Below are 118,657 nucleotides of genomic sequence, written 5' to 3'. Positions count from 1 at the left end.
TTCCTGGGAAGTCCTGAGTCTGGGAGAATCCTCCCCCTCCCCCAGCCCCCCGGCCTGTGTTCTTTGATCTGCACAGATCAGCCTCAGGGAGGATTGGAGAAGGGCAGGTCCCTCTCTGTCCCTCCCCATCGCTGGATCCCCATCACTCGGAACTGTCACTGATGCCCACTCTGGACACAGGTGGGCCAGCCTGGGGCAAAAAAGCCTTCCTGGTGGGTCTTCATCCCTCTGGGTCTCTCTACTTTCCCCCAAGCCTTGAACCAATGCCTGCCAGAGGTCCTGGCACATTGCCAGGGGTCATCAAATGCTTATGGGATGGATGGACAAACATCCACATCTCTTTGTGCAGCTCTTCCTCTGTTCCCCATCTGCCATCTCTCTCTGCTTTCCCATTATGTTCTTTCTCATCCCCACCCAGGCCTTACCTGTCTCCTCTCATCTTCCCTTTCACCCTGGTGTTTCTCCTAAAGCCGCTGGGCCCACCATTCCCATTAGGGAGAAACTACAGCCAGCTGCATTAGCAGACAGATTCTTTACCCTGAGCTATGGTTTTGATCCCTGGTCCAAGAAGATCCCACATGTGGCGGGGCAGCTGAACCCGGGCACTACAACTACTGAGCCTGCACTCTAGAGCCTGGGAACTGCAACTGCTGAGCCACCCACCACAACTACGGAAGCCTGAGAGCCCTAGAGCCTGTCCTCCGCAACAAGAGAAGCCACCGCAACGGGAAGCCCGCGCATCACCACTCGAGAGTAGCCCCCACTCTCCACAACTAGAGAAAAGCCCTCATAACAACAAAGACTCAGAACAGCCAAAAATAAATTTTAAAATACATAAATTTTTTTTTAATATGATGGAGAGAAGAGTTCTCAAGACCCCAAATACAGGCACATCCCTGGCACCGCAGAGTCAGGAATGCAAGATCAGAACAAACATGTATCCTCTAACACCTGCTTGGTGTGATCTTGCATTTATACCCACACAAGCAGAGAACCCACACACAGCACCTGAAGTTACCTACAAACACACATACAGAGGCACACAATCATGAAATCACTTGCACTGACACCACACAGAACTATCCCATTCCACATGCAAAAGAGACACCCCAGTTATATGGTTATCTGCCCAGCCACAGACGGCCCATTCATCCAGTCCCTACTAGGACCATGAGCAAAGACTTGGTTTTATTCACTATTGCATCACCAGCAACTAGAACATCATCCCCACTATCCTCATAAACACAAAATGTTTCCTATGGGCCAGGTGCAGTTTCTTTACATGAATTAACTCATTTAATCCTCTCAGCAACTCTTGGCAAAAAACCCATTTTGTAGATGGGAAAACTGAGGTCCAGGGAAGTTGAGTGGTTTGCCCAAGGTTTCATAGCCATTCAGAGGCCATCAAGATTTGAACTAAGGTTTTCTGGCTATAGAGTCCAGAATACAAAGCTACCACTCAAAATCTAATTCCTTAGCTTCCCTAGTGACTCAGTGGTAAAGAATCCACCTGCTATTGCAGGGGACATGGGTTCAATTCCTGATCCAGGAAGATCGCACATGCCACAGAGCAACTAAGCCCATGCGCCACAACTACTGAGCCTGTGCTCTAGAACCCAGGAACCACAACTATTGAGCCCAAGCGCCACAGCTACTGAAACCCACATGCCCTAGAGCCTCTGCTCTGCAACAAGAGAAGCCACCGAAATAAGCAGTCTGCACCCCACAGCTAGAGATTAGCTCCCGTTCGGCACAACTAGAGAAAAGACCGTGCAGCAACAGAGACGGAGCACGGCCAAAAATAAATAAATAAAAATGTTAAAAAAAAATAATTCCTGCCTTAACCTAGTCAGAATTACAGAAACCTGACAGCTGAGACCGCACCCAAACACAGGCACACAGGAGGGAGAATCACAGGAGGGCAATGCAGACACGTAAATAGAAAAGACCTTTTCACGTGTCCTACCCCAGGACACGGGAACACTCAGAGACACATCGTGACAATCCCCACACAGAAGCAACAGCACCCAGAGAGGCACACACACCACACAGCAGAGATGCAACACACTCAAACCCAGACTCTGACGCGCCCAGAGTGCCCTGAGTCCATCCTATTCTGCTCCCAGCCCCACTGGGCTGGCCCTCGAGGAAGCAGCAGGCTCAGGATGGGATGGGGGCCACCTCACTTGTCTGCTCAGCCAGACTGGTTCCACCAGGGTCATGGATGGCACCACCCTCCTTGTGAAACCCACATTGGGCAACTGGACCCTGACCTGGCCTGGACACCTGAGTTCTGGGGAGAAAGAGGCTAGCAGCCTGGGTTCTGGAGTAGGGACTGGGTTCTAAGGGAGGTGAGGTGGGTGAGTAGGACCTGAACTCTGAGGAGGGATTCTAGGACCTGGACTCTGAGGAGGGACTTCTGGGGAAAGAGGGGCACAGACACTTGGATCCTCCCCCCACCTCGCTTTGTTTTAGTTCTGTTTATTGCTACCAACTCATCTCCCTCCTCTCCCCTCATGCGTGCATGCTCAGTTGTGTGACTCCATGGACTGCAGTGTGCCAGGTTCCTCTGTCCATGGAATTTTCCAGGCAAGAATACTGGAGTGGATTGCTATTATTTCCTTCTTTATGGATTCCCTTCTTTGAAAGTGACTTTCCAGATTTAGCAACTAAAAATACTGGACACCAAGTTAAATTGGAATTTCAGGTAAACAGCAAATATTCGGTTGGCCTGAAAGTTCGATCGGGCTTTTTCATAAATGGTACAGAACAGCTTGAACGAACTTGTTGGCCAATCCAATACTGTTTTAAGAGTAAGTGTATTCCCTCCAACATATGGGACACTGCTGCTGTTACCGTTTAGGTGCTCAGTTGTGTCCGATTCTTTGCAACCCCATGGACTGTAGCCCACCAGGGTCCTCTGTCCATGGGATTTCCCAGGCAAGAATACTGGAGTGGGTTGCCATTTCCTTCTCCAGGGGATCTTCCCAACCCAGGGGTCAAACCCAAGTCTCCTGTTTGGCAGGTGGATGTTTTACCACTGAGCCACCACCTGGCAAGCTTCATATGAGACATACTTATAGTAAAAAAAGTATTGTTTTTCTGAAATTCTAATTTAACTGGACATCCGATATTTTATCTGGCAACCCCATTTGAGGGGGATGTAGGCTAGGTGCCCAGAGACTCTGCCATGGTCACCCCTCAGCCCCCAGCTCTCCTCATCCTGCCCTCTGCCCTCCTCCTCACCCTGGAGCAGGCCACCTCACAGCTTCTCCAGTCCTGATTTCTTCATCTACATGAGTTGCTGTATCTAATTGGGCCCCTGGGCTGTGTCAGAGTTGCAAGAGGAAATCTGAGGACGACTCAGGTTGTCATCTTGGGAGCCCTAGAATCTGACCCTGACTGAGTCACCTGCAGCCCATGGTCTGGTCTGCTGGGGGAGGGGGCCCTGTGGCTACCTCCACAGAGCAGGCCTCAAGGTGGGGAGAGATGCCAAGACAGGGCACAGAGACTCCTGGATCAGGGCACTGAGACACAGAGCTTGAGAGGAAGGCCTCAGAGAAGAGGAGACAGAGAACCAGGAGAAACTGGGAGACAGATCTGCAGAAATGGGGAAAGAAAGAAAGAAAGGAGAGATTCAGAGCCAGAGAGACAATAATGCAGAGATGGGGTACAGAGCGGGGAGATGTTTCCCAGACATTCAGGCTCCCGGACCAAGTGATGGAGACAACAGGCAAGAGGCTGGATGCTGCCCTTAGGTCTGGGACAAGGAGAGCAAGCAACTTTTGGGTGGTGCCAGGAGACCAAGGCTTGGGGGAAAGCAGGACCCCAGACCAGTAAGGTGATACCCAGCGTGGTGACGACACCACTCCTTCTGCAGCTAACACCCCGATTTTCCAGTGCCTCCTACATTTTTGGAGTGACACCCGTGCTGGGAACCTCACCCACCCGGCTCTAATGCCACTTCCTTCACTGAGTCACCTCCAACCCCGCCAGACCTGTTGAGGGGAGACTTCTGGGTGACTCAGGCATCCAGGCCCCCAGCTCTTTCATTTCCCAGGAAGCCAGCAGTCTGGGTATCCCAGGACCCCTACCCAACTCAGGGACACAGCCTAGCTTAGCCCTGAGAGTCTGGACCCCCAGCCCCCTCCGCGCTCAAACCCGGGAGTCCCAGCCCCCAGTGTTCTGCTCTGTTTGGACTCAAGCATCCTGGACCACATCTTCCTCCTTCAGGAACCACAGGTTTCTCAGTTCCCAGCCTCCTCCCTTCCCAGGTTGGAGTTGGGTGAGGCGTGTTTATTTACTTTGGTTCCAGCATGGGTCACCCCCCAAACACACTGCCCCGCCTCCATGTGCCTGGTGGGCCTGAATGGGAGGATCCAAAGCCCCCACTCCCAAGGAAGTTGGGGCCTCACTAAGAGTGGTGGGAGCACCATCTGCCTTTCTCTTCTCACCCTTTCGCTTCCCTCAAAGCCATGGGTCGTGGGTCTGCCAGTGGTTGGCACCCCCACTCACCTGACCTTTTTTCTCTTTTCTGAATCTCTGGCTCCCCCTTTCTTATTTCTCCCCAGATGTCTGTGCCCCGCTGTCTCAGCATCTCTCTCTCTCTCTGTCTTCTTGTCTCTCTCCATCTCTCTGAATCTCCTTGTCTCTCTCTCCCCTCTGGTCCTCTCCTTCTCTATCTCCCAGTCCCTCCCCATCTCTCTGTCTCTCCCTCTCTTTGGTCTCTGGACAGCTGTGCCCCTTGCACCTCCCCTCTGCCCTCTCTCCCTCCATCTCTCTGTCTTTCTGCCCCCTTCGCTTTAGACCTCTACTCCCAGCTCCTCACCCTTGGACCCCCTCCCCCACTATTTCCTAGGTCCTCTGAGGCCGAGCAGAAGCGGGATGAGGGTTGGAGAGGGAGGGAGGGGAAGTCCCAATGGGGAGAAGAGGGTCAGCCAGACCGGCTTGGCTCCCTGGGCATCTTTGTCAGAGCTCCACCCAGCACCACATAGCCCGCCCATTTATAAGCCACTCAGTGCCCAGGTGTCACCCATACCTCTGTCTCCATCATCGCCACAGCAGTCCTGCAGGTAGGAGCATCCGCCCACAGCTCTCTGCTCAGAGGTTGGTGCCTCTGCTCTCTGTTCGTCCTCCATCTAACTCCACATCTGTCCCCTTACATTCCTCTGACTGCTTACCTCTCTGGACATCCCTGTCTTTCTCATGCCTCCTGTGACCCCCCTCCCTTCTCAACCTGTTGACACTGGGTTGAATTTGGAAGTTCTGGGGCCTGATTCCCCCTCTGCTAACCCTCTTGGCCGGGCCATCAGGTGTGAGGCATTCTTCTTCAGCTCCCTGAGCCTCAGTGTTCTGTCTGTGAAATGGGCTTGCAGAAAGAAAAAGGTACCGGGCAGGTGTGAGTGCTACTGGCGGCGGCGCTATAGGCTCCCAGCTCTGATCTCTCTCTCCCCTTGTCTCTCTGCCTGTCTGTCTCTTGGTCGTTCTCTCCAGCACTGCCTCTGGTATAAGAAGGTCCTCTGGGGTCTGTCGGGCAGCTGTACAGAAATGGGCGAGTTTCTCGCCCCCAACCCCATACATCCCTGTCCCATTCTTTCCTAGCAGGCAAGCTGACTTGGCCTCTTTCTCCCCAGCATCCTTACCCCTGAGAACTCAGCCCCCAGTGCCCCGCCCCTTGCCCTGACCTCCCTCAGTATCCAGAACCCCTTGGGCAGACTCTGACGCTGTCACCGCCGCCACCTCTGCCGTCCCCAACGCCACCTCCTCAGGGCCAGCAAGATGCAGTTTGAGATGCACGACAACGTGAAAGGCAAAGGTGGGATCGCTGGATGGACCCCCAAACCTTCCAGTCCCCGGAACATGGCCACTTCCTCCCCCTGGGCACTCTGGCTTGGAAGACAGACGGCGCCTGCTTGCACCCCAGAAGCCCTGAAACGCGGGAACCCAGCACCCCAAGCCCAGACGTGGAGGAGGCGGCGGCACGTCTCGGCCCCGCCCACATGTGGCGCCAACCTCCCCTAGACCTGCAGGATGACCCCCACCCCCAGCTGAACCAGACATGCAGGAGGCAGCAACTCCGGGGACAGAATGGGGTGGCGATGCCCAGAAGTGGCGGCAGGGACGGGGAAGGCGCAGTGGTGTCCCCTCGGTGGGCGGCCTGGTGGCCTTGCCCGGACTGCCCGGCAGAGGGAGGGGCGGCAGAGGTCCCAGGGCCGGGGAGGTGCTGCGAGGCTGCCCGCTGACCCCCGCCCCCTCTCTCCGCAGCCATGTCCTACCCAGTGACCACTCAGCCCCAAAGCGCCAGCACCTGCTACCAGACCCAGCTCAGTGACTGGCACACCGGCCTCACGGACTGCTGCAACGACATGCCCGTCTGTGAGTGCCCTGTCGCTCCCTCTCCAGACCCGGGAAGGAGCGGGAGGGGAAGGAGGGTCACCATCAGCTTCACCCTCCTCACCCCACTCCCCAGTCCCTTCCGTGGGCCCTGAATTCCCGGTCTCTAACCCTCCCGCCTTTCTCCGACGCTCGACTCTCCCTAGGATCCTGGCTTCATCACACCTTCCAACTCTCACCGGGACCCTCCTCGTCCCCCTTGCACCCTCGACTGTTTTCCTTGTAGCTCCAACTCCTTCTTTAAACCCTCTTTCCCGCTCTCGAAACCTCCACTCTTCGGACCCCTAATTTCCTCTGGGACTTTCACTTCTTCCAACACTCAGTTGCCTCTGGGACCCTCACTCCGCGCCCCGCGGACCCCGCCTCGCCCCTCCCCGAGGCGGAGCCGGCCGGTGGCACCCGGTGGGCCCCGCCCTTAGCGCCCTGCGTCCGCTCCAGGTCTGTGCGGCACCTTCGCCCCCCTGTGCCTCGCCTGTCGCATCTCCGACGACTTCGGCGAGTGCTGCTGCACGCCCTACCTGCCCGGAGGCCTACACTCCCTGCGCACCGGCATGCGCGAGCGCTACCGCATCCAGGTGCGTGCGCGCCCGGGACCGGTGGGAGCCGAGGGCTGGGGGACTGGCCTCCTCGGAAGCCAGGTTAGGGCTGCTAACCTCTCTCTCCCACCCTCTAGGGCTCCGTCGGGAAGGACTGGGCGGCCCTTACCTTTTGTTTGCCCTGCGCCCTCTGTCAGATGGCGCGGGAACTGAAGATCCGAGAGTAAAGAAGTTTCCCCCATCCTTCTCCTCCCCCCTCCTCCCCACCCTTGACGCCGGCCCTCCTCTGCCCTCTCCTGGGAGGGCCTGCCCCTCCGCCCCATCCCTCACCAAAAATGCATCCTCAATAAAAACCTGAAAACCAACTCCGCCTACATCCTTTTTCTCCCAGGGAAGGAATCTGGGTGGAGAAGGAGGTTTGATGAGGAAGGCGGGGACACAGGGGAGATGCCTAGCTGTGGAGGGAGTTCCAGAGGCAGATGCTTGACCTGCATCTGCTGTGTAGGACATTGGCAAGTCTCTTCCCTCACTAAGCCAGGGAGTCCTCGCTAACAAAGTAAAACCACTAACTCCTTAGCTGCCAACCTAAAGCTCTTGACCGGAGCCTGAAAAAGAAGCAAACCCAGAAAGGCTGTCTGGGAACCATGCAGGCACTAACCTTTCAATGAACAAATTTAGGAGGGTCCCTTGCTCATTCATTGCCTACGGACTCTTGGTCTACATACAATGCTAACACATTTGAGGGTCTGTCTTCAAAGCACAGAACTGTCAGGTTTAAAACTCTAGAGCTGAAAGGATCACTCAGGGATCATCTGATTCAATCCACCCTCTTTATTGCAAAAGCAACTAGCAGATTAAAAACTGTTCAGGTTTCAAAACTGGACAGACCTGGGGCTCAGCCTTGACTCTTGCCACTTCCTAGCTATGTTATCTTATTATTAAATTAATAAACCTTTCTGAACCTCTTGCCCCAACAAATTCTGTTGGTTCTACTTTCAGAACATATCCCGAGTCTCCCTTCTCCCCACTCTACTGCACGACTTGTTGCAACCACAGTGGCTCCCCCATTGAACTTCCTGCCTTACCTCCAGCCTCTTTTTAGTTTCTTCCCCACAGAGGAGCCCTGTGGACACTGGAAGTAGATCAAATGCCTCTGATGGCACCTCCTGCATGGAGGAAAAAGCCAGAGTCTTGGAACCTCCCTGGTAGTCCAGTGGTTAAGAATCTGCCATCCAATGCAAGGGACATGAGTTCAAGCGTTGGTCAGGGATCTAAGATCACACATGCTGGAGAGCAACTAAGCCTGTGAGCCACAATGAGCCACAGCTAAGATCTGACACAGATAAAAATAAGTATTAAAAAAAAAATAAAACCAGCGTCCTCACGGCAACTCAGGGACCTGCACAATCTGCCTCTTATTCCCCCGTGACCTTCCCTCTTTATTCTCTTTGTTCCACAGGAGGCTCTTTGTTGTTACTCTGAAATGTTAGGCGTGCTCCCACGTTAAGAGCTTTGCGCTGGCTGTTCCCGCAACTCGGAATTCTTTCCTCAGATGTCCTTATGGCTGACCCCTTCACTGCTGCTCACATGTCATCTTAAGAGCGAGGCCCTCCCTGGGACTTCCCTGGTGGTCCAGTGGCCAAGACTCCGCATGCCCAGTGCAGAGGGCCCAGGTTTGATCCCTGGTTGGGGAACTAGATCCTGCATGCCACAACTAAAGATCCCACATGCTATAACTAGGACCCAGCGCCGCCAAATAAATAAAAATAAAGACTCATGCCAAGCACCGAGCACAGTGCTAGAGTGCTATAGGCCCTTGGTAAAATTTCTCCTGAAGTCCCTCGGATGTCAGTGGCCACTCACAGGCTAGAATCCAGGTCCCTAGCCTCCCGTGTCCAGGCTTTCTCTCACTTCGCTATGAGCCTCTTGCATTCAGGTGTGTGGATACCAGGGAGAGGTGCCAGGCAAGGGGCTGACATGGAGGAAGGAGGAAGACACGCCATGGGGCATCTGTATAGGGACATCTGCATAGCAGTGACAGGGGTTGGAGGGAGGGTAGCTCTGTGCCAGAGGAAAAATCCAGTCCAATAGCAAGCACTCTGCTTAGGAAGGCAAAGTGAGTGTTAGGCAGAGACCTTACCAAAGGGTCTGAGCACAACATGTAGGAGTCTGGAAGAACCTCAGCTCCTTTCTGGTTATGTGTGATGACCACTGGCTCCGGGACTCCCTGAAGCACCATGTCCCACTGCTACTTAGCTCCCCAGTTGGACAATTCTGCCTTATCCTGAGCACAAGTTGGCCATTTTGAACACCGACTCCTAGCGTCTGCTCTGTGCTAAGATAGCTTTCAGTGAGGTCAATCTGTGCTGAGTAATGCCGCCCTTCCTTGGGACGTGGAAGAGCCTGGTGGTCAGGAACGTGGGTGAGAGAGTCAGAAGTTCCAGGTTCATATGGCAGCTGTCACTCAACAGCTCAATAATGTCTATGAAGTACTGTTTTTTCATCTGTAAGATGGAGACTACCTGGTATCTACCTCATACAATTGGTTGTTGGAAAGATCAAATGAAAAGATCAAGTGAGCCATCTAGCATTAATACTTAGCAATTATATTGCATAAGTTCACAGTCATGTCTTGGAGGTTAGGTGCAACTATCATCTCATAAAGGCAAAATGTGTGTGGGCAGAGTAATCCCCAAAAATCCCTTAAACTGCCCATCAAGTCTGAAAATACCGTGATACTCACAGGCTGCACCGAAAGCTCACTGGCCCCCTTGATGCAACACATTGCTGTGTTCTTGGCTAAATATCAGAGGCGGCCAGCCTGTGCCTAGGGGCTGGGTTTGCAGAAAGTAACTTTTATTTAAAATTTTTCATTTATTTATTTTTGGCTGTGCTGGGTCTTCCTTGCTGCAAGGCTATTCTCTAGTTGCAGTGAAAAGGTTTCTTATCGCAGTGACTTCTCTTGTTGGGGAGCATGGGCTTGTCAGGCCTCAGAGGTTTTGACTTCCACACACTAGAGCACAGGCTCAGTAGTTGTGGCACCTGGGCTTAGTTGCTCCGTAGCATGTGGGACCTTCTCAGATCAGAGAACGAACCCCTCTATCCTGCATTGGCAGGTGGATTTTTTATCACTGAGCCACCAGGGATGCCCCCCAAAAGGACACCGTTGAACACTCCCAGCCACACTGAAGGGATGGGGTCTCCTGTCCCCACCTTCCCTCACAATAGGGCTCTTGTTCACCCAGAGGACTGGCAAATAGAAGGTTCCATGATGCTTTCCGTTTGGGTTGTAAGAATCTACTTGGTGGAGGACATTCACTGTGTCAAGGCCTCATTTCAGTCTTTGTGCTGCCTGAGTTCTTCTCTTAATGTCAGGGGCCAGAATAAAACCTGAACTTGGGACCAAGGCAGGCTGTTTTCCTTCCTGAGCTGACTAGGGGTCTCCTTTCGATAGGGATCTGGGCAAGGGTCAAAGGTCTCACTGCCTTCAGGTCCCCTCAGTTCATGCCTTCCGGGAAGCAAGAGCTTCTGCAGTGGTACCACCCCCATGCCCACCAGAAGAGATGGCGAGGAGTCAGGCCCTGGCCACATGGCTGGGGGGGCGGGGCACCAAGATAAGGATGTTTATCTGACATAACCAGCTCTCAGGTGCTGGGTCAGAGAGCCAAGCCAGCCCATCTCCTACAGACAGCACTAGACACTGGGTCTTCCACACACTCTTTATTTGTTGCTTTTACTGCTCCCCCAATTTCCCACAGCCTCTGATGGCACACAGGGATAAATCTCTTAGACGAAGGCCTCCAGCAGACAGGAAGACACAGGGTCCCGACTTCCCAACGTCCAAAAAACAGCTGGGGGGTGGAGTCTTGGGAAAGGAGTCCAAAGTTCAAGATGGTTAGGACTGGGGGCGGCAGGGCAGTCCTCAAGGGACAGAAGGGCTCAGAATTCCAAGGTGGCGGCTGAGGTGACGGGAGGCCCTGGGGAAAGGCCAGATGCTGCTTCAAGGCAGTGTCATCTGGGAAGAGAGTTGTAGGTTGAAAACTGTCATTTCTACTCCCAACCTGGGTATCCCCCTCCCTCACAACCTCACCCAGGCTGGCATCTCAGGCAGGGGCTTTGTCTCCTCATGCGCCCTGGCAGCGCAGTGACCCTGGCCCAGGCGTCGGGAACACTTGAGCTTGTCCCTGCAGCCTTGTGGTGGCAGAAACAGCATCCTGCTCTGGCTCCCTGGGTGGCCCCACTTCCAGTCTCCTCTCGGCAGCACCCCTCCTTCACCATTGAGCCAACCCCCGCACTCAGCTCCCTCTGCCAAGATACTCAGGGCAGTGGCTGTGTCCCTGGTGGGACCTGACTGAGGAGATGTAGCTGAAAGGCATCTCAGGTCTAAAGCTGGACTCCTAATCTTCCCCCACAGCCCCAGTCTGTCCCAACTTCACCAACAACCCCATCTTGGCCCACAGTTTGGGCCACAAAGCTGGTGTCAGCCTGGCCTCCTTCCCTCCTCTAGTCCAATGTCCATGTATACCATCATAACATCCTTCCACTCACCCCGTTTCTGTCCCAGACTCCTCTCACAGACTCTGCCCTGACCTAGCCCATCTCGTGTCCTGTCCCCCTGCGGCTTCTCTTAGCATCTCCAGTCTATTCTCCACACAGCTGAGTGACTCTTAAATACATCAGATCCTGTCATTCTCCCTCAGAAGACTGTTCAATGGCTTCCCAATGCCCTGAGAATAAAACCCCAAGCCCTATCGGGTGTCAGTGGGCCCTGGATGATCCGCCCCCTGCCCGACTCTGACCCCACTGCCTCTGGACACTTGGTCAGGGCCACATTGGCCAGCATTCCGACCCGTTTCAGTAACATCAGCCACCTCCCGCCTCTGCGCCTCTGTCCTCGCAGTTCCTTCTGCCTGGATCCCGTCCCCCACAGCTCCTCCCACAGTCAGTTTCCTTCTTAAAGTCGGAGCTTCACACAGTGAACAACTGACGACCCGGAGGTCCCTCACAGGCGCATCCCGTTGCTAACTCATACCACTTTCCCGTTCAGACTTGCTTTTCCTCGTCCGTGCGTGTGCGCATGCGCACGCCGACTGTCTACCGGCGCTGGGACCTAAAATCCCGCCAGATCAGGGACCTTGACTGTCTTGGTTCCAACTCATGCCCAGTGCCTTCAACAGTGCCTGGCGCATAATAGGTATTCGGTAAGTAATTGTTGAACGCAGAACAAAGAAGGCTCTGTCTGGGGACGCCCCAGGGGAAAGAAATCGGAAGTCTCTGAGGACACAGTGTCCCAGTTGGAAGGGCCCCAAGTCCGGAGGGGCCACCCTAAGGGGACTCGACTGCTGTGGCCGAAGGTCCCGCCGAAAGTCAGAGGGACATGCTGGTGAGGTTGTCCTGGCTCAACAGCCCCTTCCGGCCCACACCAGCCCCGTGCCCACTGCCCCCAGCGCCCCCGCCGCCGCCGCAGTACTCGTGCAGCCGGTGCCTCAGTGTGACGAGCGCTGACCCCAGGCAGGCGCCGTTGGGTGCGTGGGGCCCGCCAGGCAATTGGAGCAGCAGTGTGGCCACGCCGGCCATGCCATCCTCGGTGGGCTCAAGGGTGATAGGCCCGGCTCGCAGGCCGGCAGTGGTGGTGGGGATGGCCGGTGGGCAGCAGCCCCCTCCTACAGGTCCCCAGGGCCCACCGGCCCCCGTCAGCAGCAAGGGTGCCAAGAAGGGCTCGGAGCGGCGGAAGGCGGGTGGCGGGAGCCCGGCCGGCTTCCAGGCGGGGGCCGGGGCAGCAGGATCAGGTGGGAAGCAGACGGTGACCTTGGCGAAGGGGCGGCTGGCCATCTTGGTCATCTCCTGCAGGTGCCGGCGCTGTTCCTGCCGGTGGTCCAGGGCCTGCTTGGCCTTCCAGAGGAGAACACAGAGCGAGAGAAAGAGGAAGAAGCAGGAGAAGAAGACGGAGAAGAAGACAAACAGGTCAATGTGGGCCTGGTCCTGCCGGAAGAAGAGCAAGCCCTGCGAGTCAGCTGAGCCGTTGGCACTGGGCCCGTTTGGGTCTCCCACGCCCAGCAGGAGCAGGTAGAAGCGGCTGGACTTGAGGGTGTGGTGCTCGTGCGGGTAGGTGATGACCAGCCGGTCCCTCACGCCACGGACCACCAGCACCGCCGACGGCTCTGTCACTGTCACGTAGGTGATCAGGCCCCGTGGCCAGACCTCCCGCACTCGTGGCTCTGCTGGGGTAGCCGGCCCACCTCCAGCCCCGGGTACCCCCAGATCCCCAGGTCCCCGGGGCCCGCCGTCAGCAGGGGGTGGGGGCGGTGGGGGAGGCGGTGGCGGCTGGATATGGACGGTGTGGACGCCAGTGTCGGGAGCCACGCGGACCACGAAGGTGTCATAGGAAGTGGAGACGTAGAGGTCCACGGCGCCAAAGGTCACGTCCAGCGTCAGGCGGATGTCCACGTTGGTGAACTTGGGCTGCACGCCGAAGAGGACGGTGCGGCCGGGGCCCAGAGCCCGACGCTTGGGCTCATGGAAACAGTTGGTCTGGGACGTAGGGTCCAGGCAGTACTCCTGCTCCACGGAGATGAGGCGGTAGCACTGCTGGCCCCCTAGCGGGCTCCCGTGGAATGACTCTCGGCACTTGGCACACTGCGGGCAGGGCAAGGTGGAACAATTCAGTGTCCAGTCCAAGGAGACAGACTGTATTTTGTACCTACTGGTAAGTAGCCTCTGCCACTATAGTAGGTCCTCTATTTTGTATCTACTGATTAGTTGCCCCATGTCCCAGCAGCTTCCCTGTGACCGCCCCCACCCCGCAACCGAACATCCCTGACACAGTGTGGACACTAACAGCACCCTACACTCCAGCACTGTGGTTCCTGGTGTCACCCCAGCAACCACAGCACCCTGATGGCGAGGCCTCTGGAACTCTGAGACACAGCAATGCAGAGCTCTGTTGAATCCTGGCTCGACCACCTCCCTAGCCGTGTGGCCTTGGACTAGTGACCTACCCTTGCTGAACTGGAGACTCTTCCTCTGTATCCGGGTAGCAAACACTGCTGAAATCATAGGCCCTGCACAAGTGGGCCCACCTGGCCTGCTGGCCTTGCTGTTTCTGACTGTAGTAGGTAGGTCCTGCCTCGGGGCCTTTGTACTGGTTGAGCCTCTGCCTGGATTGCTCCCCTGCTCCCCCAAGTCTCAATGTCCAGTGTCCTCACGTCCATCGGGTCTTTACTCAAGTGTCACCTTCTCACTCAAGCCTTTCTTGGCCACTGTATCTACCATTTCCACTCCCCCACACCCCTGAGCCTTCCTCTCTGCTTCATTTTCCTCCTTACTGCTCATCATTAACACCCTGGGTGTCTGACTTATTTGTCTGTTTGTTGCTGGACTTCTCCATGAGTTCCCCAGAAAGTGAAAGCGTTAGTCACTCAGTCATGTTTGACTCTTTACGAACCCAAGCCCACCAGGTTCCTCTGACCATAGAATTCTCCAGGCAAGAATACTGGAGTAGGTTGTCATTTCCTTCTCCAGAGGATCTTCCTGACCCAGAGATCAAACCCAGGTTTCCTGAATTGCAAGCAGATTCTTTACCGTCTGAGCCCCCAGGGAAGGACAGAACATTTTGCCTGTTTTGTTCCCTACTGTGTCCCAGCACTCTGCGCAGTGCCTGGCATAACTAGGTGCTCGGTAAGTATGTGCAGAATGAATGAGTGGATGGATAACAGCTCACTTGATTCCAGTAGAAATCACTCAGTCTCTGAGGTTGACCAGGGCCAGTCCAAGCTCCAAACCCAAGCAGCTGTGACCCAGGCCAGGTCTCTGAGCCTCTTTCTCTTCTGCCCACAGCTCACTGAGGTCCCAGCACAGCCTTCCTGAGCCTTCCATGTGTGCACTGTATCTATGGCATAGCTCCAGCTCAGTGGCAAGCACTCCCTATATAGTAACTACCACTGCTATCACTGGATGCTTCCCAGGTGGCTCAGTGGTAAAGAATCTGCCTACCAATGCAGGAGATGCAGGTTTGATCCCTGGGTCAGGAAGATCCCCTGGAGAAGGAAATGACAACCTACTCCAGTATTCTTGCCTGGAGAATCCCATGGACAGAGGAGCCTGGTGGGCTACTGTCCATGGGGTCACAAAGAGTCAGACATGACTGAGCAACTAAACAGCAACAACTGCTATCATTAGAAGTGAAAGAAACCGCTTTACCAGAGCCTCCAACAGAGCTGCTGGAGGAGAAGGTCTGAACTCATCTCCAAAGCTGTCTGTTCAGGCAAAGACCAACAGGCCTTTTGATTAAATATCAAGAAAGCAAAACTGGTCCTGGGTGACACCTGTCCCAGGTCAGACAGCTGGTTGGGTTTGGAGCTTGGACTGACCCTGGTCAATCCCAGGTGTGAGCACCTGGATCTGGCCAGTCCTGAAGGCAAACTCCAGACCTCAGTTTTGAGAGCTACATTTTCTTTTTTGCTCAAGCTACTATGATATGAGTTTTCCAGCATTTTCCATCTTTAAGTTGTGACTATCTGTAATGGAGTCTGTCTCCACCACCCTGGAAGCCCCCCAAGAAGCGCATTTCTGGGTTCCCAGCATCACGCCAAGGGCCTGACACTGACTAGGGCTCAGTCTATCAAGCTGACCTTGATCCCCAGGATGACAGATACCAGAACCATGTTGTCAGTGCTGCCTGAGCCAGGCTACTTCATCCCAGCTTGGACCTCTTCTGCACTTGGGGCCCTTGACCCATAACTTGCATCTCCAGCCATACCTGGTATTTGTAGCAGTCTCGGCGGTCACTGGGGGAGCTGCCCTGGCACGTGCCTGTCTCTGTGTTGTTCTGACACGGGCAGCCTGTCCCGTCTTGCTCGTTACATGTGTCTGCGTGGCCATTACACTGGCATCTGAAAAGAGGGAAGAAGATGTGGCTTAGAGAGCTCCTATGACCTACAGGGGCCAGGCTGGATGCTGTAAACATAAGCTGCAATCCATGAGGCCAGAAGAGGAAGTGAGGCTCACAGAGGTCAAGCCGTTTACCCTAAGGCCTCAGAGCTATTCAGTGGCTGAGTTAGGATTAGAACCCAGGTTGGATGGACCCCAGGGTCAGAAGGAAGGGGATGGAATGGGGAGACTGGCTTGAGGCCTCTCCCTCAGGGTCCCCTCTATTTTTTCTTATTTTTATTTATTTTTTTTTTTCTTGTGAATTTGTTTTTATTTTACTGGGTCTAGGGGATGGGATGGGGAATACCTCTGTAAGTTATGCCCCACTAGGAAGATGTCCATTCTAACTTTCCTGGGATAGCTTTCGGAGCTTTTTCTTTTTCTTGGAGCCGCTGCTCTTGCTGGCAGCAGCCTCTTCAGGTCCACTGCTGAGTGGCTCCTCCTTGGAAGACAATTTCCGCTTTTTCTTGGGGACCCTCTTGTTTTCTGACTCATCAGGGTCAGTAACTGGTTCTTCTTTGGGAAAAGATTTCTTCCTCTTGGGAAGACTTCCAGTACCAGCTGTCTCTTCAAGATCACTACTAACTAGCTCTTCCTTGGAAAAAGATTTCTTTTTCTTGGGTTTTGAAAAAGAGACAGATGGGTCTTCCATTCCATTCTCCTGAAGAGCCTCCTGGGGTTTTTGCTTTTTCTTCTTTTTGGGTCTTTCACTTGTCTCCTCACACTCCTCCAGGGCACTGCTATTTTCTGAAGAAGCCAGGGCAATTGCAGCCAGCCTTTTCTTTTCTTTCTTCAAGCGTTTCTTCTCCTGTTTCTCGAGCTTCCTAGTAATCTCGGCAGCCGCTTCCTCTGCCTGAACCATTGCCTCCTTCATGACATCCAGATTCTTTCGGGGAATCTCTCCAGTCTCATAGAAGGACAGCCGCTCCTCAACTTGTTCTCGAAGCTTCTCCCCAAAAACACTGGTGGGCACCTCTGGATGTGTTTATGAGTAAACAAAGCACATCACCCCAGAGAAGCAATCGATTCGTGAGGCAATACTGCATTTGTTTGCCAGGTATCGGGAGATGTGACCTTTGTTCTTGGCAGCTGCTCGGCCAATGAAGGTAGAGTGGAAAATGAGTCCGTATTTTGGGGTGTTACCCCTTGTCTTCAAGGCTCTGGAAACTTGGTCCCTTTGCTGGGCCCAGGGAATCACTCAGACACCAGGACTGGCCATTCTTATTTTTAAATTAAAATTTTTTTTAATTTTTGGCTGTGCTGGGTCTTCGTTGTGGCATGTGGGCTCTCAAGTTGCAGGGCACAGGCTTAGTTGCTCCCCAGCATGTGGGATCTTAGTTCCTGAACCAGGGATAGAATCCATGTCCCCTGCATCTGAAGGTGGATTCTTAACCACTGGCCCACCGGGGACATCCCAGGGCCATCTCTCTGCCCAACAGTCTCCACCAGGGCTGCTCAGTAGCCTGCATTTCAGCACCAGCCTCTGAACTGGAAGGTCTCCCACCAGAGTATAATTTATTGCCCCCAACTCTAGCCTCAGGGGATCCCATCCTTGCCTGAGGGCCAAGGACTAGGGAGAGGAGTCTGGCTCTCAGAGCTGTTCCTATCGGGCAAGGCAGAGGTCCCTGGCCCCCCTCCACTTACTTGGTGCACTTCCCATCGAGGAGGAAGTAGCCGTGGAGGCAGCTCTCGCACTTATCCCCGTAGCTGTTATTCTGGCAGTTCACACACACAGCCTCATCTTCACTGGGACCCTCTGTCACCCAGTGTTCAATCTGGCCAAGGGAGGACAGGGTGATCACAAACCGACACGGACCAGACCCCTCCTCCTTCAGACCCAGGAGCTCAGGACCCCAGCCTCTTTCACCTCCTCTGGATCCAGCGAGTACTTCTCCGGCTCCCTCCTGGCTATCTCAAGCTCCTTCCGGGAGACGCAGACATGGCTGTTGCCGCGACAAAAGGCATGGCAGGGCCGGCAGGTCCCTCCCCCCACGGCTGAACCCACGAACAGTGGGAGGCACTGCTCACAGTGGCTGCCCTGGAAACCAGGGACAGAGTGGTCAGGGGGAGTGAAGGGTCCCGGTGGGTGTGAGAGTGAGGGGAGGTTCTGAGAGCACCTGGCTTCCCTGGTGGCTCAGACAGTAAAGAACCTGCCTGCAATGCAGGAGCCCCGGGTTTGATCCCTGGGTTGGGAAGATTGCCTGGAGAAGAGAGAATGGCTACCCACTCCAGTATTCTTGCCTAGAGCATTCCATGGACAGAGGAGCCTCGCAGGCAACAGTCCATAGGGTCGCAAAGAGTCAGACACAACTGAGCAACTAACACTTTTCACTTTCTGAGGGCACCATGGGAAGGCAGCAGTGGCTCCGGCATTTGGCTTGGGCCACCCCAGCCCCTCTACCATTTAGTCCTCCACCTTTACTTGCACACCTCCAGTGACAGGGGTCTCAGTCACCTTCAGTCCAGGGTGTTGAGCTAGGAAAGCCCTTCCCTACCTGATCCCAAATGCGGCTCCACGTGCTCACCCTCCCTGGCCCAGCACTAACTCTATCACACTATTCCCAGGCACCCCACTGTGACACAGCCCCAGAAGGTGTCCCCACTGTCCTCTCATCCTCCCTGAGATGGGGCTATGCCACCTCCTCCCTGAGTCTAGCTCACTGGGGCTTGGGACGAGGCTCAAGAGCACAGGCGGAAGGCCAGCAGGGCCCGGGGACAGGCCTGGAGATCCCGGACGGCCACCTTGGTGTGGTTGTGGCAGAGCAGGCAGTGGTCACGGGCCCCCACGCCGGCGCAGTCGCTGTGGCGGTTGCAGCGACACTCCGTGGAGCAGTTGCGGCCAACGAAGCCAAAGTGGCAGCGGCAGTGGTCAGGCTCCACACATGAGCCGTTCACGCAACCCTGGGCGCACACGGGGCGGCACAGTCCCGTCACGCTGCGGGGAGGGGGTGGGGGTCAGGGCAGGGCAGCAGCCGCCCCCCTCCCCAAGGCAGACCTGGTTGGCAAAATCAGGGTCCTCACAGCTTCTCAGAGCCCACCCCCGACCACCCACCCTCTTCTCCACTAGTCCACCCCACCCCAGGTCTGTTCCATCACTGCCCTGCTTCTGGGTCCACCCCAGAACCTCCAGTGGGAGTGATGATCCCCCACTCCAGGGTACCCTACCTAACCAACACACCAACCTGCCCTCCCTGGACCGAGTGCCTACCTCACGGCCTCCTCCACACCTTGGACTGTGTTTTCTTGCATCCTGCTTGGGTCCATGCCCCATCCTTTACTGCTCCTCACAGGCTCTCCCACCCCACGGTCGGTCTGGCCTGCTCCCCTCAACCCGACCAAAGCCCTGGTCCAGCCGGAGCCTCACTTGTCCATGGTGTAGCCCGCCTTGCAGGTGCACTCGTAACCGTGGGGCCGGTCGTGGCAGTTCTGGGTCTCGTTGCAGTCATGGTGCCCATTGGCACATTCGTCCTCCGGAGGGCAGGACAGGAAGGCCCAGGAGGCCCCAGGTCGCCCACACGTCAGCCCTGACATGAGGATACCGGGCTTCCTGGGGGGCGAGGGCCTCTGTACCACCCACCCAGCCACCCTGGCCCTTGCTCCTACTTTCCCTGAACACCACCTGTGAGGGCCCCCACGTTCATTCTCCGCACCAACCCCCACGTCAGAACCCAGACAGGGGCCGGCCCCCCTCACCCCATCTCCAGAGCTGTCTCACCGTCACGGGGGCCACTGAGTCCACCCTCCAGGCAGCGGCCGCCCCCGTCCTGGCCCCCCCAGGTGCACCAGCCACAGTGGGGGCGCCGCAGGCACAGGGCGCACTGGGTTGCCTGAGCACAGCCCAGGGAGCAGCTCTCGGGTCCGCGGAGCAGCCGCCCACAGCCTCCGGCCATACACCGCAGGGGCAGGTAGGAGGGGCTCAGACACTGCGGGGAGCAGAAACGGCAGAGGAGGAGCATCAGACACACGCGTCCTGGGTAGCTTCCTGGGCCGCACCTTCTCAGAGATCTCACCCCTGCTGGCCACAACCAGGTGGGCCAAAACAGACATCACCCAGGGCCACTGCATCCTCCCTCCTCAGCCTCTGTAACTGGAAGGTCAGACCAGAAGTCAGGCTACGGAGAGCCTTGAAACTAGATTGTGTGGACCAGGGCTGGCCGGGCCGTTTGGATGAACAAGTGACAGCAAAGGAAGAGAGTGGGGAGGGGGTGAGGAAAGAGCAGAGGCAGAAGGCAGCAGAGACGAGACCCACACACACTAAAGATGAGTGGAGAGGCAGCCTTCCAGGCTCCGTCTCCAGTGCCTGGCTGCACTTCCCACCCGCCTTACCAGAGGCACCACTGTGTTGGTGTAGTGAGCCCTCTCTACCACCTGGCTTGGGATACAGCTATTTCTTACAATCAAAGAAAGGCAATGGTCCCAAGTGGACACAGAAACAAGATTCAGGAGGGGGGGATGCCAGCCACAGTCTCTTAGAAAGAATGTGGAAGGGACTTCCCTGGCAGTCCAGTGGTTAGGACCTTGAACTTCCTTTGTGGGGGTTGCAGGTTCAATCTCTGGATGGGGAACTAAGATCCCTCATGAGGCAGAGAGTGCCTTTAAAAACTTTTTTTAATTAAAAAAAAAAAGAACGTGGGCCCAGCCATTGGGGCAACAGGATCCTCCTGCCCTTGGCTGGGAGGATTTGGGGTCTGTGGTCAGGGGCCGCACCACAGCTCATGCACCATCACTTATTGTGTCCGGGCACTCAGGGTATGCAATGAGGTCAGGAACTTACCTCACTGTATGAGAGCATTTTATTTACAGCTCTGGTCTTAAGTACAAGGGGAAAGGGATTAGTCTAGGCTGTCTGTCTGGATGCACTCAGGAAGAAACAAAGCAATTGTGCAATCTTGAAATAGAAAACCCTGATTGCTGTGGCCGGAGCTCTGAACCCACTGCGTGCTATGCCAGTGATGCACTGAGCCTGGCTGAACAGCCGGAGCCAAATTCTCCTCCAGGTCAGGCTTCCAGATCTAAATTTAGTGCCCCCCTTGGCAGATAGCAGGGCCATCGGGAAGGGGGCCGAGAGAAGCCAGAGGCTCCAGTCGGCTGAGCACTGTCTTCTGGGACCACTGTAGTGGCCCATTGCGACGTTGCCCAACACCATTAACTGTGTTTCCTGGAAGAGATGCAGGATCCCAGCTTGTCTGCTGACCTATGCCCACTGCCTGGCAAAGTGCCCGGCATGAGGGAGGTGCTCGGTGATGAATTTGGTGAAAGGAGAAAGTGAAGGAAGGAAGAAGCCAGCCAGTCAGTGGGGAAAACAGCACCCTGTTGGCCTGCCCCAGACTCTGAGGCCGAAGTCATTCAGAAGAACAACGTCTGATAGTTGCAACACGGCTGCCCTTGAGCCACAGCACTGCAGGTCTTGTCTGCAAACCTGTTACCTTTGATCTGTTGGGGGTGGGGGGCAGCAGTGTTTTTTATGTTTTTGGTTGTTGTTGTTTTTTTAGCCACAAGGCATGTGGGATGTTAGTTCCCTACCAGGGATCAAACTCGCACCCCAGCACTGGAAGGTGAAGTCTCAGCCACTGGATCGCCAGGGAAGTCCCCTTAACCTATGTTTTTAAAAAAATCCCTGAGCCAACACACTTTAGTTTTTAACTGATTCTCCCAGAAGTCAGAAGATGTGGCAGCGGCCCTCTGACATTCCCACGCAGCATCAGCTCCGTGCTATCTACTCAGCTGCCCCACCACTCCCTCCCACCTCCCAGCTCCTCTGCTGCCTGTGGGCTCTCCGGTGTTGTCTTCCAGTCCCTGGAATCCCAGTAAAGACAAATCCACCAATCTCAAAAATACTTAGGGAGATCTTGTATCACCAGAAGGAACCCAGGCTTGAGGATGAGAGAGGCCTCTGCTTGTTAGAGGAGCCACTGCAGGGGGCCTCTGCCCTTGCAGCCACACTGAGTGTCCCCACAGGGAGCACTCCCCACCCCCAGCCACTGCACTGACCCCCACACAGTGGAGAACGGAGATCTTCCCAGGGGGTGGGGCGTGGGGGGGTGCATTACTGAGTTTCTGCTGAAGAGCAGGTACTGCTCCAGGCTCTAAATAATTCTCCCATCTAATGTGGATGACCCTCCTAAGGGATGGAGTGGTATGACACCAGATATATTTGGTCTTTGCCCCAGGTTCCTGGTACTGAGCTACTAAAATGCACAGGGGTTCCTGAGTGATGGGGATGTCTTTTGTTATTCACAAGGAACTCCTTTACACCTGAGTTTATGTTAATGGGGTAACTTAGGGGAGTCACCAGTTCAGGGCAGAGCCTGAGGTCTCTAAAAACACTTGAACAATGAGATTCAGGGACTTCCCTGATGGTCCAGTGGTTAGGACTCTGTGCTTTCACTGCTGTGGACAAAAGTTCAATCCCTGGTTGGGGAACTAAGACCCCACAAGCACCGTGGCGTGGCCAAAAAAGAAAAAACAAACAAGGCAAAGAAGGAAGAAAGAGAGGTGGGGAGAGCAAGTGGGAAGGTAGAGGAAGTGTGATGGTGGGAGCAGACCTAAGGAGATGGAGGAGGACATGCGGCAGAGGCGGCGGCGGTGAGAAAGGTGAATGCGATGAGGGAGGGGAGAGCCACCCACACACCCGGCCTGGTGTGGTACCTGCTGAAGGCTGCTGCTCCAGACGCAGTGCTGCCAGCCCCCATCCGCACCTTTGGAGTCCAGGCAGGAGGTGCAGTTGGGCAGGAGGTGACAGGGTGTGGGGCAGGGCAGTGGGGGCGATGACTCCACCGGCATCGGGGACACGTTCAGCAGCGAGTGGCTGAAGCACGTCCAGTCGTAGGTGGGCTGCACCGAAAGGATGCGGCGGGTCTCCCCTGAGGTTCGGGGGCGCAGGGATTAAGAAGTGGGTCCGGGTCCCTTGCTCGCTCCCCACCTCCTCCCTCAGACCAGGCCCCTGAGCCCCTGGCATCCCTGGAGCAGGAGTCCAGGCCCCCTCCAGACTCTCATCTCGGGGACCAGGCCTTGGCGCTCACCCGTCCTCTTGAACTGCCGTGTCCACATACACTTGCCCTCCCTGGTGCACTGCTCGCAGTCGGCCGCCCCACACACGGCCTCCGAGCAGTTCCCGGCCCAGAAGACCTCGCGCTGGTTGATGCGACAGTCATTCTCTGAGGTGCAGGACCCGTTGCGCCCGATGCAGGCACCCTCGGGGCAGTTGGTACACCACTTACAGTGGGGGGCAGAGGCCTAGGGGGGAGGTACTGGCTCAGAGGGGTCATCAGGACCTCCAGCATCCCTCCAGTCTCAGTTCCTGCCATCTGATCCCAGGTGAAGAGCCCCGTGGTGCCTGAAACACGTTCCCCACCCCTCCACTTACCTCTCCATCTCCAGGCTGCAGGGTCCGGGGATGGCGGGCCAGGCACTCGCTGCAGGTCCGCAGACGTCGACATTCCTCGGGGGAGTGGGGCATAGGGGAGCAGGGGGTGCCACCACAGCCCAGCCTGGGGAGGCGGGAGGCCTGGCCCATCACGCTCAGCCAGTCTCCATCCTCCCCGCACCCAGCGCCATTCCCTGGTGCCTCCTGGACACTGGTCTGCAGGCCCCGCAGGTCCATCCCAAACTGGTCTCAGCACAGGCCTCCCAGACTGCCCCACCTGAGCTCACCTGGTGATGGTCCCACGGCCACCTGTCATCCCAGGCCAGAGACATTGGACAACACCCCATATCCTCCTGGCCCTCCACCCATAGAGGCCTCTCCCTCCTAAATTCTTCCCTGACCACACCCTCCTCCCCGACCCCTGTAGCCCCCTGCCCAGCTCAAGGCTTCTCCTCTCAGGCCTCCACCTGCAGCCTCCCCTCCCCATCCCCTCCTCCACGAGCCCACCCCTGCCCTCTCCTGCTCACCCCTTCGGTGACTCCCCATCACCCACATGGACGCTCGCAATCCCTGACTCAAAATCCTTGAAGGCATACACGTTTCAGAACTTTCTAGGTTTTAGAAAAGCAATGGGTGTACCCATTGTTATGTAACACCCCTAGCATAGTCTGGGGAAGCACCCTAAAAATCAGACCCTATAATATTCTGTAGTAAACACGGTGACACATGTAATGGGACAAAACAAAGCCCATTAGTAGCTTCACGTCAGCAAAGGGTAACTGTGGCCAGTACAGTTTGAGCTAAACTCAGGAAAGTACTTTCAGCCTCCTGAGATGCCTGGATTCCCAAACTACAGACCAGGAGTCTCCAGAGCTGGACAGAGCCCAGGGCGGCTGGGCCCTGGGAGCCCTCTCTGAGCAGACCCACCCTCCTCTCCAGTCTCAGTCTTCTCCAACTCAGGTGTTTCTAAAAGCCACCAGACACTGCCCTAATTCCGAATCTTTGTGGTCTAAATGACCCCAAACTGGTCATTTGGGGCCCAGTTCAGACTCAGCTGCCCCAGCCCACAAACAGGGCTCCCCACTCAGGCGCTCCCCAAGCCTGCCTCACCTGTGATGAGCTGGCCCTTCTCCCATGGGAGCTGGTTTCCCGACCAGACAGTACCTTCCTGAGGCCTCCCCAGCAAGCCTGGCCCAGCACAGAACCCCCTTTGGACAGCACCAGTACCACCCACCCATGTGCTGTCAGTCTCCATGGTTACCTGTGGGCCTGGTCCCCGGACAGGCAGGCCCCATGGCACCAGGTACAGGCCCCAGTCTGGTTACAAGCTTCGGGCGAGGGCAGCAGGCGGCAGGGGTCAGGGGGCAGGGTCAGGGCCAGCAGGCGGCCCAGGGCCACTCCCCCAAAGCCTCCTGAGATATACAGGCGACCCCCTACCGCGGCCACAGCATGGGCCACAGACTCTTCCATTGGCGGTCCCACGGAGGCTGGGCCTGGGGAAAGACGGCAAGTTCAGAGAGAGAGCACAGGTGACTGCAGGCAGAGATTCACACAAGGAGCCAGTCAGAGAGGGATGCTGGGCAGAGAGATGGTCTAAGAAGAGCAGAGACAGATAAGAAAAGGCAGGGAGAAGATAGACGAGGCCAAACAGAACAAGAGAATCAGACACACACAGCAAGACAGAGGGAGAGAGACACATCAGTAGGAAAAAGAACAGAAAGAATGGAATAAAAACAGAGGCAAACTTTGTGAAACCAGACCACAGTGGTGGGTGAACAACATTGTGAAGGTACTGAATGTCACTTAATTGTTCATTTTACAGTGGCTAATTTCGTTACGTGAATTTCCCCTAAATTTTTATTTTTTAAATTTATTTTTATTGGAATATAACTGCTTTACAAATGTTGTGTTTGTTTCTGCTGTACAACAAAGTGAACCAGCTATATGTATACATATATCCCCTCCCTCTTGGACCTCCCTCCCACCTCTATCCCACCCATCTAGGTCATCACAGAGCACCTACACTTTTTTAAATCCTAAAAACAAACAAACAAACAAAAAATAGTCACAGAGTGGTGGAAAAGATAGATTAAAAGCAAAAGAGAACTACAGACAGAGGGACAGAGAGAGAAGCAAAATGAAAAGGAGACAGACCCAGAAACACAGTCAGTCACTTACAATGGTCAAATGAAATACAAAGGCAAGATACAGCCCCTTGCCAGCCTATGAACTGAAAGGAAACACCCTCACATATGACAGTCATCTCTAGAGAATGGGATCTCTAGATTATAGGGGATGCTTTTCTTCCTATTTTATGAATTATCTACCATGACTTCATAATCAGAATTTAAAACATTGCTTAAACAAAAAAAAAAGGAAGGAGGGTGTCTCCATGAGTGTTGAGATAACGTGGAGAGGACAGGAGCTTTGCCTGTTGGTCTGCAGGGGTCCAAGTGACTGCCAATAAGTGGCGGTCTCAGGCCAGGCCAGAGCACCCCCTGGTTGTCCTGGGGCCTCCAGGGAGGGTGGCGGACTCACCGATGAGGTCGGGCAGGAGCCAGGTATTGCAGTTAACCTGGTAAAGCAGCACGTCACTGCTGAACTCATCAGGGTCGGAGCGCCCCCCGAGGACCACCATGGTGTCCCCTAGCAAGGCCGAGGCGTGGAAGAGTCGGGGCTGGGGCTGTTGGGGCGACATGCGGGAGGGTGGCCTGTGAGAGCCCACAGTCCTCTGCTCCCTCTCAGCCCACCCGTCACCCCAAATCTCCCCACGCCCCAGCCCCTGCCAGCCCACCCAACCCTAACCTTCCTCAAATCTCACTCCTTTCTCCAGGAAATCTCCCTTGTTCCTCAGAGCCACCTCTAGAGCCATCTCCTCTTCATGAACCCCCAGAACCCTCAGGCCCCATGCTGTTCCCAAGGAAGCCAGCCTGGATGGCTTGAAATGAACCCTTGGTTTCTTGTGTGACCTCGCCAGCTGGACTGAGGGGTCTCCTGCTGAGGTTCGTACTTCCATCTCCCTTGCAGTCTAGCCCCAAGAAAGGCTTGGAAACATGTTCGTGGATGGCAAATGCGGCTGTCTCTAGGCACCCAGGTTTCCTGCTCTCTCACACTGATTCCTTTGGCCTTGGAGGTGGAAGTACAAGGAAACTCAGCTCCCTGTTTCATAGCTGGGGGCGCCAGGAAGGGGAGGGGCCTGTCCGGGCCACACCCAGAGTGCAGGAGCGCCAGGTCGGAACCCTGATCTCCTGGTGGATGATTCTTACCTTCAGGTCAGAGATTGAAGAAGGGGAGACTTGGGGGAGGGGGGGCTGGAAAGGAGGTGGAGTAGGAATCCAGGGTTGAGCCACTCCCTGGGGCATTGGGAAAGGAGGGGCCCTCCCCACCCCATCCCCACCCCCACTCATCAGTCTGGTCCTTTTTCTGACCTTTGCTCCCTGAGAAGGAGCCAGCAGGCTCCAGGTGCGGTCAGGGCAGTGCAGGGAGTAGAGCTCAGGGGACGGGGCTGCCAGCTCCACGTGGAAGCGGAAACCCCCGAACACGTAGAGGGAGTCAGTGGCCTCGTGATACACAGCAGAGTGACCGTAGAGACCTGGGAGTGCGGGGAGAGTGAGCACAGAGGCTGGGGGAAGGGCTGGGGATCAAGAAGGCCCCCTGGGGCTCCCCTTCTGTGACCACACCACCACTCTACCAGGCCCTGACGCCAGAGACCTGGGAGCCTTTCTCAACCCCTCCCTCCCCCTTCAGTGCTAAAGGACAGCCATTCGAGACTCTGGGAAAGGGAAAAGAGGGAGACAGGGTGGCCAGAGCGACCTTGGGGACAGCGATCAAAGAATGCAGAAGGAGAGGGACTTCCCTGGTGGTCCAGTGGTTAGGAATCCACCTTGTAATGCAGGGGGAGAGAGTTTGATCCCTGGTTGGGGAACAAAGATCCTACAGGCCGTAGAGCTACAGAGCCCTCATGCTACAGCTACTGAGCCTGTGTGCCACAATTAGGGAGTCCGTGTGCCACATCAAAAGATCTCACGTGCTACGACTAAGATCTGGCATAGCCAAAGAAAGAAAGAAAGAGGAGAGGGAGAGAAAGGAAAATATCTGAGGGGCAGTGTTCTAGGCCCTGGGAGAGGGAAAGCGTCCCACTGCTACTAGGCAGGAGGTGGGCAGCTTCTCATGAAGTCTGGGAGGGGTAAGTAGAGAAACTGAACTTCTCAAAAGACAGCATCCTGAGAATGTGGGTGGGTGACGGGGTACACAGGGAGATAACAGGTGTAGGGGGCAGTGACCACAGAGTACAGGAGCGGGTAGAGAGGACGGTCGAGAGTCAAAAGCGCTGTGCCCTGCCCCCACGCCATGCCCTGTCCCCAGGCCCACCTGTGGGGGGCGTCCCGCTCTGAGCCCCGGACACCCAGGTGCCAGTCGCCAGCTGGTACTCAAGCAGCTGCTGGTTGAAGCCATTTTCCGGGGAGTAACCACCCACCAGGAGCAGAGATAGGCCTCGGCGGGCAGTAAGTGTGTGACCAGCAACAGCTGGCAGCTCCACAGTCTGAGGGACCTGGGGGATGAAGGGTGGAGGTGACCAGGGAGAGGGGCAGAGGTCAGGGGTCATTTTGTGGGTAGAAGGCAGGCTCAGAGCTCCCCATTCTCCCCTTGAACCACTAAGAGGGAACGGGTCAGACCCCAGGCCTTCCCACCGGTCATGGTCCTGGCAGGCGAGCAGCAGACCTGTCACTGTTTCTGCCTGCGTGGTGTCATTTCTTCAGGTGGGAATAGCCCGGGGTTCCTCTGGGAAGCCCTTGCTCCCCAGCTCTTACTCTGGGTGCACAGGGCTGAGTGTACCAGCTCAACAAGGGGACTGTGTCCCAGCCTGGCCACCCAGAGGGTCACATCCCCTTGGCTGCGGACTGGCTCAGGAATTAAATGTGACCCAGGATGGCCAAGGAAATTCAACTTCTGGGACTTGTGCTGGGGCCCCAGGAGGAAGGGTCCTCCTCTGGGGGCAAGGATGGCTGGAGCTGCCCTCGCCATCTCTGCTGGAGCCTAGCTGTGGGGACCCGGGGAGCGAGACGCTCACCTTCTCCTGCCGCCACTGCAGGGTGGTGAGGTTAAGGACCCAGAAGTCCCGGGCGACACCCCCAGCTGTGAGCCCCCCCAGCAGGTACATGGCCCCACGGCCAGCAGGCACGTAGGCAGCGGCGTGGAAAGAGCGAGGGGAGGGGCCTGGGCCCCCGTCCTCGGCTCCTGCCAACATCTGTGTCCACCGCCGCTCACTCACTGAGTACCTGGGGCCAAGAAGCAAAAAGCAGCCTCACTATGTGGCAGTCAGCCCATAACCCCCTGGGGTGATGTCCCCCCACTGGTACCCCAGCATCCCCTGGGATCACCCCCCACTTGGCAGGTACCCCAACACCTCTAAGGTGACCCTCCTATGACAATCACTGTACCATCCTCTGGGGTACCACCACGCCAATAAGCACCCTAGCCCCTGAGGTGACAAGTGTCCCAGCATCCTTTGGGGTATCCTGCACCTGTGGAGATTTTTCTGCACACCCTACTTCCCACGGGACTCTTATGGGACAGGCATCTCAGCATCCCCTGAGGTGACCTTTTGTCATTCAGGTGTCCCATCTCCCCAGGGCCGTCCTCACCTATAAAGGTTTCCCAGCAGCCCCTGGGGCAGGCCCAGGCCCCCAAACATCCACAAGGTGGCCTCAGGTCCCTCCACCATCGTGTGCCCCAGGCGGTGCAGGAAGCGGCTGGCAGTGTCCTGGGGGTGGGGCACGGACAGGAGGGCTCAAGTGAGGCCATTACCAAGTGGCAGGCTGGGTACAGGGTCTCTGGGAGTAGTCTGGGGAGTGGAGCGGGGAGAATGATCCAGGAGGCGGGCTGCACAGCACCTCCCTGGGGAGTGGCGTCCATAACTCACAGCTGAGAGGCGGCTGTCCATGAGGGTCTCCCAGACCAGCTGCCCACCGTCCAGCTTCGTGGCACAGTCAGGACCCCCAAAGCCCTCAGCACAGACACACACGCCCAGGCTCTGGGGAACAGCAGAAGAAGCTGGGGGGGCGCCCTGATTACCACCCCCACCTCCTGCCCTGTCCCACCTGGCTTGCTCTCTTCTACCCGTACCTGGTTACAAGTCCCTGCCCCGTTGTGGGCATTACAGTTCTCAGGACACACAGCCATGCGGCAGTGCGGGCCAGCCCAGCCCTGGGGACACCGGCAGAGTCCAGCACCTGGGACCCCATTCTGGGGCACACACTCCTGGGGGACAGGGCAGCTCCCGGGGCCCCCTGACCCACAGCGGGCAGAGCCCACAGAGGCATTGAAGCCCCAGGATGAGGAGCCGTTGGCCTCCCAGTGCAGTACCAGCAGCCCTGTTGAAGGAGAGAGTCCAGAGGCTCGTCACAAGGCCGCAACAAAGTTATATTTAAAGAGACAGGGGTTGAGCTTCCCTGGTGGTCCAGTGGTTGAGATTCTGCACTCCCCATGCAGGGGGTATGGGTTCGATCCCTGATCAGGGAACCAGATCCCACATGCTGCAAATAACTGCATGCTGCCAATTAAGAGCTCACATGCGGCAACTAAGCTCGTGCCACAACTAAGACCCAGTGAAGCCAAATAAATAAATAAATACTTTTTAAAAATAAAGAGTCGGTAGCCCTACAGGCTCTCTGACCTCATCACATCCCACGCTCCCAGCTCTTTGCACTCCAGCACCACTGACCAGGTTCCTATTCTCAGAATAGGAAGTTGTTGTTTGTCATTGTTTAGTCACTAAGTTGTGTCCAACTCTTTGCGACCCCATGGACTGTAGCCTGCAGGGTTCCTCTGTCCACTGGATTTCCCAGGCAAGAATACTGGCGTGGGTTGCCATTTCCTTCTCCAGGGGATCTTCCTGACCCAGGGATCGAACCCATGTTTCCTGCATTGGCAGGCCGAGTCTTTACCACCAAGTCTGGGCATCTGCTATGCCTCCCTCAGGAGTAGTCGTCCTTGCCCACACCGCCCCCTTCAGGCCTCAAGTGAAATTTCACTTCTGCAAAGAATCCCTCCTCACCTCCCCAGACAGGCCAGGTCCCCAGTCCTTTCCATTTCCTCTTGTCCCTTCTCAAAAAAGTGTTACTATTCTGACTATAATTTGTTCACTGCTGTTTGTCACGTTCCCCCTCTGCTGTGAGTCCATGAAGACAGCACCTGTGTCCCTGGTCCCCTTTGACACGCCCAGCACGGAGCCCAGGCAGGCCCAGCTTGACAGCTGGGTGCTCAGTAAACATTTGCTAGGTGAAAATGACACAGAGGACCCCGCAGCTCTAGCAGCTCGCTGTGCAGGGTCTGGGTTTGTGTGCCATCGCCAGCAGGAACAACTCCAACTCTGCCCTCTCACAGCCTTGCAGCCACTCGGTTTTACAATATGAAGAGAAGCATTTCCAAACACGGGCCCTTTCACTGCAGAGCAGCGTCTCTGGCCCCCACCCATAGGATACCCCTACCCATGGGATACCAGTAGTACCTCCAATCATGACAATCAGAACATCTCCAGACACAGCCAAATACCCGAAGGGGCAAAGTCACTCCTGGTTGAGAACCACTAGGCTGAGGAGAGAGATGCTCGGGGGCTCCCACACCAGCTACATTCTGTGTCCCCCACTTGGACCTTCTTTCCAGAGACACAACCCATCCAGTACAATCTTCAGCTGAGGAAACTGAGACCCAGAGGTGGCAAGGAATTGCATCACGCAGCAAGTCAGGTGCTAGGACAGTCGGGCTGGGTCTTGAGCCCACCTCAAGCAGCAAGTTACAGGGACAAAGGACAGTCCAGGGCAGTGGTCCCATTCCCCCAGTGGCCATACCAGACAGGGCCTGCACAGTGAGAGGCCGGTCCCGCCGCTGGCCGCAGAATGCAGCAATGAGGCTACGGTCCGACTGGACGACACCTGTGTCCAGGAAGCGTGGGAAGCCATCAAAGGCCAGGACGTAGCTCAGCTGGAGGGGTGAGGAATCGAGGGTCAGGGGATGATGAGGAAAAGACAGAGCGATGCTTGGGGTCTGGGAGGAGGGGAGCTCAAAAAGAGAGGGCAATCTGAGACGGGGGCAAAAGCTGCTTGAACCACGTAGGCCAACTGTCACGCTGTGGCATAGAGGCCACCATTCCCACGCCTGTGTTGACAGCAGACACGGTTAATCAATCAGGCACTCGTGCATGGAGGCTCTTTCTCAATACACAGATCCCGGCAGCCACTACCAATCGATCAGAGTTGGCACACAAGGTACAAACGTTTACCATGCCTGGACTGGGGAAAGGGAAACTGGGGTCCAGGAAACAGGAGGCAGTCTGGGAAGTGGAAGGGTCTGTGGGCTGAGGAACAGAGGGGTACGGGCCTGAGGAATACAGTTGGGAGTTTGATGGATGAAAAAGCAGGGACGTGGGGGCCAGGGTCTGTCTGAAGATTCCCACTGGGTGGGGGAATGTGGGCCTGTCATGAGCGCCCTTGGTGCTCACCGTGCACGGGGTGCTGCTGTCGGGGGAGAAGGTGAGGGTAAGTGGGGGACAGAGGGTCCCAGGGGCACAGGGCTGCAGCACCTCAGTGGCCGAGACGACCCACACACAATAGGACAGGCCTGGCCCTGCTCTTGCTGCCCCGCCACCTGCAGGCAGGAGCCCCCCAAACCGGCGTGAGCCCAGTGCCACTGAGGAGACGTTGGTGAGGAGGGCACGACCCCCACACTCCCGGAAGCAGGAGCCACCTGCCCTGGGGGGAGAGAGGAGAGGCAGCATCAGATCAGTTCTGCCCCGGCCCGCCACGTCCCTGCCCCCCGACCTGGCCTGGCTGGCCCCTGGCTCACCGGGGGTCCCCATAGTAGCCAGGGGAGCAGAGCTGGCAGTGGGCACCCTCGGTGTGGTCCTGGCAGAAGCAGAGCCCGCTGAGGTTGTCGCAGTGGCCTCGGCGAGGGTCGCCGTGCCCGTTGCACTGGCAGGGCCGGCAGCCGCCGGAGCCCGTGGCATTCCCGAAGCTGCCGGGCCGGCACCTCTCACAGTGCTCCCCCCACGTCCAGTCTGTGGAGGCCCTCGCGGGCAGGAGGCAGGGTCAGGGGCTGAGGCGGGGAGGAGCCCGACCCTCTCTGACCCCACCTGGCTCAAAGCGGGGCAACTGGGACCCGGACTGGGGAGGAAGTGCAGATCCCAGGAAGGAGGGCGGGCGCTGAACAGGCAATGGGACCGAGGGACCTGGAGCTGGGGGCCCCAGGGAGGTGCCTGAGGCCAGTGGGCTGGCTGCTCACCCTGGCACTCGTCGCAGAAGCCAGGCCCCCGCTTGTGGCAGTGGCTGTGGAAGTTGCAGCCACAGTCCCGGGAACAGCGGGGTGCAGGGGGGCCAGGGGCGGGCGTGGGAGGGGGCAGGTCCGACGTCCAGCCCAGGTCACACACGCAGGTGAAGTCTGGGGGGCCGCTGCACACACCGTGGCCACAGTCCTCCAGACACCTGAGGGGGCGTGGCAGGGGTGGGGGAAGGATGGGCAGGCTTGGAGCCCCCAAGGCATCCACCCCTCTCCCCGCTCCACCCCAGAATCTCCATGGCAACACCATCAGAAGCTACTGCCTGTTCCAGGATCCTGGATTCCGTGGGTGGCCCTGTCTCTATAGAAACCAAATATCACCACTGGTGATCTGTTCTCTGTGGAAACCCCTTTCAACTTGGCCTTCTCTGTCTCTATGGCAACTGCGGCCTCCAGTCCAAGGGTGACCCGTCTCCACAGTAACTATGTAACACTGAGGACCCTGTCGCTCTAATGAGGGCCTGTTCTGCCAGGTAAAAACCCAAGGCTCATTGGGGAGGCTGGCTCCAGGGAAGGCAGCCTAACACCAGGATCACTTCCTCCCAGCCTCTCCACCCGTACCCACCCTGGGGCGACATCTCCATGGAAACCCAGGCCCCACTCACGTGCGGTTGCAGTAAGTGACGCCATCACCCTGGTAGCCCCTCTGGCAGTGACACTCGTAGCTGAGGGGTGTGTTCAGGCAGGTCGCCCGCAGGTGGCACCGCGCTAGGCCCAGGCGACACTCATCCACATCGGGACAGCGGGCATACGCCCAGCGGGCGGGGAGGGCCACAGACAGCCCCAGGCCCTCCCCGACCCACAGGGAGCAGTTCCCCCCACCCAGAGGCCCTGAGAAGTCCCCCTGGAGGCAACTGTGGGGAGGGGTGTTGAAGAAGGCGGTTGGGGTGGAGGGGCGTGGTAAAGAGACAGAGGCAGGGAAACAGGGACAGAAAGATGAATATGGAGACAGACAGAAGGAGAAATGGAAGAGAGGCAGAGAAAAACCCAGAGAAGCCACACAAAAATGATTTTAAAGGACAGGGGCGGGGTGCGGATACAGACAAAGGGAGACAGAAGAGAAACACAAAGACCAGAAAGAGAAAACAGAAGGGAAGATGAGAGGAAACAAGTCACAGAAACAGGAAAAGAGTTGGGAGGGAGAAAAGAGAGATGGGGGGGAAGGACAGAGAAAAAGGCCAAGGGGCAGAGAAACAAAGAGGCCGTTAGAATTAGGGTGGGCAGAGAGCCCCCCACCAGCCCTACCCCAGCCCCCGACCCCTCACCGGCCCAGTGTGGGGTTGTCCTCGTTTCCACACCAGCCACACTCGTGGCTCTGCAGACACTCGTGACAGGTCAGGAAGCGGTCGCAGCTCCGGCACCGAGGCTCTGAGTGCACGCTGTGGGGAGGCAGGTGTGAGGCTGCCCGAGTCACCCCATCTCCACCCTCCCCTTCCAGACCCCTGCCGCCAGGACCGCACCTGTCGTCCCAGCCTCGGCAGCCCCCGTGTGGGTACCGGGCCAGGTAGGCGGCAAACATGAAGCAGGTGTGGGTGGACTGGCACCAGGCGCACTGGCTCGAGTTGGCCAGGCAGTCGTCACAGGTCAGGCGCCTGGGGGCAGGCAGGGAACGGGGGGACCGGGTCAGGGCGCCGCCTGGCCCCCACACCCACACCCTCACACACCCTCTCCCTGGGCCCAGCAGGGCTCACTGGCTGCAGAGTGGGGGACACTCTTCCGGACTCTTCAGGGCACCCCGACCCCGGCCGCGCCGGCTGCACGCCGCGTCCCCCTTGCGGCTGGTGCTCTGATGCCACTCACAGAAGGGGTCCTGGGAGGATGGAGGAAGAAGAGCCCAGCTGAACCTCCCCCTGGGCCTCCTGGCGCCAGGCCCCCAGCACCGGCTCACAGATTCCTGTTCCAAGCCAGCCTCCCTCCTACAGCCAGGGAGATCCACAGGTTCTGCCTGACCCGCACTGCTCGCTTTTGGGGCAGTAGCGCCACTTTCTGTGGTCTAGGTGGGGCTGATCCAATCCCCAGGTTCCAGAGATGGGCAGGGGGTCACGCCTCCCTCCCCCCAGCTGCACTGGTCCAGGAGCTGGCACCAGCCCCAACAAGAGCACAGAAAAGGCTCTTCAGTGACCTCTGTTGAGCTGAGGGGTGAGGGTGCAGTGGGGACAGGAAGGTGTTCTCCTTCCCTTTGGGACTTGAGTGGCCAGGGTGGGGGTGGAGGATGAAAGTCTGGAGCCCTTGAGGATCCCTTGACCCTCCCAAGGAATGAACTTCCAGGAAAATGAGGACGTGGAATGGAAGGAGGTGAATGGCTGACTATGTGGCTTGAACTTCTGGAGCCAGCAGGCCTGAAGACCTGCTGTCGGGCTCTGGTGTCCAAGCGGATAACGCCCCTCTGGTGCAGATGTCAAGTTGGGTTCTCCGGTCCCCCACATGCAGAGTCATGACTACATCAAGCCCACTTTCCAGCCCCTCTCCCACCTGACTCTCACCTGCGAACAACAAGGGCCCCAGCTGCTACCCTCACCACTACCCACAGGGTCCCTCAGCCAGCCCTGGGATCCCGCCCCCTGGGGCTGAGTCGCCTGCTCTGGCTGACTCCGTGCCGAGACCTCCCCGCTGCGGCCTGGTGGGCACCTGGGTGCAGGCGTGGCAGTCGCGATGCTCCTCGCAGAGCGGGCAGAGGGCAGGCACCAGCACGAGCAGGGACCCGCCGGCCCCAGTGTCCTCGCAGTGGGCCCCGCTCTGGCGCAGGTGGCAAGTGGCGCTGGCCAGGCACCAGCCGCAGCCCTGGTCTGCCAGGCAGCCCAGGCAGGAGGAGTAGGAGGCGCAGGCCGACGAGCGGTAGGGCTCCAGGAAGAAGAAGGAGATCTCCTGGGGGTGGGGGTGTCAGAGGAAGGTCAGGGCTCCACGCTGCAGGTCAAGGTTTGGGATAGGGATCAGTGTTTGGAGGTAAAGACCTAAGGGTTTGGAGACAAGGTTGAGAATTTGGGCATGCAGAAAGTCAGGATCTAGGACACTGGCAGACGAAAGAGGATCAGGGTTTGAGAGAATCTAGAGATCACAGGTCAAAGTAGGGAGGGCAGAAGTCAGGGTCAGTGAGGTCAGGGTGGGAGGCGTTGGGAGATGTGGACAGGGGTCAGAATATGAGACCAGGTCAGACTTTGGAGGTCAGATGCTGGGGTCTGGGAAGTTCAAGGTAAGGCCCAGAGTTCAGGAGTCAACAAGTAAGAGGTCAGGGCTGAGGGAGTTAGTTCGTGGCCCTGGGCTCAGAAAGTCCAGGGCGTGTGGGTACTCACGCTGCCACCTGGCACGCCAGTCCGGTCCCACAGCAGGGTGAGCTCGCTGTGCCCAGGGCCTGCTGAGCCATTGAGCTGGCCCCGGATCTCTACTGCATACTTGTGGCCCCGGCCGGGCAGTGGGAAGAGGCGAGCTGACCCTGGGCGCTGCAGCCGCCTCGTCTCCTTCTCCTGCTGTGCCACCCAGCGCCCCACCTCCTCCTGGGGGACAGACGGGGCCCCTGAACTTGCCACCCACATTCTGGCTCCTGAAAACCCCAAGGCCCCCACACCCACCGAGCACCCACCCCCTCCAGGGAAGAGGAGGGCCTCAGAGTTCCTTAGACACCAAGAACCTCCCAGCACCCCCAAACCTCCCAGCGACCCACCGTCTCCTCAGGGAAGTCTGACTCAGTAACTGAGAGCTTCCACTTTTTTCAAAATTCCCTTCCAATTCTGTTCAAATGAAGACCCCCCAGGCCCTCCCTCCACTAAGGATATATCCCAGGCCTCCGGTTTCTCCCCAGTCCTACTCCCTGCCAGATACCTACGCCCCCTGTATTTATCATAAATAGCCCACTGAGTGTCCCAGGCATTCTTACCATGTTTTCTGTGTCCGGGCCCCGAGCCATCCGGGCCAGCACATGCAGGCGCTGGGCCCGGGCCCACACAGCCACGTCCTCAGCCCCAGAGCCCCCAGGGCCTCCCGGCAGCAGCGGGTGGATGAAGCCACGGTAGACCAGGGAGACGTCGGTCTCTGAGCTCGGCGTCAGGGTGATGGTCGTGCTGCGGACGATCAAGACCTGTGCCGGCAGAGGCAGGGAGGCGTGCATGAGGGCCTCTCTGCCTGGTCCCGTGGGCCTCAGGCCTCTCCAGCCACAGCCGAGCTGGAGAGACCAGGCAACCCAATCTCCTTCTCTGTTTTACTAAATGGGAGACTGAGGCCAGGATCACGGGTGCAAGGGAGACAGACAGCTCACCCATCGTTACTCTAGGAAGAGAGCTAGGCTCCCGCTCGGACAGCAGACAGCGGGGTCCTAGCCCCTGCTCATCTCCACCTCTCATTAAACTCCAGGGCCCTGGACCTTTCAGCAGCTTCTTCCTCAACACCCTATCTTTCCACTTAAGCCCTTAAGAGTCCAGCTCCCTTAACTAGGGGGTTTGGAGAACTTCCAGGTTACAGGTTAGTGAACACATTCATGTTCCAGGAAGGTGTCTCACCCCAACTCCGTGGGGACAGAAGATCAGATCCCTTCAGGACCTAACCCTATGTATCCTGTTCTTTGTTGTATAAGGAACCAGTATATAAGTTGTTAAGTTACAAGTTTAACTTGTAAGTTACAAGTTAAAAAGATAAAAAAAAGAGTCCAGATCCAACATTCAATGCAACGGACATATTACATGATTTATTGCTAGTATGTGAAAGGGGGGAACAACCCAAGTATTCATCATGGGTACGTGCATGCTAAGTTGCTTCAGTTGTGCCTAACTCTTTGCAACCCTATGAACCATAGCCCGACAGGCTCCTCTGTCCATGGGATTCTCTAGGCAAGAATACTGGAGTGGGTTGCCATGCCCTCCTCCGGGGGATCTTCCCAATCCAGGGATCAAACCAGTATCTCTTATGTCTCCTGCGCTGGCAGGCAGATTCTTTACCACTAGGCCACTTGGGAAGCTCATGGGAGACTGTTTAAATAAACTAGAACACTACAGCATTAGAATGTGAATGGAATATTATGAAGCTGTTAAAAAGGAGAGAAAGAGAGAGTTTCCTAAGTTCTGCTATGGGAAGCTTGCCAGGATACACCAAGTAAAGAAGGAAAGTGGCAGTACAGTGTAGACGGCATGTTACTTTTTCTGCAAGAAACAAAAAATAATTAAATATCAATTTACTCATATTTGAATAGGTAAACTGTGGAAGGATAGATAAGAAATCCAAATGCACCACAACTACTGAACCTGCGTGCAGCAACTACTAAGGCCTGTGCACCTCGAGTCTGTGCTCTGCAACGAGAGAAGCCACTGCAATGAGACGCCCGTGCACTGCAACAAAGACTATCCCCCTCACTGCAACTACAGAAAGCCCACCCACAGCAATGAAGTCCCAGCACAACCAAAACTACACAAATAATTTTTTAGAAAAGGAATGAAGGTCTGACATGTGCCACAACACGGACGAGCCTTGAAAACGTTTGCTAAGTGGATGAAGCCACAGACAAAAGGCCATGCATTATATGATTCTATTGTATAACCTATCCAGGGTTAACAAATCCAGATACAGAAAAAGGTTAGTGGTTGCCAGAGGCCAAAGGGAGGGAGGAATAGAGAGTGATGCCTTAATGGATCTGGGCTTTCCCCTTGGGGTTATAAAAATATTTTTGAACTAGAGAGTGGTGACAGTTGCACAATATCGTGAATGTGCTAAATATCACTAATGGTAAATTTTATGTTATGTGTTATCTCACCACGGCTTTTTGGAAAAAAAAAATTTTAAATCAATAAGGAAAATCAGATCCTTGAATGTGAAGACTTAAGGGGTAAACACAAGAGTGATAAAGGTCCATTTGAGGGCTTCCCTGGTGGCTCAGTGGTAAAGAATCCACCTTGCCAATGCAGGAGACACAAGTTCAATCCCTGGTCTGGGAAGATCCCACATGCCCTGGAGCAAATAAGCCCCTGTGCCACAACTATTGAGCTTGTGCTCTAGACCCTGAGAGCTACAACTACTGAGCCCACGTGCTGCAACTACTGAAGCCCACACGCCCTAGAGCCTGTGCTCCCCAACAAGAGAAGCCACCACACTGAGAAGCCTGTGCCCCGTAACTAGAGAGCAGCCTCTGCCCTCCGCAACTAGAGAGAAGCCTATGCAGCAATGAAGACCCGGCACAGCCAAAGCCAAAAATAAATAGACAAATTTAAAAAAAATTTTTTTAAAGATCCATTTGACAAAATGAGAACTCTTAAGACCAGGCCCTTCGACACTCCCTGCTGGGCTCCTCACCCCGGCTCCCCACCTTGTCAGGCTGGGAGGCGTTGGGTGGCTGCTGGAAGGTGAGCAGGTGCAGGCCAGGCAGGAAGCTCTGGGTGACACAGGCCTCCAGGGAGGTCACAAAGACAGGTGCGGGCCCCCACCAGCCCACGGTGCCGGAGATCTGCTCCCCTCGGCAACGGGCCTGCTCTGTGGGGACAGGAGGGTCGGGAGAGGGAGGTCGGTATGCGGTGGCTGGGCCATCCCCCACCACCCCGCCATGCTGCCACTGGACACTCACCAGGCCGAGGGAGGCAGCTCTCATTGTGCACGCACCAGCCCAGGGCGCCGGGCCCCCGGGGAGGAGCCGCGGTGCTGCTGAATGCCAGGCAGGCCTGGCAGTCACCCAGGAGACGGCCCAGGCCCAGGCAGCTGGCAGCCGGACACTGCAGAGAAGGGACACATTGGCGGTCACCACCCACAGGAGCTTAAGGGACCTGGGATTCAGGAGTCTTGGGGCAGAAAGGTCAGGAAATTGAAGAAAGGAACTGAGAGCTGAGTTGGAACCAGAAAGATCAAGAGGACAGGGGTGGGGGATCTAGGGACAGAGTCAGAAGTACAAAAGGATGGGGAGGAGGGTCAAAGGGTCAAGGGTCAAGGGTCAGGAATGCCCATCTCAAGTGTGAAAATGAGTCTCCCAAGTGCAGCAAAGTCCGTCTCAACTTGATTTAGGCAGAAGAAGACACTGAGGACCAGGTCTTGTGGTAGGGGACAGAGGACGAGGACAGTCACTCACAGCCCCCGAGGGAGTCCCAGGAGGCGGGGCGGCTTGGCAGGCCCCCTGACACCAACTGCATTCGGGGTCTCGGGAGCAGACGCTGTGGTCCGTGTACATGGAGCAATAGTCCAAGTGGTACTGCAAAGAGGTGGGCAGGGAGGAAGGGGTGCTCAGACCTGGCGCCTTCTCCCACGCCCCCACTCATCCTGATGATCTCAGGGGACCCCAACTGCTCAGAACATTGAGGACCCCCATCCACTTCTCCCCAGCCCCAGGGACCACCATTCCCCCTCCCCTGGACCTGGGGTTTGACCTCCCTCCTATCACAGCCCTCAGGATCTCTTCCCCTTCCCCCAGGGACCCTCCCCCCACAACTTCCCTTAACCATGGGAACCAGGCCACCTCCTCCCCAGCCACCCTCCCCCTGTCACCCCAGTGCTCACATCTGGAGCAGGCGCCTGGAACACAAAGGGGGGCACCTTGTAGGCCATCAAGTCCCCACGGGGCCGGCCACTGTACCCCCCGGCCACCAACAGGACACTGCCGCCAAGCACAGCCGCCACGTGTGAGTACCGGCCACTGGGAGGCGCTGCTCGGCCTAGGAGAATACAGACCCCTCAAGGACATGAGAACCCCCCCTAATGCCCCCTCCCACCTTCATGGTTACCCACCTAGAGGACCACCCCTGACCCCCCCATGCTTCAATCCCACTTGTCCAACGAGATGTTCCCAGCCTGCCTGGCCCTGATCCGGCCCTAGTTCTCTCACCTCCTGGAGCTCCCACACCGCTGCCCAAGTCATCTTTCAGACAGAGCATGCTCTCTGGGATCAGAAGGACTTGGGTTCAAATCCTGGGTCTACCACTTCCTTGCTTTCAAATCACAGATCAACTGCTGACTAGTTGTGTGAACTTGGGCAAGAGACTGGATTTCTCTGAGTCCTGGTTGCCTCCTCTGTAAATGGAACCTTGCCCTCGGGGAGCTGAGGTGGGCTACCTGGCTCTCATCTGTCTGACACCCGCCTCCCTCCACGGACAGCCTCTGCGTTTCCTCTGGGAAACCACCCCTCCCACCCACAGTCGCCAAGGCTCAGGTCAAGCTGGCCTGGCCTCTGGCAGCAGTGGTGCTTGAGCCCAGGCGGATCAGAGTCAGTGACTAGTTCGGGGAGGGACCATAATTCTTACAATTCTTGGGAAAAGATACTGTCTTTTTCACAGGCATTTTTTTAAAATTTATTTTATTTTTAATTACAGGATAATTGCTTTACAATACTGTGTTGGTTTCTGCCATAAATCAGTATGAATCAGCCATAGGTATACATCTGTCCCCTCTCTCCGGGCATTTTTAAAGGGGGTGAATATAATCGCAGAGCTGCTGGTGACCATCTACAAAAGCAAACCTCCAGAGACAGAAGGAAACTGGGCTGAGAACTGGAAAGAGACATGGCCGAGGCCATCACGTGAGCACCTGGATCCAGGCCAGCCTGCAGCCAGTTTTCACTCAAGGGAGTCAAGACATTCTTCTTTTTGCTTAAGCAGTGGGCTTTCTGTCGCTTACAACCAAGAGTCCTGACTGATGGGTAAGAGGTCAGGGATTGGTGACTCCCTCCCTCTCTTACCTATATGCTCTGTAAGTGCAGGGGATCTGGCCCAGGGATCAAAATCTACAAAGAAAGAAGAGGCCTCCAGAAGCCTCACACTCTGGTCTATCCAGTGACGGAACCTAAAGGTGGGCTGGGATCGGAGGCCTCCAACACTAAGCCAAGGCTTTATTTCTGACGGTCAAACAGAGTTCCTTACGGACCCCTCCTCCTTGCCCACCCCTTAAATGTTACTGTCCCTTCTCTTACGCTTGTCCTATGTCCTCACCCTTCTATTCAGTAGGGTGGGGAGAACAGATGGGCCTCTGGGAAGTCCAGAGCCTGCTGAAAGGATATGACCAGCTGGTGCAGACAAGTGTCTTTCTGAGGAGAGGGCCTGTGACTTTCTTCCCATTTGCAAAGCCGTCCCTGGTCTCCTGAGCTTGAAAGGCTTCTCCACGTGCCCTCCAGGTGAGCCCTCTGGCCCTGCACTCTTAGGACAGCGTGTTGGGCCCTTCCTGGACAATGCTCACTTGTTCTTCACTTCATCAGTTTATTCTCACCACAGCCCAGAGGTTTAAGTGTTAATACAGTTTACAGAGGGGGAAGCTGAGGTATAGAGAGATTAAATGATGGCTTTTATACAAAAGGTTGTTGAGGAATGGCCATTCTGCTTCAGCATTTGCCCACTGTCTGATCTTGAGAAAGGTGCTTCTTTGGAGGCAGTTCCCTGGGACGGCTGAAAACTGGCAAAACCTCAACTGCAACCCAGATCTGATGCTACTGAACATGTCTCCCATCTCCACAGCAACAATGCCCTGGTCCTGCCTCCAGTACAGCCATGCCTCCTGAGGCCAGCTCCAACAGGATATTGGGCTCATTCTAACAGGACCGGGTGGTTTCTGCCCAAAGTCCCACATGACTGTGGGGGCAAGTGTGACCCTCAGGAGCCCCTGACAGAACCAGAGGGGCCACTCACCCTCAGGAGTTCCTGGAGGGGCAAGCTCGGCCCCTGACACCCACTGATGGCAGCCCAGGTGGTAGAAGAAGATGCCATCTTCATAGCACTTTTCTTCCTGGTAGTGGGTGTGCACGTTGCCCCCTGGGGAAGGAGGAGAGGGGCACAGCTGGCCAGCCTGGGGGAGGTGAGGGCATCCATGCAGGGGGTCTCACTCAGCTCAGACGTGGGCCCCTGGCAGGCAGGCAGGCGGGAACGGGGAGCCTCCTCACCATAGACCACCATGTAGTTGCCCAGGACACTGGCCGTGTGAAAGGCTCGCTCCCGTGGGCCCTGAAGTCCATCCCGGGCCTTCAGGGTGGTCCACACGCGCCGATCCACGTGGAAGAGCTCGGTGGAGTTCACCCGCACAGAGAATCTGTCGGGGAGGGGTGGGAGAGGGGCTCAGGGCAGGACGGGCCTCTCTCCCTCCTCCGGGCTCTTAGGAGTCATGATCCCCCGGGGTTGAGACTGGCTTTACTGGATATTTATCCTCTTGGAACTAGCAGCAACTCACGGGCAGGACCCAAGTCTGACACATCTCTGGGTTCCCTGCATAATCTAGCCAGGGCTGGACACCAAGCAGAGGTGAGGTGGATGGATCAGCGAGTGGGCATGTGTGGGGAAGCACGTGACCAAGAGATCGGATGACAGAGTAGAGAATGGGTGAGTGGGTGAGCAAATGAATGAGTGAAGGAAGAAAGGAAGGGGCGGCTGAGTGACCGCAGGAGTCTATCGGTGGGCGAAGACCGCTAGAGCCTAAAGGCCCGGGGTGTCGGGCCAGGCCCGGCTCTGCCAGGCGGGGGTGTAGGGCAGGGCACTCACCGGGCAGTGGAGGGCCGGTGTCCACCGTGAACCAGCAGAGCACGGGAGGGGGCGTGGAACACCATGGAATGGCCAGTGGCGGCAGGGGGCCGCCCACCTGCTGGCATCACCTGCTCCCAGTAGCCCCCACTGGTGCCGTCGAGGCGGAAACGGAAGAGGCCGGAGGAGAAGAGGTCATGCTGGGTGCGGCCACCAGACACATAGAGCCACGTGTTGTCCACGAGGGCTGCTGCGTGACCTGCCAGGCCGGGTGGCCCCAAGGGACTGGAGGCAGGTGGTGCCAGAAGCTCCCAGCGGCCGCCACCCATTGGGCTAAAGGCCCAAATGTCGCTGGTGAGGGTGCCATCAGCCAGCTCACCGCCCATCAGCACCAGGGAGCCGGCCCAAGCCACAGCCACGTGGGAGTGACGGGCAGCCTGTGAGGAAGAGACCAGGATGCAGAGATGGAGAGGGAAACAGGTGGTGATACACAGAAGGACAGGGACAGCCAGCCAGACAGAGATGCCGAGACAGGGCAGGATGGAGGGACAGACAGAAGGTGACACCGAGGCAGAGAGAAAGACAGACACACGCCAAGAGAGAAAAGAAAAGAGACCCCGAGAGACAGACACGTGCGAATACAAAGAGAGGTGTGGCAGAGAACACAAGAAGAGAAGGAGCAGTCAGGGAGAAATGACAGAGGCCGGAAGAGAGAGTCAGAGACACAACCCAGAGAGCAGGAGACGCAGAGACCAAAAGAGCTGACGACTCAGTCAGAGACAAAAACAGAAAGATGAACCAAGAGAGACAGGAGACACGCAGAACGGTAAGATGCAGAAAGGAAGATGAAGAAGAAAGAAAAGCAGAAGTGGGAGGGGTCGGTGACCCTGCATCAAGCTGCAGGGACGCGGGTGTGCGGGGTAACAGGGTCACTCGGGAGTGCCATCGACTCAATGGACGTAAGTTTGAGCAAATCTGGGGAGATGATGAAGGACAGGGAAGCCTGGAGCGCTGCAGCCCTCGGGGTCACAAAGAGTCAGGCATGACTGAGCGACTGAACAACAACTGGGATGCCCTGGCTGGCTCTGCCCGAGTGGACAGGCATCCCCAGACGGGGCAGAGGTGGGGTCCATACCGGGGCAGGGCTCAGGTCCCAGCGCTCCCAGGTGTTGGCAGAGAAGTTGTACAGGACAAGGTCACCCAGGGCGCGGTTGAGGTCCTGGCCTGTGGAGAGGAGGACAGTGTTAGGCCCTGGCCACAGGCTGCCAGGCCTCTAGACCCCAGACTCATATCATATGTCATCTGCTCACCTCCGAAAACAGCCAACAGCCCCAGTGGGGACAGGAAGGCCCCGGCTGCCCCGATACGGGCACAGAAGGCTGGATCTCCGGCACTCACGTTGTGCCACCAGCCAGCCCCCTGGTTCTCCCACAGATGCAGGTCACAGGCGCGTCCCAGGAAACCAGGCTCACAGCGGCACGGTCCCAGGGGCTGGGGGAAAGGGGACACACAGGCAGGGACAGACAGACAGGGAACAGAGACAAGAGCCAGAGTGAGACAGGCAGAGAAGAAAGTGAGTAGAAGAGAGAGGAACACAAAAGGAGAACATGGAGAAACAGAGAGGCAAGGAGAGAGACAGGCAGGAGACAGGGCAGCAGACAGGAAGAGATGGACACAGAGACACAACCAGAGGGAGGCAGAGAAGTGGAGAAAAGAAGTCAGACCAGCAGAGAAAGGAAAAGGAAAATGACCCGGAAAGAAAAACGAGGATAGATAGAAAGACAGGTTGGAGAAAAAAAGACAGTGGTGAGGTCAGGGTTGGCCTGAGCTGGAAGAACTCAGGTCCAGGGAGGTCAATGCAGGGAGGGCTCAAGGCTAATCCAGTCCCAGAGCTGGATCTGCACGGCTTAGGCCCCGGGTTAGTGGTCAAAGTCAGAAGTCATGGGATTTCCCTGGTAGCCTAGTGGGTAAGATTTCACCTTCCAATGCAGGGGTGCCTCGCAGCCAAAAAACCAGAACATGAAACAAGCAATATTGTAACAAATTCAATAAAGACTCAGGGGGAAAAAAAAAGTCAGAAGTCACAGCTGGGGGACCAAGCCAGACAGAGTGGAGGGGTGGGAGGCTGAAGTCGGGCCTGGCGAGAGGAAGGCAGGCAGGTTCACAGGTGACAGGTGGGTTACAGGTGAGGCTGGGAGTGGGTTCAGGCCGAGGAGGGGCCCCACAGTGGAGTGGGATGGAGTCACAGGTGGGGGAGTGGGGTGTGGACAGGGAGAGGAGTTCTGTAGGAGGGAACAGGGTCCCAGGGTGGGGTTGTAGGGGTCAGGGTCATGGGAGAGGGCAGGCTGGCAGGGGCTGTCTCAGGCAGGGGCAGAGTCAGAGCCAGGAGGTGGGGGTGGAAGGTGTGAGCACAGGTCAGGGTCCAGGGGGACATGGGGGGACAGGCTCACCGAGGCGCAGGTTCCGTGGCTGCCGCAGTAGGCTGAGCACTCCTGCAGTCCGCAGTCGGGGCCCCCCCAGCCCGGCTCGCAGACACACACCCCCGGGGGCCGGCACTGCCCATGGCTGTGGCAGCCGCCCGGGCACAGGGAGAAGCGGAAGGAGGCGTTGAAGCCCAGCAAGTTGTAGTTGGCATCGCTGAAGAGGTGCAGCAGCATCTGCAGGCATGGGGTACAGGGCTCTGGGGCAGCATGGAGGGGGGACTGCTCCTGCACCCCCCACCCTGAGGCGCCCCATCTCCTGTCTTTGTCTCTCTCCACCTTTCTTTGTCCCTGTATCCTCCCGATGGATGTCGAGTGCCCCGGCCTCCTGTTTCCCTCTGTGTGTCTACCCCCCTGTCCTGCACACTCCACTCGGCTCCTCCAGCCACGGCCCCGCAGCCCAGCCCCACCAACCTTGCCCGAGGAAGCCTCGATGGGCGGAGGCCGCGTGCTCCCACTCAGACTGGCCAGCAGGGGCCCGCGGGGGGAGTCACCGTCATACACGAACAGGTAGTCATAAGTGCATTCTGTGTCCAGGAAAAGGAAGTCCAGTAGGATCCGGTGCTGGGAGCTCGGGGCTGAGCGGTGAGAACAGGGAGGCCGGGCTCAGACGTGGCCTCTCCCCTTCCCGCCTCCACCCAGCCCACTCACAAACACCCAGCCCTGCTCCTCACGATGCTAGGGCCCCAAGATGAGTCAGGCCTGGGCTTTGCCTTCGAGGGGCTCCCAGGCTCCCAGCCCAGGGAGGATGGGGCTGCAACAGCAAGAGGGACAGAAGCTCGAAGAAGAAAGGACAGTATCAGCCCTGGAAAGGGCTCCTGAGATCAGGCCGAACACCCGCTACCATTCAGATGGGAAAACTGGAGTGCAGAGAGGAACCTCATCCCAGTGATCACAAAGAACTGCTCCCATTTCTTCTTGAACCTCAGACACGCCGAAGCCTGAAGGTCAGGGTTCACGCCCGAGCAGAGAGGTAAACACCCAGATGGAAAAGGGCCTCTGTGGGCGTCCTGTGTTCCAGGCTCAAGGAGCTCTAAGGGAAGAGGCCTGTTTCTACCCCCCTGGGCAAAGACCGAAACTTGGAGCACCACAGCTCTTCTCTGCCCTGACCCAGGGTCTCTTCTCTCTGTGTACTGTACTAGCTAAGGGCATAGCCTCTGGAGCCAGACTGCCTGGGCTCAAGTCTTGGCTCTGCCACTTACTAGCCACTAGTAAGTTGTGTGACATCGGGCAAGTCACCAGACCTCTCTAGATCTGTTTCTTCATCCGTAAAATGGGGATATAATCACTGTGGTCAATTCAAACATCTGGTCACTCCTTCCATCAAGAGATGAGGGCTGGACTTTGCCAGTGGTCACAGTGGATAAGAACCCACCTGCCAATGCAGGGGAATCAAGTTCAATCCCTGGTCTGCGAAGATTCCACATGCTGCAGAGCAACTGAGGTCTGCACTGAGCAACTGCACTCTGGAGCCCGTGCTCCACAACAAGTCACCGCAATGAGAAGCCCACACATCATAACTAGAGAAGTCCCCACTTGCCACAACTAGAGAAAGCCCATGTACAGCAACGAACACCCAGTGCAACCAATAAATAAGTAAATTTTTAAAAATTAAAAAAGAGAGAGAGAGATAAGGGCTGATTCCTGACCCCTTTTACCTGGGAAGAGACTAGCTTGGCCAATACACAACAGCAGACGTGAGGCTCTGGGACCTTCAAGGCTAGATCAGAGGAAGCCTGCCACTTTTACCTGGGCCACGGAGAATACTCCTTCTCAGAACCCAGCTGTCATGCTATGAAAAGCCAGCATCACGTGGAGGGGCCATGTGTGGGTATCCCAGCTGTCATTCCCAGCTGAGCTGCCAGCTGCCATCAACTGCCTGCCCGTGAGGGAGCATCCTGGGTGCCCAGCCCAGGGGACTGTTCAGATGACTGTGACCACATGGGAGACGGTAACGGATAAGGCACCTAAAGTGCTGATTTATGATGGGGCCTCATGCTTCATAATACCACTACTCCTGGCATTGTCACCAATCTTGCTCTCTGTCTGGTTCCAGAAGGTTCTCTCACCCCATGTCTCTCACTAGGGGCTCAGGTAGGTCTTGTGGGCTGGGGCAACTAGGAGACCTGGGCTCCAGCTCTGCTCGGACCTGCTGGAGGACCAGCCCCCTTTTCCCATGCTCCTCACTATACCCAACTGCGTGCTGGAGGCGCTCATCCACTCTTCACCAGTTCCTGGAGCTCTCGGGGCCTCAGTTTCCTTGATGTAATTTGGGGATGATTCTCACCCACCAATGCTGGTGTGATGATCCCAGACAGTGACTCCAACATGCCAGTGCAGGCCTCCTTCCTGACCTCTTGTCTTCCCCTGACATGACTCCCTGAAAGATCCCCCTGGCTCAACCTCTGGTCCTTACCCTCCCCTGCTCAAAAGCCCTCGGTGATTCCCCATCATCTCCAGGAAAAAGTTCAGCTCCCTAACTGGGGGTTTGGAGTCTCAACCTGCCCCACATTTCCCCATGGCAGGAGCTGGGCCTTTGCACAAGCTCCTCTCTCTGTCTTGAGCACATTCTCCCTTCCTGCCAGCACACTTCCCCACCTTCTCCAGGTAGCCTTCCCTGATGCCCCCTGGCTGGGTGAGGGGTCCCTACAGGTTTTCGCTTTCCAATACAACCTCCATTTCTCTGGGCCAGGACCATCTGTGTCCATGCCTGTCTCCCCTGCAACCGAGGAGGCCCACAGGACAGGGCCTAGGCCTGCTCATCTTGGGGGTCCCTCCCCAATTCTGCCCAGCACAGGGCCTGGTGCTGAGCAAGGGCTCAGAAAATACTGGGTGAAGGAAGGAAGAAATACACCAGACAGAATATTGAAGCTGGTACCTCCCCTTCTGGCTCTGGCCAGAGCCCCCAAGAACATCATGCAGAGACCTCGAGCTGTGGTCTGGAGAAAGCAGAAGAACCATTCAGCCAGGCCGGGCAACCAGACCTCCCAGAATCTTACCAGCCTCAACCACACTATAAAGCTCTGTCCCTAGAATCACAACAAACACATCTTTGTCAAGTGTCTGCCGGGGGCCGCCGGCTCACCATCTGCCTTCCTGAAGTTCCTGCCTGAGTCCAGGTCCTTCTGTTTCCATCCAACAGGGGCCTAATCCCCAGACCATGCTGGACAGAGATCTGAGCCCAAATGCCCCTGCTTTTCAAAGGCTTAATGCCTCTTATTTATAAGGATGTTATGAATCCTTACAAGGACTGGGCCCAATGAAGTGTGAACATGGTGAAAAAAAAAAAAAGTAAGTGCATCATTTGCTTATTTTTTAATAGATGGGGGAACATGTTGGTTCTTACAGGTGACAGACACTGGGAAGGCTAGGACCTCAAGGAGGGATCCAGAAGTCTCCCAGACTCCTCCTTATCCCAACATCCAGCCAACTGGTCCCCAGGTCTCATGGGTGAAATGTCACACATCTCTCAGCATTCTCCATGCCTCTCCACCCACTTAGTTCCTGCCCCAATTCAGAACTCATCCTTTCCCACAAGACAAGCACACCAACTCTCCAGTTTACCCCTCACCCAGCCTGACAGCGACACCCCACTCCTGCTCAAAATTCCCCTCTTGCTCCCCATCAACCCCCAGAGAAAAGTCAAGCTGCTCAGTGTGACATTCAGGGCCTTTCCTCCCCTGTTTCTGGCCTGCTTTGCTCTTCCCAGCCAACAGTTCGGCCAGATCAGATGAGCTGAGACATGGCTCTGAGACCCACTGGTCCTCCCTTTTATTTTGCTGGGTGGCACACGGGATCTTAGTTCCCCAACTAGGGATCGAACCCATGTCCCCTGCAGTGGAGACTTAACTGCTGGACCACTGGGGAAGTCCCACCAGCCCCTCTTTTGTCTTCGTGGGGCTGTTCCCTTTTCTCACCCAGCACACTCCTAACCCTGAATATTCATTGGAAAGACTGACGCTGAAGTTGAAGCTCCAATCCTTTGGCCACTTGATCCAAAGAGCTGACTCACTGAAAAAGACCGTGATGCTGGGAAAGCTTCAAGGCAGGAGGATACAGGGGTGACAGAGGATGAGATGGTTGGATGGCACCCACGGACTCAACGGACCTGAGTTTGAGCAAACTCCAGGAGATAGTGAAAGACAGGGAAGCCTGGCATGCTGCAGTCCATGGGTCGCAGAGAATCAGACCAGACTTAGCGATTGAACAACACTCCAGTGCATGTTTCAGAACCCTGCTCAGTGGCTCCCCCTCTGTGACTCCCAGCAGAGTCTTTTCACTCCTCTAGGCCCGTCTACCCAACCAGGCACACTGGAGGCTGAATGTCTGTGTCTAGCCTTACCATCCCCAACCAGGCTGGAGCTCTTCAAGGCCAGAGAACAATTTACATCCCCAATGCATACACACACTTCCCATTCTCTTCTCAACGTCTAGATGAGGATGGCCCTCACACTGGGGACAGACACACTCAACCTCAAGAAATATGCTTCACCCATACCCCACACAACAGCCATAAAGATCTTCTAAACCATAAACTGGATCATGACTTCCCCTGTTCAAAACCTGTGTCCCCAAATAAAGACCAAACTCTGAAGCCTGCAAAAGGAGGTCTGGCATGACCCAGGCCCTGTCACACCTCTGGTCTTTGTCCAGGATCTCCTCTGGAGGACTCCCACCTCTCGGTGGAGGCCAGATCCTCATCTGCTGCCAAGGGAGGCTTTCCTGGACTTCTCCAGCCACTGCTTTAGATTGCTTCTCCACCTCCTTACTGTCCTCAGGGCACAGCTCAGAATCACTACATCCTACACCTTCTGGTTCCTCCCAACCCTCCAGCCTCTGGCTCACTGTCTTTTTGGATTCTGTGTCCTAACACACAGATATCGTAAAGAATCTGCCTGCAATGCAGGAGACCTGGGTTCGATCCCTGGGTCGGGAAGATTCCCCTGGAGAAGGGAATAGCTACCCACTGCAGTAGTCTTGCCTGGAGAATTCCACGGACAGAGGAGCCTGGCAGGCTACAGTCCATGGGGTCGCAAAGAGTGGGACATGACTGAGTGACACACAAAAGCATCATACACTCTTGTTTCCGGGCCTTTGCACGGGCTCTTCTCTTTACCTGGAATGCCCTTTTGCTCTCTCCTACATACGCCTCTGATCTCAGGCATAGCCCAGGCTAAGTCAGATGCCATTGCTGAGGTTCTCATTCCCTAGAGGTGGGTTTGTTTCCCCCACTAGACTGGGAGCCCAGAACAGTAGAGATGGGGCCTTTGCACAGGCTGGTCCCTCTTCTTGGAATGCTTTTCTCCTCCTGGCTGATTTCCATGGGTCTTTAGGCCTCAGCTCAGACATCTCCAGGAAGCCTTCTCTGCTTTCACTCACCCCACAGGATCAGGTACCTCCTCTGGGCATCCCCAGGTCCATGGGGCTCCTCCATCACAGCCCCGACCACACTGGGCTGGACTATCAACGTGTTTGTCTCCCCCATGGGATTCCAAGCCCCAAGCCATCACAGATTGCTGAGGCTTGTGGGTCTCTCTGCTGAATCCCAGTGGCAAAGACAATACCTGGTACATGAATGACTGAAAAAATGCATTCATTGAAGTACTTCAAAAAGAACAACACTAGTAATCCTAAGATCATTTATTGGGTATTTACTATGTACCAGGCACAGTAAATACCTGTTCTCATTTAATTGCAATAGCCCTATGAGGTGAGTACTATTACTATCACCACGTGCAGGGAGGGAAAGCCAAATCTTAGAGAAAGGAAGCCACCTGCCCAAATTCACAAAGCTAGAAAGAAGCGGAACCCAAATTTGAAGCCAGGTGGCTGGGCTCAAAGCCTGAGTTTCCAACAACTTCTTTTTAAATGAAGCTTTAAAAATTTTTTTTAATTTATTTTTACTTTTTTGGTCACATCAAGCAGCATGCAGGATCCTAATCACCACCAGAGATGGAACTCACGTCTGCAGTTGAAGCACTGAGTCTTAATCACTGGACCACCAGAGTAGTCCCTAAGTATCTAAGGACTACTCAGAACAGCCCGCACTGATGCTGTGGCTTATAACTGTCCATCTGGGTCTGGGTGCAACTCCCTGACCAGACTTCAGGGCCTTTCAAGGCAGGGCCCAGGTTGGCTGTATTTTAGAGCAAAGGGCCTGGACCAGAACAGGTTCTGGGAACGTGGTCAGTGGATGAATGAGGGCACAAATGAATGAATTAGCGCACCAGCGGGTGTGTGACCCACGCGGCCCCACTCACCCTCGATGAGCCATTCGCAATTGCCATTGACGCTGTAGTTGCCCGCACCATCTGTCACGAAGCCTGGAGCCTCCCGCAGCACTTGCCGCTGCCCCTTGCAGTCCCCTGCCTGGGCTCCAGGGGACAGCGGCCCCAGGATGGCCAATGATATAGCCAGCGCCGCAGCCAGAGCCCGGCCCAGGGCCATCGCCGCCTCCCCGTACTGACGGGTTGTAAAGCCCCGGAGAGGGCCTTCCACCCCGTTTGAAGCCCTGCAAATGCGACGTCTATGGATGGGACATGGCCTTGTAGACCAGTGGGGTCCAGGAGCCGCTGGGACAGCCGCTGTCGCCGGGCTCTGGAGATGGAGGGGTGGGCCCTACAGACCCATGGAAAACCCTGTAATGGGGGTCGTTATGGACGGGGCAGACCCTCAGGGGCCATGGGAGTCCCTTGTAGACATGGGCCCCCATAGGCTAGCTGACCCCATAAACGATGTCCAGCAGTTACAGTCGCGGGCCGCTGCAGGCCGAGACGGACCTTATAGACCACTGGAGTCTCCAGTGGGCGAAGGGATGTACTGTTCGGCGGGGGCCTACATCAAGGGTGCGGGCAGGTCCTGGACCGGAGGGTCCTCCGGGAGCGACCTCTCCAGCCAGGGGCGGGGCGCGAGCGAGTGCTAGGGGCAGAGTCAGTCTTCAGGGGCTCAGGCCTGGACCCCACAGACGAACTCGCTTGCTCACCCACCCGCGACTCCCGTCCGAGCCGGATGGGCCAGATCAGAGAGACGAGGGGACGCTCGAGCCAGAGCGGCCACGGGAAGACCCGCTGGAAAGGCGAGAGGGCGGGGGCCTAGCGGCCGCTGTGGGAGGAAACATGGAGAGGAAGCGAGAAGTTGCAGAGAAGCAGGTCAGAGCGGCCCTGGGAGGACTGCAGAGCACCCAACCCCACCCCTCCACAAAGGGAGACTTCCGGAAACTTCCCCGCCCATTTGTCCCTAGACGCAGGCGCAGCAGTGACCGCCTCGGCCGGTGAAGTGAGAATTACACATGCGCGGTGCTAAAATCGTAACCCGAACTCCCGGTGCAGGTGGCTGAGCAAAGCATCGACCACTGGAGGGCGCTTCTACCTATAACTGGGGCAGAGAAGGTAAAAATAAAGCTGTACAGTAAGAGGACTCTGCTAAATGATGATTCATATCTTCAGGGCTCTCCGATTATGGGTCAACAAAAGGTCAGGTTATGCAGGTCCCTCACAAGATACCATTTCGCAGTTGGGCACACTGAGGTCCCGAGCCTGGAACGGTTCGTGTTCAGCCCGGTCTCTGAACACTATCAAGATGTAAAAGAGCCCATCCTAAAGATAAAAACTCAACGAATCCTCTTTATTTTGGCAAGAAGGGGAAAAAGTCTTTCTGCCAAGGACCTGAGGGAGGGTCTCCGGGATGGAGATGGGGTGGGCAGAGTACGGGTCCGAGGTCACAGAGATCCAGGGGAAGGTTTCAGAGTCAAGAGTAGCTTCACAATATCTGTCCTGGGAGCAGTGGCTCGGGGTCGCGGATTCCTGGAGAGCCTCAGGCAGGGTCCCGGCGATCGTCACTGGTGTTCCGGGGTCCGGAGGGGTCAGAGGTCTCGGAGGGGACCAGGGGGCCGGAGGTCACGGAACAGCGGGAGCCCAGAATCCGGTGCCGCTCGGGGCAGGGGCTGAGGGAGGGGACGGGGAGAGCGGCTCCCGCGGGACCGTTTGGCACAAGAGTCAAAAGGGGACTGGGCGGGAGCGGGACACTACGCACCCCTACCTGGGCGCGCGGGGTGGGGAGGTTTGGCAAGGCCGGGGATGGCAAAGCCCTGGGGCCGGGTTAGAGAGGGGATCTGGAGCCCGGCCGGAGCCTGGCGCGCGGCCTATGGGGCAGGGGCGGGCAGGGGTGCTCAGACCGGGGGTGCGGTGCCCCCGGCCGTGTGCATGCTGAAGTACTCGGTGAAGCCGGTGTGCGGCGCCGCTGTCTGGGACACAAGCGGCTGGTAGGGAGGCGTCGGGCCATCCCAGCTTGGGTCGGCCGCCTTGGGGAACCGAGAGGAAGGGGGCGGGGAGGCCGCGCCCGGCTCGGCCATGGTCACCACGCGGCCCCTCGGGGCCACCGCCGCCGCCACCGCTGTCTCCTCCACCTGCTTCCCGGCCTGGGAGGGGGGTCAGGATCAGAGGCCGTCCTGGACCCACGGAGGGGCAGATGCGGCCCCGAAGGCCCGTCCCCCTCCCCGCGATGATCCCCCCTTCCCGAGGTGTGGGCGCACGGGTCAGTCAGGGGCGCCTGGGCAGTGGGGCCAGGTACTCAAGCGGGGGCGTCGGGGTGCGCCGGGAGAACGCCGGCGGCGGCCGAGGAGGTGGGGGAGAACCGCGGAAGGCTAGCGGCGGCGGGGGCACTGCGCGGGGTGTCTGAGGGGGCGTACGCAATAGCGCCAGGACCCAGTCTGGTAAGGTGGGCGCGGGCGCCGGGGGACGGTCGCGGCGCGGCGTGGGGGCGCAGGGGTTGCGAAAGGCAGGGGGTGGGCTCAGGCGCCTGGGCGTGGAGGGCGGTGGAGGGGCCGGGAGCGGGGTCAGGTACTCCAGGGGCGGCGCCAGCAGCTCCTCGGGCGCCAGGGGCGCGGGGCTTACGCAGGAGGCGGGCGGGGGTATGGAGAACAGCTCCGTGAAGTTGGGCACCGAGTCGCTGATGAATGTCACGTTCCCATAGACGTGCTGCGGGAAGGCCTTGTCTGCGGATTGGCTGCCTCCAGGACCCGGGGCTCCAGCCGAGGCGATCTGCGACGTGCGCACGTGGTATGGGAAGTTCTTGTTGGCCGCCGAAGGGCGTGTCATGATCTGGGGTGAAGGGCAGGCGCAGGTTGGAGAAGGGCTGTTCAGGCCTCAGGCTGCCTTCATAAACAGGAGCCCTAAGGATTCCCCCGTTCACTTGATACCCCCGCTTCTCTGAAACCGTTGAACTGGATCTGGCACCTCCTCTGGGCTCTCACAATGTCCTGGGCTCTAACTTTCAGTCCGTCACCACTCTTTACTACTCTGCAGGCGGTTCCTCAGTCAAAGCCCTGAGCTCCCAGTTATCACTGAATGGTTAAGCTGCAGCATCCTGTGATATCTAGTAGGATGTGGGTGTGCTAAGTCGCTTCAGTCTTGTCCAACTCTTTTCGACCCCATGGACTGTAGCCCGCCAGGCTCCTCTGTCCATGGGATTCTCCAGGCAAGACTACTGGAGTGGGTTGCTGTGCCCTCCTCCAGGGGATCTTCCCCACAAAGAGAATTGAACCTGGATCTCTTAGGTCTCCTGCATTGGCAGGCAGGTTCTTTACCACCAGCACCACCTGGGAAGCCCATCTAGTACAATAGTTACTAGCTACATGTGGCTATTTAAATTTAAAATAACCAAAATTAAACTAAAACTTTTATTTATCAGTCACACTGGCCACATTTAAGTGTTCAGTAGCCACATGGGGTTAGTAGCTATTGTATGGGACAGCACAGATGGTAGAATATTTTCATAAACAGAAAATTCAATTGGAGAGCAACTGACAGACTCTTGAATGTTAGCTCCTTGAGGGCAGGTACTTGATGGTTCTTTTCCCTGCTGAATCCCCAACATCTTCTAGAACAGTGCCTGACACATACAAGCTCTCAATACATAATGGTTGAATGTAGAGATGTCTCCAGAATTAGCTGGCAGGCCACAAGGGCAGGGACTGGGGTGACCCTAGCACTGCACACAGGAGCCCAGCTCAGCCCCTCCACGGTTGTTGCTGAAGAAGTGAACAAGGAGCTGAAATCAAAGAGCAGTAGAATGCCTGCCGGTAGTGGAGCTGTGCTGAGCTAAGGTGAGCATTTTTAGGAAGGAAACTAGTCAAAGGTGAAGTATAGCAGAAAGGGTACTGTGTCCAGTGTTCTGAGCCCGCACCCCACCTCCTGGCCCCACAGTTCACTGAGAATGGGATCTGGGGTACACTGATTAAACTCCCAGAGCCTCACTGCACAAAAGGAGTTGCAGTGCCTACATGGAAAAATGAAGAGAGGGTGGAAATGAAAACCACTGGTGCAGACTCTGGCACATGGTGTGTGCGTGTGTGCTAAATCGCTTCAGTCATGTCTGACTCTGCGACTCTATGGACTGCAGCCTGCCAGTCTCTATCCATGGGATTCTCCAGGCAAGAGTACTGGAGTGGGTTGCCATGCCCTCCCCCCGGGGATCTTCCCAACCCAGGGATCAAACCTGCATCTCTTAGGTCTCCTGCATTGGCAGGCAGGTTCTTTACTGCTAGCACCACCTGGGAAGCCCTGGCAAATGGTGGATTCTCAACATTTTGCCTCTCTCTGTACCTCTGTGAATTCCTGCAGAGCCTCAAGAGGAACCATCCCAGGAAAGTGAGTCTATACCTAAGTCGGGTTCCAGGGTAGAACATGGGGAAACTGGCCCCCTCCCTCAGTGGCTGAGTATATTCCCAACAAAGTATATTCCCACGCCTCGTGGACCCCTCAAGTCAGGAGCTGGGACCTTCAGCAATGCCTATTTTCCTGTCTGGTTCCCACTTATGCCAGATCTTCGATCTGCTAGAGAACCCCACTACCCCCACCAATGCCCATGGAGCATGACAGGTCATCTCCCCTCTCTGGGCTTTAGCCTCCCACCTCTGTATAGTGGTTTCAATGACTATTATCCATCCTGCCCTGGGGTTGCTCTGCCAAGTAAACAAGACAGCAGAAATAAAGGCATATAGGTGTTCCCAGCATGAAACAGAGGCTGGTTGAGAAAGTACCCACTGAATGGTTGATGGATGGATGGAAGAATGAATGAACAGAGGGACTGGACTGTCTCCCAGAAAGCCAGATAGGATGTAAACCAGCACAAAGAACAGATTTGGTACTGGTAACCCCTGCTGCCATTCAGATCTAGGCCCCTTGGAGCCCCAGCCTGACCCAGTGGCTTCTTCCTGTGATGGAGTGGCAGAGATGGGAGAATGTGGGGGTGGGGGTGGGGAGTAGAGACCAAGGGGCTTAGGGAAGGCAGTGGGGATACAGAAGGGGAAAGTGAGACTCTGGGGACCTAGGGTCAGGATGGAAATGGGGATGGGGGCAAAGAAAGAGAGTAGGGCTGGGCGAAGAGCCCAGGACACAAAAGTAGGAGAGAAGAATAAAAGAGGGTGGACTCTGGGGGATACAGTGGAACAGCCTGCAAGGACCCAGCAGGCTCTCAGCAAGTGTGTGTTGAATGCCTAAAGGATGAATTGAAGGAAATGGATCAAGCGCTCAGAACAGAAGTTCAGGTGGCTCAGGGATGGACAGCCTCATGCATCCTCCACCCACTGGTTTCCCACCGCCTCCCACCCCGGATGCCCAGCCTCACCAAGAACACGCCGTGGGCATACAGATGGATCCCCAACTGGATTCCATTGACAATCTTCTCCCGGGCCCACTTGGGGATCCCGAAGTTGGCGATCAGGGCCATGACCGGAACTGCAAAGAACCTGAAAGGGAGGCGGTGGGTCTGTAGAGACACCATCCCTGCCTTCCACCCCACTCCATGGCCCCGAATCCCCTGCTATGCACACACACACAGAGGCCCCAAGTGGGTCCCAAACTGGAGGGAAGCCAGTGTGACCTTCAGAAGCCAGAGGTTAAAAGGAGACAGGAATCCCACTGGCCTGGGAAATGTGGTGAGGGGGGTAGGCAAGCAGTAGATTGAATTTAACTCAGTTCTACCCCCACCCCAAATTCTGGCACCTGAGAGGAAATCAACAGATGTTTGATGACTGAATTAACATAAGATAATAACAATTAAGGACTTAACTGCATGCCAGACCTGTTACTAAGCATTTCATGAATACACACTCATGTAACTCTCACAGTGACTCTATGAGGCAGGTACAATTTCCGTCCCTATTAAACAGGTGCGGAAACTGAGGCAGAGAGAATTTAATTGATGTATGTAATGTCACACAGTTTACAAGCTTTAGAAAGTGAAGTAGAAGTGTTAGTCACTCGGTCATGTCTGACTCTTTGCAACCCCATGGACTGTCACCTGCCAGGCAAGAATACTGGAGTGGAAAAAAAATAAAAAAGAGTATTAGAGTGGGTCTCCATTCCCTTCTCCGGGGAATCCCCAAACCAGGGATCAAACCCAGATCTCCTGCTGCATTGCAGGCAGATTCTTTACCATCTGAGCCACCAGGGAAGCTCCACAGACTTTAGAACTGGGATCTAAATCCAGGCAATCTGGCTTAGAATTCACCTACTTGGGACTTCCATAGCGGTCCAGTGGCTAAGACTCCACACTCCCAATTCTGAGTTTGATCCCTGGTCCGGGAACTAGATCCCACGTGCTGCAATTAAGAGTTCACATGCTGCAACTAATGATCCCACATGCCTCAACTAAGACCCAGGGCAACCAAATAAATAAGTAAATATTTAAAATGCATATATGAGAAAATAAATCATTTAAAAGAATCCACCTGCTTTACTGGTGTGTGTGTGTGTGTGTGCTAAGTTGTTTCAGTCGCATCCCACTCTTCAACCTTCTGGACTGTGTAGCCCACCAGGCTCCTCTGTCCATGGGTTCTCCAGGCAAGGATACTGGAGTAGGTTGCCATTTCCTCCTCCAGGGGAATCTTCCCAACCCAGGGTTCAAACCTGTGTCTCTTACATCTCCTGCATTGGCAGGCAGGTTCTTTACCACTTGTGCCACCTGGGAAGCCCATAACTTTACTGCTGCTGCTGCTGCTGCTAAGTCGCTTCAGTCGTGTCTGACCCTGCGACCCCATAGACGGCAGCCCACCAGGCTCTGCTGTCCCTGGGATTCTCCAGGCAAGAATACTGGAGTGGGTTGCCATGGCCTTCTCCAGTGCATGAAAGGGAAAAGTGAAAGTGAAGTTGCTCAGTCGTGTCCAACTCTCAGCGACCCCATGGACTGTAGCCCACCAGGCTCCTCCATCCATGGGACTTTCCAGGCAAGAGTACTGGAGTGGGGTGCCATTGCCTTCTCCGAACTTTACTGCTATGCTATGTTAAAAGAAAAAATTCACAACTACTTTTTGTTGGACATTTCCTATGTGCCACACTCAAAGCCCTCATCTGTTGCCCTATGCACTCTCAAGACACCCATTTGCAGGAAATACTCTGGACAATCCCTCTTTCTGGGTAGGCAACCTGAGGCTTTTTTTTTTTTTTCCACTTTGGGAAAGGAATTGTTTCCAGGTTACACAGTGTGTAAGTGGCAGACTCTGGTGACAGCTGCCTAACTTGAAAGTCCATCTGCCTCCCAGAAGAGGGTCTGAGCTGAAGACAGCCATTTCTGGGGAGCTGGGGAAGGCATGGACAGGTTGGGGGCCCAGCACATCTCACCAGAGGGTGTAGGCAGCAAAGAAGGGCACGTAAAAGGGCTGCTTCTCCGGGAAGTGGCGCAAGGAGATGAGCACAGCATAGGAGAACCACACGTAGGCCGCCACCTGCAGCCCAATGAGCCCGTAGCCCGCTGGCGACTCATAGGTGTACAGGACCTGGCCTGGGTCAAAGAACTGGACCCAAGGGAGAGGGTCGGTCACAGCCCTGACCTTCGGCCCTCCTCACAGGGACCCCAGACCCCACCCTCAAATACCCTCAAAGGGCACAGAGGTACTTGATCAGGACAGAAGCAGTAGGAGAATGAGAGATGGAGATGAGAGGATAGACGCAGAGAGGGAGAGTGAAAAGACAGAATCTGTCTCTGCTACCACGGCCCAGCACAGAGCTGAACACCACCAAGTGTTAAGTTCTTCCATTTGCACCAAGTTGATGAAGCAGGTTTTATTTTCACCCCATTTTACAGAAGGGGAAAACTGAGGCTAAGCAGGAAGCCTTTCGGCCAAAGTCAAGGTGATAATATAAAGCCCTAGAGAAGCCCCCTGGGGTAGGTAAGACCCTCCTTATTTTACAGAAGAAGCAGATCTAGGGGTGGGTCTAGAAGCCGATCAGTCAAGGTCAACCAGCTGGGAAAGGGGAGAGCCAGAGTGGACTCCAGGTCTGTGTGACTCCTGAACTTAAGTCACGACACTGAACATGAAATGTGACAGACAGCGAGAGACAGAGGAGGAAGAGAGCCACGTAGAGAGACGCGAATGCACTTAGGGAGACAGATGGGAAGGCGGAAAACCACAGAGTGGGAGAGAGAGAGCCAGGAAGAACACTAGCAGACAGGTGGAAGAGGCCACTAAAAGCTTTGGGGGGTGGGGAGGACGGAGCAAAGCCTGAGCTTTTAGGGGGACGCACCTCGGCCTCGTAGATGAGCAGCGCCACGTGGGTGAGGGTGTACAGGGTCATGTAGACAGACAACTTCACCGAGCCCGAGTGGCTGATGCGGCCCCTGGCGGCAGGCCATGAGGGGAGACAGCAGGGGTGGGGGCCGTCAGAGAGGAGGGGGTAGCCACCCCTCCCCCAACCCAATCTCTGCCCTGCCCCCCTGCCCAGCCACCCCATCCCCACCGTGCTCCCTCCCACCCCAGCGTGGGCACCGTGTCACCGTGAATCCCTTCCCCAGAAGGATCAGCATTAGCAGGAAGATGAGGAAGCTGGAGGAGAAGAGCAGCTTGGCTGGTAGAAGGAGGAGAGGGCAGCTAAGACGCAGGGCTTGGCTGGGGGAGGAGCCCCACACCCTCCCAGGCCCACCTCTTTCTCACCCAGGATCTTCAGACTCTCGTTGCCAATGCCATCTGTGGCATACTGACCCCAGTAGATGCAGAAAAATAGGAGGCTCAGGACTGAGGGGAGGACAAGCAGAGAGAGGAAAAGACAGACACTGGCTTTAGAGCATCACTCTTCCCTAGCACTGTGATCCAGATGACCAGAACCCTTCATTCATCCCCATCAGGATTTAGAGTGTCTACTCCTGCTGACCTCCTGGGATACTCTGAAGTCCAGGCTCCCAGCCCTCCTCCCTCAGACCCAGGAGTCCAGGCCCCCAGCCCCTCCTCCCTCAGACCCAGGAGTCCAGGCCCCCAAACCCTCCTCTCTGAGACCCAGGAGTCCAGGCCCCCAGCCCCTCCTCCCTCAGACCCAGGAGTCCAGGCCCCCAAACCCTCCTCTCTGAGACCCAGGAGTCCAGGCCCCCAGCCCCTCCTCCCTCAGACCTAAGGATCCAAGACCCCAGCCCTTCCTTTCTTAGGCCTAGGTAACTGAGCCCTAACCTCCTCCTCTCATAGAACTCAAAAGTTAAGATACTCTAAACCTCACCCTCCACTCCTGCTGCAGCCATGAACATTTTATAAGTCGTGTGAAGCAACTGACGACCTTTCAGCAAATCTAGGAGGAGGGTAAGGGAAGGGTGTACACAGACAGGTTGACTGTCCTCCAACCTTGTCCCCCCTCCCCCATCTCCCCTCTCCCCCCCTCCGCCCCCTCCATGGGCTGGACTCACATCCAAAGTAACAGGAGAGGAGGAAGATGAGGATGAAGATGAAGAGGAAAGTCACATCGGTCTCCAGGATCCCTGCCAATTTGGCAGAAGGAGGAAACCCTGCAGTCAGGAGGGGTCTTCCCTCAACAGGCTCCCAGTTCTAGGTTCCCACCGAGATGCTGGGTCCCTGCGTGCTCACCAAACTCATCAGCAGAGAAATGCCGCGTCCAGAAGGACTTGCCGTTGGTGAGGACCATCTCATACTCCAGCTGCAGCCCATCTCCCTGTGGGGAGTGTGGAGGCCTAAGGAAGGGGGGCAGGGGCAGCCCTGGGCAGGGAGGGAGTTGGCAGAAAGGCAAGGAGGAGAAAGCTCCAGTTACTTACACCACACTTGCTGAGCGCGATGTACCACCACCTTTCACGCACAGAGCGGAAGCTGCGGCCACTGGAGCAGCTCAGGTAGCGAGTTCCCTCCTCTGACACCACCTGGGGAGGAACGCGAAGGCTGAAGCCTGCCGGGACCTGGACCTTCAGCACCTGCCCTTTCCCCCAGGCTGGACTCATACCTGACAGCCTGACCAGGCATACTGGGTAGTGAGGTTGATGACCTGGTTGTTCTCTGGCCTGATCACTGACTCCTTGGCCAGGCAGTCCTAGGTAAGGGCAGGGATGTGGTCACTCCTTGGCCAGCTTCAACCTTGTCCCCCTCCCCTCCACCCTCCTCACAGACTTCACCTTGTCCCCTGCCTTGTACACGGCTGGCCACTGGGATGGGTCGTCGAAATAGAGGAGGATGTTCTGACAGCACTTGGCCTGCAGACCCAGAGGTGTGGGGGGTTGGGGAGCTGGGGTAGCCCTTGCCTTGGGAGGCCAAGGGGGTGTCCAGCCTCAGCATGGTGAGTGGTTGGGGAAAGCTCACCTCAGGGTATCGGAAACGGAAGTCTAGTCGGCCGTAATCCGAGAGGAAGCAAAATCTCGTCAGGAACACCCAGTCCTGGAAAAGGGGCCCACTCAGACCTTCTTCTGAGCCCCTTGAGAACTCTCCTTGATTCCATAGTCCCCCCCCCCCCGCCAACTCTTCTTCCCTACCCTGGAGTTCCTGGTTTCCTAAGAAGCCTAAAGGGGACCAGGTCACCTCCAAAATTCTTCTGTTATCCTTTCACCTTGGTTCCAGGATTCCTGCTTTGAATGTTTCTTCCCCTCCTTTCAAACACTTCTCCCATTTCCCAGGTGCCAGAGAAAGCCTGGAGGGCCAGATCCCCATCCTGGACATCTTCTGTCACAGACACATACACACACACACACACACAGACACACACACAGAGACACACACACAGACACACACACACACACACACAGTGGTCCTAGAGCCCATCAGATGCTGGGGAGTATTCCAAACATCTTCTGTCACAGACACAGACACAGACACAGACACACAGACACACACACAGACACACACACAGACACACACACACAGACACACACACACAGACACACACACACACACAGTGGTCCTAGAGCCCATCAGATGCTGGGGAGTATTCCAAACATCTTCTGTCACACACACACACACACACACACACACACACACACACACACACACAGTGGTCCTAGAGCCCATCAGATGCTGGGGAGTATTCCAAACATCTTCTGTCACAGACACACACACACACACACACACACACACACACACATAGTGGTCCTAGAGCCCATCAGATGCTGGGGAGTATTCCAAACGGCCCCCTCCAGGTCCTGAGCAGGAGTGAACTCAGGCTCTCTTGCAGTGAAAAGTGCTGTCCCTTCAGCACCACCTCGGCGTCCCCCACCCCCACCCCAAACTCTGACTCTCCCAACCCCGCCCCCCTCCTCGCCCAACTCTGACCTCAATGTCCCTCCTACAATCCCTGAGGCTCCTCTCTACCCCCGGGGCCCCCTCAGCCTCAACCCAGACCCACTCTCTCATTGCCCCTGGCCCCACGCCCCCAGGCTCTCAGGGACCTTCCGGGAGGGGCGGCAGGGGGCGGGGTGGCACCTCCCCCCTCCTCTCCCTTCGGTCCCTCGGGGGCCCGGCGGGTGGCAGGGGAGGGCCGGGCGCGCTCACCTCCTTGGAGCTGAGGTTGCCCCGCACGTACTTGGCCCGGGCGCGGGGGGCCAGCGGCAGCAGGAGGAGCAGCAGCAGCGGCAGCAGGCGGCGCAGAGCGGACGCGCGCGGGGGCTCCATTCCACCTGCTCCGGCCCCGGCCCCGGCCCGGGCTCCGCTCCCGCTCCCACTCCGGCCCGGCGACGGCGGCGAGAGCGCGCGGGCCGGCTGGCGCGCGGCCCCGATTAAAGGGGCCGCTGGGCACTGCGCTCCCTGCCTTCTCCTCTGGGATGACCCGGCCTGGCCCCCTTCCCAATCACCATGGGAGGGGCCGCCCCTTTCCCATCCGCACCACCCGTCTTCAGCCCCAGTACTCCCCTTGGGTTGTCTCCTCGATACCTCAGGCTCCTGGTGTCCTGAAATGAACTTCAATGCATTCCCCCAAGTCCAGCATCCTCCTCCAGGCTGCCATCTCAGGATGACCCACAACCCCCAGGCCCCAGCTCTGTTCTGACCTCCCCTCAGTTTAGCTCCCAAATAGCTCTTTGATTACCCATCCCCACCCCCATGACAGCCATCACCAGCTGTGGCCACTCCAGATCCCATGCACCCTGTGAAGTTCCTACAGAAACACAGAGGCAGAGTGGGTAAACCACCTGTTCTGGGTCACACAACTCCGAGGTGGTACAGAGCCCTCAGCCACAACCACTACCCCCTGCTGCCTGACCCTGTCCTGTCACTGAGGCAGAGCGGGTGGTGTTACAAGAAACCCACAAGCAGACTCTGAAATCAATTGCTTGGGTTCAAATCCCAGCATTGCCATAACCTTCCTAAAAGACCTCAGCCGAGTCACACCTGTGTGATCTCCCAGCCAGTCCCCTACACCCTGGTACTGACTTTACGGTTTCCAAGTGGGCAATGGGGAGCCCTGGAAAAGCTTTACCGAGTACAGTCCAAGCCCCTCCGCTTCATTTTCCCGATCAGATTGCAACACATTTAGCTTCATCCTTCCCCCTCCACTGCAGAAAATTTGCTGCTCCTCAAAATATCATTTTAAAAAACTTTCCAAGTCAAGAGGCCAAGCAGGAAACATAAACGGGTGAAATGGAGAGTGTTGACCCCACAAAAAACGAGCCTCTGCAACTTAGCTTCAGCCAGTTTTCTACAGGAAGGAGAGTAAGTCTGATATGCCAGTTTCTCTGCTTTCGTTCTTTCCGTTGTTTTTTTCTTTTTTTAAGAAAGAAGCCAGAAATTTTTTTAAAAAAAGCAAACTGATTTGTAACAGTAGATAATTGATTCAAAAATGTTAAATATATTGTAGACCAAAGAAAAAAGTCTGTCACTATATCCAGGCTTCATCTGCCATTCCTGCCCTGATCCTGCCCACACACTGTTCTTGTGCCCACCAGACCAGAAGCCTCTCATAAGCAGAGCCCAGATGTGACTCATGCTAAGTCCCAGCATGGTCTAGGGATACAGGCTGAATGGGCCTTACACGTGCTGTTCCACAGAGGAGCATTTCTAGATTGCCTGGAATGTTCTTTTTCTCCTCTACTAGCAAATTTCCACCGAACTTGAAAAATACAAGGGTCTTTTGTCAACTCCTCGTCAGCAGAGCAGAGTCATCACTCCCTCCTTGGACTCCCCAGCCCCTGGACTTCTTTCCTTTTCAGATGCCACAAGGGCTGAAACTGTGTTCACCACTGTACTGGGAGTCCCCTGGGGACACAGCCTCAGTCTCACTCACCCTGGAGCCCCAGCATCACCAGAGTCAAGCACAAAATTGGCCTTAGTGGGTGGATCTATTAGACTGACTGGAGGTCTCTGGGCCGAGGACGGTGACAAATGACAGTACCTTCCCTTCCACTTTGGACCCAGAACTCAGAGCTAGGGAAAGCTGCTGTCCTGGGCCAGGCACTCACTACAAATCAAGAGGACTGTGAAGAAGACACTTTATTGAGGTGATCAGAGTTGGAGATTCCTGCCGCCAACCCAGCCTCAGCCTGCTCAGTACAGTCTCATGGGTGGAAAGGACCAGGCCTCTGGGCTGCTCTGAGCCACCACCCAGGAGAGGCTGGGCCGTGGGGCTGGGGGGTGTGGGCTCCAGTCCAAAGCAGAGCTTCGAGGCAACAAGGGTGATGGTGGCTGGGGCAGGAGTTGTGGTGGGCCAGTACCCCAAGGCCGGGGAGGGGGCGGTGTGGCTACCAGCCAGATGCTTTTCAATAGATCAAAGGCTGTTGGGGGGCCCCAGGCCACCCTAGATGGTGAAGGCAACGAGGATAATGGGGTTGCCCAGGGACCTTTCGGTGATGCCAGGCTCACTCGGTGCACAGTAGGAGTGCTGGAGGTGGGAGGCACGGCAAAGGTGAGCTCCTTTGTCCCCTGCCGCCTCCTCTGCCTCCCCTCCCCTGGGGCCTGCTCAGGACTGTTGATCCAGGAAGGTGTCATCCTTTGTCTCTTAGGGGCCCCAGGCTCGGTCCCTGGCACAGAGGAAAGAAGCATGAGGGACAGCTGAACAAGAGTGGACAAAGGAAAACGGAGGTTAGGAGGCAGGAGGTAAGCTCACCTGGCAAGTGTGGCTGGCAGCCCCGGAGCACCAGGGTAAGGTCAGGCACACAGCCATGGCAGGCCTGTAAGGTGCCCACAATAGCATCCCTGGCCTCTTGAACTAGGTTCCTCCTAGGGAAGGCTTGTGGCAGAATCAGCTGGCATTGCAGCTCCCCCAGCAGCTGCTCCAAGTCAGGGAGCTGTGGGGGACTGGGGGGCCCTGGGCCCGAGCCTCCAGGCACCTGGTTTTCCTTGCCCCTTGACTGTAGGGATGGTTGTTGGCCCCTGCCTGGGCTTGGGGAGGACTTGGTGGTGAGTGCAGGGGTGGCTGACTCCAGAGACCCACTGCTAAGCAGCCGGGCCACATCCAGAGATTTCACCTCATGGTTGAAGAGACCCCGGTGGTCCCGGCTCAGGCGGCCCTGGGTTATGACCACGAGCTTGGCGGCAGTAGGGGCCACAGAATTCCGGAGTACCATATGTGGATCCCGGCCAGCCATGGGAGGATGCTGACAGGCCAGCGGCCGCCGACTGCCCACCAGGGCCTCATTACGCTCCCGCCTGGTCTTCCGACGGCGGACACGACCAGGCTTTTCAGGCTGCTGGAAAGGCTTGGGGGCTGGCTCCCCAGGATCCATGGTGCCCTGGAAGATAAAGACAGGGTAATCATATGAGAAGAGATGGTTTGGGGTGAAGTGGGAGTACTATTTAGAGACTCAAAATGAGAGAAAGGGATTGGTAGAGAGCAACTGGAAAAGGCTTGGTCAGGGAAAGATGAGGGAAAAGGCAGAGTCATTGAGGCAGGATGGGGTCAAGGGAGTCATGCTGAATGGGAAGATTTGTCAGAAGATAAAGGATTAGATGAAAGGAGGATATGAGGAAATCCTTAAAAATGAAGGATGGGAAAGGGGTCATCATACTGGAGGGATCTGGTGAACCAGATAGGGACTTTGGACAGACGAGAAAGCCAGGGGGAGAGGAGGTACTGGAAAATGCAGAAAGTGGAGAGGATGGTAGCAAGAGAAAGGCAGGAAAGAGAATAGAAGTTGGACAGAGTAAGTCTCTGTCAGAGACAGAATAAGTCTTGGAAGGACAGAAAGGGCAACAGAGGAGCTATCAGGGACTGGGGCCTGGTCATGGAAGGGGCGTAGACCGCAAGGCTGGGTGAGGCAGGTGAAGTAGGGATGGGGGTACAGTTGGTGAGGGTAGGGTGGGGGAAGGGCACCTCACCTTATCCTATCCCCAACGAACCCCGCCCCGCCCTGCCCACTCCACGTGGCTGTGGGAGACAATGGCTTCTTTTCCGCAGTGACCCCAGCTCTTCGATGCGCCTGACGCTCTTCCGGGCCTCACACAAGGCCTCCTGCACGCACGCACGCACGCATGCGCGAGCCCCTCCCACGCCCTTTGGCATCCAGTTCCGGGGAGTCACAGGCCCAGAGGCACGTGCCAGCTGTCCGCGACGCCGGTTATAGCCCCGCCCCTCTCAGCCTCACTTTCAGAAATCTCTTTCATTTGTCCTAAGCACCTTCTATCCACCTTCTATCTACCAATTGGCCTAGGTCCACTAGGCCCGCCCCCTTGCTCAGTGCTGATTGGTTTAGACATCTATTGGCGGGACTATCTCTGTAGAGCGGCAAGGTGGGGTGAAGCCAAGGGGGAGAAGGGCCGTAGCAGCCTCTATATACACCAGTCAGTCCCCACGCTGTCAACAGGCTTTATCCCTAGGGAATCAATATAGTGTCGTCATCTGGAGCTAGGCTTCAGAGCCCCACTATCTAGGTTCCTATGCCCAGACTGGCGCATTTGAGCTCTGTGACCTTGGGGAAGTATGCAACTGCTCAGAGCTTCAGTTTCCTAATCTGTAAAATGGAGTTGATATCTTCTCCTTCTTATAACTGCTGTAAGTATGAGGTGTGCCAGCATCCAATTTGAAACAGCGCTTGTTGAATGGATGCCTCTAAACTTTCCCACTACACTTGTCCCCCTCAGTCTCCTCCCCCCTACCCCCACCCCCGCAGCTTGCGGGATCTCAGTGCCCTGACCAGGGACTGAATCCCAGCCCCGGTTGTGAAAGCCTGGAGTCCTACCTCTAGTCCACTAGTGAACTCCCCCCCTCAGACTCTCTAATCGAGCTATACCAGGGTTTTCCCCATACCCTAACAAGCTATATTATGTATTAGCTGGTAATATTGCTTGTCCAAACTTCACAATCTTACAAAGCCAAGCGCCTTAGGTACTACTCCTTCTAAGAAATCCTTCACCCTCAGAGTCCATCTTTTTCTCCTCCCACAAAGGTCCCCTGTACATTTCTTAATCACAACCTTGATCCTTCCCTCAGTTGTGTGTCTGGAGTCTGCCTCCTCCAACATGGCTACAAGAAGGTCAGAATCAGACCCATTCATTTAATACTCATTCAGCAAGTACTTGTGAACAGCCACAGATAGTACTTGGTACTCTGAGTCAGGCCCTGTTCGAGGCAAGTGGATGAGGCAAAACATAAACACAATAAAATAAAATGCATCTCTGTATCTCAGCATCAACCTTCTTAGAAGGAATGAATAATTAGCAAGGTCTCATTTGGGAGTGGAGCTACAGGAACATGATCAGGATTTTTAGGGGGTGGGACCCCCCCACCTGGTCCCCCAGAACAAGATCTTGTAAGACTTAAGATCTGAGATTAATTTGGGGCAGGAGGTGGGGGACAGCGACTTAAGGTGACCTTGGCTATGGATGTAGGTTTCTGAGCCCAGACACACCCAACTGAAGTCGGTCAGCCATAGGTTTAGGGAGGGGAGCGGAGGCCACAGATCTGTAAGGTGAGCTGCGCGGGAGGGGCGCCAGGCTAGACTTGGCCCTTGCAGCATCTCTAATTTCCCTTATCTTCTTGCATCTTCTACTACCCTCTCTGCAGGGTCAGTGATGTCTGTAATGCTAAGACACATAGTTTAGCTATTATGTCACAAAAACTGGTGTTTTTGAGCAGGGGAGGGCCATGAGCACAGAGGCTCACTAAAGTCCCAGCACTGCCTTAAAGTGTCGCCTTACAGCTGAGTCTCTAATTTTCACATTCTGCCATCCTCCTTTTCTCTCCCCTACGTCTGAAGAAAATGAGTGCGTCCCTTCCTAGCCAGGTGCGTACGAGCCACCCCCTCAAGGGATCCAGGAATGGACTCGTCCACTCACTCCCCCACCACCACGTGAATGAGGGACACACAGACACCCCCACCCCCACACCGGCCCCTCCCCACACTTCTAGCCCTACAGCAAATGGTTTCTTCCCTCAAGACTGGCGCTAGATTTTCCCCGCCTACTCTCGGCCTTTCAGGTATTTCGCTCCTCCCCGTGACGCCGGTAGGGTGGTTTCTCCCCCCGCCCCCACGGTATGCTGGTTGGTCTCGCCTGCCCCACGCCCCCCGGTGCCCGGGTGCGCCAGCCGCCGCCGCCGCCGCCGCCGCGGCCCGAGTGAGCGGCCGGAGCAGGAAGCGCCGGACGAGCTCACTGCGCGGCCGCCGTGGGGGAAGCGAAGGTTCCCAATTCCACCTCCCCTCCTAAGTGAAGGTTTCCGCCCCAGGAGAGGGGGCGGTGCCCGGGAATCCGTCGCGCCCTCCGCGGGAGTGCGGGCTTCGGGACCGTCCATTGTTGCCTGAGGGGTAGGGGTGGGCGTGGCGGCGCCACCTCCTCCCGGAACACTCTCCCGCCGACCGCGCTCGCTCGTCCTGCAGGAGCAGAGGCGCCAAGATGAGTGGAGACGAGAACCCAGCCAGCAAGCCCACGCCGGTGCAGGACGTGCAGGGCGATGGGCGCTGGATGTCCCTGGTGAGCGACCCCGCCCGCGATACTCCGGAGTCCGGGGCTGGGGGCGGGGAGGGCGGGGAGGCTCTTGGGAGAGAAGCTGGTTCCCGCCGCTCTCGCTACGAGATTGGGAAACTGAGGGCAGTTGAGGTGGTGCTGCCTAAGGAAGCGGGGTGGGGCGGGCCCCGCAGCGTGCATGCCATTGACTCCCCTCCTTTCCGTCCCCAAAGCACCATCGGTTCGTAGCCGACAGCAAAGATAAGGAACCCGAAGTCGTCTTCATCGGTGACTCCTTGGTCCAGCTGATGCACCAGTGCGAGGTGAGGCCCGTCCCTCTCCTCCTGCCCCACCCAGGCCTGTGCCCTCACTGACTCCTGGACCAGAGCCCGGGCCAAGCGCGTGTGGGGTACTCGAAATACCCTCACGTAGCACCGGGCGCCCAGGATTTCTGTGTAATGTGCCACGTTCCACTGAAAAGGAAGTGTGTTTTGTCCTGGCTTTTTGTTATATTGGGTTTGTGTATAGTGAGACTTAACATGAGGCTTCTTGCAAGAAGATTGCCTACCATGAGGCTCTTTGTTTGCTTAAATCAGCGCACAGCCCTAATGTATTTCCACAAAGCTATAGTTGTTTCCACAAAGTGAAGGTCGGTAGATCTCTACTAAGGGAGCTCAATTATGCTACCTATTCACTAAGGGATGTTAAACCATGGCTTTCCTCAAAGTGAGGTTCAACTGGAATGCTGTTGGTTTGATGCCTGGCTCAAGCAGAGTGAGTTTTCTTAAAAGGAGTCTTGCTTCTATGGGGATTCATGAAAGTGAGACTATGATGGGTTTGCGTAAAGTGGGGTTTGACTATATTGGGGTTTGCTTAAGGTGAGATTTAAGCAGACTGCTTTCATAAAGCAAAGCTCTAACATGACGACATTTGGTTAACCTTTGGATAGAGAGCGGTGGTCCATGCTGACGATGCCCCTGTACCCACACCGCTTCTTGCCCACAGATCTGGCGGGAGCTCTTTTCCCCTCTGCACGCACTGAACTTTGGCATTGGCGGTGACAGCACACAGCATGTTCTGTGGCGTCTGGAGAATGGGGAACTGGAACACATCCGGCCCAAGGTGAGCAGGGCTTGGGTGGACAGCCAGAGCGCCCTCAGCCTGCCCACCTTACCACTGCTACATCCTCTCTTTCCACAGATTGTGGTGGTCTGGGTGGGAACCAACAACCACGGGCACACTGCAGAGCAGGTGACTGGGGGCATCAAGGCCATAGTGCAACTGGTGAACGAGCGGCAGCCCCAGGCGCGGGTTGTGGTGCTGGTGAGAGAATGGGGAGGACGGGGGGGAGGAAAAACGGCTGAGGTCTGGGACCCCTTCGGGTGTAGCCACAGCTGCATAGTTCTGGGCAGTTCAGCTCAGAGCAGTGGCTTTCAGGCAAAATCTCATGTTGAAGCTTGCTGTGCCCATCAGAAGGGCTGTAGTTAAGGACATATTCAGGAGCAAATTAGCCCCTTTTGCCCAAGGGACTGCTGGACACTCTGAAAGTGAGTTGCTCAGTTGTGTCTGACTCTTTGCAACCCCGTGGACTATACAGTCCATGGAATTCTCCAGACCAGAATACTGGAGTAGGTAGCTTTTCCCTTCTCCAAGGGATCTTCCCAATGCAAGGATCGAACCCAGGTCTCCCACATTGAGAGCAGATTCTTTACCAGCTGAGCCACAAGGGAAGGCCAGGAATACTGGAGTGGGTAGCCTATCCCTTCTCCAGGGGCCTTCCCAACCCAGGAATTGAACTGGGGTCTCCTGCACTGCAGGAGGATTCTTTACCAACTGAGCTATCAGGGTGTTGAAAAAGTCAAAACATTTCTTAAATAGCCAAGACAGACATTCCCAGGGTGAAGCTAGCTAGCTTCCATTACTTCTAGAAGGTTCCACCTCTGACCATAGTTTGGAACCTATGTTTCCAAACCCCCATTTTCCCATCCCTAGCATATTCTGGAGCTTAGGACTTCCTGATAGGGGACAGAGAAGTCTGGCACAGGGGAACAGGACACCCATATGCTGGTAGGACGCCTCCTCACAACTCCTTGTGCCTTCCTCAGGGCCTGCTTCCTCGGGGCCAGCACCCCAACCCACTTCGAGAGAAAAATCGACGGGTGAATGAGCTGGTACGGGCAGCACTGGCCAGCCACCCTCGGGCCCACTTCCTGGACGCAGACCCTGGCTTTGTGCACTCAGATGGTACCATCAGCCACCATGACATGTACGATTACCTGCATCTGAGCCGTCTGGGGTACACACCTGTTTGCCGGGCCCTGCACTCCTTGCTTCTGCGTCTGCTAACCCAAGACCAGGGACAGGGTGGTGCCCCCCTGCCGGAACCAGGCCCCTAATCATCTGCTTTCCTATAACATTAAATTTTCATTTTTCAGTCTCCCATTTTCTGCTTTATGGCCAAGCCCATCTGGGTATCTTTAATTCCAACGTCTATGACCCTGCAGCTCTGCCCAAAGGAGGCCTCACCAATCCTTCAAGATATTCTGGTTCGTGTAGTCAGGCAGATTTCTGCCATCACAGTAGTGCTCCAAGCAGGCACCGCCAATCAATAACCCACTAGGTGAAACTGGTTTGCTAACATGACCAAGTAGCATCAAGGTCAAGTGAGAATTCTGGGTGACCCAGCAAAGCCCACCCACTGCTGCACTCCGATCTGTCTGAGCTTACCTGTGACTTCCTGTGAAAGCTTTCTGACCTTCCCACCCCCGGCAGTCAGCTCTCCACATAGTGTATGGGTATTTGTCTCCCCAGAGAAGCACTGTCCAATGCTGTGTGATAGAGGTGGAAACCAGGAGAGGATTCCTCTGCCTCGGCTGCAGTGCTGGCTCAGGCCACACAGGGGCAGCAGGGGTCACTGGGGACAGGGCGGTACTCTGATCCCACTGGCCTCCCCACCCAGTGCCTGCCCTGGTTCAGACCTTGAGAATTCAACTGGAATATCAAGGGTGAACTTCCCTTCTCACAGCACCATGTCACAGGCCTTCCCCAGTCGTGCCTGCCGAATGGCTGAGTAGGCATGACTCTGCCCACTAGGTCCCACTGATGTAGGGGATGGTCCTGGAATGGCACCCCGGACCTCACAGTGGTTGGGGGCAAAGCCTGTAACCCCACGGCCATCTGGGGGCCAGAGTGGTATGACCCACATCCCTTCTCCCTTGAGAGCTGGTAGCCACACAGGTGTGTTAAACAGCTTTAATCTCGGTCATTGTGGCTTCTCAGCACAGTAAGAAATATTGCACATGATCAACATGTTTTGTTCTGGGGATGGGGACAAGGGTGGGGGAATCACCTTCTTAGAAAGTACAACCCAAGTTGGGAGGGCAGAGGGGGTGGGGAGAGAACCCTCCCCGTGCCTGTGGCAAAGTGCAGGAGCCCCCACCCCCAAGCTAACCTGAGTCCAGCCCCTCTGGGGAAAAAAGGGGTACATGAACTCCCCCACTCCACAGGCACCTCCCTGTGGCCCGAGGCCCACACTACCCTCCAGCTGGCAGCCCTCACACGAGCCATTTTGCATAAAGTACAAGTGAAAAGGTCTGAAGGTAACACACTCCAGGTTATGTACAGGGGCTCGATGGAGAGAGACTGTGCCCCGCTTCCCCTCAGTCGCCCCCCCCTCTGTCACAGGGAGGGAGCTGTGGGGGGAGGGGGCAGACAAGGGAGCAGGCCTCATTTCGCCCCCAGCTGGAAAGGACGAAATGGCTTTACTGGGGAGGAGGCAACCATCCTGCCCCACCATTCCTGCCACCTAACATACTGTCCATGTCCTGAGGGGGGTACTGTGGGTCTGGGGTCTTCTCAGGAGCCCCTCACCTGCCTGTGGCAGCTGTGGAGGGACCAGAGGGCGGTGGTGAGGGTTGGGGGGCCCCCTCCCAGCCAGGCTGTCCAGGCCCCGGCTCTGGGGGTGGAGGCAGTGGCGGGGCAGCCGGGGCTGTGCCAGAGTCCGAGCCAGGTGAGGTGGGGTCAGGGCCCCCCGCGGGGCTGGGAGTAGGGACAGGGGCAGCAGCAGTGCCAGTGGGGGGCGGTCCGGGGAGGGGGGCCTCAGCTCCCGGGGGCTGTTCTGAGGGAGTGGCCGCCTGCATAATCTTCTGGCGCACCTCACGGATCTTCAGCTGCAGACAGACCTTGGAAGGGAAGATGTCTGCGTAGCGGGCCTGGAAGGCTGCTGTGGCCTGGGCTGTAGGCAGAAGGGGCAGGCGGGGAGGGGGAGAAGGGCAAGGTGAGATGAGTAGGTAGGCCCCCTCCAAGTCCCCCGCCCGAGACTCCCAGCTGTGCGCACCTGATGGGAAGAAGCCGTGGTCCTGGAAGAGCTGCATGACCAAGGCCCGGCGCTGGTCCAGGGTGCGCCGCAGCGACGAGTAGGGCACCTTCTCGTACTCCAGCTCCCCGAGCACGTCCTCAGCTTCTGTGCCTGTGAGCAGCACAGGGAGCCCAGTCACACCTCCTACCACCGTGCAAGGGTCCACTCAGCCCTCACTGAACCCTGTTTCACACCGGGTTCAGAGAGGGAACCTGCCCAAGGTCACGTGGCAACTTAAGGGCCTGCGAAACTCCAGAACCAGGCTTCTCTGGTGGCTCAGCAATAAAGAATCCACCTGCCAACGCAGGGGACGTGGGTTCAAACCCTAATCTGGGAAGATCCCACATGCCCTGCATGGAGCAACTAAGCCCTCAAGCCACAACTACCGAAGCTGTTGCATCCTAGAGTCTGTCCTCTGCCGCAAGCGAAGCCGCCACCGCTGTGAGAAGCCCGAGCACCTCAACTAGAGAGCAGACCCCGCCCGCCACGACTAGACAAAGGCTGCGCAGCAATGGAGACCCAGCACAGCCAACAACACAAAACAGAACACCTCCAGAACCCACCATTGGCCTGCTGTCCCTCTCAGTGACACCCAGCCCACTCTCCCACCTTTAACCCTGTTTCTAAGACCCCACCCCTCTTGGAGGCCCTGGGTTCCCCACAGCTCTGCCTGCCACCACGCCGGCACCTGTGCGGTCAAAGGTGAAGATGTCGCCCTCGCACTTGGCACTCTTGGGGGTGTTGGGCTCCGAGCTGCAGCTGGAGCGCCTCCTCATCTTGCGCTTAGGCGAGGTGGGGTCCTCAGGGGCCGAGTCCAGGTCTGTTCAGACGGAAGCAGGCTCAGTGGCCGTGGCCCCCGTCTGTCCCCCATCTCCCCCGGGCACCTGGAGCTTGCCTACCAGTGGAATTCTTCCTCTTCTTGCGGTAGGAGCCCAGGATGGCCCGGGGTGAGGTGGCCAGAGACTGCAAGGTGGGCGAGGGCAGCACCTCCTCAGGCCGGAACTCAGGCAGCTCGGCAAAGCGCTCTTCGAAGTCCACCTCTGACAAGACCCTGCTGGAGAGCAGGCAGGGTCACCTTCTCTGTCCCCGCCTGCAGCTGCCCCCTCTCCCAGCAACCCGCACACTCCACCCAGTCCCCCAGCCCATGCTCACTTGTCCACAGAGTCAAAGGTCTTCTTCAGGGGCGGGGGCCGCACCTTCACCTTCTTGCCGGCACTAGCCACCTCCTTGCGCTCGGGGGTGTCCCCGGCCGCCCTCCCACTGCCGCCCTCACTGCTGCCGCTGCTGCTACCAGGAGCTGGGGCTGGAGCCAGGGCCGGGCTGGGAGGGGTGGGAGGCTCCCCTCGGCTCTCCAGGCCTAGCCCGGGGACACGCCAGTCTGAAGACGAGCTGGGGAATTTGCTCACCTGGGGGGTGGGGTGGGGAAGGAGATGAACACTGCGGTCAGACTCACCAGGGCAAGATCCAGAAACAGAGAGGGATCACAGAGATGTCTACTGACTGCTAAGATACACAACTGTGGGCAAGACCCAGTCAAGACCCAGTCATGCAGACAGACAAGCCCAAGGCCAGAGGAGAACCCACAAGGGCACGGTTCAGACGGGTAGAGGGAAGAGGGGTGGGACAGAAGGCCAGACAGGGGACAGAGGAGCAGAGCCAAGCAGTGGTGGCCACCCCCAGGCCTGCTGGGCACTCACCATGGTCTCAGGGCCCTTGGTGCTGGTCTGCTCCTCGGCAGGTGGGGGCAATGGGGGACTGCTCCGGGCTGTGGGAGTCCAGGTCTCGGGGGGTAGTGGAGGGGCTGGTGTTGCTGGCCGCCCCTCAAGCTCTGACTCGGATGCTGGGGGCTCACGGGCTGGGCCAGGCTCCAAGGGCTGCCGGGGCGCAGGGCCTGGCCTCCCAGGGGCACCAGCCTCGAAGGAGCCCACGGGAATGCTGGCGATGGCCGCCTTCACTTTCTGGGGGGCCTTAGGGGTAGGCCGCTGGGCCTTGGGGGCCACTAAACTGTAGGTCATAGAGCCTGTGGGTGGAGAGAATATTTGCTGAGCCAGGCTTGACAGGAACCCATCCCCTGGGTCTACCCACTCAGCCTGCCCTCACCTGGCCTGACACCCACCTGTGGCACTAGGGAACGGGCTGGCGGGGGCCGGGGTGGCAGCAGTGGGCGCTGGTGGACCCTTGGGCAGGATGGGGGCAGCAGGTGGGGTGGTGCTGGTGGCCACAGTGTAGACCAGGCCTGGGGGAGCCTGGGATGGCTGGGCCAGGGGTGCTGAGGAGGTGGGTACGGGGCTGCCAGGGTAAAACGCTGTGATGACGGGACCACTGGCGGCTGCGCAGGTGGGAGGCAGCTGGGGGCTGGGCACGGGCGACACGCCCACCTGGCCAGGAGCCAGCAGTGGGGCTTGGCCTGTGGAGAGAGATGGCAGAGGCAGGGGACCAAGTTACAGCCTGGGCTGCCTCAGCCCCACCCATGGTCGCCAGCTGCCAGCCAGGCCCACCCCTCACCTGAAAGCAGGGGCTGCACGAAGGCAGGGCCACTGGGCCCCAGCGAGGTGAAGCCGAGGGCGACGGAGCTTGTGGGTCCGTATGAGGTGACTGTTCCAGGCTGACTAGATGCAGGACTGGTGCCCAGGGGCAGTGCGTGCCCACCTGCTGACTGCACGTAGGTGATTCTGCCATAGGGAAAGGGGAAGGTATGAGGAAAGCTGCCCCCCTAAAACCCTCCCCTGCACTAACTCCCAGGTAAGGGCTCAACAGCCATACCTGGTGGAGGAGGGCAGCAGAACCTTCTGAGGCTGCGAGGCGGGGCCGGGGAGTGGGGCCGGGCTGAGGGGCGGCACCAGGCCGCTGGGTGTGCTCACAGGCACCGGAGTCAGCTGGATGATCTGCGGGCAAGGCAACCACGGGCAGGGCTGAGCTGGGGCCCCAGAGTGGGGCAGGGGAGGCCTGAGACCTTGGAGGCTGGATCTCAGCAAAGACACGGAAAGGAGACATCGGGCTGGGACTAGGGAGGGTGAAACCAACGGAAAGAAGAGAGCGAGAGGCTGAAGACACAGAGAATGGACAAGGGACGAACGATGAGAGCAGAATCAAGACGCTCAGAGACATCAAGCCAGACAGTAAAACAGAGGCCCAGTCACCAAAGGGGAGAAAAGGAAGAGACTGAACAACAGGCAGACTCAGAAACCATGGGACGCAGAGACCGACACCCAGAAGGGAGGAGCAAGGGGCAAGTGGGGCCGCCACCGAGATGCCCTTACCTTGCTGGGTGGCTGAGCACCGTTCTGCACAGGTACTGAGAAGGGCGGGCTCACCAGGGGCAGTGGCTGGCCAGGCCCTCCTCCCCGCACTGACATGCTGGGGGTGGCCAAGGGCACAAGTACTTTCCCAGGCAGCAGCTGGGCTGAGCCACCAGGGGGTGGGGCCTGCACAGGAGACACTGACTGGGCTGCAAGTTAAGAGACAGAAGAGCAGGTGGTCACACAGGAGCGGAGGCAGCCTGGGGCCCACTCCTCGTGCTGCCCGGCCCGGGCCTCACCTTTGGGGGGCGGGGCGGAGGGTACGGACTGCAGGATGGGGATGCCAGGAGTGGGTGCGGTGGCAGCCAGGACTTTGCCGTTGGTGGAGGTGCCCGGTGGGAGGGTGAAACGGATGCTGGTGGTGGGGGCAGGGCCGCCAGGCGCCGCTGCCTTGGTCCCAGGGGCCGGTGCCACTTGCAGTTGTTGGGGCAGCGTGGGCAGAATGTACTGCACCTGGGTGATGCCCCCAGCCTTGCCCAGGGGACCTGGCTGCAGGATGCCTAAGGGCATTGGCCCATTGGGGCCACTCCCAGCACTGGCCCCCGAGCCTGAAGCTGCCCCACTGCCAGGGCCCCCCTGGGCAATGAACTGGACAGCGGGCGGTGCTGGGGCCCCATAGCCCGAGGTGCCCACCAGCAAGTTGGTGACGGTGGCCGGCGCCTTCCCCACAGTGCCCAGGAGGGGCCCAGCCACCAGGTGTGGGGCCGTGGAGGTGGCAGCTCCTGACTTCTTGTCCGAATACACTAAGCTGACGCCCAGCGGGGAGCCCCCCGGTGCCCGGGACCCAGTGACCGCCTCAGTCCTGGTGCCAGCTGTGTCACCAGGAGACGCTTCGGCCCGGCCGGGAGCGGGGAAAGGCTTGGAGGCGATGGGCACAGGAGTGCTGCTGACGGGCCGCACCACGTTGGTGACCATGGTTGCGGCCGGGCGGGACATGGGGGTTGCTGGGGCCCCATAGGCCAGCGAGGGCGCCGGGGCCGAGGGCACGCGAGCTCCGCTGCCCTCCCGTTCCTCCTTATTTGAGGGCAGGACCAGTGTCTGCAGGACGCCTCCTCCCCCACTGGGAGGCGCCGCGATGACTGAGGGGCCTGGTGGCTCCAGGCCACCCACGCTTTCAGGTCTCTTGCGACGGAAGGTGGCAGGATCCGTGGAGAGAAACCGGGTAGCCTTAGAAGGTGTTGCTGGGCCCCCAGTTCCAGGGGGTGGGGGACGGAGGGGGCCTGTGGTGCTGCCCTGACTTGACTCCTGGGCCTTGAAGGTCCCTGAGCCCAATGGGAAGGACGTGGCGGCTGAGGAGGAGGAGGCAGCAGGCGAGGACGCGGAGGAGGTGGGCCCATAGCCTTTGCCGAAGCCTGCAGGTGGATCTGGGGGCCCTGGAGGCTCAGGGTCCAGGGACGGACGGCAGTGAGTAAAGGAAGAACGGATCACAGGCGAGAACACCTTCCGGCCGAAGCCCTGAGTGGAAGGAAAAGGGAGACACAAGCATGTCAGGGGAGCCTGGATACCCACACCCTGCCCATCCCCGTTTCCATGTGCTGCCTGGCAGCCAGACCAGTCGAAGGCCTCCACTCATCCGGGCTGAGACACCCATGGGGCAAATAGCGCACCCTCTCTGGGCCTTAATCTCTCCCTCTCTTGACACACAGAAAAGGAACATTCTCCCTCCCAGGACACGTGTACCAGACAGCAGCAAGCCCCAAGCCCTCACCTTGCTGCCCTCCGGGTCCTCCCCAGAGCTGTCTCCACTCTCGCTGTCAGTCACCCGCTCCTTGCACTTGAGGTCGATGTCAGTGGTGCCGAAGCCGTCATCAGCTGAGAGAGCAGATGCAACACTGTTGGCAAAGGGCTGGGCGCAGGGCTGCCCAGAATGGAGGGTCTGGAGCCTGGCTCTGGCCTCAGGTCTGCCCCGTGTTGGCTAAGCGTCCAGGAATGCTGTTCCTCAGCCCAGGTGTGCCCACCTGCCTGCCGCCAGACCCTGAGAGCGATGGGGAACGGCACCTGACGCTGTGCCCCAATGGCCCAGCCATGCTGGTGTCCTCTGGCTTCCTGTCTGGCCTGCAGCAGCTTTTTTTAGTATTTATTTATTCGGCTACACTGGGTCTTAGTCATGACACCTGGGATCTAGTTCCCTGACCAGGGATCAAACCTGGACCCCCTGCATTGGGAGCGCGGAGTCTTAGCCACTGGACCGCCAGGGAAGTCCCTGACCTGGGGCTTCTCAAGGGCAGGGCTGAACTACCTTGGTAGGGCCTGAACTGAACAGGCCCAGGATCACAAAAAACAGGGAAGGGAAGAAAAAGGGGCCTAAGGACCTGGGCCAAACCTCCATCTACTCTCCAAACCTGAGCCTGCTACTCCCTGGCTAGGACTCTGGGTCCTGAGACAGCTTACCAATGACATCGTCGTCCCCTTCCTCCTCACAGATGACCATGCGTTCCTCATCACTGGTCATGTCCTCGCTGGCTGCACGTTGGGAGCGGGAGGCCCGGGTGGGGAGCAGTGGGGGCCGCCCACTGGCTGCCAGGGTGCCTCCCTCCCCGGGCGCCGCAAAGGGGCCTGGAGCCCCATACTGGGTAGAGGGCTTTGGGCCAGTGTAGGACGCAGGGCCAGACACCATCTGCAGAGCAAGTGCAGGGAGAATTCAGCCAGCGCAGTCACCTCCCTCCCTGCCCATCGCCCCTACCCCTGCTACCTGCCCTCCAGACCTGAGTCAGTTCCTGCAACGCCTGGCTGTCCACCTCCCCGCCGTCCAGGCTGTGGACCCCACTGTGGGAGAAGGCTCGGGGCCGAGCCGAGCCAGGTCCCCCGACGGCGTGCAGACGCTCTGCCCCACAGGAGCCGCTCCCCGGAGCCTTGGTGTCCGAGCTCAAGAGTGTCTGGGCTGTGACAGACAGGAGCTCCGAAGACACTGCAGGGAGGGAAAGAGACAGGGTTACAGTCAGGAAGCCTGCTACCAGCACCTAGGCTGGCCAAAACGTCCACAGACACTTCTAGATACTAGGTGCAAGCAGGTTGAACTTCCTGGGCCACCAGGCAGAAAAGAGACACCACCCACCAGCCCAGCATTTCCCACTACTTCCTATCCTCTGGGGTTTCAAGGAGTGAGCCCACTGCTCCCTGGGAGGCAACCCTTCTGAGAAAAGAAAAACCTGTAGACAGGTATGTGCAGCATTGCTTAACCGACAGCCAGCCACTGGAGTGTCTTGAGCCTCCACTCCCTCGTCTCAAAACGAAAGGAACATCCGTCACAGGGATGTGGGCTGGAACCCACAGGATCTCCAGCAAAGCACCTCAGGACGGTGCATTCTATAGAAACCCTCACTCAGTAGCAGTCACCGATGAGGGTCTTCCGACTGCGGCCTTGAGACCCAACAAGCTGGGGTTTAAATTCAGGCTCTGCCACTTCCTAGCTTTTTGTGACTTCAAGTAAGTGATTCTGCTTCTCGGAGCCTCAGTTTCCTCATCTGGAAAACGGGCTTTGGTTTTGAATGCTAGACATTATGCTCTAATACGTGCTTGTCACGTAGTAAACGCTCAATAACTAGCACTTGATGATGAGATTTCTGTTCGGATTATGTGACCTCCCTGACTCCTTCACCACAGCTCAGTGTCAGGGCCTTTGTAGTGAGGGGCTCAAAAGGAATGAAGCCAAGAGGAGCTTCTGGGGAAGCAGGCTGAGCAAGTGAAGGGGAGACGGGTGGCCCACAGGAGAAAAGAGGGCACAGGGGCTCACTGACCTCCAGGGGCAGCAGCAGTGCCTGTCTCTGACATGCTCCGCTCCCTCGGCTCCTTGTGCCCTCCTGCCAGCCCCAGGCTCGTGGGCTTGGCCTCTGAGCTGGACTTCTTCCGGTCCTTGTTGCACCACTTCCAATCTGGGTGGGCCTTAAAGTGGGCCTCTTTCACCTAGCAGGAAAGGGCAGGGAGACCCTTCACTCATCCGCCCGACTGGAAAAAGCTGAGGAGCCAAGAGGTGGCGGCGTTACCTGGAAAGCCAGGTCGTGGTACTTCTGCTTCTCCTTGGGCCCCAGGGCGTACCACCACTCGCCCAGGATCTTACTGACAGTCCGGTTGTCCTGGTTGGGGTGGCGCTGGTGGACCAGGGCCCGGTGCCGCTTGCTGAAGATCATGAAGGCATTCATGGGCCGCCGGATATGGTCCTTCTCCCGCTGCAGAAGACACCGGCCCACGTGGGATTGTTAGAACCCAGGGGATGGGCTGGGCGGCCACGGGGTGGGCTGGGCGGCCACGGGGTGGGCTGGGGACAGGTGGAAAATGAGGCACCTTGTTGGGGCTGCGTCCGTCCTTCTCTGAAGATGAGTCTCGTTCCTTGGGCAGGGCACTGAGGGACTGGGTCCGGCGTTTCCCGGGCGGCAGGGGCAACTGGATCTCAGGAGACATGATGGAGAGGAAGCTGTGGGGAATGAGATGTGATGGAGACAGAGCAGCAGGGACAATGAAAGCTGAGTCTCCAGCCACACCCCCTCCTCCCTGGTCCCAGGCCTCAGGGTACTCACGCATCGTCATGGTCACTCTCTGTCTCGCTGTCCAGCCGCGGCTCTCCTGGCGGTCCAGGGGCCTCATCCTCCGTGGTGGGAGGGGGGCCCTTCCCAGGTTCCACCACCCCCAAAGTGTGGGGGGGTCCGGGCCCTGGGCTCTCAGGGCATGTGGCTCCAGGGGGCCGCCCCGGGTCAGCATTCCCTGTCCCGCCCGGTGGCTGCTCGTGAGCAACGGCTGCCGACTCAGCAGGTTCTGGGGGCAGAGCAGCGGGTGGGTCAGAGGGCTCCGGGGCCATCCCAACCCCATCCCCAGGCCTCTCCACGGCCCCCTGACCCTCACCTTTGCTCTGGTTGGATGCCACGGGGTGGCTGGCAGGTTGCTGGGCCTCACTTGGCTGTACAGAGGGGTCAGGCTGGCTGGGGGCCAGGAAGGGGACTAAGGAGTGCCAGGGGAACACGGCCACAGAGCGAGGTTCCACGTTTGTCCACACTGTGGGAAGGAGGCAGCTGAGCGGTGTGGCAGGGGAGCCGGGCCTTGACCCCCCCCACACCCAACACCGGCTCTTTTCCACCCTGGACAAGGTGCCGCCCCCTCTTCTTTACACCCTCTTCCCCCATCCCAGAGCGCCCCGGGCTCAGGCGTGCAACATCACTCAGGAAGAGCTCCTCGCTGACAGATTTCTAGATTTATAAGAACGAAAACAGAAGCAGGGAAACAGTCCTCACACCCCACGCCCTCCCCCACCTCCACCTCCACCAGCCTTGCCACCAGGGACCAGGCCAGAGGAATGACTAGCTCCTGTCGCAAACCAGGCCATGTTTGCTTGCCATCTCACTCTCTGAAGACCTTGGCGAGGATGGAGACCCTCCCCCAGTCGTGCTCTATTCCCGTCACCACGCCTCATCCGACAGAGCCCCTCACTTTGGCCTCACATTCCCTTTCTTTTTTCTTGAGGCAGATGGCCCAACCTCCTCTCCCCACTACCCACAGGGCATGGGATCTCAGGCCTTTCTCCTTGCCTCCCTCCCCCTACCACAGACCCCAGGGAGCCAGACCTGCCCTTCCCAGGCTGGGCACTGGTGGCTCCAGCATCTTCTCCTTCCTCCTCAGAAAAAAGTCTACTGATTGTGAAGAGGCCTCCCAGCCTCCCTCACTTGAAACTCCTGCGCTCCCTCCAGTATAGTGGGCAGCCCTCTTGCCCAGAAAGATGGGAGGGTGTGGTAAGCTCCTCAGAAGAAAAGGCAGGGACAATAGAGCAGACAAGAGAATTGTTACGAGACCCTGCCCAGGCAAGGCAACAGCGCCAGGTGTTTCCTTGAGAATTTGCACAGGAAGGTACCTCCCGCACCAGGGGCCAACCTTCTGTTCCAGGAGCCGGGTGGTAAGACAGCCAGCCTGAGGCTGCGGCCCACCCCGGGCTGGACTCCTGGGCCTGGCCCAGGCTGGGAGTGGGTCTCCTTCTCATCGCCAGCTCCCTGGGGGAAGTGGAATCCACAGAAAAGGCCCCTGCTAGGGGAAGACCAAGAAGACAGGAGGAAAACACCCTAGCCCTGGTCCCCATCACACGAGGCTCCCCCTGATCTAGATCAATCTGACCTCAGCTGACCCCCCAGTAATGCCTTTGGAAGGCTGGCCTCGTGGAGCCCCTATGGGAGGCACTGGCCTCAAGACCTGCTTCTGTGAGATACTGCCAAAACAAGAAGTAGACATCAAGGCAACAGGAGAGGGACAAAGAAGCCAACACTGGAGAGGACTCTAGATACTATGAAAATCCCATCCCTACCACTGGGGCACTGGAACCCCACAAGCCTGCTGGGCCTTCAAACCCACAAGAGCCTTTAGAGACCTGGACAGGTCCCTCTCTTCACAATGATTTTGCCTCCTGATCTTCTGCTGGGTGAGAAAGAAGGGGCCCAGCAGACAATGGGTCCTGTCCCTCCTGAACTCCTCCCCAGCGCACTACCCTCCAGGTTTCTGGGTCTCGCCCTCTCTCTCTGAAGAGCACACCACAAACACATCACTTTGGAGCAGACAGTGCCTCTCAGTCCCAAGACCTGTCCTTAGCCCACGTCTCAATCACAGCCCCCAGCGCCTCCTCACTCTGTTTCACACCTGGGACCAGGTCTCACGCTGCTATGATTCTAACCCGTGCTCCGGAACCAGGTACTCTGCACCCTTCACCTCCTATGACAACATACCTGTCCCACCCTGCACCTAAACCCCACAGCTGTCCCCAGCTACGCCCCACTCTGCACTCTTTATCACTCTGCTACACTCCCACCTGCCGTCACTAACCACTTGGCCCAGCCGAGCTCTGTAACTTTCCCCTCTACTCTGCTGCCACCGTTCTTACTGTAACCCCATCACCATTACTCTGCACTCAGCACCCCGACATCTTGACCCCTGCAGTCCCAGGGCCCAGGCGCTACTGACCGAACATGCCGAGGCCACGGGAGGCCGCGCCGGACGCGGGCACCAGGGGCCTGTGGGCTGAGTACATGGTCCGGCGCGGGGGGGCCCGGCCGGGGCTCGCGCCTCCTCAGCGCCCGCCGCCGTTCCGCCCGCCGCCGGCTCCTCGGCCGCCGCCGCTCGGGCCCGGGGGGAGCTGGAGGCCGTTGCCACATGCCCCCCCCCACGCCGCCCCCCTCCGGCCGCCCCACGCGGGGGTCTCTGCCGGGCGCGCCTGCGCACAACGCCGCCTGCCTCCCGCCGCCCGGGGGGCGGGGGGAGGTCAGAGCGCGCCGGCCCCGCCCCGCCCCCCGGCGCGCGCGGGGGCCGTCACGGGGCGCGCGGCACGGGGGCCATCGGCGCCGCCCCCTCCTTCTCCCTCCTCCCGCGCGGAGCCGGGCGGGCGGGGCAGGTGGGGCGGGGCGCGGCGCGCGTGCGCGGGGGCGGCCCCCTCCCTTCCCCGTTCGCTGGCTCGCTCCCTCCCTCCCTCGCAGCTCCGGCGGGTAACGGCTCTGGCCCCGCGCGCCCCGGCTGCCGGCACCGCGCCCCGCCTTTCCGGGCCTGGGGCCCGCGGCTCAGCGCGGGGTCGGCCTCCGGCCCCGGGCGGGCAGACGGACGAGCGTGCGTGCGTCCGTGCGCTCCGAGCGAGCCCCGCGCCGAACCACCGCCGCCTCCCCGCCCCGCCACTACTACGCGCTCCCCTCCCCCCGCCGCACCTCCCCCCGCCCCTTCCCCGCTTCCCCCGCGGCCTTCCGCGCAAGCCCGGCCCACCGCGCGCGAATCCATTGGCTGCCGCCGCCGCGCGCGGGTCAGGCCCCGCCGCGCCCGCCCCCATTGGCCGCCCCGGGGGAACGTCAGTCATATGCAAATAAGGGCAGGGCGGGGCGGGCTCCGGTTGGACCCAAGCCGGCCCGGGGCGGGACCGCGGGAGGAGGGCAGCAGGGAGGGCGCACTGCAGTAAAGGCACCGAGCCAGGGGGGCGGTTCGGGGCGCCGTGCTGCAGAGGCCCGGGGCTGTGGGTGGTACTTGTGTGTGTCCAGTCCGCGCGAGGAACATGCTCACGCGCGGCTCGGCCCACCTCCCTCACGCCCACCTGGGGCGCGCACGTCCCCGCAGGGCAGATGAACTGCGTGTAGGGTTGGGCCAGCTACCCCTGAGCCCTCACCAACTCTCAACAGCAGTCACAACTCACACCCAGACACACACTCCTAGACAGACTTTCCTACCACACCCATTACCTTATACACACCCCAGGGTCACATGTACCCTCCCTCTTACACTCTCACACGAAGTCACACACCTAGAACACTTCCTCACATAAATGTACTACCTCCCACACTACCGTCCATCACGCCCCACCCACAGTCACACACACTCGTTCTCACCCATCCTCTTCACATCACCCATTTCATACATGCCCTATCATACATGCTTCATTAAAGCATATTCTCCTCACACATCCCTGTGAATCCTCATACAAACACAGGACATATTAAACAGGCAGAATTATCCCCTACACCTCGTCACAGCCACTGTTTGTCCACTGCACACACACTATGTCCCTCTAGCACAACCAACACTCGTGGCCTTCCTGGCACTCCCAACCCCAACACAGGTAACTAACAAGTGCCATCATACTGACCGCACACACTATATAAACTTACCCGGGTGAGCACTACTTCAGTACCCTGGCTCATCAGGTATACAAAGTGCCATGGCTGTTTACCATCATTGAGCGACCCTACCTGACACTTAGTGGCCACCTGGGACCCTCCACCTCACAGTGTAAGGCAGGAGGCCACCACTCTAGGTTGGGAGTCACTCTTTTCAGAAGGAAGAAGGGAAACTAACACTGGGGCTGCTCTGTTTTGGGAGCTTTTATGTATGACCCTGTGCGTTGAATCCTCACAACCACTAGGAAAGTACACTTTATTATGCCCATTGTTCAGATGAGAAAGTGAGGCTCAGAGAAACTGAATAAACGGTGCAAGATCATGCAGCTGGGACATAACAGCCCAGCACTCCAACTCAAGTGCTCTTTCCGCTACTGAAAATTCAACCTCAGGGTGGACACAGGCAGAGACTCCCAACCCAGAGGTCTGGGAATATGTTCAAAGATTCGGAGAGACTGATGAAGTATAGAAAAGTCAAAGGGTACACAAAGAGTCACAGACAAGGTCTGGGGCCCACCAGGCAGAGACAGTGGCCTTGGATCACCCAAGAGGGGCCCTGAGGTTACATCCTGTGAAGGCAGAGGCCTGGGGTCACAGCTGGGCAGGTCAAGACTGCACAGGCTCAACTGGACTAAGACTGAGCTCCTACAAAGGTGGGGTCAGTGACAGGCACAAACCCTTTTCCCAGCTTTCTGCACCTACAGAGATGAAGGCATGGAGAGGGGGCAAAAACCAGGTAACCTGAGCCCAGAGGGAAAGGGGAGGTCTGTAGCCCTTTGACCTCCATCAACTGCAGGGCCAGACTCTTGGCTGTGAGCCTGGAGAGACCAACAGAGGGACTATTAGGTGACCACCCCCTCCTCCCTATGCAGCCCCAGACTCAGACCCTCCATTACCTCACTGCCCCAGGGACTGCAATGTGAAGCAGAAATCAAGGCTGAAATCAATGTGGCCTGCTCTATCTCCCCGTGGCTGCCCCCTCCTCTCCCCACCGGTGAGTCACCTCCTGGCAAGTTAACCCCTTCCCCACTGCAATGCAGCTCAGGGACTGAGCTCAGAGGAACCCTGCCCTCAGTACCCCCACTTCTGCTGTGTGAGAAAAGGAGCAAGCCTGGCACAGGAGGGAAAGAGGGCCCCAGACATCTGGGAGGGTTGCACATCTGGTAGAAGGCAGTGCCCACAGAGGAGGGATGGGAAGAGGCCCCTAACAGGGTAGGGGACAGCCAAGTGGGGGCCCAGCCTAGCAGGGAGGGGCCAGAATCCGGGCGGGAAGGGCCCCCCTGCCCTGGGCACTGGGCCAGCCCTATACTTAGTTTCCATTGTTTGGAATGGAGGAACCCTGGGTGGGGGTGATTAGGAGTAGAGAAGAGGGAGCAGTTCTGTGTCTTCAGCCATCCCCAACTCTAATTGGGGCCTCCCTGGTTGGAAACTGCTAAGGAGGTTCCCCAAACCAGGGCCTCAGCCCCATCTGAGAAGGAGTGCTTCACCACTCTTCACTCAGAGCAGGTACTAGGCAGAATACAGTGCAGCTCACCCCTGCACTACAACATAACCAACTCCACAAAAGGTTTGGCCCCAAACAATCCCCAGGGCACCTTCCCACCCCAGCCTGGGGACAGGGAGCCCAGACAGAGACAGCAACTGCCACCCAGGGTGGCACAGGCTGAGGCCTGCCCAGAGCCCTGGGGCGCACAGCCAGGGATGCTGACAGACTGAGGGACGGGCAGACATGCCCTGAACTCGCGGGCCCCCGTTTATTGAGTCCGAGAGGCACCGCGCCCTGCCGCCTGCGGCTCCCCACCCTGCTCTCCAGGCCCCGGTCCCCGCCTCGGCTCACCACCCCGGTGTCCCCAGCTCCCCTCACCCGCTCTACACACACACACACACACACACACACACACACACACACACACACACACATACACACACACACACACACACCCACCCCGGGCGGAGTCGGCGACGGCCAGGGTTGCCTGGGGAACGAGCCCAGGATTGGGCTGGTGCTGCTTGGGAGGGATGGGGGCCTAAAAATAGCGCCGGGGTGAGTCAGTGTGAGTGGGGCTGGGGTAGGCAGGGGGACCAGAAGGGAAAGAGAGGCAAGCGAGAGGTGTGGGGGAGGCTCCCCAGGGATTGGGAGATGGGCGGGATAGGATGGAGGGAGGGATGTGGATTTGGGGGTAGAAAAGGGAGTCGAGGGGGAGTGTACAAGCGCCGGGGCTGAAAGGGCTGGTCCGCGCGGGCTGAGGGAGGCGCCACTGCCTGGGCGGAGGAGGGGGCGCCGCCCTGCGTTCTCCTCCCCAACCCCGCGCTCACGAGATTTTCCACTCGCCGCCTGGCCCCCAGCCAGCCCTTGGCGGGCCCCACAAAGCCGCTTTGTGCTGGGAGGGCGGGCGGGCGCCCGGCCGGCCTGACACCCACGCGGGCCGCGGCGGGGCGCGGGCCAGCTGGCACCCGAACTGTCTGCTGGGGGGAAGGTCCCCCACCCAGCCCGGGAACGCGGCCGCGCAAGGGTTAACGGCGCAGGGGCGGGGGGGAGCAGGTCTCGACCAATCGGCGTCGGCGGGAGCGACAGCGGCCAATGGGAAGACCCGAGGCCAGACGCCCCGGGCCTACCCCCTAGGGCGCGGGAATGGGCGCGGCCCTCACTGCCTGCGGGTCTGGATCCACAAAGCCCCCGATGCACCCTCTTTCCCTCGCTGCTTCGCATGAACAGGCTCAGAAGGGGGTAGGATCTTGCAGTCAGGAGGTGGCACGATCAAGATTTGAGCCCCGGTCTGCCTGGCTTCACGATTAGCTTTTCCACCGAAATGGGGAGACGGGGGTTCCCTGGCCCAGGCCCCCAAGCGGAGCGGGAACAGGGAACCGGGTGCGGGCGGAGGCGGCGGCGCGGCAGGCTAGGGTCCAGCCGCCTGCGGTGCAGCCGCTGCCGCCGGTGGTAATGGGAGCCAGACGCCGTCGTCGCCGCTAATGCGCCTCCCTCCCTGCCACTAATGGAGCCATTAATGCCCGGGCGCCGGGGGCTGCGGGCCACACACACCACCGCGGCGTTGCGCATGCGCAGGCCAGAAACCCCAGCCACCCGCCGCCACCAGGAGGCAGCCTGACCCCTTGCAGTGCCTGGCGCTGGGGGCTCTTCCAAGAAATCTCCAAGACTCACTCCTGCTACCTCCAAAGAGCCTCTACTCTCCTCTCTCCTGTAATTCACCCTCTTCTTCCCAGGCTGTCTCCTTCCTATCCAGGGGTCTTTGACAGCCTGATCCAACCCTCTCCCTCTGCTCTGAACCATTTCTAGACTCTTCACAGGGCTGACACTCAAGCATGGCCCAGCTGTAACCTGACTTCGTAGGCACCTTTCTGCCAAGTCTAGGCCCCGTGTCAGCTCCAGCCTCAACTGGCCACTCCAAGGCCATGCACTCTCACCCCTCCTGGCCTTTGCTTCTGTGGCTGCCTATGCCTGGATGGCCCTTCTATTCTACTACCCTGAAATCCACTCATTCTTCCTGCTTCAGCTCCGATGTCACCTCCAGTGAGAAGCCTACCTGGACCTCCCTCATCACTTCATTCATTAAGCCAGTTGCCTCTCTCCTCTGCCCTCCCCTGGCTCTGGGCCTCCCGCTGCTCATCCTTGCCTGTGCCTGCATCCACATATACCTTTCCCACCCACTTTACCCCAGGGCTGCTCAGCCTGGGCCAGGGAGAGGGGTGAGGAGGGACTTCTGGTGGGAGAGAGGGGGGTTATTGTTTGAGACAAAACAGAAATTCTGGTTGGGCAGAGTCTGGATCTGTGGAGTCAGGAGGATCCCCACCCCCACCCCCACCATCCCCCTGGCTCCTCTTGGGGCCTCATTTTCCCAAAGCACCCAAGCACAGTGGGTGGATACTGCTTGGTTTCTGAGATCCTGCCTGTTGGGATGGACTACTCGTGGGACTCAGTTAAATGGAGCTGGCACCAAAGTGTCTTCTGAAAGGTGATGGGGGTGGGGGTGGTAGGGGTGATCCGGGTCATGCCCTCGAGCAGGTGGGTGGGCAGAGGAACTGCTTTCCTGCTGCTCCTCCACAGCCGGATCTCCTAGCTTGGCCCCCAAAGCCCCCGCCTTCCTGCCTGTCTTGGGAACAGGTGCTTGGGTGTTGATGGGTCTGTAGGATAGCTCCCGACAACTCTCAGCAGCTTTCAGGACAGTAGCCGACATTTAATTTGTCAAGGACCAAGAAGGGGCCTTCAGGCCTAGACATTGCCCCAACACTCCCCAAAGAGGGAGCAAGAGACCTGGTGCTTAGCAACTCTCCACTGACTTAGAGGAACAGAGTTCCTGATGTGCAGAGTGGGAGTGGGGGCTAGGATAAGGGAAGCAGGTCTGTCTAAAGAATGGGAGGAGGAGGACCACAGGGTAGGCCAAGGCTGGACCAGAGACAGAATCCCACGATCCAGGGGTGGGGGTGGAGGGGGCAAAAAAAAAGGGTGGAATGAAAGCTTCCACAAGGACTGACATCTAAGGAGGTACAAACCAGGAAAGCCATAGAGAGAGCCAGACTCAGGGAAAGCCAGACAGAAGTCCAGAGAGGGAGACTCAGGCCCAGAAATGGAGACCTGGAGAGACAGACATAGGCACCCAAGGGAGAGACAGATACGTAGTGGCTCATACAGGCAGATGAGCAGACAGGCCCAAGAGAAGGGGCACTGCCTGTCAGTACGGGGAACCCAGGCAGAAGCTGGGAGCTGGAAGGCAGGCCATGCCAAGCACGAGGCTGAGACATCTGGCCTCCTAGGCCAGGGCTGTAGGCCCTGGGGCGGCTTCCTCTCTGGGGGAGCAGGCGGGAAGAGTAAGAGGGAGGTGGCGATGGCAGCTGGCTGGCCCGGCCATGCACAGAATGCGGAGAATGCCGGCGCGCCTGCTCCAGCAAGTCCCCCAGCGGAAGCAAATGCCTGGCAGGGGGCAGAAGCAGGCTGGCTGCCCCGGGCCACCCCCTCACACCTGCTGCCCTGACGGAGGGTCAGGCCCTGGCATGGGCGAGCCAAAGGGGCCACGGTGATAGTTTCATTGTGCCCCTGGGCACGGTCTGCCCTGTCTGGGCCTCAAGACAGAGAAGGCTCCAAGGTGCCTACCTCTCGAGGCTTTAGGGAGGCCTCTGAGAGAAGAACAAAAGGGCCCACTGGCTGGGAACCTGAGGGCAGCCTGGATACCTCAGCATGGGTGTAGTCAGTGAGGCGCGGCTCAGAACCGCCAGGACAGGCACTGGACAAGTTCTGACGACCAGGTGGCTTCCAGCAAGGGGCCTCCCCTCCCTGAACCTCAGTCCCCCTCCTGCTACCGACGACAGGGCTGGTAACTGGTAATCCCTATTTCATAGTGTCAGGAAGTTTCAATGAGACAGCCCCATCCCTGAGGCTGGGCACGTGATATATGCTCAATAAAGCGGGCTACTATTGTTATCGTTACCATTACTGAGAGTGCCCAAGAGCCTGGGCTCTGGCGCCAAACAGTCTGGGTTCAAATCCTGGCTCTCCCTGTTCCTAGCTGAGTGACCAAGGGCAAGTCACTCTGCCTCTAGGACTGCAGTTTCCTCCTCTGTCCAGTGGAACTAATGGTCCTGCTGAGCTCCTGGGGTGTGATCACGATTCAGTGAGTAAAGGTGCACTGAGCACTTCCTGAGCAGTGTGCCAGGCACATGCATGGGAGGTACTCAATAAATTATTACTACTCTTACTTCTGGTAGGAAGGGTCCTGTGATCTAGATCGAGAGATCTGATTCAAGACACAGTCCTGCCCCTCCCTGGCTGGGTGACCTCCATCAGGACTCATATTTCTGTCAGGGCTTCACTTGTCCTCATCTGGAAAATGGTGGCAGGAACCCTGCCAGACCACCCTGGTAGGCCTCAGGTTACCCTCCCCACGCAGCAGCAGTGAGGGTCAAAGCCACCGGTGCTATATATGAGGGCAGAGTCAGGGGGCTGCAGGCATGTGGGGAGTGGGGGGCTGAAGGGGATGGTTATAGAGTCCTTCTGCTTCAGTGTCTTTTCCTGCCTAAGGACAGAAATCCCTGCTGTGCCCACTTTGTGGAATTTTGCTCATATCAGCTACAAAATAACAAATGTAACAAATGTTGGGGGCAGAGCAAAAAACACCTCATTATATCAGCATGAGGGGCAAGTGGCATCTCTGTGTCCTCAGGGTCTGGGCTGGAGCTGAGTGAGGGCAGGGCCTGGGCCCCTTCCTACATTGGTCTTTGTTCCAGCCCAAGACACAGCAGCTCCTACCGAGATCCACACGTCCACCTCCTTCTTCCCTGGTCTCCCCGCCTCTGGTCTCAGGGGTTGGAACTCACCCTGTATGGTACAATCCTCCACAGTTCCCTAGTGCCCTCAGGATAAAGTTCCCAAGTCTTAGAAGGACCTTCTATAATCTGACTTTGATGTGCTGCTCACCTATGCAGCCACACATCCCAACACTCACCCACCATCTAAAACCCTTGACTTTGCAGATTCAACTTCCTTTAAACTTTGGCTCTTGCCTCGAGGCCTTTACACAAACTCTTCCCTCTGCCTGATGGTCCTCCTGCTGGCCTTGCCAGGCTCCCTTCTGCACGTCCTTCAGGCCTCACTTTAGAGAGCTTCCCTGGTGGCTCAGACAGTTAAGAATCCACCTGCAATGCAGGGGACCTGGGGGTTCGATCCCTGGGTTGGGAAGATCCCCTGGAGAAGAGAATGGCTGGCTACCCACTCCAGTATTCTTGCCTGGAGAATCCCATGGACAGAGATGAGCCTGGCGGGCTATCGTCCACGGGGTCAGAGTTGGACATAACCAAGTGATTGAGCACGCACTCATGGCCCCTTCTCCAAGAAGTCCTCCCTGACCACCCCAGCCCTGACCATGCTGGACAGCCACTATCTGGGGACAGGTCTGTCTACTCCAGGAACCATGAGCCCTGTGAGGATGGGGCTGTGTCCTTAGCATCAACCAGCACAGGGCCAGGCACAGAGGGGGCCATCAGTCAACAGTGAATGAATAGGTAAATAAGAAAAAGATGCTTGGGAAGGGGTGAGTGATCGGTCTGTCACCCTCCATGAAAATTGCTCTGACAAGGCCCAGGCCAGAGGGCTCTCCAGCTCCATCTCAGAAGTGCCTCGCCCCCACCCCTGGCCTCAGCCCTCTAGCCACACTGGCAGTCCTCAGCTGTGCTCCTTCTGACCTCGGAGCCTTCCCATCAGCCTCCCAGGATGTTCTTCTGTCCCAGGGTTGCAGGTTCCAACTCCTCCTCCAACCCCTGGCTTACACACCCTGTCCTTAGGGCAACCAGACTAGGTTCAGCTCTGGAGGCATGCCCGGCACGCCCCCGGCTCCCTGACAGGGCACTGACCACACCTGTGCTATTTACCAGGTACAGCAGTGAAGATGAGGTCTCCAGGCCTGGGCCTGCCACCACCTGGCAGAAGGACCCACTGGAGCCTCAGTCTTTCCCTCTGTAACCCAGAACTGTGGCCAAGTGGTCACGAGCCAGCCAGCCTGGGTTTGAAGGCTGGCTCCGGGATTTACTAGCCACGTGACCCCGGGCAAGTAACTAACCCGACCTCAGTTTCCTCTTTTTTTTGGCTGCACCATGCAGCAGCTTACAGGATCTTAGCTCTCTGATCAGAGATCAGACTGGGGGCCCCTGCAGTGGAAGCGTGGATTCCCAACTACTGGATCATCAAGAAACTCCCAGTCTCCTCTATAGGAGCCTACTCACAGCAGGGTTCAGTATGCTGTGAGTGCTACGTTAAGGGGTGGGTGTGAGGTTAGGAGAGATAACCCACTCACAGTGCTTATCACGGTGATGCCCCTGTCAGTCCTCAGGCCATGGGAGTTGTCATCATGATTACCATCTCTGTTACCCCATCAGCTCTGTGTGGGGGTGGGGCTCGGGGGGGTGGCTTTGAGCCTGCACTCTCAGGAAAGGTCTGCTGACTGGTAGACCCCAACCAGGAGGCCTCTGGAAACACTGCACTGAGCCTTCAAAGTCCACATGCTTAGCCTGACATAGGAATTCCCATGGGAACTTCTGTGCAGAGGGGAGGCCCCTTGAATGCCCCCAAGGGTGGGGAGCTCACCTCTCTCGAGAGCCACTTTGCCAGTCGCCTGATACAAAATGAGCCCTCACCCAGCCCCTCCAGCAGAACCTCTTACCTGTCCCAGGCCGGCCCATGATGACTTCCTTTTTGGGGGCAGGATGGCTGGTATAGCTGCTGGGCACCAGGACAGGCAACAGGGCAGCAGGTGAGGGGTGGAAGGCCACCGGCTGGAAGGGTGAGGAGGCCAGGCCAAAGGTGGGCATCGGCTGGGCCACGGCAGTCGGCGCAGCTGGAGGCACAGTGATGGGTACAGGGGCCGGCAAAGGTGGGGGCAGGCCAGGTTTCCCACTGGCCACCCCGGCGGGCACTGGGGTCTCTCGGCAGCCCCGCCCAGGTCCCCCGGCCCGGGCCTCACTGCCAGCGCCCACCTCCCCGGGGAACTTGGAGGGGAGCGGCACGTCCGGGTTGCGGACGATGACGGGCGAGTCCCGCTGCACGGCGGGCACCCGGCGCACGGAGGGCCCAGGGTCCGAGGTCAGGCCGGCAGGTGGGGGCAACAGCAGCAACGGTGAGGGCTGGCGGGAGCGGGAGAAGGGCACGGCGGGCGACACAGCTCGAAAGCCAGCCGGCGTGGAGGGTGTAGGTGTGTGGGACACTGAGTCCACACCAGAGTCTAAGCTGTCGCTCTTGGGGAAGTCCGGGGTGGCTCCTCCGCCCGCTGTGCCGGGGGCCCCCAATGCCCCTGGGTGGGGCAGCAGCTCTGTCTTCCGTCGCCCAGGGCTGATGGGCACAGTAAAGGTCAGGTTGGTCTGGAAGGTAGGGAGGATGCCAGAGGAATGGCGCTCTCGGGGGGCAGGTGGCGGCGGGTGGGGGCCCAGGTCTGGTGGCGTCAGCACGCCTGCCTTAGGGGTGCTGGCGCTCAGGTGGCGGCTGCGGACAGCGGTGCGCTGGATGACGGGTGAGGCGTTGATGGGGCTGAAGTTGGCGGGGCGGAAGCCGAAGAGCGGCGAGGGCGAAGGCGACGGGGCTGGCGAGAAGGGTGACTGCGTAGACACGGGGGAGAATGAGGGTGTGCCCGAGCGAGAGCTGCCCAGGGACACCAGCATCACCGCTGCTTCACACTCGTCAAACTCAAAGCGAGATAGGTCGGCGGGGGCCACCAGGCGTGGACGGGAGTCTCCACGGGCCGCCACGCTGCTGGCCTCGCTGTCCCGCGACGTCTCGTCCCCCCAGTCAAACTCGGTGCTGCCCTCGCGGGCTGCCACGCCCGCCGGCCGCCCGGCCCCACCCGGGCCGCTGTCCGCCAGGCCCTCCATCTCCTTGGTTCGCATGGACAGGTGACGGGAGCAGTAGCCCCGCCGCTGTGACTCCTTCATGCAGCCATCTCTCGAGCACAGCCGTCGCCACTGCTTGCCGTTGAACTTCTTTCGGATTCCATTGGGCGTGCAGACCACGTCACCCTTCTTGTACTTCTGCTGGGCTGCTGTCAGGGGCGTGCGGGCCCGGGCGGCCGGCGCAGCCCCCTTCTCCAGCGAAGCCACGCTGCTGCTCCGGCTGCCACCCTGGCTCCCCTCCTGGCACGGGGAGGGCTGCTCACCCGGGCGGCCTGGGCCCACGAAGGCTGGGGACTTGGGTGGTGGTGACAGGAGCTGGGGCGGCAGTGGGAGCAGAGCCGGAGTGCCCAGGGCGGGCGGGTGCTTCTCCTCACCCTCCTCACAAGCCCCAAGGTTGCCACCGAAGCTGATCTTGGAAACCTCGGCGTCCTCAGGCTGCTTGGGGTCCAGGGCAGCAGGGCAGGGAGGGAGGGGGGCCCCGGGCTCGGCCTGCTCCTCCTCAGGGCCCGCCGGGGGCTTCCTTGGCAGGGCTTCGGGCTCCCAGGGGGGCCGCAGCAGGCGGAGGCTGGAGCGGGCCACCCACACCACCTCCTCGGGCTCCCGGTGTGGTGGCTGAGGTGGCTGCGGCAGGGTGGCTGGGCCCAGCTGGGAGCTGGGGCCAGGGCCGAAGCGGACCTTGTAGGCGGCAGGCTTGGTGGCCACCTCCACCACCACACCCTCCCGGTAGGCCGCCACGCTGGGCTCCACGCAGGTACAGACTGCTGTGCCCACCGCCAGCGCCCCCGGTGGGGGTGTGGCGTCCAAAACCACATCCACACCCCCGCCAGGCACCCCCTCATAGAAAGTCAGGGCCCGGTCCCCATGGAACTGCACACCCAGGTCCTGGCTTCGGCGCACCTGGCGCACCACAGCCGGCAGGAAGAGGCCGTCCCCGCGCCGAGCCAGAACTCGCTGGGACCGCAGCTGCCGCAGGTCATAGCCCCCGCTGGTGCTGCCAGGGGGCCAGGGGCCCAGACCGCAGGCTTCGGCCGGCTCATCCTCCAGGTCAGCTGAGTGCTCGCTGGCTGTGTCAGTGGAGGAGGAGCGTGTGGAGGTGGGTGGCCGTGGAGGTACCCCCAGGGCGCCGGCTTCCTCGGGGGTCCGTGCCCGCTCTTCAGGAGCACCCGCTGCCCCACTGCTGCCACTGCCGGCCCCATGCTCCTCCACATACTTCTTCTTGGGCGCTCGTGACTTGAACGTGGCCGTCTTTCGGCTGAGTGAGGGCTCCCAGCGACCCGCCTCCCCCTCCACCTTGGTTTCTTCGGCTGGGCCGGGGGCCGGGTCGTCGGCATGCAGCTCTGGGGGTAGCCCCTCGGCCCCAGGGCCCCGCTCAGCTTCCTCCTCCTCACCCTCCTCAGCCTCTTCTGGCCCCGGCTGTTGCTGCTGTACCTCATCGTCTTCCTCTTCTGGCTTGTCCCCCTCCCCAGCCCCTCGCCGCCTCAGGGCCTTGGCCCTGGTAGCTGGTGGGGACTTGCCACCGCTGCCAGAACCCGGAAGGCTGGTGCACGCCTTTTTCATGGGCTTCATCTTTTGTCCACCTGCCGGGTGAGAGGACAGACAGGGATCATTGGGAGCAACCTCAGGAACCACCCCCCCAGACCCAGTGTCCCCCAAGACTTCCCACTCGCTGGGGCTACTACTTCAACTCCACGACCCCCAAGGTCTCCTGCCTGGCTGTGTTCAACTCCTGTGGGCCCCTGGCTGGCACCCAGACACAGACTGGCACCCATATGCCCTGAGCTATACATTCTGGTTCCTTGGGAACCCTCATATACTCTGCTTTCTCTACAGAGGACAGTAGGTGCAGGCACACACTCTGACTGCCCCAAGGGAACCATGACAAAAAGTAACAGTTCACACCTATGGAGCACTCGCTCTGTGCCAAGCCCTGGGCTAAACCTGCCTTTATTAACCCATTGCATCCTCACCACAGCCCTAAGAGGCGGATGCTACCATCAGCTGCATTTACACGGGAGGAAATTGGGGCACAGAGAGATCAAGCCACTCGTCCACATCCATCTGGCTGGGAAATGGCAGAGCTGAGATCTGGACCCAGGTAATCTGGCCCCAGAGTCTATGCTCCTAACCATTTCAGTGTGCTGCCTGTCACATGATCCAGAGGGCATGCTTCCTTGCACTGTCACTGCCCAGAGAACACATGCACTCACACACACAAATGTACAAGCACACAGTCACAGAAAGGGAGGTGACTGGGCTGCGATGTGAGCCTCTTTCTACCACCCCCACCCCGGGCCCGGGCAGCCTGGCATGGCCGGGCATTGTGGGAAGGAGTGGGCAGCTGTGAATCCCAAGGGACAGCTGCCCACTCTGTTCTGCACCCCAGGCCTGCCAGGTACAGCCATCTCCCCAGATTATGGCGAACAGGCAGGGGCACGTCTGGGGCAAGAGCTCATACCTAGTGCTACCACAGGGCTGTACATAAGCGCACACATACACACACGGTACACATACACACACAGAGACACACACATCACACAGTGGGACACAGGGCTACACCCCAGGGTTTCACGGTCCCACTGGATGGGAGCCTGCCCCTCCCCCCACAGCACCCAGCGTGATACCCGAAAGCCCAGCCACCCCCCTTCTGGCCTGCTTGCATCCCCGCCCTGCCTTGGCTGGCTCTGGCAGGGTGGCTGAGCCGACTAGGCCCCCCTGGCCCCCAAATATGCCCTCGGACTCCAGGTGGGGGTAAGTGGGAGAAGGTCAAAGACAGCAGGACAAGCCCAGCAGGCCAACCTCACCCACTTCCTGAACAGTCATTACTGCCCGCCCCCTTTCAGGCTGCCCTGAGAAAAGAGAAGGGAAAAAACTTTACTCTGAAGTGACTAAAAGAACCTGAAAGTCCAAAAAGGGGGCCCCCGGGAGGGTTGGGGGACCCAGGACCATAAGCCAAAGAAGATCCGAGGCACCCCTGACTCAGCCTTCAGGCTCCCACGGGACCCCGACCTCATGCTCTCCCACTTGGGGCCTGCTGCTGCTTAGGAGCCTGCAGTCCCAGGCTGCCCCTTCTCTGAGCCAATCCTGGGGTCATCTCGGGCAGAGGCTGGGGGGCCCGGGGTTTCTCACACTGGGGGCAGGCACCCAAGTACCCAGGAGTTGGACAGCCACCACCACCTTCTCCCACTGACCTGCTGGGCCACCATCCTGGACACTGAGACCGAGCCCAACACAAACCTTTGCATACCCCACCCAGGGCCTACAAACACACTGCCTGGCACCCCGGGACCCTGCTGCCTGGTCCAGGTTCTTCACACCAGAAACCAAGCCTCTTTCTTTCCTCTGGGGCCTACTCTCTTCCTGTCCACCCTCTCAGGACAACTCCCACCCAAGGCCCTCTTGGGCCCTCATCTCCCTCAGAATCTAAGCAGTAACTCCTGAAGCCCAGGCTGGCCCAGGCTTCTCAGGGTCTCATGTCCTCTGCTCCCATCAGGCCTCTTGACACCAGCGTCTCTGCCACTCTCTTTCCCATCCTGTCACCATCTCTATCTCCACCTCTCTCTTCGCAGGCCCCAGGCCCCCTCCTCTGTCACTCCCTCCTTGTCACCCTCACCTATCTCTGTCACCCCCTCCTCCCAGTCACTCTCATGTCAGCCGTCTCTGGACCTGTCACCTTCTCTCCCCATCACCTCTCCTTGTCACCCCCTCCAACTCTGTCCCCTCTCTCTCCCTGTCACCCTGATCTAGTCCTGTCACCCCTCCATTCCTGTTACCAATTCTCTGCCCACCACCCCCTCCTTGTCACCCTTTTTCTGTCACTCCTTCTCCCCACCACTTCCTCTACTCTGTCCCACCTTCCCACCATCCCACTCACCCCTTTTCCCCTGTACCCCTTCCCCGTCCCTGCCACCTGTCCCCTCTCGGCCCCCAGCACCCCAAATCCCCCCTGCCTGTGTCAGCCCTGGCCCCGCCCCTCACCTCGGGCTCAGCGGGGTTTCGGGGCGGGGGGCCGTGGCCCCGGCTCGGTCCGGTCCGGTCCCTCCCCGCCCCCCCTCCGGCTCTCCCTCTCGATTCTCCCTTTTTTTTTTACTCCAACACACAAAATGGTGAATGGACCTGCAACAGCTGGAGCAGTCAGCCAATCAGCGGCCACAACCCCGCTGACCGGCGCCGTCCTACGCCAATAGATACTCAGAGCCTGGTCGGCTCCGCCTCTCAATGACGAGCGACGTTTGCCACAGCCAATCGTGCCCACCCGGCAGCGCGAGGGGGAGGGGCCAAAGTCCAAGATCGGCCTCCCTCTGGGACCGACACCAACCTGAGCCTACGACCGCCTGATCTGCCTAGGGACCTGCCCTACAACAAGTGATGGACATCAGCGTTGACCAATCGTAGTCCGTCTTAGTTCAGAATGACGAATACAGTACCCAGTCGTCTTCCACTCTAGGCCGGAACCCACCCTCTATGAAGGACAGTAGCCAATGAAACGCAAAAAGGCGGGGCTAAGGGGCAGGCTCTCCAATGAGCAGGCTTGGAAGGCGTGGCCTGAGCGTTTGTTGACCGGCTCGTCGCAATTCCTGCTGGGAATGGTAGTCTTCTTACGTCTCTGGCCCATAGTCGACAGTACATGGCAGACTACAACTCCCATGTGACAGAGTGCCTGGAGCTCTGAAGAACCAGTACGAGGAGAAAAAGTCGAAAGGGCAGTTCCTCGTGAGTCTCACTGGACGCCAGGAGCATCTTAGACCCAGGGCCCCGACTCACCCGGATTCCCGGCTCTGGCGTCGCTGCTGGCTCCTCTTAGTGGCGGCGGTAGCGGCACAAGGGGGAGGTGCGAGGAGCAGCCAACCGCCACCCTCGAGCCCCGTAGCCAATCAGCAGCGGTCGGGGCGGTGCAATGACCTCACCGGGTTCTACTCTCTTACCCCTCCCCCACGTGGTTGTTGCGGCCGGTAGCTGGGAGTAGGGAAGGGGGGGGGGGGGGAGGAGAATAAGTGATGTCACCTTTCCCCCATTTGATTGGCTGCCGGGTGGCCGCGACTACAACCAATCAACAGTCTCAGAAAGTCTGGCGCGGCCCCGCGGAAAGCCCTGTTGCCATCGGGAGGGTAGAGAACTACCACTTGTGTGGTGGCGCGCGCTGCGGAGTTGTCTCCGCGCGTGGCCTGGGGCTTGGTGACCCTGGGGACAGGCCACTTTCCCCAAGACTTTGACATTTAGGGCGGCTCAGTTTTCTGATAGCCCCCCTGGGCATGGGGTGAGAGGAAGGCTTGAGATGGGGAAATACAGCGCTTCATGGAGCATCACACTGCATTCCGTGAAGAGCTTACACTTTGTAGGTGTTCACACCTGGTGGGGGGGAATCACACTGGGGTTGGGAGGAGAGGGATATGCCCTGTTGGTAGTAGACTCGTGCTGCCCAGATACGGGGTTCACACCAGGTGTGAAGAAAATGCACCCAAACTATTGCAGGGCCGTATGCCTGTAACATTCACACTACAGGTGAGAGAGTATATTGTGACATGGACAGTTCACTTTGAGCTATAAGGAAATATCAGTTGTCCAGTGGGAGTCACTGAGTATGAAGGGGATTGACATTATCCATGAGATGCACATTATCAACTGTCCACAGATTTGCCTTGAGAGTGGCGGAAATTTTACTGTCTGCAAGAAGTTCACACTGGGAAAGAATCTTACACTATTTCTTATGCTATTATATTATGGGGCTTCCCAGGTGGCTCAGTGGTAAAGAATCCTCCTGCCAATGCAGGAGATGTGAGTTCAGTCCCTGGGTCAGGAGAAGGAAATGGCAACCCACTCCAGTGTTCTTGGAATATCCCATGAACAGAGGAGCCTGGCGAGCTACAGTCCATAGGGCTGCAAAGAGTCGGAGGCGGCTTAGCAACTGAGCACACTATATTATGTTATGACATACTACTTATACTGTCATATTATTACTATTATTTTAATATCATTCTAAAAGAGAGTTTGCACTTCCATATTGAGTGGGCCCATACTGAGTAGGCCCGTATTGAGTGGGCCCTGAAATGAGGGAAATTTTACAGGGCTGTTTATACTGTGCCCATAGGGTAGACATTGGGTCTGAACAAAGTTTATATTCATCAGACAGTTCCCACAACCCATTTAGGGAGACCCTTGGAAAATGGTTTGTGCTGTCCCACAGGGGTTCACAGCAGCCACAGAAAGTTCCCCATGCTTAGTGATGTTCATCGTCTGTGTTAACTTGGTCACAGATATGAAAGAGATTAAGTATACTGTCCACGGGGAGGCGCATATTGGGCTAAAGTTCACATAGCCCATGGGAGCTTACGTGGTGTTGGCGAGGGGAGGATTTCCATTGATTGGGATGGTGTTTCATGCTCCACAGTCAGTTCGCATCAGGTGTGAGAGAGAATTACACTCAATGAGATCTGCAGTCTCCACAAAGAAATTCACCCTGCCTAGGGAGCACAATGCTACAGTGACAGGAGTTCTCTCCTGCCTGGGCTTCCCAGGTGGCTCAGTGGTGAAGAACCCACTTGCAGGAGACGAACGTTCCATCCCAGGGTCAGGAAGATCCCCTGGAAAGAAGGAAGGAAATGACAATCCACTCCAGTATTCTTGCTAGGAAAATTCCATGGATGGAGGAGCCTGGTGGGCTACAGTCCATGGGGTCATAAAGAGTTGGACAGGACTCAGCGGCTACATAACAACATCAACTGTCTGTTCAAGATTGTCTCTGAATGTGGTGTGTTTCTATGTCGACAGAGGAACCCCCACTGCTTATTCTAGTTACACCATGCATAGAGGAGACCTGTCTGTGGCAGTTCACACAGTCCAAGGCCTATTTCACATGTCCCTGGAAGAATTACATAAAATGTAGTTAACTTAGTTACACAGTTTATCAAAATTCCGCTGTCATGTGGAGTTGAGGGGAGTGGTGCTACAGAAGTGGGATAACATAAGCTTAGCCAGGTTGCTCAGGGTGAAACCGAGCTGGGCTTCTTCCCAGCTGTATGACCTTGGGCAAGTCATGAATCCTTTTGTGCCTCAGTGTCTACATCTGTAATGGGATAATTTTTTTTTTCAATCCTATGGCATAGGGTTGTTAAGAAAATGCAAAGAATTAAGATGTGCAAAGCTGAAACTAAAACCTGGTGCAGCCAAATAAATATTTTTAAAAAAAAAAGGATGTGCAATGCATTTTTTTTGTCTCCTCATCTCTTTTGAGGGTTAATCCTCAGAAATGTCAAGTATTGGACTTCCCTGGCGGTGCAGTGGCTAAGATTCCACCTGCCAATGCAGGGGACATGGAATCAATTCCTGGTCCGGAAAGATTTCATATGTCAGAAGATTCCGCAGGCTGTGGAGCACCGCAGCTACTGAGCCATGTGCTGCATCTCCTGAAGCCCGTGGGCTTAGAACCTGTGCTCCACTGCGACAAGAGAAGCCACCGCAATGAGAAGCCTGTACTTCACATGGAAGAGGAGCCCCTTCTCACAGCAACTGGAGAAAGCCTGTGCACAGCAGTGAAGACCCAGCCCAACCAAACATAAATTACTTAATTTTAAACATGTTAACTACTGCGGTGATTATTATTATTCAGAAGGAATTTATCACTACCTGAAGAGTTTATGCTGTCACCACTTTACTGGTAACCTTGTCCATAGTTTGTATGTGTTGTGGTGGTGCTGTGGTAGTGCTTTTTGAAAGAATTCCAGGGTGCAGCGTATCTGTGGGGCATTTATCAATCCATCAGGAGGCATTATGGTCTAGTGCTTGAGGTCCCTTTGTAATGATTTTTAGCTTTGTAGCCTTGGGCCTGGAACCTCTCTCAAGTCTCACTCTCCTAATCTGAAAAATGGGAATCATTCAAGTATCTATCTCATTAAGTTGAGCTGAGGATGAAATAAGATGGTGAGTCTAGGGCCTTGCGTATAGTGAGTGCTCAGTAAATGGGAGTGGTGATTTTTATGTGCTCTGTCCTGCACTAGACTCTGGGAATCCCTGCTTTTCAGGAATTCACTGGGGACTTCTCTGGTGGTTCAGTGGCTAAGACTCCACGCTCCCAATGCAGGGGGCCCAGGGTTCAATACCTGATCAGGGAACTAGATCCCACATGTGCATCCTGCAACTAAAGATTCCGCATGCTACAACTAAAAAAAGATCCCATGTGCTGCAACTAAGACTGGTGCAGCCAAATAATTTTTTTTTTAAAGAAGTCATCATTTCTTGGCCTTTATTTGGGGCCTATTCTCGGTGGTGGGTTACACCACACCTTAGGGAGTCATACTGTCAACACAAGTCATAACACCTTGTGTTGAAGGGGAGTTGGGTATATTTTATTGGAGAGTTAAGACTTTCAGGCTTGGGAGGATATGTGAAATTGTATGAGAATTACAAGGGCTTCCAAGGGGGCACAGGTGTAAAGAATCCACCTGCCAATGCAGGAGATGCAAGAGACATGGGTTCGATCCTTGGGTTGGGAAGATCCCCTGGAAAAGGAAATGGCCACTCCAATAACCTTGCCTGGAGAATCCCATGGACAGAGGAACCTGGCGGCTATAGTCCATTGGGGTCGCAAAGAGTCAGATACGACTGAGCAACTGAGCACAAGCACATACACATGAAAATTACAAAAGCCCAGAGGGGTTTTTAAATGTTAATAGTCTTTCAACTTTATTGAATTTTTTAAAAGAACTATTATCAGTTAGATTTAAGTTCAGACACAAGCAATAGAAATCCAAACAACAGCGGCTTAAACGAAATAGAGAGGTATTTTTCTCTTCCCTCTGAAGAGACTGAATCACCTTGTCTTTTCAGTCACACTTAGTTCTTCTACCTCAGTGGCTGCTGAAGCTCTTGCCATTGGCTCTGAAGTTCCAAGCAGGGATATGGGATGTAGGGGGCTGACACTGAGTCTTTTAACAGCTTTTGTGGAAGGCCTACTTTATCCATATGTCTTATATCTTATTTGCCAGATGTATTCGGCCACCTCTACTTGAGCCCAGAGGGTTTGAATGAAATAGGGAGTTTCCGCCTGTCTGTGGGAAAGGGTTACATTATCCATGATTTGGTAAGACTGACAGTGAGTGACAAGACTTCCCTGGTGGTTCAGTGGCTAAGATTTGGTGCTTCCAAGCAGGGGACCATGTTCAATCCCTGGCCGGAGAACTAGATCCTGCACGCTGCAACTAAAGATCTCACATACCTCAACAAAGATCAAAGATTCCACATGCTACAACTAAGACCCCGCAGAGCCAAATACATAAGTATGTTTTAAAAACCTGACAGTGACATTGGTGTTTACTGCACCTATTGGTTGTGTGTATTAGTCACTCATTCATGCCTGACTCTTTGCCACCCCATGGACTGTAGCCCACCAGGCTCCTCTGTCCTTGGGATTTTCCAGAATACTGGAATGGGCAGCCATTCCCTTCTCCAGGGGATCTTCCCAACCCAGGGATCGAACCCGGGTCTCCTGCATTGCAGGCACATTCTTTACCATCTGAGCCACCAGGGTTGAGGCTACACTGTCCACAGAGTGGTATGCCTGAGCCATGGCATTGTCCACGTGGGAACACGTGGTAGGTTACACTGCATGAGGCCATACTATGGGGCCACGCTGTTCACATGAAGATTCCCACTGCTGCTTGAGGTGATCCTGTTTACATGCTTACCTGCACCACACATGTGAGGTTTACCCCGGGGTGGGAACTGATCCTACTGCTAGAGGAATTCACATAGCGTTAAGCAAGTTTTGCTGCCTCTGTAGCAGCGCACACTGAAGAGGGAACAAGATATTTGTACGAAGTGCACCTAGTTTATTTGCTTTCTCACTGTCTGTATGGGGCTCATACTGTTTATGAGGGTTACACTGTCTCCGTGGGGTTTATACCATTTACGTGGGTTGCCCTGCTATATGGGTCCACCTGGTTTACAAAGTACTGCTTGAATGGAGCTCAGATCACTTTATGAAGGTGAGCATATCTAGATAAGGCTAATAAGGGCCATGCTGTTTAAACTGGAGTTCACACTATTTTTGAGCATTACAATGTTTATTGGGACTCTACACCGTCCACGCGAGAGTCATACTGCATATGGGCTTTATATCCATCACAGACACTCTGTATGGGTTCTGACTGTCACCTTATCCCAGCTGTTTTCAGACTCAGTTCACTTCAGCAAGTACATATTAGCAGCCTGCTCTATGACTACAGCCTACGCTATCTACGGCTACAGCCTACTCTTTAACGGTGACCACAGCCATGAAATTAACAGACACTTGCTCCTTGGAAGGAAAGCTATGACAAGCCAAGACAGTGTATTAAAAAGCAGAGACATCACTTTGCCGACCAAGATCTGTATAGTTAAAGCTATCATTTTTCCAGTAGTCATGTACAGATGTGAGAGTTAGATCATAAAGAAGGCTGAGAGCCGAAGATTTGATGATTTTGAATTGTGGTGTTGGAGGAGACTCTTGAGAGTCCCATGGACAGCAAGGAAATCAAACCAGTCCATTCTAAAGGAAATCAACTCTGAATATTCATTGGAAGGACTGATGCTGAAGCTGGAGCTCTAACACTTTCGCCAGCTGATGCAAAGAGCTGACTCATTGGAAGAGACCCTAATGCTAGGAAAGACTGAAGGCAGGAGAAGGGGACAACAGAGGATGAGATGCTTAGACAGCATCACCAACTCAATGGACATGAATTTGAGCAAACTCCAGGACACAGTGGAGGACAGAGGAGCCTGACGTGCTATATAGTCTATGAGGTCGCAAAGAGTTGGACATGACTTGGCCACTGAACAACAGTTCCATGACAGACCCTGGTCTAGGCACTGGGTTAAGACTTCATGCTTCCTTTTGCAGGGGGGGTTGTGCGTTGATCCCTGGTGGGGGAAATAAGATCTCACATGCTGGATGGCAGAGCAAAAAAATGAAAGGAACCCATGGGATATAGGAAGGGGCCTCCAATATAATAGTGGTCAGGGACTTCCCTGGCAGTCTAGTGGGTGAGAATCCACACTTCCACTGCAGGGGGAGTGGGTTCAATCCCTTGTGGGAGAACTGAGATCTTGCATGCCACACAGTGTGGCCAAAGTATATAGACATATATATATATATATATATATATATATATATATATATATCTGGGCTTCCCAGGTGGCGCTAGTGGTAAAGAATCTGTCTGCCAATGCAGGGGATGCAAGAGGCGCAGATTCAATCCCTGGGTCAGGAAGACCCTCTGGAGTAGGAAGTGGCAACCCACTTCAGTATTCTTGCTTGGAAAAACCCCACGGACAGAGGAGCCTGGTGGGCCACAGTCCATGGGGTCACAGAGTCAGACACAACTGAGCGCACACACACAGATAGGTATATACCTGTATCTACATAGTGGTCAGGCATAGTACTGGAAAGATGGTGCTCGTTTTTTTTTAATATTTTGTTTTATTTTAAAATTTTTGGCCATGCTGCGTTTTGGCCATGCAGGATCTTAGTTCCCAGACTCGCCCTCAGCAGTGAAAGCTCGGAGTCCTAAACACTGGACCAGCAGGGAACTCCTGAGAAGGTGGTTTTGGCGTAGAAACCTGAAGGGAATGAGGGACAGAGGTACGCAGACTTCTGGTGGAAAAGCCTTCAAGGCAGATAGAATAGCATGGGCAAAATCCCTGAGGGAGGAATATGCCTGGCAAATTCAAGAAACAGCAAAGAGGCTGGAGTGTACTTGGAGGAAAAATGAAGGGGGAAAGGTGGGAAGTGAGGTCAGGAGGGAAAAAGGGCATCTCAGGCAAGGAGTTGTTAAAGCCTTCCAGGGAGTGGAGGGGCTGATGGAAGGTTTGGGGCAGTGAAGGGATGTCATCTGGTTGACTGGAGCACTCCTACCTGCCAGTGGAGCACAGACTATGGGGACGAGGCAGCAGGGAGACCAGTGAAGAGTCATCAGACCAGGGTGATGGTTGGGGGTGGGGTGGGGAGGGTGACTGAGTCTGAAAAAGCTGAAGACCTGATGGGAGGAGTTCCCTACCCGAGGTATTCTACCTGTGCAACCAGGAAAAGGGTGCTGCAATTTCCAGAGATGGGAAAGACTGGGGGCGGGGTCACTTTGGGGGAGCTCTAAGAGACCTTTTTCACTTGGAAAACTTGAGAAATCTAAATGGAGACACCGGTGAGGTAGTTCAGTGTGTGAGATTGGAGTTTGGGGTAGGGTCCTGAGATGGAGACAGAAACTTGGGTGTAATCAGCATAGTATATGGTACATAAAACCATGGGACTGGTGGAGATTGTCAAAGGAATGTGTGTAGATGGAGAAGAGAAGAGGACCTAGGACCGAGTCCTCGAGTCCTTCAGCATTTCAAATCAGAGAGACCAGCAAGGGTGATAATCTAACGGAGGTACATTTTGTTTGGCGATGGTTCCACAGTTTAGGTGGCTTCACTCTCTAAAACAGGGGTCTCCTACCTCTGGGATCTAACGCCTGATGATCTAGGAGCTGATATAATAATAACAGAAATAAAGTGCCCAGTAAATGTAATGCGCTTGAATCATTCCGAAACCACCCCCCTCTCCCCCATCCATGGAAAAAATTGTCTTCCATGAAACCCGTCCCTGGTGCCAAAAAGGTTGGGGACCGCCGCTCTCAACAGTGTGGGTGGATCCCACTATTTCTAAGGGAACGACAATGTTCACAGAGTAGTAGTGGTTCATCACTGTTCATATGGGTGATGGGCGGGTGATGATTATGATTTTTATTGTCCACATGGTTTCCTTTCTAGGAGTGACTCTGTGAAGAGTTGTGACTTCTATAGGGGTAGGTTCTGTCCATGCCTTTGCCTGACAACAATAGGCTAACTGTTTTATCTGTGTCAGGACAGTAAACTGGAACAAGAACTACTAGGTCCATGGGAGTGGGGGGGGGTGTCTCCTCACTGTCCAGACAGAGGTGTTTTCTTCACAGAGTGTTACACTATTCATCCTAGGCACCTCTGAGGTCTGGGAGAGGCATTTGTGAAGGCTTTCTGGGGAGAGTGGGGGGGGGTAGATCCTTGCCCACTGGATTTCACATGGTCTTGGTTGCATAGTATGTCTTCAAGGATTGACCAGCGGTGAGAGTTCTCATCACAAGTTCACAACCTTTGGGTGTTTCACACAGTAATTGTGGAGTTCACCATCCCTGGGGATGGTTTCCAGTATTCACAAGGCAACTGAACTATCCAATACGGTCCACACTTTCATGGTGCAGTCACGTTATAATATCTGTGGACACATCATTTTCACCAGCAGTTCCCACTCTCTGTGGATGGTTGAAAGTCTCCCCTGAGGCACGCCCACTATCCATGACTGTGTTTCACAGAAACTGTGGGATTGAATTATCCAGCTGAGTCAGGGTAGAATTCTGCCGTTAACAGGCAATTTCACTGTCTATGCTTATGTGTTTGCTGCCTACAGTTGGAATCTCTAGGCTTATATTGTCCACAGGTTATGCTGCTCACTTCTGCTAATAATCACCAGTATTTATTCCTTCTTACCTCAAATCCCTGATTTCTCATAACAACCTAATCATTAATACCCCCATTTTACAGATGATGAAGCTGAGGCTTAAAAAGATCAATTCATTTGCTTTATACAATCTCACTCTCATACAGGCAATAGCAGCTTGGGTTGCCACCCTGGTCTCTGTCTTCTGGTGGGAGTATAGAGGTCACTGAGGCTGTAGTATGGATCTATTATCTTTTAAACTTGGCATCATCTTTTTCCGAGGGGTGGAGCAGTAAGAGACATAATAAACTATACTGGTTAAGGGTGGTGATTTTGAATTGGATAGATTGGATTTGAGTCCTGGCTCTGACACTTTCTGAGCCTTGCTTTATTAATCTGTAAATGGGGCTAATAATAGGAATTCCCTTCTTTGGGGTTTTGTTAGGCTTCAATGAGAAGATGTCCCGACAATGCTTGGCCCAGCGCCTGGCACATCATGAGCGCTAGCAATCCGGGAGCTGTTATGATAACAATGATGATGGTTATTATTGCTGGACCACACTGCTCCCAGAGGGTTACAATATCCGTGGGGGAGCTTCACTGTCCGTAGGCAAGGTTACATAATTCCCCAAGAGGGTGATGCTTCCTGGGAGGCCTTGGTCTCCCCGAGGAAGAGGCCTTAGATTTCTTCTGAGGCACTGCATAGGGACTGCCCTAAGGCCTCTAGGAACCCACCAACGAAGGGTGGGCTTGAAGCCCTAAGCACCCAGAGCCTAACCCTTCAGGCCTTCCCTCTCTGTGGCCTGTTCACCTCTATCTTCTTGGTTTCACTCTCTCTGAGCATCTCCTCCCCACCCCCCTTCCTCTCCTTTGGTACCTCAGAGTCTTTTCTGAGATTGTTTCCAGGATCAGCCTGTGAATATAACTGCTATTTGCCCTCTACTGTTAGCCATCTGATCATTGCTGATTTCCTGTTTCCCGAAGCCTCAGGCTCCATCCATTCCTCCCAGCTGCAGAGAACAGACTTAACACATCCCTACGCACTAGCCTTCATCCTTAAGCCCTGCCTTCCTCTCTCCTGGCGACCCTCTAGTGTCCCTTGGGAGCACATTTGTTCAGACTTTGGTCACCCCCTCGCATCCTGGCTCCACCCCCGGAACCCCCCTGCCCTGGAGGTGGAAGTGGGGGTACCTCCGGCGCCAGCCAAGACAGCTGCAGTCTGAGGATGGGGGGGCGGCTCTTGCGTGCTTTCTCTCTGGTCACTTCCTCCCCAGATGGGACTGGGGCTATCTGGAAGGCCAAGACCCTATCCCTGGAGGAGCGGAGGAGGCAGCCGCCTCCCCATTTCCGACGGTGGGAAATGCTTCCCACCCATTCCACCCCACCCCTGGACAGCTGCCCCCAGTCAGGCTCAGGGTTGGGGGGGGCGCATGGTAAGGCCAGCCTGAGAAATGTTGAGGTCTGGATCATCCTCTGGGGTCTTGACCCGACCCCCCGACCCCCCCCCGCAGAGAAAATTCTTCCTTTTCCGAAAAGGTCCATACTCCTCACAAAAGTTTCTGACACTCATCATAAGGTACCCCCCAACCCCTCTTACAGGCTTCCAAAGAAAATGTGGACCCGGCAGTGAGCAGGAGAGGAGGAGGAGGGGCGGCAGGTCGCGGATCCTGAAGACTTATTATCTTCAAGCTTGGAGCCTCAGAGAAAGGTCATGACCCCCAGGACCCCATCCTATCCCAGCCCCTCCTTCTCTCCTCCCCGTCGCGCGGCCCCTTTAAGCCTAGAGCCGGCCGGTCCTCAGTGGCGGCGCGCCGGCGAGTGTGTGTGTGTGTGTGTGCGTGTGTGTGTGCGCGCGCGTGTATGTATGTGTGTGTGTGTGTCTGTGTGAGTGCGCGGGGAGGGGGCGGGCACAGTGTCTCCATGGCGACGCGGCGGTGACGTCGCCGGCCGGGGGGCGTGGGCGTCCCGGCCCCGGAGTGCGATATTAACCCGGGAGGCGGCGGCGGGGAGGGGAGAGGCTCTGAGAGGCGAGGCCGGGTGAATCGGCGAGGGCGGCCCGACGTGCTCGGGACGGGACGGGGCAGCGCGGGCGCCGGGAGCTGCGGCCCGGAGTCGGGGCGCCTCGCCCCGGGCCCCCCAGCATGAAGACCCCGGCGGACACAGGTGGGGGCGGGGGCAGCACGTGTGGGGGAGACTTGTTGCCCCGGGAAACCAGGCGGAGAAACTTTGGGGGGGCTGAAGGGTTCTGGGGGAGCCCGAGTGATCCCCAGTTGCGGGGGACCCCCAAGCACTCGAGACCTGTTGCTTCTTGCGGTGCGAGCGGGGGTGTGCACCGGGCCCCCAATTCCTGGATCTGGGCGCAGTGGTTGGGTGCTGCGAGTCCTGGTTCTTTCCTTGCCTGGACCCCGAAACCTGGGCTCTCCCTGACACTCGGGATCACGGGGGTGGCTGGGTTCCTCCCAGCCGCTCTGTCACGTTGCACTCTGGGGGCCGGGACGTGTGCGGGGTGTGTGTGGGGGGGCGCTGTCCACAGGGCCCGCTATTCCCGGTTCCGCGCTGCACGGTCCGGCCCGTGACCTTCACCGCGATGCGTGCCCCGCACCGGCTTAGAGGGGGATACGGGCTGGCCTCTAGGAGGAGGGCGTGAGTGGGGAGCCCGGGACTCGGGGTCCGGGCTGCGCCGCCCCTCCCCCGCCCGTCTCCGCCGGCTCCTCGCTCCCCCGCCCGCGCCGAGTCGCAAAGTTCCAAAGCGCAGCCCGAACGTTCGAAAAAGGAACTTTTTGTTTCCGATCTTAGAACGCGCGGCTTTAAGGTCGCTCCCGAGAGACCTGGGAATCCTCCTCCCTCGCCGCCGGGGACCTGGGGTTGAGGAGGGTGGGGAAGGTGGGGGGGACGCGGCGGCTCCCCCCCTTCGTTCCCCCTCCTCATCCAGCTCTTCTCTTTCAACCGGCCGTCTCTTCCCTCCGCCTCGCTCTTCCCCGCCAACTTGCTCCTCCTTAAGGGACCAAGGTTCCCCTCCCCCCCTCGGTCGGCGGGCGGGGGGCAGCAGGATTAACCCCCCCTCCCACTCGGACTTTCCCCCTTCCCCTCCCCCGCCGCCCCCGGGCTCTCGCAGGCTGGACTTTGCGCCCGGGCGCGCTGGGGGAGGGGTCCCAGCCGCCCCCTGCCCGTCTACCCCGTCGGAATCCGGCCCGGGGCGGGGACGGGGGAGGGGGAAGGGGGCCGGGCGCCGCTGTTCAAACTTGTTTCCTTCCCCCGGCGGCGGCCGCGGCTAGGGCTCCTGTGTGCGGGTGTGTGCCCCGACCGGCCCACCCACCCCGCCCCCCCTCGCTGGGCGGGTGGGGGCGGCTCTTAAAGGGCTCCGAGCCGGGCTCTGGCGCCTGGGGATTGGGGGCCGAGGAGGGGGCTGGGTGTGGGCAGGGTCTCGGACTGCAGTAGGGTCAGTCACGTGCGTCCCACATACTCTCTGGCTCCCAAAGGCTCCAGGGCCGCTGGGCCTCGGGGGCAGCCGGAGCCTCCCTTCGCCGGAGGAGGGGGCCAAGGGACCCAGACAACCCCGCCTCGTCTTCGCTCCCTGCTACGGGCCTTCGCCTGGTGGGACCGGCTGGGCCGCTCCCCCATCCCAGTCTTGGGGCTGCGCCGTGTGTGGGTTCTCTGGCTGGGGGAAGGGGCGGGAGCCTTTTCTGGCCTCCCGATGGGTCCATAGGTCCATCTGCCTCCTGGCTGGCCGCTGCGCGCCCCTCCATCCGATCCTCCATCCCGGCCCCTCTCTCCTCTGCCGCGGCTGTTTCCCACTTCCTGTTTTCTTCCCGGCCCTGGCGCCACCGAGGGCTGCCTGGAGTGGGGGAGGTGGTGGGGCCCCCCAGGAGGCCGGCGTGTTCTTCCTCTACCACTGCCCCTCCCTTCCGACCCCCATAGTCCTTTTGAAAAAAGTTTGGGCAGTTAAGGTGAATTTGAGGGGTGCCCGAGAATTCTGCACCCCCCCCCCCAGGTTTCCACAGTCTGTCTGGGAGATTTCCTACCCCGCCTATGTGGGATCCAGGTGTGTCTTCTGGGACCCCACCATCCCAGCCCTTCCTGTCTGCTGCCACTTCTCCACCCTGTCTGGCAATGCCCTCAGCTCTTCTCTCAGTGTCAGCTGCTCTGTCTCTGCCTCACTGTCCCCCCCGTGCTCCAGAGGTCCTGCATCTCCAGGCTTTCTTGGTGTAGGCCGGGTGGTTCCCTGTTTTAAGCACGTGGATTCATACACAACACACACTCACACATGCTCCCCTTGCCCGTGCCTGGCTCCTGGCTCCAAAGCCTGGGGAACAGAGCCCCATTGAGACACCCTGACGTCACCCCCCATCTTCCTTCTCCCCCTAAAGCTGGGAACAGGCCCTCATGTATGCCGTGTCCGATGAGGAAAGCTGGCTTTGGGGTTGGCCTGGGAATGGGGAGGGTCCCTGCCATGAGTGGGAGCCAGGGTCCTGGCCTAGGAGCAAGGTTGTTCAGGGAAGGGGCTTAACTAAGGGGGCCTGGGTCAGCCCCCGGAATGCAGCTTGAGGCCTTTCCAGAGCCCCCCACCTCCCTTCTGAGTTCCCTTTGTGTTGCATGTAGTCTCTCTCACTCCTTCTCTTCTGCAAAGTTTATTTTTAGCCTCCTGCTCCCCCGCTCCCAGGACTGTCGCTGCACACACGTTGCCTGGTTACCGGGACAAGGAGGCTGGGGCGGGTGGGCTGGGAAGGGTGGCTTTAATTTTGGGGGGAGGGTGGAAGGCAGTACACCCTCCCAACCCTAGACTGATGTCTCAGGGGCTCTGGCCCCCACCCCGAGTCCAAGAGCCAAATTGGGGCTTGTTGGGGGTGGGGGCGGGGGTGTGAAGCTTGGTGGCATGAAGGGAGACAGGAGTTTTTTGGAGAAGGTTGGCGGGTACATGACGCGTGCGGTCTCTTGGGTTCCCAAGAGCCTCTGGGCCCTGAACAAGATTGTCGGACCTGGGTTCTCTAGCAGGGTGAGGATCAAGGGGTGAACACCTGGATTCCCAAGAGAGGGATGAGGCTGTGGATGCTGGGGTCTGTGGAAGGTGCTGTCAGGGGCTGTCACTTGTGAATGGACAAGGAACTGCTGGTACAGGACCCTGGGTCTGTGACCAGCTGAGGTCATTTGGTCATATCCCTGGAGCCCTGAGAGACTGACTGGAGGCTGGGATTTCTGAATGGGGCAGGGACCAGGTGGGGAATGCTGGCCATCCCAGTCTGCCCAAAGGCCAGATGTCAGCGATTAGAGTCAGCTCTGATTTAGAGGGAGTGGTCCCTTTGGGACCAGGAGCTGCTGATCCCCAGTGTCCCCATGGGGAAGGCTCCCCTGTTGGATTCCAGACTTGGGTGGGGGCTTTCAGGGAGGTTCCATGTTGCCTCAGGTTGGGTTGGTACCTGCTTCAGCTGGGGTTTGAGCCAGGACCATGGGAAGAAGGCTGACCCTTGCAGCCTGACTGGGACTTGGGACCCGCCCATCCTTAGCTGTCCACCTTGGCCTTCTCCCTCTAGTGGCACCAGGGCTCCTGTCCTGCCTCCCCCCCATTCTTCTCTTCCTCCCTTTTCCCTCCTCCCACCCCTCCATTACCGGCTGCCTAGTGCTGAATTATTGATGGCCCCTGATTACCCCGGGGTTTGGGAAATGACAACAACCGCAGCCCCCCCCCAACTCTCCCCCCCCAGGCTGCCCACCCCCTCTAGGGACCAACCAGCCCACCACCAACCTCTATCCAAGGTTAATGCTGGGGGCGGGTAGATAGGTGGGCAGGGAAGAAGCTGAAGATGAGAAGGCAGAAGGGGGAACGGGTTGCATCAAGCAATGCCTGTTCAGTGTTGAGGCCCTCCAGCCAGGTTGGGTCCATGTGCCCGGGTCTGGGTAGGGCAGTGCAGCACAGAGGGTCCCGGGCTTGATGGGGGGGCGCTCTCTCAGACAGTCTGGGTTTCACTCTCCAGGGAAGACAGAAGCCTCTGTGTGTGCAAGCGCTGACCTCATCGTCAACCAGCCACCCCACCCGTCCTGGTCCTTTTAAGAAAAAAAAAAAACCTTCTCTTGGGGGCCTAGGGTGGGAGTAAGGGCTCTGGTAGGTCTTGGGAGGGAGACAGTGTATGTTCCTAGGAGGGGAACAGAGGAGGTGGGGGGGCAGGGGCGTGGTAATGACTGACCCTGAATGAGAGTGAGGGTGGGCTGGGGGTGGCTAGCCCCAACCCGTCTGGCCACGTGTGCCCCTTCCTGCCCCTCCCCCACTGGCAGCCCTGCCCGCCGGCCTGGCTTGGTGCCTGGCCCCCTGGCACTGGCCCCGGGACCCGCCGCCGACGGTTTCCTGTTTCTCCCGGTGTCGCTGGAGCAGGCTCCAGCTTCCCCTCCCCCCAGCTCCTGTCTAGCCCCCCTCACACACACAGACACACACTGTCTCCCTCTAACCAGGTCTTGGCTTGGCAGAGGGGAGACGGGTTTCCCCATGGTAAGGGCGGGGCTAGGAGGTGGACCCTGGGATGGGCCCCAGGGCCCCGGACTTGGCGCCCTGACCCAGGGCCGCTCCCCTGCCTCCTGTCCCCAGGCTTTGCCTTCCCAGATTGGGCCTACAAGCCAGAGTCGTCCCCCGGCTCCAGGCAGATCCAGCTGTGGCACTTTATCCTGGAGCTGCTGCGGAAAGAGGAGTACCAGGGTGTCATCGCCTGGCAGGGGGACTATGGAGAGTTCGTCATCAAGGACCCCGATGAGGTGGCTCGGCTCTGGGGGGTCCGCAAGTGCAAGCCCCAGATGAACTATGACAAGCTGAGCCGGGCTCTGCGGTGAGGAGGGCAGAGGCCCCGGGGCAGATGTGGACAGCCCCCCCCATACACACTGGTTGGGACCCCCCTGGCCTGTGGGAATAGGCATTGGGTTTGACTTCTGGCTGTGCCACCTGGTGGCTGTGTGACCTTGGGCCAAGTCCTAATTCCTCTGAGCCCACGTGTCACACTGAGGCGAGAATGTGGCCATGGATGTGGCCTGTAGTCTGGCCTCAGAACTAAGGGGAGAACTGGTCCCCACCCTCTGGACCTTGATTCCTCTCATGTGGCCCATATTTCTCAGTCACCCTTTGCGAGCAGCACTAGTACGGGTCAAGGTGTGGGTTCTAGATTCGGGTCCCCTGTGACTGACCCTCTGATGAACAGTGTTTGTGCACCCCCAGCTATTACTACAACAAACGCATTCTGCACAAGACCAAGGGGAAACGGTTCACCTACAAGTTCAACTTCAACAAACTGGTGCTGGTTAATTACCCTTTCATCGACGTGGGCTTGGCTGGTGAGTACCAGGGCTGATGGGTAAGGCCTCAGAGGGAGAGCAGCGTCTACCTGAATGTCCACGCGAGGCGGAGCGGGGGGCCTTGACATCACGTCTTCCCTCTCCCGTCAGGGGGTGCGGTGCCCCAGAGCGCCCCGCCAGTGCCGACAGGCGGCAGCCACTTCCGTTTTCCTCCCTCAACGCCCTCTGAGGTGCTGTCTCCCACCGAGGACCCCCGCTCACCACCCGCCTGCTCTTCGTCATCATCTTCCCTCTTCTCAGCTGTGGTGGCCCGGCGCCTGGGCCGGGGCTCTGTCAGTGACTGTAGCGATGGCACGTCAGAGCTCGAAGAGCCCCTGGGAGAGGACCCCCGGGCCCGACCGCCTGGCCCCCCGGAGCTGGGTGCCTTCCGTGGGCCCCCGCTGGCCCGCCTGCCCCACGACCCTGGTGTCTTCCGTGTCTACCCCCGGCCCCGGGGTGGTCCTGAGCCCCTCAGCCCTTTCCCCGTGTCGCCTCTAGCTGGGCCTGGCTCCCTGCTGCCCCCGCAGCTCTCACCGGCTCTGCCCATGACCCCGACCCACCTGGCCTACACCCCGTCGCCCACGTTGAGCCCCATGTACCCCGGTGCTGGCGGGGGCCCCAGCGGCTCGGGGGGAGGCTCCCACTTCTCCTTCAGCCCCGAGGACATGAAACGGTACCTGCAGGCCCACACCCAAAGCGTCTACAACTACCACCTCAGCCCCCGCGCCTTCCTGCACTACCCCGGGCTGGTGGTGCCACAGCCCCAGCGCCCCGACAAGTGCCCGCTGCCGCCCATGGCCCCCGAGACCCCACCGGTCCCCTCCTCGGCCTCGTCCTCCTCTTCCTCCTCTCCATTCAAGTTTAAGCTCCAGCCGCCCCCCCTGGGACGTCGGCAGCGGGCTGCTGGGGAAAAGGCCCCGGCGGGCGCTGACAAGGGCGGCGGCCTGGCCCTCGGCGGCGCAGGCGGGCTGGCCGAGGGGGCCGGGGCACTGGCCCCGCCACCGCCACCGCCACCGCCTCAGATCAAGGTGGAACCCATCTCCGAAGGCGAGTCGGAGGAGGTGGAGGTGACTGACATTAGTGACGAGGACGAAGAAGACGGGGAGGTGTTCAAGACACCTCGTGTGCCGCCTGCACCCCCAAAGCCCGACCCGGGCGAGGCGCCCGGGGTCGCCCAGTGCATGCCTCTCAAGCTGCGCTTTAAACGCCGCTGGAGTGAAGACTGTCGCCTCGAAGGGGGTGGGGGCCCTGCTGGGGGCCTTGAGGATGAGGGTGAGGACAAGAAGGTGCGTGGGGAGGGGCCTGGGGAGGCCGGGGGGCCCCTCACCCCAAGGCGGGTGAGCTCTGACCTCCAGCACGCTACAGCCCAGCTCTCTCTCGAACATCGAGATTCCTGAGGGCTGTGGGCAGGGGACCCCCATTCCCCCCACCCCCCATGCCTCTTTTGCTGCCTTAACCCCCCCATTCCCCAGAGGTGAGGGCAGCTTTTTAGTCTCGCTCTGCCTCCTCCTCTTTCCCTTCCCCCATGTTTTGTATAAAACTTTTAATTTCTTTTTTTTTTTTAATGGTGAGGGTGGGTGGGTGCCCAGGGTGGGGGGCCGTCCCCTGTCCCTGTGGGTTTCTAAGCTCCGGGCAAAGTGGTGGGGGTGGGAGGGAGGGGGGAGTTAAGGGGGCCACCTCCATTCTGGGGAATTTATATTTGAACTGAGGCTCTGGCCTCAAAGCCCAGGAACTTTTTTTATTACAATCGTTTAGGAAGTAAAGCCTTGTCTCCCTCCCTGTCCTCTGCCTCCTGTACCTCTCTCCCTATCCATCCCCAGCCGTCCTCAGCCCCAATCCTGCCTTCCGCGCCCCTCCAGGGGCCGTGAGTGCCTGGGTTTCTCATTGCCCCACAGGGTTGCAGCAGAGGAGGGAGGGACATTTTATGATGAACCAAAAATTCCGTGTTGGGGGGGGTTGGGGGTGGAGGAGGGTGAGGGGTGCCGCCCATAGGCCACAAATCTCTACAAGTGCCTGCTATCCCTCTCCTGGTCCCCACCCCAGTGCCAGTCCAACCCCTTCACCCCCCAGCTGCTCCTAGGACTTGCCCCATAGGCAGGCGGGTGGGAGAAGGGGGTGCCCTGAAACCAAACTGGAAGCCCCCTCTGCCTCCCAGCTGGGGCCCCTGGGGTGGGGGTCTGTGGTCAAGCCTTATTCTGTATTGGGGATGGAGGGTGGGTGGGGAGGGAAGTTGAGGGCTGCTGGAGAATGTATTCAAAACAATAAAAACTTTGGACCTTTGGATGCAGTGATCTGAGTGTTGCGTGCAGCCACCTCAGGGCCACATCCTTTGGTTCTTGGACCAGGGCCCTGAGTGGATCCATGGCCAGAGGGCCTAACCCCATCTGAATGGGTCAAGTCCAGGCCTGGAAAATGAACTCCTGACCTTGGGCACTTAACCTCTGGGCCTGATGATGAAAGTCTCGGGCATTCTTTGGCCCTCTGACTGCCTCCCTCTTTTGTGGGGATCCACTCTTCTTGGGAGCACTTTCGGCTCTTCAACACCAGGCCATGGCCCTTGCTCTTCTGCCTGAAATGCCTCTCTTCTCTGTGAATTCCTGTCCATTCCTCCAGGCTCTGGTGAAGTCCTGGTGCTCCTTCTGCACTACCTTTGGTGTCCTCTCACATGTCAACTCTTCTCAGAGGTGCTTATGAGTTATCTGGGAGTCCTTTGGTGATAG

General features: G+C 57.5%; 7 protein-coding genes and 1 pseudogene across 33 annotated transcripts; 3 read left to right on the top strand and 5 right to left on the bottom strand.

Annotated features, from left to right (window-relative positions):
- The first annotated feature begins 6,264 nt into the window (after positions 1-6,264).
- On the top strand, positions 6,265-7,156 carry CNFN (cornifelin). The gene is made up of 3 exons (XM_081505885.1): positions 6,265-6,375; positions 6,832-6,968; positions 7,067-7,156. The coding sequence occupies exons 1-3, from the start codon at positions 6,267-6,269 to the stop codon at positions 7,154-7,156; spliced, it is 336 nt and encodes a 111-aa protein (XP_081362011.1). The 5' UTR covers positions 6,265-6,266.
- Positions 7,157-10,634: 3,478 nt separating this feature from the next.
- MEGF8 (multiple EGF like domains 8) lies at positions 10,635-52,668 on the bottom strand. Of its 4 annotated transcripts, XM_081516172.1 has the most exons (43): positions 51,691-52,668; positions 45,845-46,008; positions 45,401-45,607; positions 44,261-44,441; positions 44,086-44,174; positions 42,972-43,387; positions 42,380-42,525; positions 42,129-42,251; positions 40,015-40,169; positions 39,590-39,709; positions 39,095-39,239; positions 38,840-39,003; positions 36,428-36,628; positions 35,847-36,047; positions 35,185-35,421; positions 34,248-34,366; positions 34,017-34,148; positions 33,822-33,935; positions 33,162-33,410; positions 32,503-32,702; positions 32,068-32,278; positions 31,724-31,973; positions 31,074-31,206; positions 29,350-29,597; positions 29,147-29,257; positions 28,869-28,987; positions 28,295-28,502; positions 27,595-27,775; positions 26,574-26,815; positions 26,312-26,327; positions 26,047-26,133; positions 25,762-25,920; positions 24,485-24,716; positions 23,224-23,347; positions 22,880-23,093; positions 22,506-22,720; positions 19,573-19,780; positions 19,222-19,381; positions 18,600-18,792; positions 17,725-17,895; positions 17,502-17,632; positions 15,688-15,820; positions 10,635-13,565 (listed from the first exon to the last, which is right to left on the bottom strand). In XM_081516172.1, exons 1-43 carry the CDS (start codon positions 51,875-51,877, stop codon positions 12,297-12,299), a joined length of 8,565 nt encoding a protein of 2,854 aa, XP_081372298.1. In that variant the 5' UTR covers positions 51,878-52,668; the 3' UTR covers positions 10,635-12,296. The 4 variants fall into 4 exon arrangements, with proteins under 4 accessions (XP_081372298.1, XP_081372300.1, XP_081372299.1 ...); XM_081516174.1 differs by lacking the exon at positions 36,428-36,628; XM_081516173.1 differs by lacking the exons at positions 26,047-26,133; positions 26,312-26,327 and having other exon boundaries at positions 25,762-25,906; positions 26,652-26,815.
- Positions 16,119-17,495, bottom strand: LOC145515536 (nucleolar protein 56 pseudogene; annotated as a pseudogene). Its single transcript, XR_014060910.1, has one exon. The product of XR_014060910.1 is annotated as a nucleolar protein 56 pseudogene (transcript).
- A 358-nt stretch (positions 52,669-53,026) lies between the features above and the next one.
- Positions 53,027-63,377, bottom strand: TMEM145 (transmembrane protein 145). 4 transcript variants are annotated; one of them, XM_081516168.1, is made up of 15 exons: positions 63,177-63,377; positions 61,995-62,069; positions 61,811-61,888; positions 61,642-61,728; positions 61,460-61,561; positions 61,275-61,359; positions 61,097-61,168; positions 60,913-60,981; positions 60,360-60,440; positions 60,195-60,273; positions 59,953-60,046; positions 59,050-59,222; positions 57,056-57,176; positions 54,322-54,528; positions 53,027-53,846 (listed from the first exon to the last, which is right to left on the bottom strand). In XM_081516168.1, exons 1-15 carry the CDS (start codon positions 63,294-63,296, stop codon positions 53,598-53,600), a joined length of 1,692 nt encoding a protein of 563 aa, XP_081372294.1. In that variant the 5' UTR covers positions 63,297-63,377; the 3' UTR covers positions 53,027-53,597. The 4 variants fall into 4 exon arrangements, with proteins under 4 accessions (XP_081372294.1, XP_081372296.1, XP_081372297.1 ...); XM_081516170.1 differs by having other exon boundaries at positions 53,027-53,372; XM_081516171.1 differs by having other exon boundaries at positions 53,027-53,372; positions 61,502-61,561; positions 63,177-63,375.
- A 1,713-nt stretch (positions 63,378-65,090) lies between these two features.
- Positions 65,091-68,612, bottom strand: PRR19 (proline rich 19). 2 transcript variants are annotated; one of them, XM_081516158.1, is made up of 3 exons: positions 68,462-68,612; positions 65,722-66,346; positions 65,091-65,635 (listed from the first exon to the last, which is right to left on the bottom strand). In XM_081516158.1, exons 1-3 carry the CDS (start codon positions 68,567-68,569, stop codon positions 65,163-65,165), a joined length of 1,206 nt encoding a protein of 401 aa, XP_081372284.1. In that variant the 5' UTR covers positions 68,570-68,612; the 3' UTR covers positions 65,091-65,162. The 2 variants fall into 2 exon arrangements, with proteins under 2 accessions (XP_081372284.1, XP_081372285.1); XM_081516159.1 differs by lacking the exon at positions 68,462-68,612 and adding an exon at positions 66,933-67,067.
- PAFAH1B3 (platelet activating factor acetylhydrolase 1b catalytic subunit 3) lies at positions 67,319-71,931 on the top strand. 5 transcript variants are annotated; one of them, XM_081516166.1, is made up of 7 exons: positions 67,319-67,605; positions 68,810-68,836; positions 69,428-69,521; positions 69,728-69,817; positions 70,500-70,616; positions 70,695-70,817; positions 71,600-71,931. In XM_081516166.1, the coding sequence occupies exons 3-7, from the start codon at positions 69,444-69,446 to the stop codon at positions 71,888-71,890; spliced, it is 699 nt and encodes a 232-aa protein (XP_081372292.1). In that variant the 5' UTR covers positions 67,319-67,605; positions 68,810-68,836; positions 69,428-69,443; the 3' UTR covers positions 71,891-71,931. The 5 variants fall into 5 exon arrangements, with proteins under 5 accessions (XP_081372292.1, XP_081372293.1, XP_081372290.1 ...); XM_081516167.1 differs by lacking the exon at positions 67,319-67,605 and having other exon boundaries at positions 68,677-68,836; XM_081516164.1 differs by lacking the exons at positions 67,319-67,605; positions 68,810-68,836 and adding an exon at positions 68,948-69,030.
- Positions 71,932-72,732: 801 nt separating this feature from the next.
- Positions 72,733-100,084, bottom strand: CIC (capicua transcriptional repressor). 10 transcript variants are annotated; one of them, XM_081516134.1, is made up of 21 exons: positions 99,914-100,084; positions 93,934-96,729; positions 81,987-82,136; positions 81,665-81,899; positions 81,432-81,561; positions 81,134-81,316; positions 80,888-81,053; positions 79,856-80,058; positions 79,542-79,767; positions 78,859-78,962; positions 77,390-78,605; positions 77,112-77,299; positions 76,615-76,736; positions 76,357-76,523; positions 75,968-76,258; positions 75,549-75,871; positions 75,004-75,257; positions 74,751-74,905; positions 74,540-74,671; positions 73,831-73,962; positions 72,733-73,728 (listed from the first exon to the last, which is right to left on the bottom strand). In XM_081516134.1, exons 2-21 carry the CDS (start codon positions 96,716-96,718, stop codon positions 73,361-73,363), a joined length of 7,530 nt encoding a protein of 2,509 aa, XP_081372260.1. In that variant the 5' UTR covers positions 96,719-96,729; positions 99,914-100,084; the 3' UTR covers positions 72,733-73,360. The 10 variants fall into 10 exon arrangements, with proteins under 10 accessions (XP_081372260.1, XP_081372263.1, XP_081372262.1 ...); XM_081516137.1 differs by having other exon boundaries at positions 74,751-74,902; XM_081516136.1 differs by lacking the exon at positions 99,914-100,084 and adding an exon at positions 99,468-99,817.
- Positions 99,699-118,217, top strand: ERF (ETS2 repressor factor). 6 transcript variants are annotated; one of them, XM_081516152.1, is made up of 5 exons: positions 99,699-99,862; positions 110,229-110,337; positions 115,204-115,438; positions 115,822-115,937; positions 116,049-118,217. In XM_081516152.1, the coding sequence occupies exons 3-5, from the start codon at positions 115,407-115,409 to the stop codon at positions 117,332-117,334; spliced, it is 1,434 nt and encodes a 477-aa protein (XP_081372278.1). In that variant the 5' UTR covers positions 99,699-99,862; positions 110,229-110,337; positions 115,204-115,406; the 3' UTR covers positions 117,335-118,217. The 6 variants fall into 6 exon arrangements, with proteins under 6 accessions (XP_081372278.1, XP_081372276.1, XP_081372277.1 ...); XM_081516150.1 differs by lacking the exons at positions 99,699-99,862; positions 110,229-110,337 and adding an exon at positions 110,639-110,792 and having other exon boundaries at positions 115,219-115,438; XM_081516151.1 differs by lacking the exons at positions 99,699-99,862; positions 110,229-110,337 and adding an exon at positions 110,639-110,792 and having other exon boundaries at positions 115,204-115,420.
- The last annotated feature ends 440 nt before the right edge of the window (positions 118,218-118,657 follow it).

The sequence above is a fragment of the Giraffa tippelskirchi genome, chromosome 7 (assembly GCF_054371585.1).
Source record: "Giraffa tippelskirchi isolate mGirTip1 chromosome 7, T2T-mGirTip1v1.2.pri, whole genome shotgun sequence".
Lineage (NCBI taxonomy): Eukaryota > Metazoa > Chordata > Mammalia > Artiodactyla > Giraffidae > Giraffa > Giraffa tippelskirchi.
This window is presented reverse-complemented; position numbering and strand designations above follow the sequence as displayed.

Excerpts from the sequence above, each read along its gene's own strand:
- CNFN (XM_081505885.1), top strand. The coding sequence starts at position 6,267 with ATGTCCTACCCAGTGACCACTCAGCCCCAAAGCGCCAGCACCTGCTAC. Across the intron at positions 6,376-6,831 it reads CTGCAACGACATGCCCGTCT|GTCTGTGCGGCACCTTCGCC; the intron begins GTGAGTGCCCTG and ends CGTCCGCTCCAG. Across the intron at positions 6,969-7,066 it reads GCGAGCGCTACCGCATCCAG|GGCTCCGTCGGGAAGGACTG; the intron begins GTGCGTGCGCGC and ends CCCACCCTCTAG.
- MEGF8 (XM_081516172.1), bottom strand. The coding sequence starts at position 51,877 with ATGGCCCTGGGCCGGGCTCTGGCTGCGGCGCTGGCTATATCATTGGCC. Across the intron at positions 39,004-39,094 it reads GAGCTGCCTCCCTCGGCCTG|AGCAGGCCCGTTGCCGAGGG; the intron begins GTGAGTGTCCAG and ends CTGTCCCCACAG. Across the intron at positions 31,974-32,067 it reads GGCTACTATGGGGACCCCCG|GGCAGGTGGCTCCTGCTTCC; the intron begins GTGAGCCAGGGG and ends CTCTCCCCCCAG.
- TMEM145 (XM_081516168.1), bottom strand. The coding sequence starts at position 63,296 with ATGGAGCCCCCGCGCGCGTCCGCTCTGCGCCGCCTGCTGCCGCTGCTG. Across the intron at positions 61,889-61,994 it reads TCCGTTTCCGATACCCTGAG|GCCAAGTGCTGTCAGAACAT; the intron begins GTGAGCTTTCCC and ends CTGGGTCTGCAG. Across the intron at positions 61,729-61,810 it reads TGTACAAGGCAGGGGACAAG|GACTGCCTGGCCAAGGAGTC; the intron begins GTGAAGTCTGTG and ends GCCCTTACCTAG.
- PRR19 (XM_081516158.1), bottom strand. The coding sequence starts at position 68,569 with ATGCTGCAAGGGCCAAGTCTAGCCTGGCGCCCCTCCCGCGCAGCTCAC. Across the intron at positions 66,347-68,461 it reads GGCTGACCGACTTCAGTTGG|GGCACCATGGATCCTGGGGA; the intron begins GTGTGTCTGGGC and ends TTTATCTTCCAG. Across the intron at positions 65,636-65,721 it reads CTGCCAGCCACACTTGCCAG|GGACCGAGCCTGGGGCCCCT; the intron begins GTGAGCTTACCT and ends CCTCTGTGCCAG.
- PAFAH1B3 (XM_081516166.1), top strand. The coding sequence starts at position 69,444 with ATGAGTGGAGACGAGAACCCAGCCAGCAAGCCCACGCCGGTGCAGGAC. Across the intron at positions 69,522-69,727 it reads ATGGGCGCTGGATGTCCCTG|CACCATCGGTTCGTAGCCGA; the intron begins GTGAGCGACCCC and ends CCGTCCCCAAAG. Across the intron at positions 70,617-70,694 it reads TGGAACACATCCGGCCCAAG|ATTGTGGTGGTCTGGGTGGG; the intron begins GTGAGCAGGGCT and ends CTCTTTCCACAG.
- CIC (XM_081516134.1), bottom strand. The coding sequence starts at position 96,718 with ATGAAGCCCATGAAAAAGGCGTGCACCAGCCTTCCGGGTTCTGGCAGC. Across the intron at positions 76,259-76,356 it reads CGTGCAGCCCCTGCTTTCAG|GCCAAGCCCCACTGCTGGCT; the intron begins GTGAGGGGTGGG and ends CTCTCTCCACAG. Across the intron at positions 73,963-74,539 it reads CTTCACCTTTGACCGCACAG|GCACAGAAGCTGAGGACGTG; the intron begins GTGCCGGCGTGG and ends TGCTGCTCACAG.
- ERF (XM_081516149.1), top strand. The coding sequence starts at position 110,771 with ATGAAGACCCCGGCGGACACAG. Across the intron at positions 110,793-115,203 it reads GAAGACCCCGGCGGACACAG|GCTTTGCCTTCCCAGATTGG; the intron begins GTGGGGGCGGGG and ends TCCTGTCCCCAG. Across the intron at positions 115,439-115,821 it reads AAGCTGAGCCGGGCTCTGCG|CTATTACTACAACAAACGCA; the intron begins GTGAGGAGGGCA and ends GTGCACCCCCAG.